The sequence below is a fragment of the Ranitomeya imitator genome, chromosome 1, assembly GCF_032444005.1.
Source record: "Ranitomeya imitator isolate aRanImi1 chromosome 1, aRanImi1.pri, whole genome shotgun sequence".
Lineage (NCBI taxonomy): Eukaryota > Metazoa > Chordata > Amphibia > Anura > Dendrobatidae > Ranitomeya > Ranitomeya imitator.
In genome coordinates, this window is record NC_091282.1 from 53,111,448 (window position 1) to 53,255,626 (window position 144,179).

The window sequence follows — 144,179 nt, forward strand, 5'->3', positions numbered from 1 at the left end:
CGTATGTATAAAAAATACACGTTCACAAACACCCGATCTATCAATATATAAAATAAATTAATCCAATCGGTAACCGGTGTAATGAGGAGAAAAATCGAAACACCAAAATTATGGTATTTTGACCAACAATACATTGAAATAAAATGCATTAACGGGCGATCAAACTGTATCTACCCCAAAATGGTTTCAATAAAAACTTCAGCTCGGCGCGCAGAAGAGGGCTCTCCCAGCCCCAGATCCCAAAAAATGGAGACGCTACAGATCTTGGAAAATGCAGAGAAAAGCAATTTTTATTTATTTTTTTTACAAATTTGAATGCGCAAATTCTGAAAATTGCTTGATCATGAAGGGGTTAAGGGCTAGATTTTTTTTTTTCTTGGGACATGATGACAATTTCATTGCTCAGACTGTTGCAGTATATAGTGTAAATTGTGGCCTCCTATGAATCTCAGCCCATGGCTAAGGCTACGTTCACATTTGCGGTGCGTCGGGTGCAACCGCGGCGACGCATGCATCATGCGCCCCTATATTTAACATGGGGGCGCATGGACATGCGTTGTCTTGCGTTTTGTGACGCATGCGTCTTTTTTGGTGCAAGCGTCAGGGCGCAGAGGACGCAGCAAGTTGCATTTTTTTGCGTCCAAAATCGGGCAAAAATGGACGCATGCGTCACAAAACAATGCGTTTTTGCATGCGTTGTGCGTTGCGTCGCCGACGCAACACACAACAACGCAAATGTGAACGTGGCCTTAGCTGTACAGGAGGATCAAGATGGCGGCCACAGGGGCCCCCAACTGCAATGGTAACTCGTCGCTGCCCCGTGAACTTCACCACAATGTTTCCCCACATAGACGCTGCTGTCAATCTCTGATGGAGGTATTGAAATGGCGTATGTGTGGCGGTGCCCATCACCCTCCCATCACATGCGCCATGATTGTACAGTGCTGAGGGTTGCCATGGCATCCAGAGGCATGTTAAAGGCCAGCACCCTCTTAATACACCTATGTACCCTGACCCAGGCAGGCCATCATAGATCATTATTTGTGCTGTAATATTGATGTATTACAATATTTCATATACAGTGCTGGTCACCGTTATTGGCATCCCTTCTTTTTTTTCATAGACTGCTCAATATCTTCAGAATAAATTGGAAATGTACCATAGTTATATCCTCAGGATTTTTTCATGATGCTTGGTTGCCCACCCTCTGGCATTGATGACAGCCTCCGAACCTTTCTTGTAGCCATCTATAAGCTTCTCACACTTCTCAGCCGGTATTTTCTCCCACTCTTCCTTTGCAGTTTGTTCAAGCTCTTGAATGTGTGCAGGGTTCTTTTCCCCAATGGCACATTTTAGTTCACCCCAAAGATTTCCTGTGGGACTGGGGCTGGCCATTTTAGAACAGTCCATTTTTTTCTTTTTTTCAACCATTCCTGTGTACTGTATATTTTTGTATGTGTGCTTTGGGTCGTTGTCTTGCTGGAGGACCCATGATCTTCGACTCAAACCAAGTTTTCTTACACTGGGTAAGACATTTGGCTCTAAAATCTCTTCATAATTCTCTGATTTCGTGATTCCTGTGATATGGATAAGGCCTCCAGTATGAGATACAGCAAAGCTACCCACAGCATTATGGATCTTCCAGCATGCTTAACTATTGGTAGGGTGTTCTTTTCCTTGTAAGCTTCATTGCGCTGTCTATAAAAAGAAAAAAATTGTTCCTTTGCATTGCCCAAAAGCTCTATTTTTGTTTAATCTGTCCACAGAACACTTTCCCAGAAGGATTGAGGTTTCTCAAGGTAGTCTTTGGCAAAGATCAGTAGTTCCTTTTTTATCTCTTCAACAATGGTTTCTCCCTTGACCTTCACCTATAAAGCTTTGCTTGATTTAGTGTGTGGTGTATGGTAATTGTTGAAACCATGACACCAGAATGTTCCAGGTTGGCTTTCAGGTCTTTAGATGTTTGATGTGATGTTTTTTTCTACCATTCGCACCAACCTTCGAAGACGTCTCTTGTCAATTTTCCTCTTTCCCCCTCGTCCAGGGAGGTTCTTGACTGTTCCATGCTTGGCAAACTTCTTAACATTGCACACTATTGAAACAACTGGGATACTGAAGTCTTTTAAGATGGCTTTATACCTTTGGAAGTCCTGTGTTTGCTAATAATAGGAGTTCTGATGTCCTTAGACAGCTCCTTTGTCTTCACCATTGTGACAAAGGAACATGGCCTACCATGTGGCTTTTTAAACCGCTGAATTCCTCATTCATTGGCTAATTCATGTCACATGGGCACCAACAATTATTCACAGGTGAGTCAAAATGTGTTTCCATACTAATTTAAATGGAACCTGTCAGCAGGATTGTGCACAGTAACAACACACAGTGTCAGGTCGGCACCATTATACTGATTCCAATGATACCTGTGATGAAATCTGTCTTGTGGTTGTTGTGTAATCTTTATTTTCAGTTAATGAGATTGTCGTGCTCCGGGGAGCCTGTGGGGGGGTCTTTATGTGGTGCTCTGATTACGTATTCATAATGAAGACTGCTGACAGATCACTGATCCCTTACTGACCTGCCCACTAGTTTACATAATAAATTTATGTAAATTCTGCAAAAAATCCTTCTGCAGGTGGGTGCCGGCCGTGGTCCCTGCGGTGCAGCATAATCACATGTTTACTGTGTTGTTAATAAATGTGGCTGAGGTTATCCTGAGGAGTATAAAAAAAAAAATGTAAAATGGCGCCTGCGCAGTAGCAGCTATCTGTGTATATAGAGGTGATCTGATAGCTGCTACTGCGCAGGCACCGGCGGCACCATGTTGCTAGAGAAAAAAAATTCCTCCTCCAAGATGGCGCTGCCCGAGCAGTAATAGCTATCGGATCGCCTCTATACACAGATAGCTGCTACTGTGCAGGTGCGGCGGGCGCCATTTTTTTTGTTATTCTCAGGAAAAGCTCAACCACATTTATTAACAACACAGTAAACATGTGATTATGCTGCAGCTCAGGGGCCACGGCCAACACATGCCTGTAGAAGGGTTTTTTTTCTTCAGTATGTACAGTGGGTACGGAAAGTATTCATACGCCTTTAAATTTTTGACTCTTTGTAAATTTAAGTTCATTTTTTTCACATTAATGTACACTCTGCACCCCATCTTGAATAAGAAAAAAACAGAAATGTAGACATTTTTGCAAATTTAAAAAAAAAGAAAAACTGAAATATCACATGGTCATAAGTATTCATGCAGCGCCCCAGAGTCCTGGTCGTTGCAGTAATGTCGCTCTGCCGCTAAGGGGAGTGATGTTATGTCTGATTGCACTAAAGGAGTTCACCAGACCAGGTATCACAAGCACACATTACACTTCACACTCCGGCCACCAGGGGGAGCAAAAGGCACTATGAATTAGGCCTCTCCTCACACTGGTAAAACTGGGGTCGGATAGGAAGTTAGTACAGAACGCAGCCTGGGAGAGCTCCAGGGAGGACCTGTAAGGGGTGGGTTCCTGACAGGGGCCTAGCAGAACGAATAGAAAGCAACGGAACCGCGTCTGCACTACCTTGCGGCGGTATCCTAAGAAAGGACACGAAGAGAAGGATATTGTCAAAAGTGAGAAACGAGATCAAGCACAAAGGAGAGCCAGTAGGAGTCATGCCTCGAGAACGGCAACTTCCTACTGAGGCGCGTAGCCGGTGACCGGAACACCGAGGAAGTAACTGACTCTATGCCTTACTTCAAATACCGCAGGACAGTTAATTATAGGTTGGCTGTCTACCATACATCACCTAAGCAGACATAGGGGGCAAGCATGGAGAGGGGCGTCTCTAGGGTTCCAGAATAGCTCCGAGCCTTCCCGTCAAACGGGTGCGTCCTATCCAGATAAACTTGGGGGACGGAGAGAGAGAGAAAAAGAGCAAGAACGAGAACAGAAGTTGTGAGGACTATCCCGAATGCTCAGCAGGGAAGAACTACAACACACAGGCGCTAGTGGTAGGCACTGATTTCCACCTGCAAAGGGAACTCTGGATGTGCCTTCGGACCGGCCGGTCTCAGACAGCCCTGTGAGCAGGGGAGTTGGAGGATTTCCATAGTACCCTGAATCAGATATACCCCGAATTACAGTTTACTCTAACTTGGTCAAAGACGCAGATACAATTCCTCGACACTCTTGTTTATAAATGTGGTGACAAACTTGGAACAGACATTTTTGTTAAAGAGACCGATAGGAATGGGTTACGGGCGTTTGATAGTAATCATCCAAGGAGAATGGTTAGTTCCCTGCCTTGGAGTCAGTTGCTACGAGTGAGAAGGATTGTGTCTGATGAAAACCGGGTAGATCTGAGATTAGATGAGATGTGTGCAAAATTTATTGCAAGGGGTTACCCTGCAAATGAGATAGCTAGATACAAAACTAAGGCTGCTAATTACTCTCTCGAGAGAGAGAGAGAGAGAGCATTCGGAATACGATTCGGGCTAGTTCGACATGTGACAGAATCCCTTTTGTCTCCACATATAATGCAGTAAGTAACCGTATTGGTAATGTATTGAGGAAACACTGGACTTTATTACAGCGGGGCCTTCCGGCTGTTCCTAGTTTTGAGACATACCCCATGATGTCGTTTAGGAGTGGTCATAATTTCAACGATAAACTTGTAAGATCTGATATTGGGACCTCTAGAAATTTGATCCAAAGCACCCTCAGTCACATTTCAGTCACATGCTGTCCATTTCCTTGTGGTCCTCCTTGAGATGATTCTACTCCTTCATTGGAGTTCAGCTGCGTACATCAGGATGGTAGCAGCACAAATTAAAGAATAAGCTCTGTCGACAAGAAAAGAAAATGGTATGGAACTAAGAAAACGAAACAATTTCTTCCTAAAAAAAATCCCTCCCCCCCCCCCCAAATGTATCCAAGGTTCAATTTTTTTTTAAATAAAATCATAGCATATTAAAAAATGTTGATGAGTTTGATATCGCCGTAATCGTACAGCTCTGAAGACTTGTTGTCTGGTCACTACCCCACACTGAACACCATTAAGATGAAACCCAAAAACAATAGTGGAAATGGGAAAGTGAGTGGTGTCATTTAAAATAACAAGTCCTTCACCAAAGAATAAGCCCTCATATGGCTGTGACCAATGGTAAAATAAAAAAGAGATGGCTATAGAGGAAAAATAGGAAATAATGAAAAGTGCTGAAAAAATGGTTTGCATCTCTAAGGGGACATCTCACCAGATTATGGATGTTAAACTGGACACATAATAGAATAATGATTGCAGAGCTGGATAAAACATAGTTTTTATTTTTCATTTCGTAAGTCCGTCGTAGTAATTTTAGCTTAACCCCTTTACCCCCAAGGGTGGTTTGCACGTTAATGACCAGGCCAATTTTTACAATTCTGACCACTGTCCCTTTATGAGGTTATAACTCCGAAACGCTTCAACGGATCCTGGTGATTCTGACATTGTTTTCTCGTGACATATTGTACTTCATGATAGTGGTAAAATTTCTTTGATAGTACCTGCGTTTATTTGTGAAAAAAACGGAAATTTGGCGAAAATTTTGAAAATTTCGCAATTTTCAAACTTTGAATTTTTATGCAATTAAATCACAGAGATGTGTCACACAAAATACTTAATAAGTAACATTTCCCACATGTCTCCTTTACATCAGCATAATTTTGGAACCAATTTTTTTTTTTGTTAGGGAGTTATAAGGGTTAAAAGTTGACCAGCAATTTCTCATTTTTACAACACCATTTTTTTTTAGGGACCACGTCTCATTTGAAGTCATTTTGAGGGGTCTATATGATAGAAAATGCCCAAGTGTGACACCATTCTAAAAACTGCACCCCTCAAGGTGCTCAAAACCACATTCAAGAAGTTTATTAACCCTTCAGATGTTTAATAGGAATTTTTGGAATGTTTAAATAAAAATGAACATTTAACTTTTTTACACAAAAAATTTACTTCAGCTCCAATTTGTTTTATTTTACCAAGGGTAACAGGAGAAATTGGACCCAGAAAGTTGTTGTCCAATTTGTCCTGAGTACGCTGATACCCCATATGTGGCAGTAAACCACTGTTTGGGCGCATGGGAGAGCTCGGAAGGGAAGGAGCGCCGTTTGACTTTTCAATGCAAAATTGACAGGAATTGAGATGGGACGCCATGTTGCGTTTGGAGAGCCACTGATGTGCCTAAACATTGAAACCCCCCACAAGTGACACCATTTTGGAAAGTAGACCCCCTAAGGAACTTATCTGGATGTGTGGTGAGCACTTTGACCCACCAAGGGCTTCACAGAAGTTTATAATGCAGAGCCATAAAAATAAAACAACATTTTTTTCCCACAAAAATTATTTTTTAGCCCCCAGTTTTGTATTTTCCCTAGGGTAACAGGAGAAATTGGACCCCAAAAGTTGTTGTCCAATTTGTCCTGAGTACGCTGATACCCCATATGTGGGGGGGAACCACCGTTTGGGCGCATGGGAGGGCTCGGAAGGGAAGGAGCGCCATTTGGAATTCAGACTTAGATGGATTGGTCTGCAGGCGTCACATTGCGTTTGCAGAGCCCCTAATGTACCTAAACAGTAGAAACCCCCCACAAGTGACACCATTTTGGAAAGTAGACCCCCTAAGGAACTCATCTTGATGTGTTGTGAGAGCTTTGAACCCCCAAGTATTTCACTACAGTTTATAACGCAGAGCCATGCAAATAAAAAATATTTTTTTTTCCACAAAAATTATATTTTAGCCCCTAGTTTTGTATTTTTCCAAGGTTAGCAGGAGAAATTGGACCCTAAATGTTGTTGTCCAATTTATCCTGAGTACGCTGATACCCGATATGTGGGGGGGAACCACCGTTTGGGCGCATGGGAGGGCTCGGAAGGGAAGGAGCATCATTTGGAATGCAGACTTAGATGGATTGGTCTGCAGGCGTCACATTGCGTTTGCAGAGCCCCTAATGTACCTAAACAGTAGAAACCCCCCACAAGTGACCCCATATTGGAAACTAGACCCCTCAATGAACTTATCTAGATGTGTTGTGAGAACTTTGAACCCCCAAGTGTTTCACTACAGTTTATAACGCAGAGCCGTGAAAATAAAAAATCTTTTTGTTTTCCCACAAAAATTATTTTTTAGCCCCCAGTTTTGTATTTTCCCAAGGGTAACAGGAGAAATTGGTCCACAAAAGTTGTTGTCCAATTTGTCCTGAGTACGCTGATACCCCATATGTTGGGGTAAACTCCTGTTTGGGCACACAGGAGAGCTCGGAAGGGAAGGAGCACTGTTTTACTTTTTCAACGCAGAATTGGCTGGAATTGAGATCGGACGCCATGTCGTGTTTGGAGAGCCCCTAATGTGCCGAAACAGTGGAAACCCCCCAATTATAACTGAAACCCTAATCTAAACACACCCCTAACCCTAATTCCAACGGTAACCCTAACCACACCTCTAACCCTGACATACCCCTAACCCTAATCCCAACCCTATTCCCAACTGTAAATGTAATCTAAACCCTAACCCTAACTTTAGCCCCAACCCTAACTGTAGCCCCAACCCTAACCCTAACCCTAGCCCTAACCCTAGCCCTAACCCTAGCCCTAACCCTAGCCCTAGCCCTAACCCTAGCCCTAACCCTAACCCTAGCCCTAGCCCTAACCCTAGCCCTAACCCTAGCCCTAACCCTAGCCCTAACCCTAGCCCTAACCCTAGCCCTAACCCTAGCCCTAGCCCTAACCCTAGCCCTAACCCTAGCCCTAATGGGAAAATGGAAATAAATACATTTTTTTTTTATTTTTCCCTAACTAAGGGGGTGATGAAGGGGGGTTTGATTTACTTTTATAGCGAGTTTTTTAGCGGATTTTTATGATTGGCAGCCGTCACACACTGAAAGACCCTTTTTATTGCAAAAAAATATTTTTTGCAATACCACATTTTGAGAGCTATAATTTTTCCATATTTTGGTCCACAGAGTCATGTGAGGTCTTGTTTTTTGCGGGACGAGTTGACGTTTTTATTGAAAACATTTTTGGGCACGTGACATTTTTTGATCGCTTTTTATTCCGATTTTTGTGAGGAAGAATGACCAAAAGCCAGCTATTCATGAATTTCTATTGGGGGAGGCGTTTATACCGTTCCGCGTTTGGTAAAATTGATAAATCAGTTTTATTCTTCGGGTCAGTGCGATTACAGCGATACCTCATTTATATCATTTTTTTATGGTTTGGCACTTTTATACGATAAAAACTATTTTACAGAAAAAATAATTATTTTTGCATCGCTTTATTCTCAGGACTATAACTTTTTTATTTTTTTGCTGATGATGCTGTATGGCGGCTCTTTTTTTGCAGGACAATATGACGCTTTCAGCGGTTCCATGGGTATTTATATCTGTCTTTTTGATCGCGTGTTATTCCACTTTTTGTTCGGCGGTATGATAATAAAGCGTTGTTTTTTGCCTCGTTTTTTTTTTTTTTTTCTTACGGTGTTTACTGAAGGGGTTAACTAGTGGGACAGTTTTATAGGTCGGGTCGTTACGGACGCGGCGATACTAAATATGTGTACTTTTATTGTTTTTTTTTTTTATTTAGATGAAGAAATGTATTTATGGGAATAATATTTTTTTTTTTTTTTCATTATTTTGGAATATTTTTTTTTTATTTTTTTTACACATTTGGAAAATTTTTTTTTAACTTTTTTACTTTGTCCCAGGGGGGGACATCACAGATCAGTGATCTGACAGTTTGCACAGCACTCTGTCAGATCACTGATCTGACATGCAGCGCTGCAGCCTTCACAGTGCCTGCTCTGAGCAGGCTCTGTGAAGCCACCTCCCTCCCTGCAGGACCCGGATCCGCGGCCATCTTGGATCCGGGGCTGGAGGGAGCAGGGAGGGAGGTGAGACCCTCGCAGCAACGCGATCACATCGCGTTGCTCCGGGGGTCTCAGGGAAGCCCGCAGGGAGCCCCCTCCCTGCGCGGTGCTTCCCTGCACCGCCGGCACATCGCGATCATCTTTGATCGCGGTGTGCCAGGGGTTAATGTGCCGGGGGCGGTCCGTGACTGCTCCTGGCACATAGTGCCGGATGTCAGCTGCGATAAGCAGCTGACACCCGGCCGCGATCGGCCGCGCTCCCCCCGTGAGCGCGGCCGATCGGCTATGACGTACTATCCCGTCCAGGGTCAGATAAGCCCAGGGCACCTCGACGGGATAGTACGTCTAAGGTCACAGAGGTGTTAAAGGGAACCTGTCACCCCGTTTTTTGAGATTGAGCTATAAATACTGTTAAATAGGGCCTGCGCTGTGTGTTCCTATAGTGTATGTAGTGTACCCCGATTCCCCACCTATGCTGAGAAATAACTTACCAAAGTCGCCGTTTTCGCCTGTCAATCAGGCTGGTCAGGTCGGGAGGGCGTGGTGACATCGCTGGTTCTTCCTCAGCTTTACGTTGGTGGCGTAGTGGCGTAGTGGTGAACAAGCAGCGCGCGATCTGCGCTGTCATCCCTTTCGTCGGTGGGGGCGGCCATCTTCCTGGGGCCGCGCATGCGCAGATCGAGTGCTCTGCTGCACGGGGCTTCAGGAAAATGGCCGCGGGATGCCGCGCGTGCGCATTAGAGATCGCGGCGGCCATTTTCCCAAAGCCGAGATGCAAACTCAAAAAACGGGGTGACAGGTTCCCTTTAAAAAGTTTAGATTATACATTTCTGATAAACACAGTGGGATTTTACTAGAGATTCAGAGGTCAGAACAGGCTTCTGTGGCTCTCTGCCACTACTGTGTAGAGTACAGCAAAGCTGAGTGTGATTACCAACACCTCCAGCTTTTATATCACAGCAGCTAGTGTGGTGAGAGGGGGAACAAAGCAAAGCTGAGTGTGATTACAAACACCTCCAGCTTTTATATCACAGCAGCTAGTGTGGTGAGAGGGGAGAACACAGCAAAGCTGAGTGTGATTACAAACACCTCCAGCTTTTATATCACAGCAGCTAGTGTGGTGAGAGGGGGAACAAAGCAAAGCTGAGTGTGATTACAAACACCTCCAGCTTTTATATCACAGCAGCTAGTGTGGTGAGAGGGGAGAACACAGCAAAGCTGAGTGTGATTACAAACACCTCCAGCTTTTATATCACAGCAGCTAGTGTGGTGAGAGGGGGAACAAAGCAAAGCTGAGTGTGATTACAAACACCTCCCACATTTATCCCACAGATATTGGTGGAAGGGGAGAAGACAGCAGAACTGAATGTGATTACAAACCCCTTTTGTAGCAAATCATGGCAGTCAGTGAGAGAGGAGTACAGTAGAGCAGACAGTGCTGTGAGAGGAAAGCTGCAGCTGCAATAGGTGTTTTGTATTGATTCTCTGCTCAGCTATACCAGTCTTCCTTCTACACTGACTGCTGTGAAAAGAAGGCTACAAGAAGTGTTTGAAATCACACTGCTTGCTGCTCTTTTTGACACCCCCACACTGACTGCCATGAAGAGAAAGCTGGAAGTGTTTGTAAAGACACTCACCACTGCTTTATACTACACAGTAGGTGCAGAGATCAGAGCTGTGAATCATTACATGTATTATAGGAGAAGGCATGTTCTTCTGACCTTTTGTGCTTTTTTCCTTTCAGCATCCCTACAGTAGTCATAAACATCTAAAAAGTTTCTCTTGTTGATTCTCACGCCAACCAGCCTGCTCTCCATATAGGAGATTACTGTCTTGATCCAATCTGCTTCTTTATGTGTATAGTTATTGTCTTGATTCACCATCAGAGGAATGCCATAACTTTGAATAAAAGTGCTCCAGAATGGTGTCCTGGTTTCTATATTCACAGGAATATGATGGCTAAGACAAATCTGCCATAATCTGTTGTAATTACTCAGATCCCCTACTTGTTATAATAAAGGGAATGTTTAATGAGAAAATGACCTACTGTTTAAATAATGCAAAAAATAAGCCCTCACCCGACCCGAGATTCTGAAAAATGGAGACGCTACAGGTCTCGGAAAATTGCGCTTTTTTTTTTTTAAGCAAAGTTTGGAATTTTTTTGCACCACTTAGATTAACCCCTTTCTGCCATTAGACGTACTATTCCGTCCATGTGGGGTGGGCCCTACTTCCCAAGGATGGAATAGTACGTCATGGACGATCGGCCGCGCTCACGGGGGGAGCGCGGCCGATCGCGGCCGGGTGTCAGCTGCTTATCGCAGCTGACATCCGGCACTATGTGCCAGGAGCGGTCACGGACCGCCCCCGGCACATTAACCCCCGGCACACCGCGATCAAACATGATCGCGATGTGCTGGCGGTGCAGGGAAGCATCGCGCAGGGAGGGGGCTCCTTGCGGGCTTCCCTGAGACCCCTACCTTCCCCCCTGCAGCAAGTCCCAGATCCAAGATGGCCGCAGATCCGGGTCCTGCAGGGAGGGAGGTGCCTTACCAAGTGCCTGCTCAGAGCAGGCACTTGGTAACGCTGCAGCACTCTGAGACAGATCGGTGATCTGTCAGAGTGCTTGCAAACTGGCAGATCACCGATCTGTATTGTCCCCCCCTGGGACAAAGTAAAAAAGTTCAAAAAATTTTTTACAAGTGTGTAAAAAAAAAAAAAAAAAAATCCTAAATAATGAAAAAAATATATATATATTATTCCCATAAATACATTTCTTTATCTAAATTAAAAAAAAAAACAATAAAAGTACACATATTTAGTATCGCCGCGTCCGTAATGACCCGACCTATAAAACTGTCCCACTAGTTAACCCCTTCAGTAAACACCGTAAGAAAAAAAAAAACGAGACAAAAAACAACGCTTTATTATCATACCGCCGAACAAAAAGTGGAATAACACGCGATCAAAAAGACGGATATAAATAACCATGGTACCGCTGAAAGCGTCATCTTGTCCCGCAAAAAACGAGCCGCATACAGCAACATCAGCAAAAAAATAAAAAAGTTATAGTCCTCAGAATAAAGCGATGCAAAATAATTATTTTTTCTATAAAATAGTTTTTATCGTATAAAAGCGCCAAAACATAAAAAAAAATGATATAAATGAGGTATCGCTGTAATCGTACTGACCCGAAGAATAAAACTGCTTTATCAATTTTACCAAACGCGGAACGGTATAAACGCCCCCCCAAAAGAAATTCATGAATAGCTGGTTTTTGCTAATTCTGCCTCACAAAAATCGGAATAAAAAGAGATAAAAAAATGTCACGTGCCCGAAAATGTTACCAATAAAAACGTCAACTTGTCCCACAAAAAACAAGACCTCACATGACTCTGTGGACTCAAATATGGAAAAATTATAGCTCTCAAAATGTGGTAACGCAAAAAATATTTTTTGCAATAAAAAGCGTCTTTCAGTGTGTGACGGCTGCCAATCATAAAAATCCGCTAAAAAACCCGCTATAAAAGTAAATCAAACCCCCCTTCATCACCCCCTTAGTTAGGGAAAAATTAAAAAAATGTATTTATTTCCATTTTCCCATTAGGGCTAGGGTTAGGGCTAGGGTTAGGGCTAGAGTTAAGGCTACAGTTAGGGTTAAGGCTACAGTTAGGTTTGGGGCTAAAGTTAGGGTTAGGGTTTGGATTACATTTACGGTTGGGATTAGGGTTAGGGGTGTGTCTGGGTTAGAGGTGTGGTTAGGGTTACCGTTGGGATTAGGGTTAGGGGTGTGTTTGGATTAGGGTTTCAGTTATAATTGGGGGGTTTCCACTGTTTAGGCACATCAGGGGCTCTCCAAACGTGACATGGCGTCCGATCTCAATTCCAGCCAATTCTGCATTGAAAAAGTAAAACAGTACTCCTTCCCTTCCGAGCTCTCCCGTGTGCCCAAACAGGAGTTTACCCCAACATATGGGGTATCAGCGTACTCAGGACAAATTGGACAAAAACTTTTGGGGACCAATTTCTCCTGTTACCCTTGGGAAAATATAAAACTGGGGGCTAAAAAATAATTTTTGTGGGAAAAAAAAAAGATTTTTTATTTTCACGGCTCTGCGTTATAAACTGTAGTGAAACACTTGGGGGCTCAAAGTTCTCACAACACATCTAGATAAGTTCGTGGGGGGGTCTAGTTTCTAATATGGGGTCACTTGTGGGGGGTTTCTACTGTTTAGGTACATTAGCGGCTCTGCAAACGCAATGTGACGCCTGCAGACCATTCCATCTAAGTCTGCATTCCAAATGGCGCTCCTTCCCTTCCGAGCCCTCCCATGCGCCCAAACGGTGGTTCCCCCCCACATATGGGGCATCAGCGCACTGAGGACAAATTGGACAACAACTTTTGGGGTCCAATTTCTCCTGTTACCCTCAAGAAAATACAAAACTGGGGGCTAAAAAATAATTTTGGGGGGAATTTTTTTTTTTATTTTCACGGCTCTGCGTTAGAAACTTCTGTGAAGCTCTTGGTGGGTCAAAGTGCTCACCACACATCTAGATAAGTTCCTTAGGGGGTCTACTTTCCAAAATGGTGTCACTTGTGGGGGGTTTCAATGTTTAGGCACATCAGTGGCTCTCCAAACGCAACATGGCGTCCCATCTCAATTCCTGTCAATTTTGCATTGAAAGGTCAAACGGCGCTCCTTCCCTTCCGAGCTCTCCCATGCGCCCAAACAGTGGTTTACCTCCACTTATGGGGTATCGGCGTACCCAGGACAAATTGTACAACAAAGTTTGTGGTCCATTTTCTCCTGTTACCCTTGGTAAAATAAAACAAATTGGAGCTGAAGTAAATTTTTTTGTGAAAAAAAGTTAAATGTTCATTTTTATTTAAACATTCCAAAAATTCCTGTGAAACACCTGAAGGGTTAATAAACTTCTTGAATGTGGTTTTGAGAACCATGAGGGGTGCAGTTTTTAGAATGGTGTCACACTTGGGTATTTTCTATCATATAGACCCCTCAAAATGACTTCAAATGAGATGTGGTCCCTAAAATAAAATGGTGTTGTAAAAATGAGAAATTGCTGGTCAAATTTAACTCCCTAACAAAAAAAAATGTTGGTTCCAAAATTGTGCTGATGTAAAGTAGACATGTGGGAAATGTTACTTATTAAGTATTTTGTGTGACATATCTCTGTGATTTAATTGCATAAAAATTCAAAGTTGGAAAATTGCGAAATTTTCAAAATTTTCGCCATATTTCCATTTTTTTCACAAATAAACGCAGGTAATATCAAAGAAATTTTACCACTACCATGAAGTACAATATGTCACGAGAAAACAGTGTCAGAATCACCGGGATCCGTTGAAGCGTTCCAGAGTTATAACCTCATAAAGGGACAGTGGTCAGAATTGTAAAAATTGGCCCGGTCCATAACGTGCAAACCACCCTTGGGGGTAAAAGGGTTAAAAATAATCTAGACATCTTTGGTGTCTATGAACTTGTAATGACCTGGAGAATCATAATGGCAGGTCAGATTTAGCATTTAGTGAACCTAGCAAAAAAGCCAAACAAAAAAAACAAGTGTGGGATTGCACTTTTTTTTGCAATTTCATCGCACTTGGAATTTTCCCATTTTTCAATACACGAAATGGTAAAACCAATGGTGTCATTCAAAAATACAACTAGTCCCACAAAAAATAAGCCCTCACATGGCCATATTGACAGAAAAACAAAAAAGTTATGGCTCTGGGAAGGAGGGGAGCGAAAAGCAAAAATGCAAAACCGAAAAAAAAACTCGGGGGGTAAGGGGTTAAAGACAAAAAATGTAAGTCCAGATCACCCCCCTTTTGCCCTGTTCAAAATAAAACAATAGTAAAAAAAATACACATTTGGTATCAACGCATTCAGAATTGCCCAATATATCAAGCTATAAAAAGAATGAATCCGATTGGTAAATGGCGTAGCGAAAAAAGTCAAAACGCCAGAATTACGTTTTTTTTTGGTCACTGCAACATTACATAAAAATGCAATATTGGGCGATCAAAAGATTGTATCTGCACCAGAATGGTATCATTAAAAACGTCAGCTCAGCAAAAAATAAACCCTCAACCAGATCACGAAAAATTGAGTTGCTATGGGTCTCGGAAAATGACGCAATCTTTTTATTTATTTATTTATTTTCACCATTTAAATTAAAAAAAAAAAAAACCTATACATATTTGGTGTATACAAACTCATAATGACCTGGAGAATCATACTAGCTGGTCAGTTTTAGCATTTGGTGAACATGGTAAAAAAAAATCTAAAAAACAGTTGTGGAATTGCACTTTTTTTGCAATTTCACTACACTTGGAATTTTTTTCCCATTTTCGAGTACACGATATGGTAAAACCAATGGTGTTGTTCAAAATTACAACTCGTCCCGCAAAAAACAAGCCCTCACATGGCCATGTTAATGGAAAAATAAAAAAGTTATGGCTCGAGGGGAAAATACACTTTGTCACGGTTTCCTGGTAGTAAGGCTATAGGGAATTTCAGGGCTGAACTGTGGGATTATTGCAGCCACATTCTGTTCTGCATGGGAAGGCTCCGCTGTAGAACCCACCTCTTTTTCAGTCCAGTTCGTGGGACGGTCCGGAGAACATTGGGACTGTGAGTGAGTAGGATATATTTGGAGAACACTAAAGGCTCTGTTCACATATTCATTATGGCATGACCGATCTGCCACCAGCAATAATCATTTTTACATTAGTGACATATAGTAGAGACCATCGGGGACTTCCAAAGTTTCTGTAGTTTAGAGGGAGGGGGAAAAATTGTACTGAATGAAATGCAATTTTTCCCATTTAAAACAATAATGTTTGCTAATCAGTCTTCAAATCAGTCACCAGATTTCACAGTACAAGCTGCGTATGTTAATAAATAGATCTTAGTCCTGAAGAGGCTGGTGTACTTTTATAACTTATGCAATAAAAAAGAAGAGAATAATGCGGCATTCACCCCGACTTGGCTGTGAAGATTGTGATCTTTATTGAAGAAAAAATAGAAATTACATCCGTCAGGACATCAGGTATGGGAGAGGGTGCGGTATAGGAGCACGGACGACGGCCGTTTCGCACACACAGGTGCTTCGATGGGTCCGGGTAGTAGATTACAATACGTCATGTCCTTATAAAGGATATATGACGTCTAAGCGTTATCCAAAAGCGTGAACTTAATCAACAAAACAAAGTGAAACAAATGTGACTGTGACCTAATACATAATAATAATCTACATGCAGACTGACAATTTATCTGGAGAATACAATAATCTTATACTCATATCATTATTTACAGCAATCATCTGAAAAAACCACTATTAACATTTGGACATACTCTCTAGCTTTTTAAAGGAATTTTTATAAGAATATTCATAAAAATACAGACATATCGAGTCGATCATTTAAGCCAATAGGTCCCTGTGCATTAGCATTAAGGATCTATTTGGCTTCTTTTTGTAAAAGGATTCTCTTTTGATCTCCTCCTTTCGGAGGGTATGAGACAATTTCTATGCCAGCAAAGCTGGCGCTACATTGATGACATCTTTTGTGTGTGGGAAGGGACCCAGGAGGACCTTTTTGATTTTCTGGCCGAAATTAATGGTATACACCCAGAGTTGAAATTTACCATGACATACTCACTTGATAAGATACAATTTTTAGATACCATGGTTTATAAGCAAGGTGATACCCTGTGGACTGATTTGTTCATAAAGGCAACAGATAGGAATAAATTATGACAGTTACCATCCGAAAAGAATGATGGATTCACTACCTTGGAGTCAGTTAGTCCGTGTACGGAGGATAGTCACGGACAATGAGGTTTGTGATAAAAGATTGGACGAAATGTGTGAGAAATTTATGCGGAGAGGGTATCCGAAGGAGAGAGTACTGGGGCACAAGGATAGGTTAATTAGACTATCTGAGGATGATTTACATACCAATAGAACAAAAATTAAACAAAAACGCATACCATTTGTTTCCACCTATTGTCCAGCAAGTAATGGTATTTTTAATATTTTGAATAGACATTGGGGGCTATTACAGAAGGGTTTGCCTCATATTCAGGATTTTTGTTCTCGCCCTATCCTCTCCTATAGACGGGGACGTAATCTAAAGGATCAATTGGTTAAGTCAGATGTGGGGACAGGCAAGATTGCCATCCAGAAGACTTTATGTCCTCCTCGGATGGGCAATTTTCCCTGTCTCAATTGTGCCTGCTGCGGCAATATGCTTAAGGGCGATAGCTTCTATCACCCTCGAACTGGTAAAAAATTTATGATTAGAGATCGGTACACATGTTCTTCGAAATTTGTCATCTACCTAATAGTATGTCCATGTGGACTCATGTACGTTGGTGAGACAACGATGGAAGTCAAAGCACGAATAAGTAAACATAAGAGCACAATAAGAACTAATTTACATGAGTTACCTATTCCCAAACACTTTAGTGAGTGTAGAAATTCTATTAACCAGCTGCGTTTTAGGGTTATTGATGGGGTTCCGGCCTTGAGGAGAGGTGGTGATAGGACATTGAAACTTAAACAAAAGGAGCTAAGGTGGATCTCAATACTAGAGACATTACAGCCAAGAGGGCTAAATGTAGATTATAATCTACAAATATGTATGGTTTAATATAGCTACTATATGTGAGGACTGGATGGTCCATATTATTAAAAGTATCAAGATGTATATCATGTACCTTAATCCTCATGTGGCATCCCCCGTGTATTTTTAATTTTGTGTTGTACATGCTTTTAAGTGTTTTTCTCTTTTCTTCCCCCCTTTTTTTTATTTTTTGTCTTTTTATATTTGGACTTTGATATCCAAGGAACATACGGAGGACATTAGGTTTTTTTTTCTTCTTTCCCCTTGTCTTTATTCTGGCTGATTTTCAGTTTCTCCTCCTTTTGATCCTTGTCTGCCAAATCACCTTACTAACAAGGCATCCTATGTGAGTATAAGGTGGTTGCCATGGATTTGGCTAAGTGTATATCATCCCTATCAGTGCTGATGTGGTGCGGCATATGGGCGTGCGGGGGGCGTTGGCGCTGATGCGCCTGGCTCCTCCCTGCCGATCATGTGGTTGCGCCCTCCGCCTGATGGTCTGGGTGATGACGTTCCTCCTGCGGCGCTGGGCGCAGGCGCTGTGTGTCACACCAGGTTGCGATCACATGACCGCTCTCCTGGTGTGCGCTCTGCGCAGGCGCCGGCGTCCGACGGTGGATGGATACCTTTACATGGGTAGGTGTCGACTATTGGTGAGCAGCACCTGTGCCCCTTTTGTTTAACAGATGGTGATTTGATGATCGACATATGGACTTATATGGGACCGTGCGATTGGGTGAACCATCGTCATGACAACGAAATAGCTACAGCCAGGATTGGACGTTCGATTTGTTATTATGTTCCCTGTGTGTTCCTTCTAGAATTATTATAGATTTCTATATGATAAGGCGGTGATTGGTTATTAACTGCTTGATTTTATAATGTTATATATAATATGCATGTCTCATATGCGATTTTATTGGGATTTAATAAAGGCCGCCCCTTGATAGTGATTGGTTCCTTCATTGGTTCCACACTATTTAAGATGGCCACTGTGGATGTTTTGTATACTTGACAAAGGCCAACCCGGCCGAAACGTTGTATCTCTTTGTATGGCTGAATAAAGACCTCTTTGGACACGACTTCACCTGGTATGAACGCTGCTCTTTTTTCTTTTTAAGCAAAGCTGAGTGAGTCTGGATTAGCGTCATGTTTCTCTCTTATGTGCTGAATTAATCTCAAACACCCCTTTCCGGACTTAATAGAGTTATAATGTTCTTTAAAACGCATAATCAACGGTCTAATTGTTTTGCCTATATAAAAATATAGGCACGGGCAATACAAAACATAAATAACAAACTTGCTTTTACAAGAAATAAAATCAGTTACCAAATGAGTAACAGAACCTATTTGAATTGGATTTTTTATAACATGTAGGTGAATATTCTTATAAAAATTTCTTTAAAAAGCTAGAGAGTATGTCCAAATGTTAATAGTGGTTTTTTCAGATGATTGCTGTAAATAATGATATGAGTATAAGATTATTGTATTCTCCAGATAAATTGTCAGTCTGCATGTAGATTATTATTATGTATTAGGTCACAGTCACATTTGTTTCACTTTGTTTTGTTGATTAAGTTCACGCTTTTGGATAACGCTTAGACGTCATATATCCTTTATAAGGAAATGACGTATTGTAATCTACTACCCGGACCCATCGAAGCACCTGTGTGTGCGAAACGGCCGTCGTCCGTGCTCCTATACCGCACCCTCTCCCATACCTGATGTCCTGACGGATGTAATTTCCATTTTTTCTTCAATAAAGATCACAATCTTCACAGCCAAGTCGGGGTGAGTGCCGCATTATTCTCTTCTTTTTTATTGCATACGGATCACTTGCTGGATTCTAATGCTGAGCACCATTACCCTTTATGATTGTGACGCCTGAATACACAGCTGCCCACTACTAGTCCTACTTGTTTGAAGACGTCTTAGCTCCAGTGCCGTTCTGTTCTATATTCTACTGCGTTTACTTTTATAACTTATACATTCACAAACAATTGCTCAATCTGATACTACTAAAGTCGCTTCCATTTGGAGGGTACTGTACCACCAAAAACTTGCTATCTCACATTTAGCGTGACCAATAAGTAAAATGATCTCTACTATGGTACTTGTGTAAAAACCATTATTTTATTAACAAAAATCACATAAAAGATGTAAAAAACAACCAATTACTACATGTGAAGAAGGGTACAAAATCCAAAAACAAGGGACTATACTGCCATAGGTTATTTCAAAAATCAGGCTGACCAATAGCAAGAATGTTAAGCCATTTACCACTTATGAAAAGCCTAAATGTACTATAAGTTAGTGTATAACTATTATCTCTAGGTATACGTGGTGGTGAGATGTAGATGTTACTCTATAGAATTATACGGGTAAGTCAGTGCTTGTTCCCGTAATAATCTAACCACCAGTACACTACTGAAAAATGGCATGCATATAGTGGATAACATATGGTTAAAAATGTACTTTGCAGTCAGCCACGTGAAAATACCTCGGCGTCCCTCTGCCCCGACGCGCGTTTCGCAATGCTTCTTCGGGAGTACTTTTATAACTGTATAATCCTTTTTGATTACATTTTTGCCTAAGGCCACGTTCACATGTTCAGTATTTGGTCAGTATTTTACACCAGTATTTGTAAGACAAAACCAGGAGTGGGTGATAAATACAGAAGTGGTGATGTGTTTCTATTATACTTTTCCTGATTGTTCCACTCCTGGTTTTGGCTACAAATACTCATGTAAAACACTGAGCAAATACTGAATGCGTGAACGTGGCCTAATTAACAGCTCCTCGATGTTCTCCCCTCTGCTGCGGCGACTTTTCGCTGCTCAGTACAAGCTGCAGTCAGGCTGGGTGGGTAGAGACAGAAGACTCTGGACTCATGAGCTCTGTCCCTCTTTAGCTGGATTCATAAAATGCTCCTACTGATATCACAGCCATCCTTATAGAGTAAGTACATCGGCCTCATCAGGTCTAATAGCTATTAATAACGTGTGCTGTTTGGATTGTAGAATCTGGTGACAGATCCACTTTAAGATATCAAATCTCAAGAAAAATGAGTTCCACAGAGGACGACAGTGAGCGGATGACAAAGCTCCTCCTTAAAGTCTCCATGTAAGAATTGATACAAGGACAACAAATTAGAACAGAATCAGTATTTATTAAAAAGGGGAAAAAAAATCATAGAAATTAGGGAAAAGCCCGCACAAGATAATCTTAAGTAACTTTTAAAGGAACATGTTACCTAATTCGTTCTGCTCGAAATGCTGCAGTATTTCCGAGAAAACTGTCTGGAGAGAAACCTGTCAATCAAAGAGATTGGGGTGTGGAGAAGCTGCTGGGGACCTGCGTTGGTCAGGTCAGCAAAGATATAGTCCCAGAACGGCTCTTCAAAGTCTGATTTTTTCAGAAATGTTGCAGAGTTTCCGAGTAAAACAAACACGGCTGTAATAGCATAGCCAAACTTTGAGTCATGATTCGGACAGCATGAATCAGTTCCCTTTAAACAATAACTTGTATTTTGGACATTTTATCACCTTTCTCGGAAACCTTTCCTCGTGTTATCACCACCTAACTAATCACAGCCTGTTAATCTCATCTCTCCACCCCCTGTACAACCTCCAAGGGATCCCAGTGGAGATTATACAGGAACTTGTTTTCATGTGATCACCTCTCTTAATGATCACAGCCTCCTATTTGCTTACCCTTGGTAACCCTGAGAGAAAGGAAACAGGATCTTTTCTTCATGTTATCAGCCATTGCACCAAGTAGAAAGGTGATCTGGCATCTGATTGTCACATCTGGAGGGTGATTTTTTTTTCTAGTAAAGAGTGAGAAGATGAATATAATCTTCCCAAGGGCCTGATCAGACCAATTTGTAATTTCTATGACTTAGATGATTACTGGCCTCTTCACCTAGGAGATTTTTGGTGACTTTGGTTCTATGGATCAGGCTCAACCTTTCCCACCATGTTTTCATGAAAAAGTTCCTACCGTTTCATCTCTATGCATGTCTGTAGAAGCAGACATCAAATTCTCTGTAGTCTGAGCCCACAGTCATGTCCTTCCTCTATTCCAGTTCTTCTTCACACAAATTTGGTAGATTAATAGGAAGTCGAGAAGAGATGGAAGTGAGTGTGACCTCGAGATCTGACTACACAGGGTTTGTTGTCTGTTGCCATAGAGACTCATAAATCTGAATGCAAGCTGTAGTGGTCGTGTCAATTTTTCCAAAAAATGCATTGTACATAAGTGCTATATATTGGAGGATGATTCACTTCTGAAACAAATGTCCCACGAATGGAGGAAAATATATGCCTGCCCATCCAGACATGATCTCACTACCTGGAGAGGACAATCGGCAGGAGAAGTTGTGACCTGAAATGGGTTAAACATTTTTTTTTCTTTTTTTTTTTATAACTGGAAATATATTTTAATAATTTTATTTCCCTATATTCCTCACATTAAATTGGTGGTTCGATATCTACTGTATTGCGCCCTTTATAAATATCTATCTTACCGTAGTCACATTTGCAATTTGCTTTATTATAAAATTCCCTACTACTCTCCCTATACAGCTATTCCCTATAGCAGTCATATTTTTCTTTTCCTCCTGTGATGTTTCGTTTGAGGGGAGTGTCAAAACAGGGTATCACAGGAGGATGGCCCTGCAGTCACTTCTCCGCACCTTCCATCACTCTTCTGGAACAAGACATCATCGGCGGGCACTGCTGCGGTTATGTATCACGGTTTCGTAACTAACCCCCTGATGTCCTGTGTCGGCCGGGTGCTATATGAGTGGCCACACTTTGCGTCCCACATCTTCAGCAGTATTGTTAGCCCCTGCTATACACCCTGCTTCTGACACCGCCATCTCTTTCGCTGAAATGAGAAGTCATCAGGGTGCGGTGATGAAAGCAGGGTGAGTGATAGCAGTGCTTTCCTAAAGTTATCATCACCTCCCTCTAACATATAGTTATCAGGCGGCACTTCTGTCACTTACCCTACTTCTATCACCGCACCCTCCTGACATCTCATTTCAGGGAAAGACAGCATGTCACAAGCAGGGACTGTGGCAGAGACAGAAGTTCGGCGACGGCCACTGAAGATGTGGGCATCAGGGATGTAACTACAATAGGCGCTGGGGTTGCAATCGCATCCAGGCCCTAGAGACTAGGGGACCTAAAATGTATTTTTTTTTCCTCCATATAAGAGACTATTACTATTAAAGGCCTCTATTAGTTGAGGATTAGTTGGGGGCACGGTTGGAGAGCTTCAAGTTATGCCAGTGGCGAGTACCAAAGTTTAGAGCATTTCTCTTGCACCTCCCCTCCAACAACCCCTTCGAAACATGACACAATCAGTGAACGGCGATGAATAAAGCTGCGGAAAGTAACTGCGGCGCCATCCCCGGATGATGTCCTGTTTCGGGATGGTAATAGAAGAGACGGGAAGTGACTGCAGGGCCATTCTCCTGTGATGACGGAAGCTACACCTCTGGCCAGGGGCGTAACTAGTGGCAGAGGCAGCAGTCGCACCCGGACCTTAGGAGGCCCAAAGGCCACCAGTATTATAAGGGGCATGTGGTAGCAGTAGGACCCACTTATAGATTTGTATTGGGGCCTGAACACTTTAGTCTCTGCCGTCCATAGAAAACCCTCTTCCACAACACCTACCTGCAGCAACATGCGCCATTATTCTAAAGCCTTTGTATAGTTGTAAACCTGGAGGGTGGATTTAATACTCTACCCAATTTTAAAATAATTTTTTTGCTCTTTCAGAGCATGAATTACAAATTCAGGTCTTTACCAAGTGTCAAAAAGTTTACTACAAGAAGAAGTTTACATGCATAAATGAACTTTATACTCGTATATACATATAGTCACACTATACATATATATCGTGTCTGTGCTTCTTTGGAATGATTCGTCGACTGTCAGTTTCCATACAATTATATAGTTCTCATGGAAAAAAAAGGAAGAAAATATTCTACAAAGGATAAAATGGCGTGCATGTTGGTTTGTTGATGTGGACCAGCCACCTGGTCAATGCTAATGGCAGCCATTGCTTGTGTCCGAAGAGTGCAGCCAATCAAGAGCTGCACTTTAACCCCACGTCATTAGTAGATCGGTACACTATACAACATGGCCGCCTCCATGAAGTGGTGCCCCTTTTAAAGCCAATATTTTTTTTATCTAGTTACTAGTATCAGAAAGAGGAGCATGATTCAGTGTCATATTCCAAGGATCACCTGCTCCTACAAAGAACGGCTGAGGGGAGATATTCTCATTGTGCGCCAAAGAAAACGCGTAAAGTCTGTCCGACTCCAAACGCGTTCTCTCCAGGAGTTTTAGGTTAGAGTCTTCATATTGATTGTCCAATCCTTGTAAATTAAGAAGGTTTTTAGGTTCTTCAAGTAGATGTTTTGGGCTTGGCCCCGGTACACCAATGGTCCCATTAGGCCTGTGATTGCCACCGCTTTCTAGACCTGGTGGTATCATAGCAAAGGCCTCATCTTCAGGACAGTTGTTGTGGGCAAACAGTAGACTGGAGGTTCTCCAGTAGGCCGGCTTCCTGCCTCTTCTGGGCCTGGACATCCTACAGCTCTGTCTCTTGATGTGACGGTGGAGGTGGTCGGACCTGGTGAAGCTCTTGTAGCAGAACTCGCACTGGTACGGCCGGATTCCTGTGTGGATGCGCATGTGATTCTTGAGGTCGTAGTTATGGACAAATTTAGCATTGCAGTGGATGCACAAATATGGCCGCTCCCCGGTGTGTTTCCGCATGTGAATCTTCAGCTTATCCTGCCTGAAAGAATAAGATATTTGTTTATTTTCTTGCCTGACACGTATCATACAATTCCAAATTTACATCAAATCTAGCTCATATCTATTTACAGCACTGGTGTCACTAGCCACTGGCCCTGGCACGAGCCCTGGACTTTTTACCTATTGCCCTGAATCTCCAGTGAGCTCCATTTTGAACTTGTATAGGTGTCAACACGATGCCGATACAGTCCGATCATGTGGCAGTATAGAGAGCCATACACTCCCTGCCCAACCAGTCCTTGCTGGCGGCGGCGCAACTACATCACAGCATTGCGCCACCTGCGCAGACCCTCTCCCGTGAGCGGAGCTGAAGAAGACTCAGTTTCTGTGGATCATCGAGGGATGTGTTTAGTAGAGTATAAGCTTTATTTTTAGTGGAGGTTGTGGAAAAATGGTGGCAATACTCGAAATGGGACTCACTCAGGGGGCATTATTATTTGAACGGGGCAATCAGGGGGCATTATTATCTCAAGGAGCACGCAAAGCATTATTACTTGAGGGGGGCACTCACTTGAATGGGGAACTCAGAGGCCATTATGACTTTCATGGGGGCACGCATAGTATTTTTTACAAGTGGCCATTATTACTTGAAGTGGCACTCATGGATTATTTTTATTTTAGCAGGGCATTGAGTCAGCACACAGGAAACATTATTACTTTAAGGGGACGCTCGAGTCCCTATTATTTTCAAGGGAAATTATTAATTGAAGGGGGCACTGAAAGGCCATTATTGAATGGAGTTGTAGGTATACAGTGGTAGTATTGGTAATATATTTTGTTCTGTAGTGACCATTGTGTAGTGGTATTATTTGGCCCTTGTATAGTGGTCATTTTTGCTATTACTGGTCTCTGAAGATTGTGATATAGTATGTAGGTAATATTTAGCTTTTTTTATAGCAGCAGTTGTGCTATATCATAATTATATATGTATATTTTAAGTTCTGGGGGGGTGGGAGAGTATAAGGAGATAAAACACTTCAAACTTCATCTCTTTGGGACCCTAGCATCACCCTGATTTACAATATACGGTGTATAATGAGTAGCTAAGTTATTTTTTTTTAATGTGCCAAATAGATCATACAGTGTTCTAAAGAGATTTAGTTATAATTATTCCATTCCGAGCCGCATATTATCCAGGTATAGTTTCTATGGGGGCCTTGTTGTTGCAGTTTACATTTGTGACAACTAACATGGCCGCCTTTCAGCTCCCATAAGGGTTGTCACCCACTTTAACCCATAATCCTGAAGAACATGCCAAGACTGAACTTAATAACACAACTTCACCTGTGGCGCCCAGCAGCTTTATGTGGAGAGGGGGAACAGGGTCAATGGCTCTGAGTGCCAAAATCTATAGGGGTGCAAGATTTCACACCATTATGAAATGAGTTGTGTGCGGTAAGCACTACGTCTTCTTAGAGCGGCCTGCCCAGCATTGCCCCCCATGCAGAGCGCAGCAGTCAAGATGTCATCAGCTGTTACGCTCTGCAAAAGCAGCGGCTGAGATGACAAAGCTCTCAGGATACATACATGAGCTTTGTCATCCTGATTGCTGCCTATGCAGAGGGCAGCAGCTGATGGCAAATATATATCGACTGCTGCACTCTGCAAAAAACTTGCTTTGCCCTGGTTGCTGGGAATCCACTGTACGCCACTGGATGGGGTGTTCGAGATGAGCAGATCTGAGCTTACGGATGCGATGACCCCACTGGTCACTACCACTATGACATGTAGTGAATTTACTCTTTAACAGAAGCGATGCGATTTCTATAACATTTGAATCAGAAAGTTCTAAAAAAAAAAAGCAAGACGACATTACCTGTCTGTCATCTACATCCAGAATATAGTCGCCGACCACAATAAAGGCTTCATATGACCCAGCCGGTGATGGTAGACGGTCATTATGTGTGTCACCGATTACAGGGCAGATCAATAGGGAATGGATAGTAAAATTCCTTTAATTTTATTTTCCAGTAGGACATGAGAAAATATTCGGGATTACAGGGCAGAGGAATTTCCTGTTTGTTTTTGTCCATCTTCTGGTCTAGTGAAATTATTACATTTTATTGCTGGATTACCAGTCTTGATGGGTCAAGAAATCGATTCCCTTTAGTAAAGTACCAGTCGATTCAAGATGCCCAAACCACAGGCCACATGAAACAGAACCCGACTGCAAAACAGCCAGAAAACGTTCCAGATCTGGGGTAAAGATCTGTCTGGAGACCATGAGGAGAAATTGGACTGGTCTGGCTCCTCCTCTGGCCGGCCTTTCCTGGCATCACTCCAGATGATTGACAGCTCTCTCCTTATGTACACACATGGGAGACACCTGTCAATCAACTACAGCAATGTGAGGATTATTGCACTGTGTTTTCCCTAAAATGCCAAAACAATTCAGAGAAAAAACACCGGGCTGCAATCATGCATGGTTCAGGCGGCAAGTATCGACCGACAGATTCCTTTTTAATTATAGATTTCAGTCTGTGTGTAATACGTCTTTCCTAACTTTCCTGATTCTGGCACCATACAGACTTGGGGACTCTGTGTATATTTAAGGCATACCTCCCAACTTTTGAAGAAGGTGAAGAGGGACAAAGGTAGCGGTGCGCGCAGCGCACCACGGCAATTTTTTGACCACGCCTTGACCACACCCATTTACAACTAGACAGACCCATATCCACGCCCCAACCACACCCATTTAGCACTGCTGATCACACTGTTTCATAAACAATAATTATAAACAGAAAAAAATATGGCCACACAGTGCTCCATAATGTATAATGGCCACACAGTGCTCCATACTGTATAATTGCCACACATGATGCTCCATACTGTATAATGGCCCCACATGATGCTCCATACTGTATAATGGCCACACATAATGCTCCATAATGTATAATGGCCACACAGTGCTCCATACTGTATAAAGGCCACACATGATGCTCCATACTGTATAATGGCCACACAGTGCTCCATACTGTATAATTGCCACACATGATGCTCCATACTGTATAATGGCCACACATGATGCTCCATAAGGTATAATGGCCCCACATGATGCTCCATACTGTATAATGGCCGCACATGATGCTCCATACTGTATAATGGCCACACATTGCTCCATACTGTATAATGGCCCCACATGATGCTCCATACTGTATAATGGCCGCACATGATGCTCCATACTGTATAATGGCCACACATGATGCTCCATACTGTATAATGGCCACACAGTGCTCCATAATGCATAATGGCCCCACATGATGCTCCATACTGTATAATGGCCACACAGTGCTCCATAATGTATAATGGCCCCACATGATGCTCCATACTGTATAATGGCCCCACAAGGTGCTGCATACAATATAATGGCCACACAGTGCTCCATACTGTATAATGGCCCCACAGTGCTCCATACTGTATAATGCAAATTTGCCAGGAGCCCCAAAATCCTCCTGAAATCTCACAGAAAATACTTGCAGCACTTTCAAAGAAAGACTGAAAAGACAAGAAGGGGGTGTGGGCAATTTATGAAGAAGACATGGCCAGAAAATGCCCAATTCTGAAAAGTTTGAAAGAATGCATTCATGGCATATCCAGAGGACATGTATCTCCAGCATGGTGGTCTGATGAGGTGCCCAGTGCATCCAGACAAAGAATGAATGGACAGGTGACGATACTCATCTCCGGCTCTCAACAAGTGCAGCCATTTGCACTAAATTTATTATGTGTGGAATATCTATGCTGTCACGGGGTTACCCCAACAGTGTGGAGCCAGAAGACCAGCGCTGAAAAGAAGCACTTCTCCTTCATTTTAAATGTGTTTATTCGGCCATGTTGGAAATCCCTGTGTTCACAGTTGCTCGGTTAGCCACTCCTTTTCCCTTTATAATCTGGGCTCTGATTCTAATCCTTGCCAGAGCTAGCGTTTGCTGCATGGCTAATGGTGGGAGAGGAGCACATATGAGAAGGAGAGTTGAGGAGTTATCAGTGACTGTTGCTTGGTTTGTATGCGTGGTAATTCCTTATACTCCTCTATTTTTGTTTATTCCCGTACCTCCGCACCCCGGTGCATTCCTCTGTTACATGTGAGTGAATATTTTGGATGTCTAGAGTTTTGTGTTAACCTTTGTTTGTGTTGCCTTGTTTGTTGTGTTGGAGTACTACGGTGCACAGTAGCGCCTCCTTTTCCCTGTGTGGGGAAAGAGAACATACAGAGGTCTAACAAGAGATAAGGCAAGGGTGGAGGCCCCGACATCTTCCCCAATCAGTAGTATCCCGGGGAGTAGGGTGCCCCCTAGTCTTAAGGACAGGGAAGGAGCCCCTGGTGCTGGGTCACCCGACTGTGACATATGCTATGAGGAAGTGTAGGTTTGTGCCAAAATGTGGTCTATAAATTTATCAAGCCACCAGAAAAGTTGCAAATTTTATGTTCTGCTCACACCAAAAGCTGCGGCTTTATAAATATATACAAGGTGTAAAATGATATAAGCTATGTGCTAATATGGTTGGCTGGCACATGAGTCCATGTTTCGGATCATGCACCTGATGGAGACCATATATATGTATCAGAGGAGTATGCGCAGTCCAGAACTGTAGAGTGTGAGGACTTCTATCAGGGCATTCGGCAGCACATCCCTCCTGTGTTTTCGGTATAGACTGTGCAGCATGAAATCATGCTTTATGGCAGCTGCAATTAATGCGAGCAATGTCCTAGATTATCATAGTCTCCAGAATGTATAGGTGTACAGCCTCTCCCAAGAGATTAGGGAGAGACAGGGGAGTTGCATACATGATCTTACCTCCATTTATATTATTACTTTTTTTAGTTTATCTAGTCCTCCCACCATAAAAAATAGCTGCCATCCTTTGTTCCACCCCCTTAATGTTAATGAGATGACTCCGCTTATTTTGTCATGGTCTACACAGCAAAGCTGACAAGTGAGCTAAAGAAGAAAAGCGATGTAGTTGTGGCATTTTAACTCTTAAAGGAGTGGTCTCATGTTCTTTGTTCAGGAGCACAACACTACTCAACCTCCCAGTCTCCTGCTTCCCGGGGGCAGTACACTACTGAAGATTGACCTCCTGAATTGTGCTTTCTCGCATGCTGCTAACAGAGGTAGAATTGGAGGAGCTCAGGGGCACGGAAGCTGCCCAGATCCAGCGACATGGCCTGCTTCGGCATAGCACTTGGAAACTCTAAAGCAAAGAGCTTGTAAATGCTGTGCTTACAATATCAACTCCGCATCATTGAAATTGCATCACTAAGAAAGAAAAGTGCAGGAATGATAGAAATCACAGGAGGGATAGACAGGTTACTGATGAGCAAATGATGGAAAAATGGAAACAACATTTTCAATGTATTCTCTCTCATTGTCTTCAGTCTGGAGTATGAGTCACATGCAGAAATCCCGGCATTTACAGCCTCGACTGCAAGCAGTGAGGTTATTAATGGTCATTGGAGGCAGGTTCTGTGGCGCTGAATGCATTTGGGCAAATCATCAAAATCCACTGCTGGCAGCTCCTGTGTAATCACCGACCAATGACGTCCCAGACGTGCTCGATGGGAGACAAGTCCGGAGACGCTGCAGCCATGGAAGTGCATTTAGGCCATGAAGGCTGCTCACAGTAGCACCAACAACATGCGGCCTGGCGTTGTTGGGTTGAAAAATGGCTCTTGGGGCACTTTCGAGAAATGGCTGCACCACTGTTTCCATGATTGAGCCATTCTGTAGTGCTAGGGAAATAACAAGATTAAGGTGTTAGACAGTCTCTACACAAACTGTCAGAAGGTGTTTGCATCATATGGGGCTACAAAGCAAATGTCAGGGTACAGATGATGTCCACTGACCTCAGGATGTAGAGCAAGAATGCAATGGGGGCAGAAATGGGAGGTCTGTCCTTTTCAGCCATGAGTCCCGCTTTTGTCTTGGACACAATGATGGCTGGAGATTGATCTGGAGACCACATGGGCAATGCCATGAAGAGGTAACATCACACCGGTCCTACTCCCAGGTAAATGGTCTGAGGTGGCATAATGTACTTAGCTGGATTCATGTTATTGCTTTTTACTGTGAGCAGCCTGCGTGGCTTAAACATGCTCCAATGGCTGCAGCGTCTCCAGACTTGTCTCCCATTAAGCATTCCTGGACATCATTGATCAGTGATTACACAGGAGCTGCCAGCAGTGGATCTTGATGATTTGCCCAAGCGCTTTCAGTGGCAGAACCTCCCGCAGATGACCATTGATAGCAGCCGAGGCTGAAAGTGTCGGGATTTCTGCATGTGGCTTATACTCCAGATTTAATACAACAAGAAGTTTTAAAAGTTTTGTTTCCTTTTTTTTATCATTTGGATATAGCTAACCTCTCCATCCGGTTATTTCCATCAATGCATGACCCTTGGTGTTGCAATTTCAATGTTGAGGAGTGTATAATGAAAAGTTCTTTTATATACTGTGCCTGTTTTCAGATCTTAATATTGGTAAGAAATGGAATCGCAGAGACCCAATACATCACACTATTTGGGATGAAGCAATCCTCCATGGGCTAAACTGTATATATGAGTCCCATGAACCAATCCAGTGCTGAGGTCAATGTTAAGAGCTGGACACAAATCTCTTACCTTCCAGCGTCCTTGGTGTGACTTTTGATCAGCCAGTAGTGAAACGACGTCATGTCACAAAGATGACTGACACATTTAGCAAAATGTCACAAAAATCGAGCAAAAACAAAACAAAACTGCTGGTATATATAGGTTCTGGATACATCATTGCTTTTGCTCCTGTTTTTTGTCTTGTTTTGAACCTTTTTTTTCCATCCATTTTGTTATTTTTTTGTGCCTTTATTAAGTCTATAAACCTGTTGTTGTTTTTCGCTTGTTTTTCCGCTTTGTGACTGTAATTTAGCAATTACAGATGTTTTCGACTGATTCTTTATGAACAATTTTTTTAAAAATTGCAAAATTTGTTGCAACTTCTCTCCAGTCTCCCCCCGGCTTCTTTTTGAGTGCGTACATTTTTTGGCGCATTTGTACAACACTTTACAAAACGTGCAACTTTTTTTGCGCTGTAAAGTTTGCAAAAACCATTCAAGGCAGAAGAAAGACCATTTTTGACTCTACACAAAATATATGAACCACCTGTGCCGTTTTAAAGAATTTGTCCCTAAAACGAGCAACTAATACCAAAAGACAATAAAAAGGAAAGGGTCTTAAAAAAAAAAATGCAAATAATGAATCTTGATCCTAAGGGCACTCCAAGGGGGAGGGAGACCGGAATACATTTTCACCCCAAATTTTGAAAGTTTTCGGAAAAAAAAAGCCCAAAGTCACGAAAAAAAATAGTCAATTTAAAAAGTGAACTAAGAAAATAGGCTGAAATTAAGGGTATGTGCACACGTCAGGATTTTTTCCTGACCAAATCCTGAGAATTCTGCCAGAAATCCGCGTTTTTTTTGGCGCAGATTTCTCGCGGAAATTGTGCGTTTTTTGCGCGGATTTTGCGCGGATTTTTTGCGGAATTCTTGCGGATTTTTTTTTTTCCCGGAATGTCATTTTGGCTTAGAAATCTGCAAAAATTCCGGAAAAAGATAGAGCATGTCCGGATTTTTAGCGGTAAGCGTTTTTTTTGCGGAAAAAAACGCTTACATCTGCACAAAAAATCCGGAATGCATTCTAAATGATAGGATGCATAATTTTAGCGTTTTTAATGCGGAATTATAGCGTTTTTATAGCGAAATTCCGCAAAAAAAACGCTAAAAATCCTGACGTGTGCACATACCCTAAAAGAAGAATTACCGTAGGCATAATTGAAAAACAGGAGTAAAAACCTGAAAACTTAAAGGAGAAAATGTAAATTAATTGGTTATGTTATATTACTTTAAAAAATAAGAGGCAAAGGATTTATCGGGGACAAAAAGCTAACCAAAATGCACAACAGTAAAAAAAAAAAAAAAAAAAAAAAAAAAAGTTTGGAAACAATACATTAGTTGACCACTAGATGGCACTAGTTCTTTGCTGACTGTATATGTGCTTCTGCTGCCCCTGTATACATGGGAATTGCTGAACTTTCTAAATTAATTCTCAAAACTGACCTTGAGATGTGTGACTGTTGTTTAAAGGTACGGATCTAATTATTTATTAGCTCCATACCCCATCAGATAAAGGAAAATACAATACAAGAATGAAGAATGTTTCCCGTTTCTATAAAATGCTACTTGCATACTTTACCCCCTCCAAGCTGTGATGCCCCCGATCAGCTAAATTTTATACATTTTCTATGATACAATCAAGTAAGTATTGGTACATAAGTAATGAAGTTGGTATTTTTTGCTAGCTTCTAACCTGGTGAATCGGACCTCGCAGATGGTGCAGATGTATGGCTTCTCTCCAGTGTGTGTCCTCATGTGTCTTGGAAGTTTTCCGGCTCCCATGATGACCTTATGACAGATCGGACATTGTTGGGAAGCCTTTGGCTTTATTTTCCTCTCTTCTTCCAAAGGCCATGGTGGAAACATACCCAGGTGAGCAGCACTGAGAAAGCTAAGGTAGGCACTGTAGTCCATTTCCGCCTTTATTTGCCCAAAATGTTTAGAGGAATGATCCAGGATCATCTCTTTGAAAAAATCAGCGGAGAAGGGAAGGGTTGGTATCTCATTGTTCTCCTCCTCCTTAATTTTTTTATCTTTGATCACGAGATTGAGCGGTCCGATATCGACCTGCGGTTCTTGGAGTTGGGAAAAGGCAGCGAGATCTCCATTCCAAAGCTGCGGAAAGAACCCTGGGACAAAATGAGAAATGGTCGGTCTTTTGTCTGACTTGGTGTTTTTAGGATGGGAGTCTTCACTTAACAAAGATTTGATGGAGAAGTCCTTGACAGCACTTTGGTGGCCAGAAGAATTATGGGTGGAAGAGTATTGGGTGGGTAAGTCCTTCTGAGATCCTCGGTAGGGTTCTTCCGTATGATCGGATGCAGAAGGGCTTTGGTTGCAGCTGCTTTCCTGAATATCCATTTGGTTCTCCTCATTCACAAAGTCTTTTGTGTCATCTTCATCCTCCTCTTCATCATCATCGTCATCATCTTCTTCCTTCTCCTCCTCTTCCTCATCCCCATCTCTTGGTGCCTCTAGGATTTCAAGGCAGACATTGATAACACATTGGATCTCTAACATCTCAGCGGCATCCAGGATGTGTTTGACATTGGACGTGGTGATCGTGAGCGTGGACGTGTAGGCGAATTCCAATATGGCAGAAAAAGCTTCGGGTTTAACAAAGTCAATCTCGTAAATGTACGGTTGTTCGACAACGGATCCTGTGGTGAAAAGCTTCTTAAAATATTTGCTGCAGGCGGCTAGAACAGATCTGTGCGTGCGGTACTCTTGGTCCTGGATGATAAGGATGACGTCACAGAGGAAGCCGTCATGTCGCTGCTGATTGAGTCCACATAGGATGTCGCTGCTGTGGTTCGGAAATGGAATGCCGATCAGATCTTCATGGCCACTTGCCATGTTCTCATGAGTGGTCCTACAATACAGAGAATTTGGGATCAGTATAGAAGCCACGGGGGGTATTAATACAACAATCAGATCTCAGCTGATCACTAATGGTCCCACAACTGGCTGACACTTCATGATCAAGTCAAGGAGCTAGAGAGGAGAGGATTGATTCATAGGACTCTGGTCCAGCGTCAAGGTCAGTGGCACCTGACAGTTAGACACCCGCAAATCTCTTACCTTCTGGTGTACCCGGCACAGCATTTAAATTGTTAGGGCTGGCACAATGTCATCTTACAATATGGTGCACAGATGACATCGATCCAACCCTGGTTAATCAAAGGTTTTGCCGGAGACGTCGAGAGGGTAAGAGATTCATGGGATTCCTACCTAGCTGGCATATACCACTGACTTGAAAGCTGAATTGTAGTCCCACAAAACGACCCGCTCATCTCTACAAGGAACCCTTCAACAATTAGGGAGTGTTCAATATGGAGAAACCCTTGTGAGGTAGTGACAGCTGTTATATGCGAGGGTCGCTATGTTGCCACCAGGATGGGCATAGAACTGTATCGAGACCGCTGGAGTGCATTGCAGTCACAGGCATAGCTGTGATTGCAGTGCAAAATAAAAGTTTGGTCTTGGGCAATCTATTTGCCCAAGGCAGATTTAAGAAAACCCGCCATGAGCTTTTATTTTTGGAGCGAACTACAGGATGGTAGTGGGGCATTTAGCTCCCCCCAGGCCGGGTCTTACAAGTGGCCCATGGCCACAGATTCCATTTTAAAAACCCTGCAGCAAAGGGTTGAATGTGTCAGTCTAGGTTTGCAAACTTGCAGAGCAAGTGGCTCTGCAGAGCTCAGCTGGTGTGAAGTAAAGCGGAGCCAAGGGAAGCCAAAAGGCCTGGCAGCGTGGAACAGTGGTGCAGTCGCCCACGGCAACTGGTCCCGGATACAGACTGTCTTGATTCACGGCTGCGATCCGGAGAATACCATTTATTTTCCGTTTGTGACTACGTTGAACATTAAAGAGACTTTGTTTTGACCGTTTCCTGTGGTCACTGCCTGTCTACCACGTTGCACCAACCCCGCTGCACTACACCCTTTAAAGGGGTTGTCTGGTTTCATATAACATAACGAACAGTATTAACTAAAAAAAGCCACTGACAATCCAGAACTTTCTCTTCGCTCCTCCCAGCTCGGCTTTCTTCAACCGGACTGAAGTGTTGGCTCTTGTCTATAGCGTGTCACCACTTCTGCCAATCACTGAGTTTAGCGGACACATAACCTAACTACCTTGTCATGACTGCGAGAACTGTGGACTTAAGTGAATAAAGGATGGGGCTTACATTTTAGAAAATCCCTGTCACCCGTCTGCAGTTTGCTTTAAAAAAAAAAAGGGTCTACCTCCCCCTTCTCCGAACATCCCAGTTGTCTGGCTACTTCTGGAGTTTGTCCCAGGACCGGTCTATGATTTCTCCAGGCTTGATGTATGGTGCTTGCAATTTTAGCGCCTGTCCTACAGACTATTTCCTTTGCGCGGCAGTATGGATTACAATATCTTCTCTCCATGACGCCCTGCCGGGGCTGGGACACCATTATGTTGTTGATGACGGCTTTTCCCAATAGGACCTACTGTACCATGACCTCATGTCTCATGTAGTCATTTATTAGGACGCAGCTCCACCCACTGATGTTTCCAATATGTGGTACTCGTCTTTCTTTTACCCAAAACATAACACTGTCCATAAGTCTGTAATTAAGAAAATGGTACAATTATATTATTTAATCCTTTAAAGATCTGTCCATCTTTTATTTTTTTGCTATCATTTTTTTTTCACCTCCCTTTTCTTCCAAGAGCCATAACTTTAATTTTTATTTTTATGACACAGCCGTACAAAGGCTTGTTATTTTTTTTTTCTCGGAATGAGTTGTCATTTTGAACCGCATCATTAATGATATCATATAATGTAACTGAAACAACAGGAAAAAAAATTCCAAGTGTGGTGAAAAAAAAAAAATCATAATTTTGTTTTAAAGGTATTCATTGTGCAGTAAAATGACCTAAATATAATTGTCCAGGTCTATAAAAAGAATAGAATATATAGTATAAAATTCTGGACTGAAATGAAAAAAAAATTTTTATGTCACCACTTTTTAAAACGCATTCATTTTTTAATTATTCAATCCATGGAGTTGTTTTTTATGTGGCGAGTTAGAATTTTTATTGATACCATTTTGGGGTGAATATCACATTTTGATAGCTTTTTATTGCATTTTTGAGGGCAGGTGCGGATACATGGATTCATTGACTTACTGTTTTCATATATATTCATATTTCACATATTTAATTTATTTATTGTGGGAAAAGGGAGGGTGTTGACGCAAATGTTTTTTTTTTTTTTTATTATTATTTTCTTATTTTGAAAACTTTTTAAATTAATATTTACTTTATTTTTTTAGGCCAATCTAAGAGACCTAAACCTGAGATTGTGTGTATGATATAGTGTCATATGACAGTATTGCAGAATATAGTAAGAATAATGATCTATGAATCCCAGCCTATCCATTGGCTTCATTGAAGCATAAATATGGCGGTGACAGGGCCCTTCAGCGGGTCAACTGCCATGGCCATCCATCGGCGCCACATGATCACAACCTTTATATGCCACTAACAGCATTCGTGTGATTAAACAGCAGTGATCGGAGCCACCTCTGATCTCTGCTGCTAGCGGCTGACACTTGTCTTGTATGTTGCAGGCTCAGCTCCTGAGCCTGCTCCACAAAGCCACACCTGATGGGTAAGATTTAACAAAATTTCTATGTTAATTTCTCGCATTTTTCAAGATTTCTGCTTTCGTGTGATTAAACAGCAGTGATCGGAGCCACCTCTGATCTCTGCTGCTAGCGGCTGACACTTGTCTTGTATGTTGCAGGCTCAGCTCCTGAGCCTGCTCCACAAAGCCACACCTGATGGGTAAGATTTAACAAAATTTCTATGTTAATTTCTCGCATTTTTCAAGATTTCTGCTTGCTGTCATTGAATGGGAACCGCCACTGATTATTCCCAGGGCCCATCACATGCCCAGGACAGATGTGTAGCCCATGAAAGTACCCAGATGTAGACCACTCGTACAATACATTATATCGGATGCCTTCGGGATGGAGGGAATGGCGGCCTGGCCTGACCCTGCTACATCCCAGTTTCCTCTCCTATCTGCTGGAGCAGAAACCTCATCATCTCGTGTGTTTTTCCTCCATGATCGGGGCACCTTTAATTTGCGCAGTGGAATTTACACGCTGCGCTGGCTTCCTCTTTCTTCATGGAAGATCAATGCATACAAGGGACCTTGTCCTGGGCCACCTCCCACCCCCACACACCCAGATAGCAACACCACCATGATCAGCGTGTGGGAGCAGGAAGCCTGGGGCCATGGGAAAAGGGACGTGTAAATACTACCCTCCAGCTGCTGGAGGGGGGCTACCTACATCCAAGAGCTAGGCAGGACGCTGACCCCTCTCTGCAGGGACTGTTAACCCTGTCAAGGATCATTTTCCCATCATTTATTACACAAAAAAACATTTTCCTGTTTCCTTTATGCGATTTGTACAGGATAAGGCCTAACCAGCCTCATTCAGCACAACTGTCTTATTGTAAAACTCAATTTGTTGCCCGCAACAACTAATCAGAGCCTACCTGTCATTTTACCATAGCAACTAATCAGAGCTTACCTGTCATTTTACCATAGCAACTAATCAGAGCCTACCTGTCATTTTACCATAGCAACTAATCAGAGCCTACCTGTCATTTTACCATAGCAACTAATCAGAGCCTACCTGTCATTTTACCATAGCAACTAATCAGAGCCTACCTGTCATTTTACCATAGCAACTAATCAGAGCCTACCTGTCATTTTACCATAGCAACTAATCAGAGCTTACCTGTCATTTTACCATAGCAACTAATCAGAGCCTACCTGTCATTTTACCATAGCAACTAATCAGAACCTACCTGTCATTTTACCATAGCAACTAATTAGAGCCTACCTGTCATTTTACCATAGCAACTAATCAGAGCCTACCTGTCATTTTACTATAGCAACTAATCAGAGCCTACCTGTCATTTTACCATAGCAACTAATCAGAGCCTACCTCTCATTTTACCATAGCAACTAATCAGAGCCTACCTGTCATTTTACCATAGCAACTAATCAGAGCCTACCTGTCATTTTACCATAGCAACTAATCAGAGCTTACCTGTCATTTTACCATAGCAACTAATCAGAGCCTACCTGTCATTTTACCATAGCAACTAATCAGAGCCTACCTGTCATTTTACCATAGCAACTAATCAGAACCTACCTGTCATTTTACCATAGCAACTAATCAGAGCTTACCTGTCATTTTACCATAGCAACTAATCAGAGCCTACCTGTCATTTTACCATAGCAACTAATCAGAGCTTACCTGTCATTTTACCATAGCAACTAATCAGAGCTTACCTGTCATTTTACCATAGAAATTAGAGCTCAGCTTTCATTTTACCATAGCAACCAAAGCTCAGCTTTCATTTTACCATAGCAACCAGAGCTCAGCTTTCATTTTATCATAGCAACCAGAGCTCAGCTTTCATTTTACCATATTAGCATCTAATCAATGCTCAGATTTAATTTTACCATATTACCAACTAACCAGAGCTCAGATTTCATTTTTCCATAGCAACTAATCAGAGCACAGCTTTCATGTTACCATAGCAACTAATCAGAGCTCAGCATTCATTTTACCATAGCAACTGACCACTGCTCAGCTTTCATTTTACCATAGCATCTGACTACTACTTGGCTTTCATTTTCATGTATACAGCATTAGGCATCGCTGTAATTATGCTGACTAGAAAAACAATGGTAGAATTTTGAAGTGTTTTTTTGCACCATTTCTGCCCACTTGGATTTTTTCCCCCATTTTTAGGCACATTATATTTTAAAGTTAATGATGTCAAACTACATTTCATCACTCAAAATATGCATAATCCAGCATATGGCTATGTTGACTGGAAAAACAAAAACAAATGGACCCTGGAAGAAGAAAAGAAAAAAATGAAATTACAAAAACAAAAACTGTCCTGCCAGAAAGAGGTTAAAGTTATCTCAAAGAAGCCATTCTAGAAAATATTTTTGGATCCTTTGCTCCTCATTCTTGGGCCGTAATTACACGTTTGCTAGCAGTGGAATAAGTTCATATTCGGCAGACATGTCAACACAGTACCCAGCAATGTAGACTTTGTCCTATGGGCATGGTGATGGACAGACTCTTAGCATCCAGATGCCTACACATTATGACTCATGTCCACTGGGATTGTGACGCCTTAATCACATTGTTTTCCATGGTATAACAGCCAAAGGCGTTACTTCCATGAATGTGTTAACAGCTATAATGAACATGAACCCAGGGGGCATGGGCCTTACAGTGCCAATGAATGAGCAATGCGTTACCCCATGGTAATCTGCCCTTCTGTGCCAAACTAAGGCAGCATTTGGTCCTTTAAGGGAAACACCAGTCTAAATAACTGTCACCCTTCTCTCCAATAGGGTTGAGGTGCTTGAACAAGGACCAAGCCCTTCTTCTGAGGGATGGTAGTAAACTTGCACTGTCTGTAGAGAAAGTGAGCTCAGTAGTTGATACCACCCATGAGGAGGGTGAAGAAATTGAGGTTGGGGCCCCCCTTCTTCATACACTACATAAACTACCAGTAAAGGGTAGGTCAAGGACTGGTTTTCCCATACATTTCCAACTTTTCTAGGATAGAAAGTTGTCATGACCCTTAGGCTATTTTCCAGGACGTCCCTCCTGACAGCACCCTGGAGGACATCCTCCTCCTCCTTGCCGGGACAGGAAACACACGAGAGTTTAAAGGTCATGTCCCACCCCGAATTCCTCGCTGTTTTTCCTGTCCCTGCACGGAGGGACGAACGAGAAGAGCTGCGCAGGCTTACCGGGCTCAGGGGGATCGTGCGGCTTGCCAATACCCTTCCCCCTGTCAAGAGGCTCAGGGTCGAAACTTCCTGAGGGGGAGTCCCTCTACCCCAAAGGCCAGGAGCAGGACGAGACTCCTGGATAGAGCCATTCCTCCCGGTGGGAGGCTCTCGGCTCTGGACACGGTGCCACAGTGCAGAGGTCTGGAGTGAAGGGCTCCTCGCAGACAGCGGAGGGTCGCTGTCTTTTGCGATGCTACATCCAGCGTGGTACTCAGATCTTCCCAAGTCAGAGCGGCTTCCGGAGTTTCGGTGGGACCGCGTCACTTCCGGTAACGTCACTTCTGGTATCGTCACTTCAGGTGACATCTTGAAAGAGGGGAAGTGCGTGCGCTCCAGTGGTGGAACGCATAGCAGTGTAGACGCTTCTGGCAGATAGCGTCCTGTGTTGTGCCGCAGTGCTGCTGGCTGCAGTTGCGGGAGACAACTATGGAAGGAGACATGCTTGAGGATGGAGGGGTAAATGCGCCCGGCGCAGTCCACCCTCACCTCAGATAGATCTTAGCACAGGTCTAGCCTATTACTCCCAATCTTATCTCGTTTAGGATAAGGGAACCCCGCTGCTCCCCCGACCACAGTTAAAAGACCCGGCAAGGTCTCGGCGAAGTCCAACAGATTTCCTGTATGCCATGTAAAGCTCCCGGACTCCCATGGCAAGACTCTTTGTGCACCTTGTACATCAAAGGTCATGAAAGATGACTTCTGTGTCCAGCTTCTCACAACATCCCTCCAGCGCCATCCCAGGCCCTAAACGAGCCAGGCGGGAGAGCGACCAGAGAGAGCCGGAGTATAGTTCTGATGACGGTTCAGATCTAAGGAACTCTGTCTCCGAAGAAGAGGGGAAGCTCCCCTCAGGGAGCCAGGACCAGCGTAGAAAGTACATTTTCCAGTCAGAGGGAATGGATGAGCTTGTCCAGGCGGTGAGAAGTACCATGCAGATCGAGGAGACTTTCAAGCCATAGTACAGACAGGACCTGATGTTCGGGGGACTTATGTCATGGAGACAGTTTTCTATTAGTGAACATATTAAGGCCATGGAACTAGAGGAGTGGAAGGATTCTGAACGCCGGCTGGTGCTATCTCGTGACTTTAAGGGTCGCTTACCATTTGACCTGGAGAAAGTCAAATTATGGAAAGAGATCCCTAAAATTGATGTCCCAGTAGCAAAGGTCGCCAAAAAGACTGCCATCCCTTTTGACGACTCGTCTAACCTGCGCGACCCTATGGACAGAAAAGCTTACATTCTCCTAAAGAGGGCCTGGGAAGCTTCTGCGGCCCTAATTAGGACAAACATAGCAGCCACTTCGGTGGCCAGATCTATGTACCTATGGATGGGTCAGTTGGAAGAGCATTTGTCCAATAAGACCCCTAGGACTGACAGTCTAAGTTCCCTTCCCATTATGAAGTTGGCCATGGCATTCCTTTCTGATATGATGGCTGAGTCGGTTAGATTTTCAACCAGAAATGGTTCCCTGTCTAATGCAGCTAGGAGGTCTGTATGGTAAGGTCTTGGTCAGGAGATAACGCCTCTAAGACCAAGCTCTGCTCCATCCCATTTTCAGGGCTAAAGGTATTTGGGCCAGCCTTAGATACTATTCTAGAATCAGCCTCTGACAAAAAGAAGGGGTTCCCAGAGGACAAACCTTAATGGCCTCAGCCCCCTTTCAGAGAGGTTTCTTCTCCAGAAAACAGTATGACTTCAGAGGGCAGGGTGGGTCCAATAGAGGGTCCTACAGAGGTTCCTGTAGCCAGGGTAATAAGAACCAAGGTTTCTTCTTTAGCCCGACCTCCAAAACCAAAACACAATGACGCCACTTGCATTGGGGGAAGGCTATGTCATTTTGCAGGAAATTGGGCCCAAATCACTCAGAATCAGTGGGTTCGCAGAACCATAGCAGAGGGATACAGCATCGAGCTTTACTCCCCTCCTCCAGAAAGGTACATCTCTCCTACCATAGTCTCGGCAGACTCTGCCATACTGATAGACTTGCAGGACATGCTCAGTTCGGCAGTCATAATTCCGGTTTCCCCGTCAGAAGTAGGCAGGGGACACTACTCCTCCCTATTCGCTATCACAAAACCGTTCGGCGAGACCCGCACTATTATAAATCTAAAACCTTTGAATGCTTGGGTCAGATACAAAAGGTTCCGAATGGAATCTATCAGGTTGGCAATTCATCTCATAGATCGGGATTCTGTAATGTGCACTGTCGACCTGAAGAGTGCCTACTATCAGGTCCCGGTTCATCCCTCATCACAGAGGCTGCTAAGGTTCGCGGTAGCTCTGCCAACCTGGACCTGCCACTACCAGTTTCAATGACTCCCCTTTGGGCTTGCTTCAGCGCCGCGTATCTTCACGAAGTTGGTATCAGAGGTGGTGGCCTTCCTGAGAAACCAGGGTATCATAATAATTCCATGTCTGGACGACTTTCTCCTCATGACAAAATCAGTGGAGACTTTGACAGATCACAGAATTCGGACGATATCAGTAATGGAACACCTGGGCTGGGTCTTAAACTGGCAAAAGTCCGACCTGATTCCAGATCACAGGAAGATCTTCCTGGGAGTATGTCTAGATTCCAGATGCAGAATATCCCTCTTACCAACTAGAGGACAAGCTGGAGGCAATTCGAGTCCGATTCAGGTACCTATTGGAACACCGAATTTGTGTTAGGCCTAATGACGGCATGTATACCATGCGTCAGATGGGAACAGTCACATTCAAGACTACTGCAGAGACAGATTCTGTCCATCTGAGATCGCCGCCAGTCCTCACTAGACGGTCCCATGAGGCTATCAGGACCAGTACGGAAGCCTCTACGTTGGTGGACACAGACAGAGAATCTAAAGGTGGGAGTATTATGGTCCACCTCCCCTTATGTAGTGGTCACCACGGATGCCAGCGCGTGGGGCTGGGGAGCTCATTTACAGGGCAGAATCCTCAAGGGCAGGTGGCCAGTAGACATCAAAGAGAGATCCTCCAACTTCAAAGAACTATATGCCGTCTGGGAGGCCTTAAGACAAAATCGGCTCACGCTCTCAGACTGTCATGTCAGGATATTGTCCGACAATGTGACAACATTTCATTCTTGAAACATCAGGAAAGCCCAAGACACCGACCACTGCAGGACCTAGCGGAAAAAATATTCAGCTGGGCAGAAGGTACGGTTCTATCCATAACGACAATTCATCTGGAAGGGTCTCAGAATGTGATAGCAGATTACCTGAGCAGACGTCGGGTGTGCCCAACCGAGTGGGAGCTGAACCAGGATATCTTCCAGGAGTTATGTTGTCGTTCGGGAACCCCCAAGATAGACCGGTTTGCAAACAGTAGAAACTCGAAGGTCTCAAAATTCTTCTCTCTGAACCCTTTGGATCTTCCAGAAGGGATAGATTCCCTGAGCCAAAGGTGGGTGGAACCTCTCTCATATGCGTTTCCACCCCTGGCGCTGATCCCAGCTGTGCTACGGAAGATCAAGGAGGACCGAGCAAAGGTCATTTTAGTTGTCCCGTACTGGCCAAGAAGGAGCTGGTTTCCTCTGCTAGGGGCCTTGGCGATCGACAACCCAATCGAGCTTCCCCTTCGGGAGGATGTCATTCACCAGGGTCCGATTTACCACCCAAACCCAGGGGAACTCCATCTTTGAGCCTGGATCATAAAAGGGATATCTTGAAGGCTAAAGGCTTATCAGATCAGGTCACAGCCACTATCCAGGCCAGTAGAAAAACAGTCACATCAGCAATTTACCTAAAAATTTGGAAACGATTCTGTTTGGAGGGTGGCAAGTCCGACATTGTGGCAGATACCCCAGACATACCTAGAATCTTAAACTTCCTTCAGACAGGGTTCAACAAGGGCCTTAGACCAAGCACCTTGAAGGTGCAGGTCTCAGCATTAATCTCTTTCTTTGACTATCCTCTAGCATCTCACCCGTGGATAGTAAGGTTCATTCGAGCTACTCAGAGGCTGCGACCCACCATTAGGCAGTTGACTCCGCCTTGGGACCGTAACCTGGTTTTCAGGTCCTTGTGTAAGGGATCATATGCTCTGGGCGAGAATATGCCTATATCAATTCGCACACGGAAAACTGCATTCTTAGTAGTGATCACCACGGCTAAGGGGGTGGGGGAGATCCAAGCCCTATGTACCAGAGACCCATATCTCCACATCAGGGAGGATAGTTTAATCCTGAACTTAGATCCCTCATTCATACCAAAGGTAGGCTCTGAAAAAAAACGAAATCAGGAGATAGTGTTACCTTCCTTTTCTAAAAACCCTTCCAACGTGAAGGAGAAAGCCCTTCACTCTCTGGATGGCAGACTGGCGGTTTTAGGCTATGTGCACACATTGCGGATTAGGCTTTCTGGTGCGGATTCTGCCTCTCCTGGCAGAAAACGCACCTGCGGATTTGTCGCGTTTTTTGTGCGGTTCCGCAGTGTTTTTTGTGCGTTTTTGCTGCGGTTTTCTTGTGGATTTGCTGCGTTTTTTACCCCTGCGGTTTTCTATAATGGAATGGGTACAAAAACACTGCAGATTCACAAAAAAGAAGTGACATACTACTTCTTTTAAACCGCAGCGTTTCCTCAGCGGATTTTCCGCAAAGTGTGCACAGCATTTTTTTTTCTCATTGATTTACATTGTACTGTAAATCAATTGCAGATTTGCAGCGTTTCTGCACCTCAAAAGACATTGCGGATCCGCAGAGAATCCACAACGTGTGCACATACCATTAGATTATCTAGAGGCCACCAGTTCCTGGCGGGTGGATCCAAACCTGTTTATTCTTTTTGGGGGAAATAATAAGGGTAAAAACGTCTCTAAGGCCTCAATCGCACGTTGGATCACGACCGTAATCTCAGATGCTTACCAAACTGAGGGGATTTCTCCTCCAGCAGGTCTATGTGCCCATTCTACACGTGGGATATCTGCTTCCTGTATCGAGAGGGCAGGAACATCATTAGAGCAAATCTATAGGGCAGCAACATGGGACAGTGCTGACACTTTCTGCGAACACTATAAACTTGATGTACTGTCTGGTCAGCAGACCGCTTTTGGTAGGAAAGTTCTCCAGGTGGTAATCCCACCCTAAGGAGGTGCTTTGGTACTCTCCAGGGTGCTGTCAGGAGGGACGTCCTGGAAAATAGGCATTAGACCTACCGGTAATTATGTTTCCAGGAGTCCATCCTGACAGCACTGGTAGTCCCTCCCCCCCGATTTGTTGATATGTAATATGATTCTGTCATTATTCATTAAAGTGTTATTTGCATTTTCCATGAGGTGGTTCTTGTTACAACACTGAGGAATTGGGGGTGGGACATGACCTTTAAACTCTCGTGTGTTTCCTGTCCCGGCAAGGAGGAGGACGTCCTCCAGGGTGCTGTCAGGATGGACTCCTGGAAACATAATTACCGGTAGGTCTAAAGCCTATTTTCCCAGCCGCCCATATACACACCCATGAAGAGGAGGGTCAGGGCCATATTGAGCTGAAGCCCTCTTTTCAACACACTGAGTTTGGAACATATGGGGGGCATATATTATGGCGGTTGCACCAAAATGTTTGTTGTAAATATCTAAGCCAAATTGATCAATGTTTCACATCATTTAATAACCCATTTTTTTTAGTTCCCGTTCACTAACTTAATAAAAATTATGAGACAAGGGGGCATGTTTAGTCTTTTGTCTAAAAGTACAACATATTTATGACTACATTTCTACATAAGTCACTTTTCTAGACAGGTCATAGTTGTCTTTAAAAAAAAAAAAGAGTCTTCCTGACCCACACCCCTAGATGGCACATTCCTTATAGATTGGGAGAAACCTACCAGTCATTGCTGGGGTTCACCTGGTGAGCTGAAGATCAGGGTGAACATATGGATCGAAAGTGATGGTACAAGGGACAGTGTGGACCACACCATGGAGTAAGTTGGGTGGCAGGCAGGCAGGCAAGCACAGCAGTACACACCAGAAATCACAGACCCAAAAGTGTAGGCCAACACAGGAACTGAAAAAGTATAGCCAGTCCAGGAATTACCGCAGCGTAATGTGAACAAATGCAGAGGAGTTCATTATACTTACAGCAGCTGAAGTTTTTTTTTAGAAAACAAATGGATAGCCGTTGGTAGCAGAGATGAAGAGGCAAACATGTGCTGTATATAGAGAAGATGCACTTTGATGCAAGAGCGTTTGAAGTGTATACAAGTTCAGATAACAGTTTGTTATGCTTACAGCAGATGAAGGGTTAATCAGCAGGTCTGAACCAGGAAGTAGAGGCAGGTTACAGGAATCTTGCAGGAGTTTGCAGAGATGATTGCAGCAGAGAACTGGATGTTTGCAAGTTCCAAATCACATGGTAACTGAACATAAAGCTTACTCAATACTCATACTTGTGGCCTAGCTGGAAATACAAGTGACCCCTGCCCATTAGTGCCAGTGCAATAATCTGAGGAGCTTGAAGACCATATTGTATAACGGCCTATCGTGGGGTGTGAGACAGAAAAACCTTAATAGATGTTCAATCAAGAGATAACTAGATAGAGCATAGAATTGTTATACTGATGTTGTGTGATTTGTTACTTTATACTCCATTGTTAAACATTCGTTCTGTGATAGTAAAATGAATAGCTTCAGTTGACTACTTCCACATCATCATTATCTTTGTTGTTGCATCCCAGTAATCTGTTCACACATATATCAGCTGTAAAACCGCAGCCTGTGTCTGATCCATTCCGTCCGTGGTTCCGGCAGGATGGATCAGCTGACAGATTCCCTTTCAGGTGGGACATTTGATAAATGTGGAGTGACAGATTTATCACAAATTTTGCCGTTTTTCGTTAATGCTTTCTTGGAAAGTTTCTTTTTTTTACCCTCAAATGTAAAAAAAAAAAAAGTGAAATTTCCTGTTTGTTAAGACCCTAAGTGCCAAACAATATAGCTGGCATGACCGGTCCAAAGGAATGGTCACCCAACCCCCACATGGCCTTGATTACCGTGATGCACACCCCATTTTCATATCCCTGGTTAACAAGACTAATGCACGGAACTTGAAACTCTTGGATTCCAAGGAAAACTTCATGACACACATCTACTAGTTGATATATACTAATGTTTTCTCAAATGAGAGCCCCCCCCAGGTATCAGGACCTGGATACAACTGCTAACGATGTGGCTTCTCTTTGACTTGACTAGAAGATATTGGTAGTAACCCTTCTATGGAGCCATAAGGTGGCCCAACTTTGCAAGAAACATGGTCAAAAAGTTCATCTGAAAGCCTCATTTACTAGTGATATAGGTGAATATAAGGGTTAAAGTTTCTTTTATCAGCCGAATTGAGGATCATTTTGAGAATTAGAAACGTTCCGGAATGGCTGCGAACACTCTGCGGTGCCTGTCATTAAGATCAGTGGCCCTTCCATTGACCCGCTCTTCGATTTTTCATGTTGTATAGGAAGAAGATGTTCACGGGTCGATATTTAATTGAGAAATAGAAGAGGATCCTGTTTATTCAGTATATACAGAACACATTAATTGGCGATGTGCGCTGCCTGCAGCCATTGTCCTGGTTAACCTTGATATATCGTAGATCAATACAGCAATAAAAATATAGCCACTTCTCCTGGAATAGTAGAAAAGTGCTCAAGGAAAGTAATTGTTTTGTTAATCTTAGGCTGTGTCAGGCTCTGGGGAGACATTCGTTCTAAGTCGCAGACACATGATACTCCGGCTCATCACACTCCCACGGCGAAACAAAAAAAAAACGGGAAAGCAGGAAAATATTTATCCAATTAGTGAATATTATGGTTCTTGTAACAGAATGTATCAGGTAGAATTCCCTTAAAGGGAACCTCAGAATTAGAGGCCGAGAATGGAGGTTATTCTGCTCCCTCTGGAGACCCGACAAACCACTAGTAAAGTAAAAATGTAGATTTATTGTCCACGCGTTTCAGAGTCCACCGACCCCTTCCTCAGGACAACCTGGGTAGATTGCGAGCTTTTTAGGTGTTGTGTCACACGCAGCCCTATTATTTGAGCAGTTCTGTTAGTTCTTTACTAATCATTTATGTTGGATAAGAGCCTATTGCGGTCTTGCATTTCTTTATAGCTTAAAGGGAACCTGTCAGCAGGTCTACAGGCCGCCACCACAAGCTGACCGCGGTTTTAACCAGTACAAGACTGGATGATTCCTTCCCCCCAATTAATGAAAAGATACATTTTCGTTGTTTTCCCGTCCACCTGCTCTAAAAGCTCTAGATTTTTTTTATGGATATTTAAATATTTTTTTTCCTCTTTCTTTCATGATAAGTAGGGTCTAATATTCTTTTAATTTTGTATATTTTAATACTATTTAATGGCCTTCAGCTCAATCTCGGGACATGGTGACTTGATGGATAAACAATCTGTAGGAAGAGCGATTTTGTACAAGCTTAGATAGGTCCGCCAGGGTCTTCTCTGCCATTATCGATCTTGTAAAAGCCTAGATAGGTCCACCAGGGTTTTCTCTGCCATTATCGATCTTGTAAAACCCTAGATAGGTCCACCAGGGTCTTCTCTGCCATTATCGATCTTGTAAAACCCTAGCTAGGTCCACCAGGGTCTTCTCTGCCATTATCGATCTTGTAAAAGCCTAGATAGGTCACCAGGGTTTTCTCTGCCATTATCGATCTTGTAAAAGCCTAGATATGTCCACCAGGGTCTTCCCTGCCATTATCGATCTTGTAAAACCCTAGCTAGGTCCACCAGGGTCTTCTCTGCCATTATCTATCTTGTAAAAGCCTAGATAGGTCACCAGGGTTTTCTCTGCCATTATCGATCTTGTAAAACCCTAGCTAGGTCCACCAGGGTCTTCTCTGCCATTATCGATCTTGTAAAAGCCTAGATAGGTCACCAGGGTTTTCTCTGCCATTATCGATCTTGTAAAAGCCTAGATAGGTCCACCAGGGTCTTCTCTGCCATTGATAGTATCAAGTCATCGGGTTGCTGGTCTTCCTCTTCGCCTTGTTCCTTCTATTCTTCCCACCATGATGTCCTTCTCCAGTGATGGCTTCCTTCGCATAATGTGTCCAAAGTAGACAAGATATTGATAACCTCCTTCTCCAGCACCAAATTGGAGGCAAAAAATGTCTGTTTTTCACATTTTTTATGACCACTAAAATACATTATAAATTGTGTTCCCAGCCCTTTGTATACAGGGATCAGGAAGGTGAGGATGGTAATTAACCATGTCTGCCTTCCCTATGGAGTGCGGCAGTCTCTGACAGCCAGCTCCCGGATCTTATAGCTTTATAATGTTGTGTAGCTGCTTACATTGCAAAGATGTTCTAGAATATTATTGCAAAGTACTTTGCGGACCAACCTGACGTTTTAAATCATTGGGCGGTCCATAAGGAGTTGACAAGCGGCCGTATACTAATTACAGAGAAGTCAAACTAGCTCCTGACTGCTGCAGCCGATCACATGTGGGACCAGCTAGAAAGAACGCACGAAGACCTTCATGGCAGCTAATTAGCATGGGTGATGCATGCACAGTGCTATTTGGTAATTATTTAGACGTCCGTATGCACCATTTCCAAATACACACCGTGACCAGATCTTGGCAGACTCCTAGGTATATATGACGCCGGTCCATGCATGACGGTGCATACTCAGACCATAGTAGACAGGACTGATTTTGGCCTTAGTTTTATAATTAATTTGCTATTTTGAGAATATTTTAATATAAAAATATCCAATTAGGGGAGTGTAAGTTAAAAGCATGGAATTAATAGAGGGGGGGGGGGGATTCATTGTTCAGGAACCTGGTTTGTTGGTCGGTTACAAAGTGTCTCTCACAATGGAGGACCTGTCCTGCTCTGCTTTACTAAAAAAAAAATGCATTGGTGTGAGTGGGCACTGTGTAATTCTACATTTCTCCTATGTTGGTGCTCCACGGAAATTGAACTTTAAAGGGAATCTGTCATTATTTTCCATGTAATCCGACAACAGCACAACGTAGGGGTAGAGACCCTGATTACAGTGATGTGTCGCTTACTAGGCTGTGTGGCGGTTTCAATACAATTATCGGGAGGAGATTATCACTACAGGACTAGGTGTCTTGTGTCTTCAAATTATTCCGCTCTGCCCTCACCTCTCGTTCACAGCTTTCTGCCTATGCATAGTGTATACAAAAAGTGACCAATCAATGGTGGGGGCGGGGTTATACAGGGCTCAGCATTCCGAGCTCTGCTAGATCCTCAGTAAAAAAAAAAAACTGTGATTGTATCACAGTGGCAGCAGCAGACTGGCAAGTGACACATCGCTGGAATCAGAGTCTCAGCCCCTACAGGATGCTGCTCTCGGATTACATAGCAAACACCCGGTGACCCATTCCTTTCCTTACAGGTTACAGCTGATAGTTGGGGCTCTAATCAGGTCAACATTTACTGCCCAAATAAAACCATCCCTTTAATAAGGCATTACAATCCCCAGCTATTACCTGGAAATAAAATGGCGTCTTGCTATGTAATGCTTACTTTGCCCTGTGGTGGCGCTGCAGGGTTATTGAAAAGTTACTGCTTGGCACCCCCATATCTTACAGGTAATTTGTTTGGGTCCCAGCATATTGATGGAGCGCCCTTTTAATAAAAAAGGACATTGTCAAAGCAGACGGCTCCGTTGTTGCAGAGTTATTATAAACGTGTTGATTTTCTTTTTAAATTGTGTTATAAACAGAAAATGAAATAAATCCAATTTTTTTTTTAATTTCTATACTCTATACTATATTTTTCGGTTTGTTCTATATTCTTGAAGCAACCCCCCCATGTAATAATTTTGGTTGGGGAGGTGTTTATTGCTGTCTGTTCTGTCTTCACTAGAGGGCAAAGCAAGTACAACGGTAAAGATATTAAATGCCGAAACACTGCCAAGAAGAAGAAGAGGAGGAGGTGGAGGTGGCAGCGGCGGGGAGACAGAGACAGGCAGAGGCAAGAGGAACTTGAGGGCATCAATTAACCCATCCAATGCCATGATAAAACAAGTTGACTACTTATATAGGACGATAGAAAGAAATCTCCATTATATATATAGAAGTCTCAGCATCAATAATGAAAAAGGATGAGAAATCGAAGGACAAAATCTGGACTAATTTAAGAGTTTCCTAATTATTGGCTAGAAGTTAATAATCACAGATTCACCTGGAGCTTTTGGCCCAACATATAGGAAAACTAATACAAGTCATAGGCTTCCTATGTATTTTTACAGTAAAATAAAAGGGATAAAATTATGTTAAATTCCCCACTTTAGGTATGGACAAGTCTAGCTTTAAACCGAAAAAAAAAGAACATCGTCAATATATCGGCAACAACAAGCTATGGTGTAAACACTGGGGTACTAGAGCCGTCAGAAGGAGCTTTAGGAATTCGGCACCCAGTTAGTCCTATTATTATGGGTCGAGATTCCAGTTTAATAAAAAAAATAGTTTTCTTTCCATTATAATCAGACTGGCAATCCAGAAATATACCAAAAAAATGTACATTATTTTACTAAAATGCAAAAAAATAAAGTTACTCCTAGACAAAAAGTATCAAGCGGTATATATTGGAACGTATGGGATGTTTTGGCAGATCTGAAGCTAACCCTTAGAAATTTGCAGAAAACGACTCAAAAATGCATTATCCTTCCTTACTGCAGATGTACAGCGCAGATGTTACAGAGCCGAGTTTGTCATTTTGCACAATATGTTGTCTAGAAGACTGTACTCGATGTTATCTCAGAGTTATCACAGCCAATACCACCCCAAAAAGCTTTTAGACCCATTGGGATCTGCTACGTCTACACCCATCTTACCCCCTTTTTCTCACTGTGCCCCCAGCATTGCTTCCATGATTTGCAATAGGATTTCTTAATATGCAGATAAACATACGATACCTTGGTGTGTCTGTGCTGCTGGAGTTATGACCCCATTTGAGCAGATTATTGCAGTTTGCAATCATTGGGTTCAAAACACTGCAGTCAGCGCTGCAAACAGTAATCCAAAGCAAGGAACTGACGAGACACCCAGTCCCCTAGGGTTAGACCGTGCTCCAGACGAGCCTGAGAGTTTGGCTTCTACTCTGGTCTCACCACCTACTAAACAACTCTACTAGTCCCCCCCACCCAACAACATCAGCACGTCACATCTGAAGGTAAAGACCAACCCTTGTGTCTTCATTCAGAACTTGGAATCCGGGCCAAGAGTGTGATTGTAAACCTGCCTAATAGCCACACCCGAGCCAATAATCAGAGGGCCCAGCCCCAGCTTTCCCTGCTAATATGTCTGCTACACAAACACTTCTGGGTCTGTGCTATGCCCACTGTTACATAACCCTGAACTGGTCATAGGATCAATATATACGTGAACTATACCTTATACTATAGTCTTGTACATAGGGGCAGTATTATAGTAGTTATATTCTTGTACATAGGGGCAGTATTATAGTAGTTATATTCTTGTACATAGGGGCAGTATTATAGTAGCTATATTCTTGTACATAGTGGGCAGTATTATAGTAGTTATATTCTTGTACATAGGGGCAGTATTATAGTAGCTATATTCTTGTACATAGGGGCAGTATTATAGTAGTTATATTCTTGTACATAGGGGCAGTATTATAGTAGTTATATTCTTGTACATAGGGGCAGTATTATAGTAGTTATATTCTTCTACATAGGAGCAGTATTATAGTAGTTATATTCTTGTACATAGGAGCAGTATTATAGTAGTTATATTCTTGCACATAGGGGCAGTATTATAGTAGTTATATTCTTGTACATAGGAGCAGTATTATAGTAGTTATATTCTTGTACATAGGGGGCAGTATTATAGTAGTTATATTCTTGTACATAGGAGCAGTATTATAGTAGTTATATTCTTGTACATAGGAGCAGTATTATAGTAGTTATATTCTTGTACATAGGGGGCAGTATTATAGTAGTTATATTCTTGCACATAGGGGCAGTATTATAGTAGTTATATTCTTGTACATAGGAGCAGTATTATAGTAGTTATATTCTTGTACATAGGGGCAGTATTATAGTAGTTATATTCTTGTACATAGGGGCAGTATTATAGTAGTTATATTCTTGTACATAGGAGCAGTATTATAGTAGTTATATTCTTGTACATAGGGGCAGTATTATAGTAGTTATATTCTTGTACATAGAGGCAGTATTATAGTAGTTATATTCTTCTACATAGGAGCAGTATTATAGTAGTTATATTCTTGTACATAGGAGCAGTATTATAGTAGTTATATTCTTGTACATAGGAGCAGTATTATAATAGTTATATTCTTGTACATAGGGGCAGTATTATAGTAGTTAAATTCTTGTACATAGGGAGCAGTATTATAATAGTTATATTCTACTCCTACTGCAGGATAAATTCTATATCAGAAGTGGTTGGAATTAATAAAATTGTAAAGTAATCCAATTGTATGAAATCTTTGGGTATTAGCTCTATATAGAAATATTGTCATTTACTGACCGCAAGCAGAGAAGTTGAAAATGGTGAGAAATGAAAATGAAAGGTTTATTTGAATGCTATGAAACTTTTTATTATACCATGATCAGAGCTTATGTATATAAAATCTAATAAAAAAAAAAGACAAGCGAAAATTATCTCCTGCAAATAATGTAATAATGCGGTGCTGGCGCCCGGGTGATCACCAGGGAGTGATAGGTTTGACTACAGGGCAGAGGATGACGCGGCGTATTCTAGTCTGATAATAACAGGACCGCAGTGTAATTTTCCTTCATTATCACCACAGCTAAGAGCACATCAGCGTCAGATGTCAGTGACAGGTTACATATTCAGCAGCTTGTCCATTAGCACATTAGACGTGGATGATAGATGAAAATCCAGGACATGCAATGGCGCACGCGTTGGTGCTAAACGGTTACATAAACCCAACATTTATCTCTACATGTGGATTTCACACTTGGATCTTGATTTTACCCTCTCTATTAATATTAGCCGTGAATTACTGACCAAGGAAATTATTGTTTTTGATAATTAATTCATCATTATCAACCATCAACTGAAAATAGAAGGTTTTTTTTACGCTTTTTTAAAAACCTTGGATGTTTCTTAAAAATGCATGCGTGACGTGTTATCTCGTGAATTATCCTTTTTTTTATTGATTAGCACGGTTGTGTCTGACTTTGCAACTTCAATCTATTGATGTCAACGTGGCTGTAATACCACACACAACCTGTGGACAAGTGTGGCGCTGTTTTTGTAAAAAAAGAAAAAAAAAAAGTAGCCATGTTTTTCTAATCTTGGTCAACCATCTCAATGTAAATCATAAAGTCGCCCCCAAATTTCACAGAAAAGGGCGAGGTTAGTGATCTGTAACCTGCGGCTGTCCAACTGGAGCGAAACCACAGCTGGCCACAAAGCCTCTGGCTGTCAGGACATAGTGGGAGTAGTTGTAGTTTTGTAGGAGAGCCATTAACTGAGCCAGAAGGTGACTGTAGGCAGTCAGGATGCAGTATTGGTAACATTGTATCTCCTGATGAAGCACAGGCGAAACGTTAAGGCAGATTTACTAAGCTGCATGCTCCAGAAGTCTAGATGAAAGGGGCTTTCCATTATAGTTATGTCTCCCCTATCAATACTTTTTTCTGTCCTCTTCAGTTTTGGGATTTTGCTCAACAATGTGTGCAATGTCTTCAGTTAATTCATCATTTGCAACTTTTTGAAATGTTGACTTTTTTTTTGTGCAAGGCTATTCTGCAGAACAAAATGTCCTTGTTTTGCCCATGCAACGTTCTAAAACTTATCGTTGAGGGTCCTAACAACACAGGAACATGTCCTTAGCTTATAGGGGACCTGCCATCAACCAAGAGAATAGTAGTTAATCTGCAGCTGCACAACATTATAAACATATTATGGGATCGTTCACACGAGCGATGATTGTCTCTTCCGAGAGAATCTGATCGATAATGGTAATGACACCGGTCTCAAACTCTGATTGGGGTCCGTTTACAGTGATCTCGCATGAGACAATCTTATCACAACTATGGAGAAGATGGAGAACTTAATTTCTCCATCTTCTCCATTGTTTGTGTCCACGGATTTCGGACTGAACTTTGACGCAGTCAGATGTTTTACATGCATCCGTAGACTTGAATGGGTGCACGTGATCTGATTTGCAGAATCACTCGCAGCGTGCTACCATTCTATTCTCATACCGCATTGGCGTGAGAAAAAAAACAAAACGCAGATCTGCACAGCCCCGAAGAATAACATTGCTCCGAGTGCGATCCTATAAAACATCGGATAGCATTTGGCCGTGTTTTAGGCTTGTGTGAGATTACCCTAACTGGAACTTATTTTGAATATATATATATGTATATATATTTTTACATATCACTATCTTTATTAGAAAACAAAGTGAGTGATTTTGCAATTTTCACACCGGCCACCGGGGCGTTATTAGACTCCTACTTCCTGTTCTTTTCAGGAAGAGTTTACAGCAGTTTCATTATCATCAGAGGCAGGATTACAATGACCAATAACATCTATATACACCTCTGATAACGCAGTATCCAATTATCACAAGAGGTGATTTTCATAGATTCCGCACCCTTCACAATGATCTTTGCACACGCTCATTAGATGCTTCGAAACAAAAGATATTGCTGCTAATATTCGTGTGGATTTCCTGAAACAAAAGCAAGTTAGTCTAAAAAAAAGCAAATGCCTAGTGCGAAATGTGCAAGATTTCATAATTTTATTTATTAACACAGATTGTGATATGGAAAAAAAAATGCAATCTAACACAAAAACCTGATTTAAACAATAGGCTATTTTCAGATAATAGCGTCCCTTTAAGAGAACAAGTAACCAAACCTTACACCTGAAAATCCTCATTTCATCACCATGTTCCGAGACTTGCGCTATCAGGTTTATTTGCCAGAAACTAATCTGCTCTATAATGATGATATATAATAGGTGGCAGCAAGAAATAAAAACTGGAGCCAAATTCACTGCCCCTGATTATGCTCTCCTCAATATTGCAATCCCAAGAAGAAAAAGTCGTGGATTTAAGGAAATCACAGGATGGAGACGTTACTCATCTGCAAATGATGGACAAATGGAATCAAGATTCTCAAAATATCTCAAAGTATTCAGTCTTTAGTATGAGCAGAAATGCCGGCACTTACAGCCTCGGCTGCTATCAGTGAAGTTGCTAATAGTCGTCTGAGGAAGGTTCTGCCGCTGAATATACTTGGGCAAATCATCAAGATCCACTGCTGGCAGCTCCTGTGCAATTTCTGAAGGGATATAAGACAAGTCCAGAGATGCCGCAGGCCATGGTACCACGTTTAGGTCACACAAGCCGCTCACAGTGGCAACCTTTGAATTTCAAATTTCAACGTTCTAAGTCCCGCCCCCGCTTTTCCCAGGACGGCCCCCAAGGAATGCTACATTTCCTAAATATGTTTTTAAATGTTTCTCCGTCTAACATTGTAACAAGAATTAAATGAAAGTGTTGTGTAACAGCGAAGGACAGATTATAGACTGAGGCAGACAAATTTTCAAGCCTTAAAGGTGATCTCAATATATCATGACACCGCTGAGACAATTAATTTGCTGCTAAGGTCACGTGTTCAGGTATAACTCGGTTGTCGGGGGGCATAGTGCTCGCATGGTAGGGATAGCACAGAATTTAAACAACAGGTATGTAAAGGTTTATTATTTTTAGTAATTTGGAGGATTAAGGATGGGGGCTTCGGTTGGGTGTGGGCGGACCCCTATAATTCGGGACCCCTGAGCTATGAAGATTCATATATGGTCCATTACTCTATTAAGTTTGTAATTTTAGATCCAAGTACATATCACCGTCACAAAACAGTTAATACAGCTGTATTATTTTATATTGAATTTTATTAATTATCCCCCCCCCCCCCCGACACCGAATATAAGGAATTAAAGGAAATCTATTGTTACAATATTACTACCGAAACCAGTGTTACGGCTGTATAGGAACCAGTAAAACACTTAAAATGATACCCGTCTTGTAGCTATCTGATGCGTCATTGCTGAGAAATATACAAGCTTTGATACCACATGCAAATTAGCCTGTGAGTGCAATGGGGGCGTGTTCATGAGTCTATTAACACGCCCCCAGTGCATTTCCTGGCAAATATGCATGTGGCTTCAAAGCTGGATTTCTCAGCGCTAACGCATCGGATTGCTGCAAGACTGGTATCATTTTAATTGTTTGACTAGGACCTATCCATCCGTACCACTAGATCGAGCAGTAAAATAATCCTGACAGGTTCTCTTTAAACATGAAGCTGTGACAGATTCCTTCGTAGGTACAGAAATCATCCAGTCCTGCTCAGGATCTTCTTTCTCGCTTTGATTCCTTTCCACAGCCCCACAGGGCGACAGACTTTGCAGGGAGGACAATGCGGCCCCGGGTCTCCTCCTTCCCGCACACCCACATTTTGTACATCTTGTCTCAGGGATAATGTGTTATTAAACCACCCACCCTAATAGCAGCGAGCGCTTCCCCCCGGGCAAGAAGGTGTTTTCAGCACCTGCTAATATCTAAGTAGCTAGACACATCCAAAACATGAAATCCCAGCTATGTTTATTCAAACCTGGGCGAGATGATTACTACATGCGCCCCTCGCCCTCAGGGAGTGTCAATTACTCAGGTACGCGATGGCTCCGGATTTCTCTGCACTCATGGTCATGTATGGAGTCACTAACCTCATCATCACCCTTATTACACCCTCTACCCCAGGGGGTTGGACCCGATGACCCCGGAGGGCCCGTCCATCTCCAATATTCTAGGCTTCTATGATGAATATAACATTCCCCATCTCATCACCCTTCTAATATGATCACCCTCATCTCTATACTGCTCTGATAATTATAGAACTATCTCCCATCTCACTGCCGTATAACACGGCCTAGTGCTAGAAGATAAAACATGGCATAGCCCTCGGCCCAGTGTTATTCTATGGGGCATATCACACCTGCGATTGTTTATTCATGCCGATTTGGCATGAGAGAAGAATCCATTGGCAGCGAGACTTGGCTTAGTCGCTCCTATACAAGTCTATGGGTGTCTCTGAATCATCGGACTGCACTCGGATATCATCCAAGTTCAGTGCGATTCCCGCCGACGCCGGCAGCAGAGGAGATGTAGAAATTATATTCTCCGTCTGCTCCGCCGCTGTGTTCCGATCCTGTCAAGCTAGAAGATCGGAGGACAGTAGCATGACACTCGGCTCACGCCCGAAGCAGAGCAGGAGCCGAGGGTCATTAGCATATCGCATCCCATCATATGCTATACGCTGGTGTGACTCCGGCCTTATTATTACACTTCCATCACCCTTACTACGGTACATCAAACCATCTACTCTCATTCTTATCATCAGTGTATTATATTATTATTATTATACCTTATTATTACATTGTACCCCAATTTCCTTATTAATGCCCTAATCATATAATATGGCCCATCTATTATAACCCTAATTATATAGTACACCCCATTCTCCTTACTATCACCCCTATTATATAATATCCCAGGAACAGCTATCGGCTTTATTATATCATACCTCTACTCTCCATATTATCACCCTAATCATATAATACCCCTCATTTTCCTTATGATCATCCTTATTGTATAGTGCACCCCATCCTGCTTACTATCACCCTTATTTTATAATATCCCAGGAGCAGCTATCTGCTTTATTATATCATACCTCTACTCTCCATATCATCACCCTAATCATATAATACCCCTCATTTTCCTTATGATCATCCTTATTGTATAGTGCACCCCATCTTGCTTACTATCACCCTTATTTTATAATATCCCAGGAGCAGCTATCTGCTTTATTATATCATACCTCTACTCTCCATATTATCACCCTGATACTATAATACTTACCCCTCTCCTTATCATCATCCTCTTATTATTTAGTATCTGCCCACTCTCTTTATTATCATCCTTATAATACCTCTCACGCTCCTTATTATCACCCTTATTATATAGTACACCCCATTCTCCTTTCTATCAGCCTTATTATATAATACCCCTACTCTACTTATTATCACCCCTACTATATAATATCCCAGGAACAGCTATCGTCTTTATTATATCATACCTCTACTCTCCGTATTATCACCCTAATCATATAATACCCCTCATTCTCCTTATGATCATCCTTATTATATTGCACACCCCAATCTCCTAACGATCACCCTTATTATATAATATCCCAGGAACAGCTATCTGCTTTATTATATCATACCTCTACTCTCCGTATTATCACCCTAATCATTTAATACCCCTCATTCTTTTTATGATCATCCATATTATATATTACATCCCCACGCTCCTTATTATCACACTTATTATATGGTACACTCCCAATCTCCTTATTATATAGTATCCCCAATGCCCCGTACTATCACACTTATTATATTACATCTCCACTCTCCTTATCACCCTTATTATATATTACATCCTCACTCTTATTATCACCCTTATTATATAGTTCACCCCACTCTCCTCATTATCACACTTATTATACTGTATAATACCCCTACTCTCCTTATTAATGTTATAATCAGATTTGTAACATTAGTACTATCTTTACATGATCATAAATCTCATCTGATCATAATCGCTGTCTTTTTCTATAGCATCACCCTTTTCTATAGTGCCCATTTCATCTGAGCATGAACCATCTTTATAAGGCCATGCCACAGCATCTCAATCAGATTAAGGTCAGGACTCTGACTAGGCCACTCCAAAGTCTGAATTTTGTTTTTCTTAAGCCATTCAGAGATGGACCTGCTGGTGTGTTTTGGACCATTGTCCTGCTGTATAACCCAAGTGCGGTTCTGCTTGAGGTCACGAACAGATGGCCGGACATTCTCCTTCAGGATTTTTTGGTAGACAACAGAATTCATGGGTCCTGAAGCAGTAAAACAGCCACAGACGATCACATTACCACCACATTTTACTGTTGATTATTACCCCCCATTATTTCATTATCCTCTCAAAAATCATAAATAGATTTTTTTTTATTGTGCCCCCTTATTACTTCATTCTCCTGTGTCCGATGCTTAGTTGTAGCTGTTTTTTTCAGCTGCAGGATGAGAATAACTTCTTACGTTATCACTCAACCACCGATTGTTAGATTTAGACATTTGTCTGCGCTGAGCTCCCCCTACTGGTGGCTGACAGAAGCTACACTGTTATCAGTTTACTCTATTCCTTTGCAGGATATTCCTATATCTGTATGAGAAAATAAAAAATTATGTACAATCTAAAAATACATTAAGAAATGAATCAGAACAGGTTAAATGAATAAACCCCGACAATAGGTCCGCTTTAACTCCCAAATGACCTTGATATACTGGACTGATCATTGCATCACATGTAAAGCGCCATGGAATAAATGGCGCTATAAAAATGTATAATAATAATAATTACATAAGGAGCCATAAAATCTGTTCTACCTTATTAAGTAAAAGTTGTGATCTCATGTAAAAGAAAATCTACCCTTCACTAGTTATTATGATGGTTTATTTCCAAGCAATGGAAGTGAAAGGTGAAGGTGCTCTCAATGGGGAAGACCAATCCCAGTGATACATATCCTGCCAGAGAGAGAGAATAGCCAGGAAGGAGATCCCCTCCCTCCGGTCATTTATGCCCACACCTCTCATCTGTCCCATTGTATTTCTATATATACTGTATACATATATGTACTTCTCTCACTGCACAATTGCACTTTTTCTGCCATTTGCTCCATTTTGGGTGTAAGCGGCAATAAAAGTGATGCAATAATCCTGTTTATTACACTGTGAATCAGTTTGGCTGTGTCGCCAGTTCCAGCTCTGGAGTATACGGACCCAGTATGGCAGACGGTCGCACAGACAAGAGGAAATGAGGACTCTGCAATTGTCTCCCCTGGCACTTCTGCCATGCAAGAAAATGCCAAGTATGACCTGAAAATGGACTCCCCGGCCATGAGGGTCGATTAAATAAATGTGCCACCCATGTCACCATTAGAGATGAGAGGATCAGTGGAAGTTTTGGCTCATCTGGTTCTACCGAACTTTAGTCCAAAGTACCAGAACTTAAACCTGATCCCTAATCCCTTAGAAATCAATGGGGGCCTGAACTTTGGAGGTTGGAAAATCTCTCTCTTTCTCTCTCTACCTCCCTCTCTTTCCCTCTCCTCCCCAAACTGTATTTCCAGAAGAAGTCCACGTTCGGAGTTCACCACTGGACACCAGGTGCATTACCGTTCGGATTTGCTCATCTCTAGTTACCATCTCTCTTACTTAGTGGCTCCCAGATACAGATCATAGACGAGGGTCCAATAGTTGGGTCCAAATGAGACGAGTGATGGTGTGATATGTTATGTGGGTATCATTTTGTGTATATTTATACTTTACTGATTTTCATAGCATTCTGTTGTTGCCCTGTATCATTCCGTGTATTCCCCATATTGTCTAGAGTCTCAATTACCTTCCAAAAGGCTGATAATTGGATTAGATCACTTACTGTCTGCAGCCTGACTGTATCTATGCCTCTCCATTACCCCCTGTCGTGCCTAGTGCCTTAAGGTACCTTCACACATAACGATATTGTTAACGATATCGTTGCTTTTTGTGACGTAGCAACGATATCGTTAATAAAATTGTTATGTGTGACAGCGACCAACGATCAGGCCCCTGCTGGGAGATCGTTGGTCGCTGAACAAAGTCCAGAACTTTATTTCGTCGCTGGATCTCCCGTGGACATCGCTGGATCGGCGTGTGTGACACCGATCCAGCGATGTCTTCACTGGTAACCAGGGTAAACATCGGGTAACTAAGCGCAGGGCCGCGCTTAGTAACCCGATGTTTACCCTGGTTACCATCCTAAAAGTAAAAAAAACAAACAGTACATACTTACCTAACGCTGTCTGTCCTCCAGCGCTGTGCTCTGCATTCCTCCTGCACTGTCTGTGAGCGTCGGTCAGCCGGAAAGCAGAGTGGTGACGTCACCGCTCTGCTTTCCGGCCGCTGTGCTCACACAGACAGTACAGGAGGAGAGCAGAGCACAGCGCTGGAGGACAGACAGCGTTAGGTAAGTATGTACTGTTTGTTTTTTTTACTTTTAGGATGGTAACCAGGGTAAACATCGGGTTACTAAGCGCGGCCCTGCGCTTAGTTACCCGATGTTTACCCTGGTTACCGACATCGTTGGTCGCTGGAGAGCGGTCTGTGTGACAGCTCTCCAGCGACCAAACAGCGACGCTGCAGCGATCCGGATCGTTGTCGGTATCGCTGCAGCGTCGCTAAGTGTGAAGGGGCCTTTAATCCACAAGGCACCTTTGTCAGGTCTGGGAGGCCTGAAAACCACCCCAACCTGTCTGACTACCCCTGGACATAAAGAGGGGGCTGGGGAGGACAGGAGCTGGGAAGTCAGATCCTGTGTAGTGAGGATAGTGTGAACACAGCACGTCAGACAGAAAGGGAAGCATATGGATTTTTTATCCTCTGTCTGCTGGATTGTTGGACTCTCATCTCCTTGGACATTTTATCCTGTTACTGACCTGCATTCGTGTTCTGGACTATCTTATCCTCAGTGTGGTGGATTGTTTATGGACCTTTTAGTTCTGCCTATAATAAAAGTCTTGGGATTGTTCACACTTCCCTCGCTCTGTTGATTGTGTGGTATCAGAGAAGGACCCCGTGACAAGAAGGTTCTGATACCGGTGCAGCAGAAGAAGGCAGGTAAATAGTCTGGAGAAAATCAGGGTTTAGAAGCCACTTACATCCAATCTATTTAGAGGAATGAAGACAATTTCCCTTATACAAAGTTTTACAAAGTTTCGTAACTTTCCACGCTTGTCGAAAGGAAGAAAAAAAAACGTTTAGTTCCTCTTTAATCATTGGGGCACTATGTGGTACTCATAGAGGGGATGTCAGTATAAGCTACTGCGCCATTTAACCTAAAAAAAAAAACCTTACCCCAGGCTTTGTCTTAAATTCCCCCTATAATCGGTATTACGTTGCACACAATCCCTGCCTAAAAGTATCAGGACTCATTCTTGTCCCCTGTCCGCGATTGGTGCAATATCCGTTCTATAGGAGCTTCCTGCAGTCTAGGCGAGGTGCAAGTGTTACTGCCAGGACATCTTTATATTGTGGAAGTTTGTGGCTGACCACCATGACAGGAGCAAACATTTCTGTAGTTTTTCTTGAACTTCTGACCACCACCGGTCACCTCCTTACAGGACACCTTAATATATGCCTACTTGACAATATCACTCTGCCTTCTGTTCAGGTGCCCAGAGGAAGCAACCCACTACCCCCTTTTTTTTTTTTTTCCCGAAATAAACCAAGATTTGGGAAGAGCCTGGGAGATACTATTTCAGCTGCAGCCCACTCTGGGTGGGTTCGCTTCCTTTCTAAAATAAAATTCAGACCATTTCCCGACCGCAACATCTCAAAGAGCTGAGAGCAGAATGGAAAAAGTCAGATAAACACATGGTGATAACTCTGCCCGTCACACAAGGATCGACGGTCGTGGCTGTGCCCACCAGGATGTGTATACATATACACACACATATATATATATACACATACAGTATACATACTGGGGAATGTGGGGGGACTGATATTTACTACATAGCAATGAAATCAGCAACAGATGCTTAGGGGAAATAATATCATGCAGGGTGGACGCCTGAGTCACTGACAGCGAGGGTGCGGACGTCAGTCGCAAGGATATTCTAAGGATCTGGGTGTGGGGCTACAGGAGGGGGAGAAGGGCGTATTAAACAATGCAAACACCAAATGTCAGAATGTTTGATCTAGCTCAGCTCCGAGGGCGCAGCAGGTGAAGGCAGGCCAGGTTTAGTGTGCCAAGCAGAAGTGCCAGGCAATTTCTTGCAAAAGATGCCAATTTGAAGGCGGATGATTTGTGGGGTACTAAAAGTGTAATTTGCGACGCTACTAACACATACCAGCATCAAAAAGCTTTGTGGGATTGTGAGGAAGCTTATATATTTCCCAGAAGGTATACAGGATTGCCATTTTTTTTTTTAGATACTTTATGGACGTATTGTTACGACATTATTATTAGAACACTGTATGGAGGTATTATTTAAGTTGTATAGGACACTGTTATTTAGTCATTATTTTGGTACAATTTGGCAAATACCTCCATATGGTGCCAAATAACAGCACCGTATAATCTACATAATACTTCCATACAGTGGCCTAGCAAGAACATGTATAGAAATATTATTTTAGATTATCTGGTGCTTTTATTGGGCACCATAAGGAGGTATTATATAGGTACTATCCAACACTTTATTTGGATTCTGTACAGAGTTATTCTTAAGCTATTTGCGATTGTTATTTGGAAACTATGGAGGTATTATGTATACTCTATTTGGCACTGTTATTTATATTCTGAATTACGGTTTTATTTGGACACTATATGGTACTGTTATTTGGACAATATATGAACCTACTATTTGGATAGTGTGTGGAGGAATTATTTAGGTTGTATATTACACAGTTCAATGGGCGCTTGTGCATTATACTTTATGGAGGACTATGGGGTGCATTGTACTTTATGGATGACTATGGGCTGTGCAATATACTTTATGGAGGACTATGGGCTGTGCATTATACTTTATGGAGGACTATGGGCTGTGCATTATACTTTATGGATGACTATGGGGTGCATTGTACTTTATGGATGACTATGGGCTGTGCAATATACTTTATGGAGGACTATGGGCTGTGCATTATACTTTATGGATGACTATGGGCTGTACATTATACTTTATGGAGGACTATGGGCTGTGCAATAAACTTTATGGATGACTATGGGCTGTGCAATATACTTTATGGATGACTATGGGCTGTGCGTTATACGTTATGGATGACTATGGGCTGTGCATTATACTTTATGGAGGACTATGGGCTGCATTGTACTTTATGGAGGACTATGGGCTGTGCATTGTACTTTATGGAAGACTATGGGCTGTGCATTATACTTTATGGAGGACTATGGGCTGTGCATTATACTTTATGGAGGACTATGGGATGTGCATTGTACTTTATGGAAGACTATGGGCTGTGCATTATACTTTATGGATGACTATGGGCTGTACATTATACTTTATGGAGGACTATGGGCTGTGCAATATACTTTATGGATGACTATGGGCTGTGCAATATACTTTATGGATGACTATGGGCTGTGCATTATACGTTATGGATGACTATGAGCTGTGCATTATACTTTATGGAGGACTATGGGGTGCATTGTACTTTATGGAGGACTATGGGGTGCATTGTACTTTATGGAAGACTATGGGCTGTGCATTATATTTATGGAGGACTATGGGCTGTGCATTATACTTTATAGATGACTATGGGCTGTGCATTATACTTTATGGAGGACTATGGGGTGCATTATACTTTATGGAGGACTATGGGCTGTGCATTATACTTTATGGATGACTATGGGCTGTGCATTATACTTTATGGAGGACTATGGGCTGTGCATTATACTTTATGGAGGACTATGAGCTGTGCATTATACTTTATGAATGACTATGGGCTGTGCATTATACTTTATGGAGGACTATGGGCTGTGCATTATACTTTATGGAGGACTATGGGCTGTGTATTATACTTTATGGAGGACTATGGGCTGTGCAATATACTTTATGGATGACTATGGGCTGTGCAATATACTTTATGGATGACTATGGGCTGTGCACTATACTTTATGGAGGACTATAGGCTGTGCATTATACTTTATGGAGGACTATGAGCTGTGCATTATACTTTATGAATGACTATGGGCTGTGCATTATACTTTATGGAGGACTATGGGCTGTGCATTATACTTTATGGAGGACTATGGGCTGTGTATTATACTTTATGGAGGACTATGGGCTGTGCAATATACTTTATGGATGACTATGGGCTGTGCAATATACTTTATGGATGACTATGGGCTGTGCACTATACTTTATGGATGACTTTGGGCTGTGCATTATACTTTATGGAGGACTATGGGCTGTGCAATATACTTTATGGATGACTATGGGCTGTGCATTATACTTTATGGATGACTATGGCTGTACATTATACTTTATGGATGACTATGGGCTGTACATTATACTTTATGGAGGACTATGGCTGTACATTATACTTTATGGATGACTATGGGCTGTGCATTATACTTTATGGATGACTATGGGCTGTACATTATACTTAATGGAAGACTATGGCTGTACATTATACTTTATGGATGACTATGGGCTGTACATTATACTTTATGGATGACTATGGGCTGTACATTATTCTTTATGGATGACTATGGGCTGTGCATTATACTTTATGGAGGACTATAGGCTGTGCATTATACTTTATGGAGGACTATAGGCTGTACATTATACTTTATGGAGGACTATGGGCTGTGCATTATATTTTATGAATGACTATGGGCTGTGCATTATACTTTATGGAGGACTATAGGCTGTGCATTATACTTTATGGATGACTATGGGCTGTGCATTATACTTTATGGATGACTATGGGGTGCATTGTACTTTATGGATGACTATGGGATGTGCATTATACTTTATGGATGACTATGGGGTGCATTGTACTTTATGGATGACTATGGGCTGTGCATTATACTTTATGGAGGACTATGGGCTGTGCATTATACTTTATGGATGACTATGGGCTGTGCATTATATTTTATGGATGACTATGGGCTGTGCATTATACTTTATGGAGGACTATGGGGTGCATTGTACTTTATGGATGACTATGGGCTGTGCAATATACTTTATGGATGACTATGGGGTGCATTGTACTTTATGGATGACTATGGGCTGTGCATTATACTTTATGGAGGACTATGGGGTGCATTGTACTTTATGGAGGACTATGGGGTGCATTGTACTTTATGGAAGACTATGGGCTGTGCATTATATTTATGGAGGACTATGGGCTGTGCATTATACTTTATGGATGACTATGGGCTGTGCATTATACTTTATGGAGGACTATGGGGTGCATTATACTTTATGGAGGACTATGGGCTGTGCATTATACTTTATGGATGACTATGGGCTGTGCAATATACTTTATGGATGACTATGGGCTGTGCAATATACTTTATGGATGACTATGGGCTGTGCACTATACTTTATGGATGACTTTGGGCTGTGCATTATACTTTATGGAGGACTATGGGCTGTGCAATATACTTTATGGATGACTATGGGCTGTGCATTATACTTTATGGATGACTATGGGCTGTACATTATACTTTATGGAGGACTATGGCTGTACATTATACTTTATGGATGACTATGGGCTGTGCATTATACTTTATGGATGACTATGGGCTGTACATTATACTTAATGGAAGACTATGGCTGTACATTATACTTTATGGATGACTATGGGCTGTACATTATACTTTATGGATGACTATGGGCTGTACATTATTCTTTATGGATGACTATGGGCTGTGCATTATACTTTATGGATGACTATGGGCTGTGCATTATACTTTATGGAGGACTATGGGCTGTGCATTATGCTTTATGGATGACTATGGGCTGTGCATTATACTTTATGGAGGACTATGGGCTGTGCATTATACTTTATGGATGACTATGGGCTGTGCATTATACTTTATGGATGACTATGGGCTGTGTATTATACTTTATGGAGGACTATGGGCTGTGCATTGTACTCTATTGATGACTATGGGCTGTGCAATATACTTTATGGAGGACTATAGGCTGTGCATTATACTTTATGGAGGACTATAGGCTGTACATTATACTTTATGGATGACTATGGGCTGTGCATTATACTTTTTGGATGACTATGGGCTGTGCATTATACTTTATGGAGGACTATAGGCTGTGCATTATACTTTATGGAGGACTATAGGCTGTACATTATACTTTATGGAGGACTATGGGCTGTGCATTATATTTTATGAATGACTATGGGCTGTGCATTATACTTTATGGAGGACTATAGGCTGTGCATTATACTTTATGGATGACTATGGGCTGTGCATTATACTTTATGGATGACTATGGGGTGCATTGTACTTTATGGATGACTATGGGATGTGCATTGTACTTTATGGATGACTATGGGCTGTGCATTATACTTTATGGAGGACTATGGGCTGTGCATTATACTTTATGGATGACTATGGGCTGTGCATTATATTTTATGGATGACTATGGGCTGTGCATTATACTTTATGGAGGACTATGGGGTGCATTGTACTTTATGGATGACTATGGGCTGTGCAATATACTTTATGGATGACTATGGGGTGCATTATACTTTATGGAGGACTATGGTCTGTGCATTATACTTTATGAATGACTATGGGCTGCGCATTATACTTTATGAATGACTATGGGCTGCGCATTATACTTTATGAATGACTATGGGCTGCGCATTATACTTTATGGATGACTATGGGCTGTGCATTATATTTTATGGAGGACTATGGGCTGTGCATTATACTTTATGAATGACTATGGGCTGTGCATTATATTTTATGGAGGACTATGGGCTGTGCATTATAATTTATGGATGACTATGGTCTGTGCATTATACTTTATGGATGAATATGGGCTGAGCATTATACTTTATGGAGGACTATGAGATGTGCATTATACTTTATGAATGACTATGGGCTGTGCATTATATTTTATGGATGACTATGGGCTGTGCATTATACTTCATGGAGGACTATGGGCTGTGCATTATACTTTGTGGATGACTATGGGCTGTGCATTACACTTTGTGGAGGATTATGAGATGTGCATTATACACTATGGAGGACTATGGGCTGTGCATTATACTTTATGGATGGCTATGGGCTGTGCATTATACTTTATGGATGACTATGGGCTGAGCATTATACTTTATGGAGGACTATGGGCTGAGCATTATACTTTATGGAGGACTATGAGATGTGCATTATACTTCATGGAGGACTATGGGCTGTGCATTATACTTTGTGGAGGACTATGAGATGTGCATTATACACTATGGAGGACTATGGGCTGTGCATTATACTTTATGAATGATTATGAGGTGCATATATGAGGACGGAGGGTATACATATATATTCAGGATGGGGGGCCCAGTCCATATCTTGCATTGGGGCCATCAGACTCTACTTATGCCACTGACTACCAGCCATGACGCAGTACATTGGATGTTGACTTATTGGTGTATATTGCTATTCAGCGTCTCGGCAGGAAGGATTATACAAGTAGAATATGCACGTTTATTTTTTCTCTGTTTTTAATCATGTGATTTAAAGGGGAAGCCTCTTTTTAAATAGGGAGGAAGTGGAGATGACCACACTTAACCCATAATTATCAAAAACACGTACAGTTATACTCTCAGAACCATATTTCCATGAAAAATTGAATTTGCTTTGTGGCCTGGAGACAATCAGATAAATTGTGAAAAACATATGTTAAACTCATCTTTTGATTTATTTTTTTCCTTTTACTTATGAAAAAAAGAAACACAAATTGCTCCGGTTTTAACCAGCAGTGATGGGCAAAACCATGAAAATGCAGAGATTTAGCCAAGTCCTCCAGGCTATTACTTTCATCACGTAGCCAAGAAGACTGAGCTGAAGATATCATTCTGCCAGAGCGAGTGGAAAAACACAACACGGTGTCATGAAGACCAGATTTCCATGTTTTATATGTGTATTTTTAGATAACCTATAGCCGTGGGCCAGTAGAAGACAATGCGTTTGGCCCGGAGATATCAGGAGCAAAACGATCGGAAGACCTGAATCACTTGACTCTGCCCTCTGTAGGGCCTCATTCAGACCTCCGTTTCTTGTGTACGAGTGTGATCGGTGCTTTTCACGGATATCACTTTTACCTATAATAGAGAATGGGGTCAATCACATGTCCATGACTTTGCAAGGACTGAGCAATCTGCGTAAAATCAAGGAAACATGTCCGGTTTTGACCTGAGCATTGGATCAAAATGGTCAATACAAGTGTGAAAAAAAAAATCCAACAGTACTCGAATGGCATCCGATTGCAGTCCGATTTTCATGGACTGTCAAATAGGAAAAGGTGGAGAAACTTTTTTTTTTTTTTCACGTACGAGAAAAACTGAGGCAATTCGGACCAAACTTGGGCCAAACTCTCGAATGCAATTCGGGTCAGGAGATCTGCGGCCAGTCCGTGCTTCACGGTCCGCATATGGATCACAACACCAGGATGTGTGACTCCAGCCTTAGCTTTAGAAGAGGACTGGTTATCCTTAAAGGGGTCGTCCAGGACTTTGCAATGGATAGATAAACAATATGAGATGGGTGGGGTCTAACACCTGGCTGCATGGGACTGCTGTGTCTCCCCCCCCCCCACACATAAATCGCTTAAGCCCAGCAGCTGGATTTCAGCTTGTTGATGGCATCAGACCCCCATCAATCTCATATTGATGACGTTTCCTATGGATAAGTTTTCAATTGAAAAGTCCTGGACTACCCTGATAAATACGCGGACAACCCATTCTTAAATATTATATTTACCCTTGTAAAATATAAGCACCGTGTACTCGCTTATCACAGCAGAGTCGTTCCAGCAGTCGGCGCCAGGTCTCTGGCCACTCACTTCACATTGATAAGCCTCGTGAACTCTGCTGACAATCAGCGATTGGCTGCAGTGCTTACACTTCCTCCAGATGTACGAGGTTCATCCGAAGTCCTTCACAGAAGAAAACTATCTTGGTAGTGCTACTTTAAGTTGGAAGAAGTTGCTTGGCTGTTTTCATCCCACTATAGAAATGCAAAGGCTGAGGTATCACACAACGGAGCTTCATTATGTTGCGTCCATGTTACATTTGTGCTGCAGAATAATGGGTGAAATTCATTAGTTTCATCTACTGTTCATTGCTGATAGCAAACTCCACATTACAGTATACCCTAATGGTCCTCTGATTAGAGTAATTCTTGATTGGACCAAAAATTATCCGTGTCCAAAAATTATCCCAGTCCCTTTAGCTGACCCACCACTTTTTTTGTTTTTTTTTCAGATTTTTTGCATCCTGTGCAAATAAAAGTGTAGCCTCCTCTTCCTTTGAGCTGGATATTACATTCATGTTGTTCCCCATGGCTGTGTGTCTACTATCCGTGTGTCAGTCATGCTCACCCCTTATCCACATGCATGTCACTTGACAAATGGTAAGGTTTTACTATGAGCGGTTAGGACTGTCTCGAATAGGGTCACCGTGACGTGGTGGGATGGCTTTTCCATTTACTAAGCAGCCTATTTTATTGTCATGCACTTTTGCTATTTGTGTGATAGGGTGTTTTGTCCACCACTATCTTTTCAAACATATGCCTAAAAAAGGCAAAATATAGCTAAGTTTTGATTAAAAGTACCCTACTGTTTTGTGTACACAGGTCCTATTGGGTCCAATGTGTCTCCATGGTTACAGACTACAAACGAGCCCTATGTACTCTGAGGCTGAAAAAAATGCATCTGTTAAAGAAGATCACTCCCATGCACAGTTATATGGCTCATGATGCTGTTTGTACAAATCCATATGCTGTGAGTTACCTCGTGAAGAGAAAGAAGGCGGCCAGAATTGTATTATTTAAAGGGATTTTCCTGAGACTTTAATATTAATGACCTATTCTTAGGATAGATCAGCAGGGAGTGAAATATCAGCACAGTCCTCAAGCAGCTGATTCCGTCAATTGAAGGAGCCACGATGTTCCACCCTCCACACGTTCTTTACCAAGGACAGCGCCACACCTATGCTAGTGGATGTGTCTGGTACTACAGCTGTCTGCAGCAGATAAAGGGGACTAAGGCTGGTTTCACATTTGCGTTTTTTTGGGTGCGTTTCTGCGGTAAAAAACGCAAAAAAATTCATGGTGAAAAAACGCATGTAAACGCGTGCAAACGCTGCGTTTTTTTGACGCATGCGTTTTTGCATGTGGTGAAAAAAACGCGGCGTTTTGACGCGTTTACATGCGTTTTTTCATGCGTTTGCGTTTTTTAAACGCATGCTGAGAAATGTGTGACCGCTGCCAATCATCAAAATAAAGTAAAAAACCCACTATAAACAGAAATAGTTAGGGTTAGGGGTAGGGTTAGGGATCATAACCCTAACCCTAAAGGGATCCTAACCCTAACCCTACCGCTAACCCTAACCCTAAGGGATCCTAACCCTAACCCTACCCCTAACCCTACCTCTAACCCTATGGGATCCTAACCCTAACCCTACCCCTAACCCTAAAGGGATTAGGGTTAGGGTTAGGGGTAGGGTTAGGGGTAGGGTTAGGATCCCTTAGGGTTAGGGTTAGGGGTAGGGCTATGGTTAGGATCCCTTAGGGTTAGGGGTAGGGTTAGGGGTAGTGTTAGGGTTAGGATCCCTTAGGGTTTAGGGTTAGGGGTAAGGTTAGGGGTAGGGTTAGGGTTAGGATCCCTTTATCACCTTTATGTTGGGGGGTGGCATATCAGTGTGTTTTCTGGTTTTTTAATAGAAAAACGCATGCGTTTTTAACGCAAAAAAACGCATGCACAAAAAAACGCATGCGTCCCCATTGACTCCAATGTATTTTTTGACCCCCAAAAAACGCATGAAAACGCATGCGTTTTTTTTTGGTCCAAAAAACGCCTCTCAAAAATACTACAAGTTGCATTTCTGAAAATGAACGCATGCAGTAAAAAAACGCATGCGTTTCAAAACGCGACCAAACGCGTACAAACAAAAACGCATGCGTTTTCAATGTTAAATATAGGGGGAAAAAACGCATGCGTTTTTTTGAAAAAAAAACGCTGCAGACAAAAACGCAAGTGTGAAACCACCCTAAGCTGCAATGTCAGCCATATCCACTAATAATGTGCAATGATTTGTCCCCATGAACCAGCTGATCAGCGGCGATGCTGAAGCCGGGAACCTACCAATCTGATATCGATAACCCATCGGATACGTAACTAATAGATCATATGTAGTAATAGCTAAAATCTTGTATAAGTTTGTGCACCCATTATCTAAAGATGAAATACTGTAACACTATGGAATATCTGATTTCTACAGGTCTGCAATTCTAACAAAAAAAAAAAAGGAATATCCACCCTGTATTTACCAGGCACCGTGGCTGTCCAGGCTGGTAACCGGCATCCGGGCTGAGATCTGGGCTCTAAATCCAGTGTCATTGTTCTGCGCCATATCTGCATCTTCCCATTATACAGGTCAGAGGCTTTTCAGGGGACGTTTTCTGTCCAGGGTCAGAGATGGCGGCGCTACGTAGGCTCCAACACTCAAAGAAAATATTGCTGCATGATATGCGGAATAAGAGAGATTGTGCTCAGGTCCTTACTGAGAACCACAAAGAGAAATCAAGTTATAAATCTGACGTATGTGTGCCATGACAAAGACAGACCCCATAGTAAAGAGATCCGCTGTGACCCCATAGCAAAGAGATCTGCAGTGACCCCATGGTAAAGAGATCTGAAGTGACCCCATGGTAAAGAGATCCGCAGTGACCCCATGGTAAAGAGATCTGCAGTGACCCCATAATAAAGAGATCCACAGTGACCCCGTAGTAAAGAGATCTGCAGTGACCCCATGGTAAAGAGATCTGCAGTGACCCCATAATAATGAGATCCACAGGGACCCCATAATAAAGAAATCGGCAGTGACCCCATAGTAAAGAGATCTGCAGTGACCCCATGGTAAAGAGATCTGCAGTGACCCCATAATAATGAGATCTGCAGTGACCCCATAATAAAGAAATCGGCAGTGACCCCATAGTAAAGAGATCTGCAGTGACCCCATAGTAAAGAGATCCGCAGTGACCCCATAGTAAAGAGATCTGCAGTGACCCCATAATAAAGAGATCTGCAGTGACCCCATAATAAAGAGATCTGCAGTGACCCCATGGTAAAGAGATCTGCAGTGACCCCATGGTAAAGAGATCTGCAGTGACCCCATAGTAAAGAGATCTGCAGTGACCCCATGGTAAAGAGATCTGCAGTGACCCCATAATAAAAGAGATCTGCAGTGACCCCATAGTAAAGAGATCTGTAGTGACCCCATAATAAAGAGATCCACAGGGACCCCATAATAAAAGAGATCTGCAGTGACCCCATAATAATACCAGCTAGTGCCCAATAATACCAGCCAGTGCCCCATAACAAAAACCAGCCAGTGCCCCATAATAATACCAGCCAGTGCCCCATAATACCAGCAAGTGCCCCAAAATAATATCAGCTAGTGCCCAATAATATCAGCTAGTGCCCAATAATAATACCAGCCAGTGCCCCATAATAATGCCAGTCAGTGCCCCATAATAATGCCAGCCAGTGCCACATAATAATACCAGCTAGTGCCCCATAAAAATATCAGCCAGTGCCCCATAATAATACCAGCCAGTGCCCCATAATAATGCCAGTCAGTGCCCCATAATAATGCCAGCCAGTGCCACATAATAATACCAGCTAGTGCCCCATAACAATATCAGCCAGTGCCCCATAATACCAGCCAGTGCCCCATAATAATACCACCCAGTGCCCCATAATAATACCATTTATAGTGCCTCAATAGTTTTCTATTCCTCTGTGCTGCTGATCATCCTCCTCATGTGGGATTTATGCCCCTACTATAGATGCCGTCTCACCCCCAATATACATTGCTTAAATAATAAAGGGAACACTTAAACAACAGAATATAACTCCAAGTAAATCAAACTTCTGTGAAATCAAACTCTCCACTTAGGAAGCAACACTGATTGACAATCAATTTCACATGCTGTTGTGAAAATGGAATAGACAACAGATGGAAATTATTGGCAATTATCAAGACACCCTCAATAAAGGAGTGGTTCTGCAGGTGGGGACCACAGACCACATCTCAGTACCAATGCTTTCTGGCTGATGTTTTGGTCACTTTTGAATGTTGGTTGTGCTTTCACACTCGTGGTAGCATGAGACGGACTCTACAACCCACACAAGTGGCTCAGGTAGTGAAGCTCATCCAGGATGGCACATCAATGCGAGCTTTGGCAAGAAGGTTTGCTGTGTCTGTCAGCGTACAGGAGGCGCTACCAGGAGACAGGCCAGTACACCAGGAGACATGGAGGGGGCCGTAGGAGGGCAACAACCCAGCAGTAGGCCCGCTACCTCAGCCTTTGTGCAAAGAGGAACAGGAGGAGCACTGCCAGAGCCCTGCAAAATTACCTCCAGCAGGCCACAAATGTGCATGTGTCTGCACAAACGGTTTGAAACTGACTCCATGAGGATGGTCTGAGGGCCCGACATCCACAGATGGGGGTTGTGCTCACAGCCCAACACCGTGCAGGATGCTTGGCATTTGCCACAGAACACCAGGATTGGCAAATTCACCACTGGCGCCCTGTGCTCTTCACAGATGAAGCAGGTTCACACTGAGCACATGTGACAGACGTGACAGACTCTGGAGACGCCATGGAGAGCGATCTGCTGCCTGCAACATTCTTCAGCATGACCGGTTTGGCAGTGGGTCAGTAATGGTGTGGGGTGGCATTTCTTTGGAGGGCCGCACAGCCCTTCATGTGCTCGCCAGAGGTAGCCTGACTGCCATTAGGTACCGAGATGAGATCCTCAGACCCCTTGTGAGACCATATGCTGGTGCGGTTCGCTCTGGGTTCCTCCTAATGCAGGACAATGCCAGACCTCATGTGGCTGGAGTGTCAGCAGTTCCTGCAAGATGAAGGCATTGAAGCTATGGACTGGCCCGCCCGTTCCCCAGACCTGAATCCGATTGAATACATCTAGGACATCATGTCTGGCACCATCCAACAAGGTCACGTTGCACCACAGACTGTCCAGGAGTTGGCGGATGCTTTAGTCCAGGTCTAGGAGGAGATCCCACAGGAGACCATCAGCCGCCTCATCAGGAGCATGCCCAGGCAGTGTAGGGAGATCATACAGGCACGTGGAGGCCACACACACTACTGAGCATCATTTCTTTGTCTTGAGGCATTTCCACTGAAGTTGGATCAGCCTGTAATTTGATTTTCCACTTTGATTTTGAGTATCGTTCCAAATCCAGGCCTCCGTTGGTTAATAAATTTGATTTTCATTGATGATTTTTGTGTGATTTTGTTTTCAGCACATTCAACTTTGTACAGGAAAAAAGTATTCAATGAGAATATTTCATTCATTCAGATCTAGGATGTGTTATTTGAGTGTTCCCTTTATTTTTTGAGCAGTGTATATTACAAGTGTGACTAGAGCCAGAGATTGCAGCGGAGTCCACACCTGAATGTCATATTACAGCGCAGACGGTCGGATTATTGTGGAGGAGCCGTGCAGGAATCCCACTCTCCTCCCTCTATTCATATTTGATTTTCTCTGCCAAAAATAAATGAAAAAATAAAAGCCAATCTGACTGTGCGAACCTGTGGTGTAATCCAGCCAAGCCCCCATGTACAGCCAGACACCTGTGTAATCAGCCTGCACAATGCTGGGATATCTCCCTGCTGGAAACGCTCCACTATTCAACCTACGGCTGAGTGGCTTATGGGCTGCAACCTGACACTGAGCTGCCCCATGTGATGTATAAGAAAAGAACATAACCCTCTAAATGTGAGATCCAAAGGGGTGAGAACAATGAGACGCAGAGATTCAAAATTATTTTGGAAATTGGGGTTACATTAAAAATGTTGAACCGTTTGGCTTTTTCGTATATGCAATTTCACTGCATATTTAACTTTGATGTGATCTGTGCTCATAAATCAGCTGAAAGTAGCTCAGAAGAAAACCCCAGAATAAAAAGAGTTATAAACTCACCCACCATTCCATTTGTGTGCGCTCACTGATGGATTCTCAGTTAACTCCTTCTGTAGCCAGCAATAGACAGTGCAGCAGAGAGGCTGTAGAAAGTAATAGGTGCACTATGGCGCTATAGAAATGGCTCAGGGCGCATCAGGACGCAGTACAGTGACTTGAAAAAGTATTCATTCCCTGTGAACTTTTTCACATTTTGTCACGTTACACCCACAAATGTAAATGCTTTTTATTGGGATTTTTTTAATGTAATGTAGCAGCATAAAGTAGCAAGTATTTGTGAAGTGTAAAGGAAATATGTGATTTTCTAATTATTTTAAAAATATAAATCTGAAAATTGTGTCAAGGATTTGTATTTGCTGCAAATGCACACAAAAAACCCCGCACCATGGCAGCAAACTGTGAAAACAGCCAAAGATACATTTTTTACAGGCTGAACGAGGAGTTGTGGTCTATTGGAATGGGATGTGGTCTGTCGGGATGGGGTGTGGTCTGTTGAAATCGGGTGTGGTCTATTGAAATCAGGTGTGGTCTGTCTGAACGGGGTGTGGTCTGTTGGAATGGGATGTGGTCTGTCAGAATGGGGTGTGGTCTGTCAGAATGGGTGTGGTCTGTCAGAATGGGGTGTGGTCTGTCAGAATGGGATGTGGTCTGTCGGGATGGGGTGTGGTCTGTTGAAATCGGGTGTGGTCTATTGAAATCAGGTGTGGTCTGTCTGAACGGGGTGTGGTCTGTTGGAATGGGATGTGGTCTGTCAGAATGGGGTGTGGTCTGTCAGAATGGGTGTGGTCTGTCAGAATGGGGTGTGGTCTGTCAGAATGGGATGTGGTCTGTCGGAATAGGGTGTGGTCTGTCAGAATGGGATGTGGTCTGTCAGAATGGGATGTGGTCTGTCAGAATGGGGTGTGGTCTGTCAGAATGGGGTGTGGTCTGTCAGAATGGGATGTGGTCTGTCAGAATGGGGTGTGGTCTGTCAGACTGGGATGTGGTCTGTCGGGATGGGATGTGGTCTGTTGAAATCAGGTGTGGTCTGTTGAAATGGGATGTGGTCTGTCAGAACGGGGTGTGGTCTGTCGGAATGGGATGTTGTCTGTCAGAATGGGGTGTGGTCTGTTGGAATGGGATGTGGTCTGTCAGACTGGGATGTGGTCTGTCGGGATGGGATGTGGTCTGTTGAAATCAGGTGTGGTCTGTTGAAATGGGATGTGGTCTGTCAGAACGGGGTGTGGTCTGTCGGAATGGGATGTGGTCTGTCAGAATGGGGTGTGGTCTGTCAGAATGGGATGTGGTCTGTCAGAATGGGGTGTGTTCTGTCGTAATGGGATGTGGTCTGTCAGACTGGGATGTGGTCTGTCGGGATGGGATGTGGTCTGTTGAAATCAGGTGTGGTCTGTTGAAATGGGATGTGGTCTGTCAGAACGGGGTGTGGTCTGTCGGAATGGGATGTGGTCTGTCAGAATGGGGTGTGGTCTGTTGGAATGGGATGTGGTCTGTCAGAATGGGGTGTGGTCTGTTGGAATGGGATGCGGTCTGTCAGAATGGGGTGTGGTCTGTCTGAATGGGGTGTGGTCTGTCAGAATGGAGTGTGGTCTGTCAGAATGCGGTGTGGTTTATGGGAATAGAGTGTGATTTATCAGAGTGGGATGTGGGCTATGGGACTGGAGTGTGGTCTATCGCAGTGGGGTGTGATCCATTGGAATAGGGGTGTGGTCTATCATAATGGAGTATGGTCTACTGAAACAGGGGTGTGGTCTATCGGAATGGGGGTGTGATCAATCGGAATAGGGTGTGGTTTGATAGGAAATGGGGAGTAGTCTAAATTGTGATCAGATTGAGATAAAATTTGGCGCAACTTATACGACCAACTAGTATGTGGGGCCAATTGAAACTAGATAGTCTAAAAATGCACCGCAACCAGTATGGACCATTATGATAAATCTAGTGAATTTTAAGGCTGGATTCATATTCGTATTTGATGCAGATTTTATCTGGGGAGTAACATAAAATCCGCAGCATTTCACATTTTGCATTTTTTGCTGCAAAATTTACTAGACATTCGCTTTTGTCACATTTTTTTAAAAACCCACAGCATTTAAGCATTTTTGTTTCAGGAGTGTACAGTTTTGGAGTAGATTTTACCCAATAATTTTACCAGTTTAAACTTCTATCCTGGAATTTGGACAACAAAAAATGCACATAATAAAGTGAGAAAATTCAGCTGAAGTATTGATGTGGATTCCAATTTAGAAATCTGCTCGTAAAATGTGCACACATACACAACGTGTGAACCCAGCCTTGTAGTATGGTCACACGTGGCTTTTTTTTATGCATTCTTTTCTGCATGAAAAAAACACAGTGGAAATTAAGTGCATTTTTTGTGCATTTTTTTTGGTACTAAAAGGCAGACAGATTTGCAAAATTGGTCCCAGTATGTGTGCCTGTATAAGTTCAGTATATTTTCATTTGTGTTTATTTGTGTATATGCAAATGTATCTGTCCATATCCTTGTGAGTTGAGGCATGTTTGTGTGTATTTTTTTTTTCACATACCGTATTTTGTATTTGTTTTTTTGCTTTTTGCTAACCCTAAGCTATAACATTGAATTCTGCTGCTGTGGTCATAGCTAAAGGGAGCCCCAAAGCAAAATGTGCTGTACAATCTCCCGAGTGCTTGTTAGTTGTTACCGTCGTGGATGAAATATCACATTTATATAGTTTTTTGGATACAAAAATTACTTAAATGTTCTTATACGTTGACACATGTTAATGCCGACCTCTCTTTCTTAGCAGTTAATAGCACCTAGTTACTGTCTACGCCAGGATAAGCGGTGCCAGGACAGAAATCACCTGGATGGCAATCTACATGGGTGGGGTCCCTTCTCCCACACATTGGCAGAGAAGGAGAGCAAACGAGTGGGGTGTGAAGAGAGGAGAGGAGGGCAGAGACAGACCTGCTGAGAGCGAGACTGTGCACATTGCTGGAGAAGGGGCAGGCAGTCATATAATGCTGCCACATGGACGTAGGGAAATGACTCTCATCAGATGTAGACGAACTGGATGAAGTACAATCCTAAACTCCAAGGCAAAAGACAGTAAAAACACTAAATATATTAAGGCCAAAAGCTTCTCTATGACAATTAGGGCCCTTGCATATTGTAAAGATAGGGTGACATGTTCAGTTCATACAGGTCTATATCATGACTGACCCATAGACTCTCCATGTGCCAATGAATGGTGCAGCCATAAGGCACCTTACTGCTCCCCATAGGCAATGCTGAAGGATTCTGTATGATTGCATGTCTCACGCAGTACTGTATACACCTATATGTCACTCACCTAGCCTGACTCCTACACTAGGTTGTTCTGGCCAGCTTTCTCTGGCAATCCGGGCACTCCTATGTTGTCGCACTGTTAAAGTCACCGAGTATTCAGGTTGAAAATGGCCACACCACTGTCAAGGACTGGATCTTCTTTAACCTTTTGACATCCCTAGCTCTAAATAACGTTGGATACTTTGCAGTGGACTCTGTGACAAACCCAGCTCTGTAATAACACTGAATATTTTGCATTGGACTCTGTGACAAACCCAGCTCTACTATGATACTGAATAATTTGCATTTAGGCTCTGTGACAAGCCAAGTTATACTATACAACTGGATACTTTCCTTTGGAGTCTCTGACAAACCCAGTTCCACTATACCGCTGCATACTTTGCAATGGACTCTGTAACAAACCCAGCTATACTATACCACTGTATGCTTTGCATTAGACTCTGCCAAACCGACTTCTACTGTACCGCTGGATACTTTCCATTGGACTCTGACAAACCCAGATCTGTTATAACACTGAATATTTTGCATTTGACTCAGTGACAAACACAGCTACACTATACCACTGTATGCTTTGCATTGGACTCTATGACAAACCCAGATCTACCATAAAGCTGAATCCTTTGCATTGGATTCTGTGACAAACCAGCTGTACTAAACTACTGGATACTGTGCACTGGACTCTGTGACAACCCCAGCTCTACTATACCACTGGACTCTGTGACAAACCCAGCTCTACTACACCACTGGATGCTTTTCATTGGACTCTGTGACAAACCCAGCTTTGATATACTGCTGGTTAGCTTCCCTACATCACTATGCTAGTTCTACATTGGACTCTGTCACAGAGTCTCTGGTGGGCCCAGGCACTGACACCTGCTGGCATATTGGCCCGCAGCTGCCTAGGGCCCTCACTGCTCCAGGGGCCCCCCAGCCAATGGAGTGTCGATAATAGCGGCACACCCAGCTGCTATGGGGCCCTTCAGTCAAGGGGGCCCTCCTGGTGCCAGAGAACAGCAGATGGACAGGAGCCTATGCCCGCTGCTAAAGAGAAATGAATATTCACGCTTCCCCACGCCCCCATGGGCGTGGAGAGGCATGAATACCATTTCACTTTAATGGCGGGCAGCATTAGCCGCAGGCTGAGGCTAACACTGCCCGCCACTGCTGCTGAATGGGGGGCCCCAGAGGTGGGCCCCTAAAGGGCGGCAATCATTGATTGCGATCCCTGCAGCTTGGGACCAGAGCGGAGCTGCAGGGATCCATGCCGTCCTCTTTCCTGCCCGGCACTTCCTGTCTGACTCAGCGCGGCTGGATCATGTCATCATTCAGCACGGCTGTTTCAGAGAGAAAGTTGCGGGGGTGTGTGTCAGTGTGTGTGCGTGTGTGTGTGTGGCTGTGTGTGTGTCTCCGCCTGCCTGTGCGTGTGTCTCTGCCTACGTGAGTGCAGCTGTGTGTGTGGGGGAGGCAGTTCTGATGATGGTGCTGGAGGCAATGATGATGGTTGGGGGGCAATGATGATGGTGCTGGAGGCAATGATGATGGTGGGGGGGGGCAATGATGATGGTGCTGGAGGCAATGATGATGCTGGAGGCAATGATGATGGTGGGGGCAATAATGATGGTGCTGGAGGCAATGATGATGGTGGTGGGGGCAATGATGATGGTGGTGGGGGCAATGATGATGATGGTGCTGGAGGCAATGATGATGGTGGTGGGGGCAATGATGATGGTGCTGGAGGCAATGACGGTGGTGGGGGCAATGATGATGGTGCTGGAGGCAATGATGATGGTGGTGGGGGCAATGATGATGGTGGTGGGGGCAATGATGATGGTGGTGGGGGCAATGATGATGATGGTGCTGGAAGCAATGATGGTGGTGGTGGGGGCAATGATGATGGTGGTGGGGCAATGATGATGATGGTGCTGGAGGCAATGATGATGGTGGTGGGGGCTATGATGATGGTGCTGGAGGCAATGATGGTGCTGGAGGCAATGATGATGGTTGTGGGGGCAATGATGATGGTGGTGGGGGCAATGATGATGATGGTGCTGGAGGCAATGATGATGGTGGTGGGAGCAATGATGATGGTGGTGGGGGAAGCAATGATAATGATGGTGGGGGCAATGATGATGATGGTGGTGGGGGAAACAATGATGATGATGGTGCTGGAGGCAATGATGATGGTGGTGGGGGAGGCAATGATGATGATGGTGGTGGGGAGGCAATGATTATGGTGGTGGTGGGGGAGGCAGTGATGATGATGGTGGTGGGGGAGGCAATGATGATGGTGGTGGGGAAGAAAGCAATGATGGTTGTGGTGTAAAGGACAAAGGTGGTAGTGGTGGAAAGGACAATGGTGGTGGGGGAGGAGGCAATAGTGGAGGTGGTAATGAGTACAATGGTGGAGGGGGAGAACAATGATGATGGTGGAGGGTGCTGCATTATACCCTTTCAGGGGGACTGCATTATACCCTATGAGGGGGCTACATTATAATTCTGTGGGGGCTGCATTATTCTCTGAGGGGGCTACATCATACTATATGAGGGGAGCTGCATTATGCCCTATGAGGGGTGACAGTATATTCTCTAGGGGGCTGTCTTATGAGGGGTTGGCATTATACTCTGAGGGGGCTACATTACATTCTGTGGAGGGGCTGCATTATATTATATGTGGGGGCTGCATTATTCTCTCAGGTGGTTACATCATACTATATGAGGGGAGCTGCATTATGCCCTATGAGGGAGCTACAGTATATTCTATGGGGGGCTGCCTTATGAGGGGGTTGCATTATACTCTGAGGGGCTACATTATATTCTGTGAAGGGGCTGCATTATGCCATATGAGGGAGCTACATTATATTCTATGGGGGGGGCTGCATTATATCTTATGAGGGGGTTGCATTATATTTTGTGGGGTGCTGTATTATACCATATGGGGGGGGCTGCATTATATTCCACGAGGGAGGCTATATTATATTCTATGAGGGAGCTGCAATATATTCTATGGGGGGCTGCATGATATTCTGTGGGAGGCTACATTATATTCTATGAGGGGCGCTACTTTATATTCTATGAGGGGCTACCCCAACCCCTGCTACATAATTAAGATGTGTACTACCTTATATTATTCCCTGATATTAGCGTGTTTTACTAAACAATTGGTGGTCTTGAATTTATTTCTATGTAGCTACATGGTGGGCCTCAAGAATGATTTTCTCTGGTGGGCCCAAGGTGCTCCAGGCCGACGCTAAGACTCTGTGACAAATCCAGCTCTGTTACACTGAAACTCACAGCAAAGATGACTCTGCATCTCCAGTTGCCATTTCCCCCCCATCATTGTCCTCGATGGTCCGCTCAAGGGCACCAATGCCACGTGTCTGTGCTGCATTAGAACTGCTCCCTGACAAAGGGCTTTAAGGATCCACCTCAGCAGGTGAGACCTAATATAATAGTAGTCTCCAGCCAATTGCATAGATGCTAACATAAAAAAGACTAATAAGTCTGGAGGAAGGGGAGACCGGGATGTGACTATGTATATGAATGCATGTGTGTGACTGGGTGCCGGGTTGACCAAACATGACAGCTTAAAAAAATTTAAAATGGAGAACACAGTCTAAAAAGTGCTAGTCCGAAGTGCAGCTCTGAAGCACAAACTGCTGCTCTAATGAGTGAAATACCGTGTATAGAAGTGAAGCAATGAGTATATATTTTATATTGGAGCGGACGGCTGTCTTCAGATAACTCGTAAGTGACATGTTGCTGTTCTGCTGCAGCAGATATAGTGTTAACAAGACATTAGCTAATGTTGTCCTCCCCCGGAGCAGAGGAAAGGCGCAGCCTGTCTATTTTATGTGGTTGACATTACTGAACTTGAGAACCGAACAGCAGCTGGCTGAATGGGATCCAGCAGAAGCCTTGCCCTGCTGGATCTGTGCTCAGCACTATGGACCATGGGGTCGGTCCTTCCTGGTCACTGCCCTATAGATAACAGCATCTGACTGATGGGGCACCCACTGGTGACTTATATTAAGTGTGCCAGTCCTTATTTACCCTACTTATCACAGGCTGGGGCCCCTCAGCCTCATTCCAAATCCTCCCACCTCTGGGGAAACCTCTGCAGAGGATGAAGTTTCTTCTCTTTCCATCTCGCCGGAAACCAACAACTGGTCAAATTGGATTCAAGTTGAGCCCAATTCCACCAAAATACCATAATCCTCCCCGCACACCCCTCCTCTGAAAGACCTAATCAAGTAACAAACATTTATGTGACTCCGTGATTTATCCCAATTACAATGAGTTAAATATAAAAAGCCATAAAATGACCTCTAACCTGCTTGCTGATGGTTTCCATCAAATACATCATAGTAAGCCCTTTTCCTTCCTATTAGTAGTTTGCGTTTAGCTCCATACTAAGGCCTCATTCACCTGTGATAGTCTATGGGGCCATTCACATGTCCTTGATTTTTTTTTTGCTGACCGAGGAAAATCGAGGCGACGTTCAATTTTGATCAGAGTCTGTGAAAAAAAAATCGGACATTGGATGACATCTAAGAGCCGTCCGATTTTCATGGTCTGTTACATGGGAAGAAAACTGATGTCATTCGGATCTGATCACAATAATCGGTTCGTTTATTTCGTACGTGAGAAAAATTAACGTGTGAATGGCGCCGTACGGCTGGAATTAAGTTTTCTTATGGTTCATCTTAATCTATTACACTTCAGCCTGGAAATGTTACTCCTCCTGTACTGCCACGTCCTACTGGAGAGATTTTTGTGTGCAACATTATAATAAAAGTTAATATAGGAACTTGCTGGGGACCCAAATCTTTTGATGAGCTCAAAATAAAAATTATAAACTTTGGCGTGAAATGCATTAAAAACAGGTGCGCGAACGATAAGTTGCATATATATATATATAAATCTACTATATAAAGCTGAATGTGTGTATGTGTGTGTATGTCCGGGATTGGCATCTGCACCGTCGCAGCTACAGCCACAAAATTTTGCACAGTCACACGTCTGGACCCTGAGAGCGTCATAGGCTATGTTGTGAGGCGAAATTTTAACCCCGCGCGTTCCAATTCATTAAACAATTTTGCCCCTATCTACATAATGGGGAAAAAAGTGAATGGAAAAGTGTTGGAAGCGTCGCAGCTACAGCAACAAAATTTTGCACAGTCACACGTCTGGACCCTGAGAGCGTCATAGGCTACGTTGTGAGGTGAAATTTTAAGCCCGCGCTTTCCAATTCACCGAACAATTTTGCCCCTATCTACATAATGGGGAAAAAAGTGAAAGGAAAAGTGTTGGAGGCGTCGCAGCTACAGAAACAAAATTTTGCACAGTCACACGTCTGGACCCCGAGAGCGTCATAGGCTACATTGTGAGGTGAAATTTTAACCCTGCGTGTTCCAATTCACCAAACTATTTTTCCCCTATCTACATAATGGGGAAAAGTGAAAGGAAAAGTGTTGGAGGCAAATTGACAGCTGCCAGATGTGAACAAGGGGGACTTAAAGAGTGAGAGCGATGGCGCCAATGAGTATATACCGTACAGTTGCTAAGGTGGGGCCCCGACATGAGATACTCACCACACATGGGGATATGAACACACACACAAAATGCGCCACACACTACCACATGCTTGAACACATATTACCCTCAGCACACATTTCACCACACATACACCAACCTTGCCACATAAAAGTCGAAACACAAAAGTCGCCGCTCAAAACTCGCCACGCGCAAAACTCGCCACATGCAAAAACTAGGCTCACGCAAAACTCGCCACAAGTGCAAAACTCACCTCATGGAAAACTCGCCACACGCAAAACTTGCACACGCGGAAAAATTGCCACATGCACAAAATTTGCAACACATGCAAAAGTTGCCTCATACAAAACTTGCACATACTCAAAAGGCACCAGACATAAAACTCACCACGCGCAAAACTCGCCATGCGCAAAACTTGCTGCACACAACTTGCTACACTAACGTGTCACATGCAACTCGACACACAAAAAGTTGCTACACGCATGTTGCCACACAAAACTCATCTCACAAAAGTCGCTACATGCATGTCGCCACACACAACTCAACACACACAACTTGACAAACGAAACTCGCCCTAAAACACACACAAGTCTGGTATTAGCCTTCAAAAATAAAAATCTGATTAATAAGCAGACAAACTACAAGAGCAACAAATGTACCATATAGGAAATACGGCAGCTGTCGGTCACATGACCTGTCTATTATGTGTATGTGTGAGCTAATATATACTGCCAGGGGGAGGGCTTCCTGTTGGCTGGGGATCAGGCTGCCAATTTATCTTACAAATACTGAGGTAAAAATACTGAGCAAATAATGTGTGAACGAGGTCTAATACAGGAGATCACACAGGTATATACTATATACAGGGGAGATGACACACAGATATATACTATATACAGGAGAGATAACACATAGGTATATACTATATAGAGGAGGAGATGACATACAGGTACATACTATATACAGGAGGAGATGACATACAGGTATATACTATATACAGGAGGAGATGACACACAGGTATATACTATATACAGGAGCAGATTACCTACAGGTATATACTATATACAGGAGGAGATGACATACAGGTATATGCTATATATAGAAGATGACATACAGGTATATACTATATACAGGAGGAGATGACACACAGATATATACTATATACAGGGGAGATGACACACAGGTATATACTATATACAGGAGGAGATGACATACAGGTATATACTATATATAGAAGGAGATGACATACAGGTATATACTATATACAGGGGAGATGACACACAGCAGGTATATACTATATACAGGGGAGATGACATACAGGTATATACTATATATAGGAGATGACATACAGGTGTATACTATATATAAGGGAGATGACAAACATGTATATACTGAGGTGAAAATGAGAGGTGTGAGGTGAAAATGAAAAGGTGTGAGTGCAAAATGAGAGGAGTGAGGGAAAATAGTGTAGTGATCGGAAAATGACAGATGTGAGGTCGAAATGACAAGTGTTAGGGGGGAATGAGAGGAGTGAGGGGGAAAATAAGAGGAGTGAGGGGGAAAATGAGAGATGTGAGGGGGAAAATGAGAGGCGTGATGGGAAAATAAGAGAAGTGAGGTGCTATAACTAACCACAGATATTTACTATGCCCAGGCAACGCCGGGCTCTTCAGCTAGTATATATATATATATCTTGAAAAAAGTTCTATGAACGTAAACGTTGCCACCTGGGCTGAATAAAGTCCACATTTTTTTTGCATCTTTACTGGAGTGCTGCCTTTTATATATACAGGGTGGTCCAATAGTAGGTGGACATTATGTGCAATAGGGTTATGAAGGGGGAGATTTATCAAACATGGTGTAAAGTGAAACTGACTCAGTTGCCCTTAGCAACCAATAAGATTCCACTTTTCACTCCTTACAGACTCTTTGGAAAATGAAAGGTGGAATCTGATTGGTTGCTAAGGGCAACTGTGTCAGTTTCACTTTACACCAGGCCTGATAAATCTCCCCCTTCATAACCCTATTACACATACTGTCCACCTACTTTTGGACCACCCTGTATATATACATATACATATATATTTATATATAGACTAGATTGTGACCCGATTCTAACGCATCGGGTATTCTAGAATATGCATGTCCACGTAGTATATGGACAATGATAATTCCAGAATTCGCAGCAGACTGTGCCCGTCGCTGATTGGTCGAGGCAACCTTTATGACATCATTGTCACCATGGCAACCATTATGACATCTACGTCGATCTACGTCGATCTGTGCCCGTCGCTGAATCAGAAACGTGGGATTTCTACGTCCTTTATGACATCATCGTCGCTGTGCCGGTCGCTGATTGGTCGAGGTCTGGCGGCCTCGACCAATCAGAGATGCGGGATTTCCAGGACAGACAGACAGAAAGACAGAAAGACAGACAGACAGACGGAAAATCCCTTAGACAAATATATATATAGATTCCTGCTTCTTATTTTTCAATAATTCCATTTTGTCAGACCTTGTAAAGTTTTTTTGGGGGTATTTATAATTCATTGATGGAATTTTAGAAACTTGTACAAATAAGTAAATGAATTAAAAAAAAAACAGCAATTTAAATTCTGATAATAAATCAATGTTAATAATTGCGGCGTATCCGTAAAAAAAAAAAATAATAACTATGGTGTCCACATGACGTTTTTTAAATGCACCCATTGAATTTAATAGGTGAGCCTGATCACCAAAAAAACAACAAAATAAATGGATCAGACTATTTCATGCTGGACCATTGGATCACAAGTAAAAATGTTAATGTGAACCAAAACAGATTGCTGCGCTGTCCTTATGTTATCCATTTTGCAGGCTCATCTGATCATATAATTTACTTACTTATTTTTATGTTATTTTTGCACCATGTAGTATAAATAATCAAAATATTTTTAGATTTACATTTTTTTCAAAATATTATTTTTAATTGTATATATATATATATATATATATATATATATATATATATATTAAAATTTTGAGGGTAAAACCTCATTATTTACGGGACCCTTCCAGCTTATAACACTCCTTTGCCTGTGTGATCTCCACTATATACTTATACCACACGATCACCATACACTGTGCTGACTGCCTCCAGCCTGCTTGTTGATGGTTTCTAATTAACAACAGGAAGTATTACAAGATATAAAGCAGCAGAAAAACCTATTAGTCTTCCAAAAGTATAATAAATAAAAAAAAAAATACAAAATCAATAGTACAAAAAAAATTAAAATAAATAAATAAAATTGCCTGTGTATTCCCCGGAGGGCACGTACATACGGTACATATAAAATATTTGCTACATATGTGGAAGTAGAATAAAAGTAAAACTTTAAAACCAAAGATATAAATGAAATGAATGAATAAAAGAGACCGGACAGGTTCTGAACCATCAGATTTTCCTTATTATTGGACAGTCATTGAAAAGTCTATCTTCCTTCTAAGGTTGCAGCTTATTGGTGACCTGGAGTCACCTCTGGTTCCAAGTAAAAAAAACTGCAGCGTTGACATAACTCAGACTGTACATTGTTTCCCGATGGGAGAGATTGGTGGAAACAACCTTGCAAAAATTGAAAAAAAAAAATAAAAAAAATAAAATAATCTGCAGATATTACTTTTTTTTAAAAGGGATATTCCCAGTTATTATACAATGGTGTAAATACGCTCAGTTATGGGGTAAATTCTCCTTCATCATTTTTGCTGTCAAAGTGGCACTGCCGTACAGGGAGCTGCTCCGTTCACATACATAGGGCTGTGTTGCTGTTCCCTACACTGCAGATAGATGGCAGTGCTGCTGTGGAGGGGAAAAAAATGCTGCTGCCCCTGTTCTTTTGCAAGGTCCTGACAGTCAGACCCCTTCTGATCAGTAAGCAAAATACCATTATGTTTAATGTTGGGGGATCTCATTTAATCAGAATTCTGGATTATCAGATTATCTTCACGCTGGATTAAAGGAATTTTATTCAATTTTTTAAAAATTTATTATGATGCATTACTATTGCGGTAATTATTCCGGGTAAAGGAACAGTGTATGGGCCATTTGCAGGCTGGCAGCTCATCATATAGCCCTTTATATGTCTCCAAAGGGGCTGCTTGCTGCGTTGGAGGTGGATGTGGCCCCTCTTATCTCTTGGGCCCCCTATTATATACTGACTTATAACTCGTAGGCATCATCCTTTTAGTGCAGCGGTCTCTAAAATAAGGCTCTCCAGGTGTTTTATTCCCAACCTGCAGCCGTTAGGACATGCTGGGAGTTGTAGTTCTCCAACACCTCAAAGCGCCACATGCTGCAGATCACTGCCATGAAGTAAAAAATGATATTAACAATATATAATGCAACTGTAAAGCCGCATCTGCACACACAACTACACCCCCCCTACCAACCCCCCCCCCCCCCCCCCCCGAAAAAAAAAAAATTATCCAAACCACATCTCACAGCTATTTCCACTGCACAGGATCCTAATCCCCTTTTTAGCCGGTCATATATATATATTTTTTCTCTTTTTATATCACATTGCAACGTATCCAGCAGGGCCCTCTCCGAAAATAATCCAGATCCCGTCTGTCTCCTTTAACACAGTATAAACGTCCGGGGTTTTATAAGAAATCATGTCACTGACCTTTTTTCGTTGTGTCCGTCGGAGCAGGCTGCTATTATAGAACTGCTGGTTTGTTCCAAAAGTGGGAAGAAAAAAAAAAAAAAAAGAAGAAGAAGAATATCAGTAGTGGTGGTGGTGGGGGGGTGTGGACTGGAAATTGTCATTGATTTGTATGAAGAGAGCACTGCTTCCCTAGGAGTGGTTACATGAATGTACTCCCACCACTCCCTCGTAACCAAAAGTATTTGGCGTGGAGCCCTTCCCGTCCACCTGTACAATTAAGCTCTCGGCTCTGTGTGGGACTGTGCACGGTGCCATCTTTCATCAGCGCCACTCCTGGGCGAGATTTGTTAGTCTGAATTACAGTATATCTACTACGGACAGAATGCAGTAAAGGAGAAGAGAATAATCGGCAAAGTTTTGTAACATGAAGCTTCTGGACCCCAATGCAAAATGTGTAATAGGGTCCCGCATCTACCATGTCCCCCACTAAGGGCTCCATTTTTTCGAATGAGTTCTATCTGTGGTTTTCACGGATAGCAGTCGTACCTGTGATATTATATGGGGCTGTCCAAAATAACATGTTACCCAGGGGGTAAATAGACCCTATATAAGGCCGGTTTCACACGTCAGTGGTTCCGGTACGTGAGGTGACAGATGTCATTGATTTTTTGCGGACCGTGTCTCCGTGTGCCAAACACGGAGATATGTCAGTGTTCGTGGGAGCGCACGTATTACACGGACCCATTAAAGTCAATGGGTCCGTGTAAAACACGTACCGCACACGGACGTTGTCCGTGTGCAGTCCGTGTGCCATGCAGGAGACAGCGCTACATTAAGCGCTGTCCCCCCCACTGGTGCTGAAGCCGCGATTCATATCTTCCCTGCAGCAGCGTTTGCTGTAGAGAAGATATGAATAATTGTGTTTAAAATAAAGATCTATGTGCCCCCCGCCCTTCCACCCCCTGTGCGCCCCCCCCGCTGTTCAGAAAATACTCACCCGGCTCCCTCGCTGGCGCTGCTTCCTGTTCTGGCCGCATCTTCTACTGTATCAGCGGTCACGTGGTACCGCCGATTACAGTCATGAATATGCGGCTCCACCTCCCATAGGGGTGGAGCCGCATATTCATTACTGTAAATGAGCGGCCCCACGTGACCGAATACAGGAGAACTATTTTCAGAACAGCGGGGGGGGGGGGGGGGGGGGGACCTCCAGCAGCTTGGATTGTGGCCTCTCCACTCTTCCTCCAGACTCTGGGACCTTGATTTACAAATGAAATACAAAATGTACTTTCATCTGAAAACAACACCTTGGACCACTGAGTAACAGTCCAGTTCTTTTTCTCTTTGGTCCAGGTAAGACGCTTCTGGTGTTGTCTATTGGTCATGAGTGGCCTGACACAAGGAATGTGACACTTGTAGCCCATGTCCTGGATACGTCTGTGTGTGGTGGCTCGTGAAGCAAAGACTCCAGCAGCAGTCCACTCCTTGTGAATCTCCCACAAATTTTGGGTCTTTTCTTAACAATCCTTTCAAGGCTGCAGTTATCCCATTTGCTTGTGCCCCTTTTTCTACCACACTTTTTCCTTCCACTCAACTTTCCATTAATATGCTTAGACACAGCACCCTGTGAACAGCCAGTGCAGTGCCCCGGGGTCCTGGTCATTGCAGTAATGTCATTCTTCCACCAGGGGGAGTGATGTTATGTCTGATGGCAATAAAGGAGATCACTTTACCAGGTATCACAAACCACACAACACACTTCACACTCCAGGCCGCCAGGGGGAGCCATGCTTCTATTTATTAGGGCACTCCTCACAATTAGGTAAAAATGGTGGTCTGGATAGGGAGGAGGAGCGAAGCTGGCTGGAGGGAGAGGGAGCCAGATATAGACTGCGGTCTGGGAAGGACGAGGGTCCACGGAGCTGCGCCTGCCCCACATGCGGCAGCATCCTAAGAAAGAGACATCAGAAGGGAATTGTCTTGTGGTGAGTGAGAAGTCATAGCAAAAGGAGAGGAAACCAGAAGGAGTTCTGCCCTGTAAAGGCTGCCTCCTTTCTGAAGCGCAGGATTCCGGTAGCCATAACACCGAGGGAGTAAGGATTTCTATGCTTTACTTCAGAGACTGGCAGGACAGTTAATTCCACGTTGGCTGCCCGACCTTATACCCAGGAGGCACGGTGGCAACTTGTGGGGGCTGGGGCGTGATAGGGTCCCTGCAAAAAGCCTCAGGCCATCAGTCATACAGGTTTGTCCTATCCTATCCATCAGGGGGACAGAGAGAAAGAGACTACGATAGTTGTGAGGACCTCACCGAGAAGCTCAGCAGGGAGGGACTACAACACTCAGGCGCTAGAGGAAGGCTACTGATTTCCACCTGGATAAGGGGACTCTGGATTTGCCTTCAGACCGGCCGGACTCTGCCTGCCCTGTGGTCTGGTGCTCTGGACTGTGGACGCTGAAGCCTTCAGTAAAAAGGTAAAGAGACTGCAACCTTGTGTCCTCGTTCTTCACTGCGCCTCACACCATGGGCGGACACACCGCATGTTCAGCCTGTGCAGCTGCACAGGGGCCCAGGAGGACAGGGGGCCCGATCAGCTGCTCAAATATCTTACTCTCTCATAGAGCCAGCGGCTGCATCTACACTAAGAGGAGAGGAAGGGGCCGCACCTGAGTCTTTTGCTGTCAGAGCGGGGCCCCCTCCTCCTGAGGTGATGCAGCCGCTGGCTCTTTGATATGATGAAGGAGCCCTGGATCACTGGACACGCCCCCCAGAATCCTTGGACACGCCCCCAGCTTCTCTTCCTGGTTCCTGCAGGGCAGGCAGGAACAGGCTGGTAAGTATGGCTGATCTCAGCCAGTCCTGTCTCCTGCCTCCTCCTCACTGCCTCTGACTGCTGATGGGACCAGCCTCTGAGCAGTCAGTACATCTGTCACCTCTGCTGCCTCCTGAGCAGTTCTGACACCTGAACTGCCTGATCAATGTTCACATGAGCTATCAATCCCCCCGTAGCTACCTCCACCACCGGTACTGAGGGGGCTTTTTTGGAAAACCGCTGCACTGGCCCATTCAGATTCAGGAGCTGCAGTGTGAATGCTGAAGAGGGGCCAGTGCAGCCATTCCTCAGTAAAGACCCCTCAGTACAGGGGTGGTAAGTGGCTACAGGGGGAGGGGAGGTTGATGTGATGGCCGATGTTCACATGGGTCAGGCACCTGACAGAACTTCTCAGGAGGAAGAAGTCTCAGATCCACTGACTACGGGGAGAACACTCTGCAGCTATCAGAGGTAGTGAAGAGGCAGGAGGACTGGCGAGAGCTGGAAATCAGGCCAGTAAGTGCTGATGGAGGACTGAAGACCCCCAGGATGGAGCTGCTGGAGATGGAAGAATGCACCTGACAGAGGGATGACACGTGTAAGTAACAAAATGTGTACAGACTTACTATCACCTATGTGTATTACCATACTTCTGTGCACCTGTTTGTAAAAGTCTATATATAAGTATCTATATACATTATATAATTGCCTAAGGGGTACTTCCATCTGTCTGTCCTTCTGTCACGGTTATTCATTCGCTGATTGGTCTCGCCAGCTGCCTGTCATGGCTGCCGCGACCAATCAGCTACGGGCACAGTCTGGAAGAAAATGGCTCCTTACTCCCCGCAGTGTCCCCGGCGATCCGCTCCATTATCTCCGCTCCCCGCAGTCAGTGTCCCCGGCGCTCCGCTCCATACTCCCCGCAGTGTCCCCGGTGCTCCGCTCCATACTCCCCGCAGTGTCCCCGGCGCTCCGGTCCATACTCCCCTCCGGTCACCGCTAACACAGGGTTAATGCCGGCGGTAACGGACCGCGTTATGCCGCGGGTAACGCACTCTGTTACCGCTGCTATTAACCCTGTGTGTCCCCAACCTTTTACTATTGATGCTGCCTATGCGGCATCAATAGTAAAAAAAGTAATGTTAAGAATAGTAAAAAAAAAAAACCTGCTATACTTACCCTCCGTTGTCCGCTCGCGCCTGCCACCATCTTCCTGTCCCAGCGATGCTTTGCGAAATTACCCAGAAGACCTAGCGGTCTCGCTAGGAACGGAAGATTTTGCGCCCATCAGCACAGCACCGTTGGATCCCAGGAGGCGGAGAGACGGGACGCTGAGGAGCAGCGACGAGAATGTTGAGTATATTAAAACTACAAGGGGCCCTCGGATCGTTAGGTGAGTATGTTTATTTTTTAACCTGTGACATACGTGGCTGGGCAATATACTACATAGCTGGGCAATATACTACGTGGCTGGCCAATATACTACGTAGCTGGGCAATATACTACGTGGCTGGGCAATATACTACGCCGCTGGGCAATATACTACGTGACTGGGCAATATACTACGTGGCTGGGCAATATACTACGTGGCTGGGCAATATACTTTGTGGCTGGGCAATATAGTACGTGACTGGGCAATATACTACGTGGCTGGGCAACATACTACGTGGCTGGGCAACATACTACGTGGCTGGGCAATATACTACGTGACTGGGCAATATACTACGTGGCTGGGCAATATACTACGTGACTGGGCAATATACTACGTGGCTGGGCAATATACTACGTGGCTGGGCAATATACTACGTGGCTGGGCAATATACTACGTGGCTGGGCAATATACTACGTGACTGGGCAATATACTACGTGACTGGGCAAAATACTACGTGGCTGGGCAATATACTATGTGACTGGGCAATATACTACGTGGCTGGGCAATATACTACGTGGACATGCATATTCTAGAATACCCGATGCGTTAGAATCGGGCCACCATCTAGTATATATATTATTGCCTAAGGGGTACTTCCGTCTGTTTGTCTGTAACTTCCGTAACGGAAATCCCGGGTCGCTGATTGGTCGTGGCCGGCCGTGACCAATCAGCGTTATTGGGGCGGGAGTTAAACACCGCTTCACTTTTTACTATTGATGCTGCCAATGCAGCATCAATAGTAAAAATGTATAATGTTAAAAATAATAATAAAAAAAACCCATTATATTCTCACCGTCCGCCGCCATCCGCGCCAGCCTTTCCTGCTCCTCGCGCTCTGGCCCCAAGAATACATTGCGGCGAGAACGCTACATGATCACGGGTTACTGCAGCAAAGAATTACTGGGAACGGAGCATCGCAAGGAGCATCGCTAAAGGCCTGTGCTGGATCCGGGAGCCGCCGGAGGGTGAGTATAGAACTATATTTTATTTTAATTGCTTTTTTAACAGGGATATGGTGCACACATTGCTATATACTATGTGGCCTGTGTTGTATAGTACGTGGGCTGTGTTATATACTGCGTGGGCTGTGTTATATACTACATGGGCTGTGCTATATACTGCGTGGGCTGTGCTATATACTGTGTGTGCTGTGTTATATACTGCGTGGGCTCTGCTATGTACTACGTGGACTGTGTTATATACTACGTGGGCTGTGCTATATACTATGTGGGCTGTGTTATATACTACGTGGGCTGTGTTATATACTGCGTGGGCTGTGTTATATACTGCGTGGCCTGTGTTATATACTACGTCTCTGTTCTATATACTACGTGGACTGTGTTATATACTACATGGCTGTGCTATATACTACGTGGCTATGCAATATACTGCGTGGCTGTGCAATATACTACGTGGGCTGTTATATACTACGTGGGCTATGTTATATACTATGTGGGCTGTGCTATATGCTACTTGGGCTGTGCTAATATACTGCGTGGGCTGTGTTATATACTGCGTGGGCTGTGTTATATACTGCGTGGCTGTGCAATATACTGCGTGGGCTGTGTTATATACAGCGTGGGCTGTGTTATATACTGAGTGGGCTGTGTTTTATACTGCGTGCCTGTGTTAAATACTACGTCGCTGTGTTAATATACTGCGTAGGCTGTGCTATATACTACGTGGCTGTGCAATATACTCCGTGGCCTGTGTTATATACTATGTCGCACTACATACATATTCTAGAATACCCGATGCGTTAGAATCGGGCCATCATCTAGTGTATGTATATGTACCTATGCACAGTGCTCATATGTATCTGTGGGACACAAAGATAATCACAGTACAATATATACAGTGGGGCAAAAAAGTATTTAGTCAGTCAGCAATAGTGCAAGTTCCACCACTTAAAAAGATGAGAGGCGTCTGTAATTTACATCATAGGTAGACCTCAACTATGGGAGACAAACTGAGAAAAAAAAATCCAGAAAATCACATTGTCTGTTTTTTTATCATTGTTTTTGCATATTATGGTGGAAAATAAGTATTTGGCCAGAAACAAACAATCAAGATTTCTGGCTCTCACAGACCTGTAACTTCTTCTTTAAGAGTCTCCTCTTTCCTCCACTCATTACCTGTAGTAATGGCACCTGTTTAAACTTGTTATCAGTATAAAAAGACACCTGTGCACACCCTCAAACAGTCTGACTCCAAACTCCACTATGGTGAAGACCAAAGAGCTGTGAAAGGACACCAGAAACAAAATTGTAGCCCTGCACCAGGCTGGGAAGACTGAATCTGCAATAGCCAACCAGCTTGAAGTGAAGAAATCAACAGTGGGAGCAATAATTAGAAAATGGAAGACATACAAGACCACTGATAATCTCCCTCGATCTGGGGCTCCACGCAAAATCCCACCCCGTGGGGTCAGAATGATCACAAGAACGGTGAGCAAAAATCCCAGAACCACGCGGGGGGACCTAGTGAATGAACTGCAGAGAGCTGGAACCAATGTAACAAGGCCTACCATAAGTAACACACTACGCCACCATGGACTCAGATCCTGCAGTGCCAGACGTGTCCCACTGCTTAAGCCAGTACATGTCCGGGCCCGTCTGAAGTTTGCTAGAGAGCATTTGGATGATCCAGAGGAGTTTTGGGAGAATGTCCTATGGTCTGATGGAACCAAACTGGAACTGTTTGGTAGAAACACAACTTGTCGTGTTTGGAGGAAAAAGAATACTGAGTTGCATCCATCAAACACCATACCTACTGTAAAGCATGGTGGTGGAAACATCATGCTTTGGGGTTGTTTCTCTGCAAAGGGGCCAGGACGACTGATCCGGGTACATGAAAGAATGAATGGGGCCATGTATCGTGAGATTTTGAGTGCAAACCTCCTTCCATCAGCAAGAGCATTGAAGATGAAACGTGGCTGGGTCTTTCAACATGACAATGATCCAAAGCACACCGCCAGGGCAACGAAGGAGTGGCTTCGTAAGAAGCATTTCAAGGTCCTGGAGTGGCCTATCCAGTCTCCAGATCTCAACCCTATAGAAAACCTTTGGAGGGAGTTGAAAGTCCGTGTTGCCAAGCGAAAAGCCAAAAACATCACTGCTCTAGAGGAGATCTGCATGGAGGAATGGGCCAACATACCAACAACAGTGTGTGGCAACCTTGTGAAGACTTACAGAAAATGTTTGACCTCTGTCATTGCCAACAAAGGATATATTACAAAGTATTGAGATGAAATTTTGTTTCTGACCAAATACTTATTTTCCACCATAATATGCAAATAAAATGTTAAAAAAACAGACAATGTGATTTTCTGGATTTTTTTTCCTCAGTTTGTCTCCCATAGTTGAGGTCTACCTATGATGTAAATTACAGACGCCTCTCATCTTTTTAAGTGGTGGAACTTGCACTATTGCTGACTGACTAAATACTTTTTTGCCCCACTGTACATATATATATATATATACTAGCTGAAGAGCCCGGCGTTGCCTGGGCATAGTAAATATCTGTGGTTAGTTATAGCACCTCACTTCTCTTATTTTCCCATCACGCCTCTCATTTTCCCAATCACATCTCTCATTTTCTCCCTTATTCCCCCCTAACACTTGTCATTTCGACCTCACATCTGTCATTTTCCGATCACTCCACTATTTTCCCTCACTCCTCTCATTTTGCACTCACACCTTTTCATTTTCACCTCACACCTCTCATTTTCACCTCAGTATATACATGTTTGTCATCTCCCTTATATATAGTATACACCTGTATGTCATCTCCTGTATATAGTATATACCTGTATGTCATCTCCCCTGTATATAGTATATACCTGCTGTGTGTCATCTCCCCTGTATATAGTATATACCTGTATGTCATCTCCTCCTATATATAGTATATACCTGTATGTCATCTCCTTCTATATATAGTATATACCTGTATGTCATCTCCTCCTGTATATAGTATATACCTGTGTGTCTTCTCCCCTGTATATAGTATATACCTGTGTGTCATCTCCTCCTGTATATAGTATATACCTGTATGTCATCTCCTCCTCTATATAGTATATACCTGTGGTCATCTCCCCTGTATATAGTATATACCTGTGTGTCATCTCCTCCTGTATTAGACCTCGTTCACACGTTGTTTACTCAGTATTTTTACCTCAGTATTTGTAAGCTAAATTGGCAGCCTGGCAGTATATATTAGCTCACACATACACATAATAGACAGGTCATGTGACTGACAGCTGCCGTATTTCCTATATGGTACATTTGTTGCTCTTGTAGTTTGCTTATTAATCAGATTTTTATTTTTGAAGGATAATACCAGACTTGTGTGTGTTTTAGGGCGAGTTTCGTTTGTCAAGTTGTGTGCGTTGAGTTGCGTGTGGCGACATGCATGTAGCGACTTTTGTGAGATGAGTTTTGTGTGGCAACATGCGTGTAGCAACTTTTTGTGTGTCGAGTTGCATGTGACAGGTTAGTGCAGCAAGTTGTGTGCAGCAAGTTTTGCGCATGGCGAGTTTTTGCGCGTGGCGAGTTTTATGTGTGGTGCCTTTTGAGTATGTGCAAGTTTTGTGTGAGGCAACTTTTGCATGTGTTGCAACTTTTGTGCATGTGGCAATTTTTGCGCGTGTGCAAGTTTTGCGTGTGGTGAGTTTTCCATGAGGTGAGATTTGCACTTGTGGCGAGTTTTGCGTGAGCCTAGTTTTTGCATGTGGTGAGTTTTGCGCATGGCGAGTTTTGAGCGGCGACTTTTGTGTTTCGACTTTTATGTGGCGAGGTTGGTGTATGTGTGGTGAAATGTGTGCTGAGGGTAATATGTGTTCAAGCACGTGGTAGTGTGTGGCGCATTTTGTGTGTGTTCATATCCCCGTGTGTGGTGAGTATCCCATGTCGGGGCCCCACCTTAGCAACTGTCCGGTATATACTCTTTGGCGCCATCGCTCTCACTCTTTAAGTCCCCCTTGTTCACATCTGGCAGCTGTCAATTTGCCTCCAACACTTTTCCTTTCACTTTTCCCCATTATGTAGATAGGGGCAAAATTGTTTGGTGAATTGGAAAGCGCGGGGTTAAAATTTCACCTCACAACATAGCCTATGACGCTCTCGGGGTCCAGTCGTGTGACTGTGCAAAATTTTGTTTCTGTAGCTGCGACGCCTCCAGCACTTTTCCTTTCACTTTTTTCCCCATTATGTAGATAGGGGCAAAATTGTTTGGTGAATTGGAAAGCGCGGGGTTAAAATTTCACCTCACAACATAGCCTATGACATTCTCGGGGTCCAGACGTGTGACTGTGCAAAATTTTGTGGCTGTAGCTGCGACCCCTCCAACACTTTTCCTTTCACTTTTTTCCCCATTATGTAGATAGGGGCAAAATTATTTGGTGAATTGGAAAGCGCGGGGTTAAAATTTCACCTCACAACATAGCCTATGACACTCTCGGGGTCCAGACGTGTGACTGTGCAAAATTTTGTGGCTGTAGCTGCCACGCCTCAAACACTTGTCCTTTCACTTTTTTCCCCATTATGTAGATAGGGGCAAAATTGTTTGGTGAATTGGAAAGCGCGGGGTTAAAATTTCGCCTCACAACATAGCTTATGACGCTCTCGGTGTCCAGACGTGTGACCGTGCAAAATTTTGTGGCTGTAGCTGCGACGGTGCAGATGCCAATCCCGGACATACACACACACATACATACACACACACACACACACACACACACACACACACACACACACACACACACACACACACACACACACACACACACACACATTCAGCTTTATATATTAGATATATATATAATATGTACAGTATGTGTGTGTATTAGAACCTGAGTGTACAGTAGTTATCTGTGTGTCTATAATTATATATATATATATACTGTATACCAGCGTCGGACTGGAGCACCTTGGGCCCACCAGAGAAAATCATTCTTGGGGCCCACTATGTAGCTACATAGAAATAGATACAAGACCACCAATTGTGCGGTAAAAAGCGCTAATATCAGGGTATAATATAAGGTAGTTCACGTCTTAATAATGTAGCAAGGGTTGGGGTAGCCCCCTCACAGAATATAATGTAGCCCCCTCATAAAATATAATGCAGTCCCCTCTCATAGAATATAATGCAGCACCCCACAAAGTATAATGCAACCCTCTCAGGTATGACACAGTCCCCACCATAGAATATAATGTAGCACCCCCATAGGGTATAATGCAGCCCCCCCTCATATAGTATAATGCCACCCAGCACAGAATATAATGTAGTCCCCTGAGAGAATGCAGTTCCACCACAGAATATAATGCAGCCCCCCCATAGAGTATACTGTAGCCCCCTCATATAGTATGATGTAGCCCCCATAATATTATGTAGTCCCCTGAGAGAATAATGCAGCCCCACCACAGAATATAATGCAGCCCCCCATAGAGTATACTGTAACCCCTCATAAAGTATGATGTAGCCCCCATAATATAATGTAGTACCTTGAGTATAATGCAGTCCCCCCACAGAATATAATGTAGCCCCCCAGGGCCGTATTTAGAGTTTCTGCTGCCCTAGGCACTTTTAGCGCTGCCTCCCCTTTTGGTGAGTATGACACTATCAGCAGTGACTTTGGCAAAAATCGCTGATGTGAAAGTCGCCTTTTGCAGTAGATCGGGCAGTTTTTCTGCATCTGCCGCGTGACGGATCACTTATGGCAACACTGCGTTCGGCCTCAGTCATTCTCTATGGGATTTGCGGCACTTGCCGTGATCTGGCAAATGTGGTACCATACCTCCCAACTTTTGAAGAAGGGAAGAAGGTATAAAGTTTGCGGCGCGCGTAGTGCGCCGCGGCAAATTTTAGGCCACGCCTCTGACTAGACCCATTTCACAACTAGTCACACCCATATCCACGTCCCAACCGCAGCCATTTAGCACTGCTGATCACACTGTTTTATATACAATAATTATAAACAAAAAAATATGGCCACACAGTGCTCCATACTGTATAATGACCGCACATGATGCTCAATACTGTATAACGGCCACCACACATGATGCTCCATAGTGTATAACGGCCACACAGTTCTCCATACTGTATAATGACCACACATGATGCTCAATACTGTATAATGACCACAAATGATGCTCCATACTGTATAACGGCCGCACATGATGCTCCATACTGTATAATGATCCCACATAATGCTCCATACTGTATAATGACCACACATGATGCTCCATACTGTATAACGGCCGCACATGATGCTCCATACTGTATAATGATCCCACATAATGCTCAATACTGTATAATGGCCACACATAATGCTCAATACTGTATAATGACCACAAATGATGCTCCATACTGTATAACGGCCACACATGATGCTCCATACTGTATAATGACCACAAATGATGCTCCATACTGTATAATGGCTACACATGATGCTCCATACTGTATAATGATCCCACATAATGCTCAATACTGTATAATGACCACAAATGATGCTCCATACTGTATAACGGCCACACATGATGCTCCATACTGTATAATGGTCACAAATGGTGCTCCATACTGTATAATGGCTACACATGATGCTCCATACTGTATAATGATCCCACATAATGCTCAATCTATATATATAATTGTCTAAGGGTTTTTCCGTCTGTCTGTCTGTCTGTCTTTCTGTCTGTCTGTCTGTCTGTCCTGGAAATCCCGGCTCTCTGATTGGTCGAGGCCGCCAGGCCTTGACCAATCAGCAACGGGCACAGCGACGATGATGTCATAAAGGACGTAGACATCCCGCGTCTCTGATTGGTCGAGGCCGCCAGGCACAGCGACGATGATGTCATAAAGGACGTAGACATCTCACGTTTCTGATTCAGCAACGGGCACAGTATCGACAATGATGTCATAATGGTTGCCATGGCGACGATGATGTCATAAAGGTTGCCTCGACCAAGCAGCGACGGGCACAGTCTGCCGCGAATTCTGGAATCATCATTGTCCATATACTACGGGGACATGCATATTCTAGATTACCCGATGCGTTAGAATCGACGTAGATGTCATAATGGTTGCCATGGAGATGATGATGTCATAAAGGTTGCCTCGACCAATCAGCGATGGGCACAGTCTGCCGCGAATTCTGGAATCATCATTGTCCATATACTACGGGGACATGCATATTCTAGAATACCCGATGCGTTAGAATCGGGCCACAATCTAGTACTGTATAATGACCACAAATGATGCTCCATACTGTATAACGGCCACACATGATGCTCCATACTGTATAATGACCCCCCTCCTGTATGCATGGCTCATCTCCCTCCTATCCCATATACATAGCTCATATTACCCCCTCCTGTATGCATGGCTCATATTCCCCCCTGCATGGCTCATATTCCCCCCTGCATGGCTCATATCCCCCCCTGCATGGCTCATATTCCCCCCTGCATGGCTCATATCCCCCCCTGCATGGCTCATATTCCCCCCTGCATGGCTTATATCCCCCCCTGCATTGCTCATATCCCCTCCTGCATGGCTCATATTCCCCCCTGTATGGCTCATATTCCCCCCTGTATGGCTCATATCCCCCCCTGCATGGCTCATATTCCCCCCTGCATGGCTTATATCCCCCCCTGCATGGCTCATATCCCCCCCTGCATGGCTCATATCCCCCCCTGCATGGCTCATATTGCCCCCTGTATGCAGGCTTATCTCTCCGCTCCTGCTCGGCGCGCCGGCTTATGTCCTCCTTCAAACCCCCCCCCCCCCGTTCCCCCGTCCCTCATACTCACCTGTCTTCCCACTGCACGGCCGTGCCGACATCCCTCGCGCTCTGTCCCGACTCCAGGCGGCGGCGCCGGCGCAGCACCTTCTTCCTGCTTGAGCGGTCATGTGACACCGTTCATTAAGATCATGAATATGCGCATATTCATGATCTTAATGAGCGGTGTCACGTGACCGCTCGTGCAGTGCAGACGCCGAGACCATCGCTGGAGCAGGCAGGGTGAGTATTCAAGGCGAGCAGGCGAGCGAGCGAGCGAGCGGGCGGGTGGCGGCGGGGGGGGCCCTGGAGCGGGGGGAGGGCCCTGGAGCGGGGGGAGGCCCTGCCAGCAGATGCCAGTGTCAGGGCCCACCGGAGGATCCTCCGGTTCCCCGGTGGGCCAGTCCGAGCCTGCTGTATACTGTATATGCTACATATAATGCACACACATACACACAGTCATGGCCAAACGTGTTTTCATGTATCGATGTGTACTTTGGTTATCTATGCATGTATGTACAATATATATATATATTAGTACCTGAGACACAGAAGGTAGTAAGTGTAAAGGTAAACATGTCAGCAGTTTTGGCCGCTATAAGATATAAGATACGGCCACCACCTTTCAGGGCTTATCTACAGAATTCTGTAATGCTGTAGATAAGCCCCCAATCCGACCTGAAAGATAAGAAAAATAAGTTTTATTATACTCACCTGGAGGGCGGTCCGGTCCGATGGGTGTCGCAGGTCAGGGTTCGGCGCCTCTCATCTTCTTGCGATGCCGTCCTCCTGTTGCTTCATGGCTCCCCGGCATCGCGCTCCTGCACAGGTGTACTTATCTGTCCTGTTGAGGGCAGAGCAAAGTCATGCAGTGCACAGGCACTGTGCCTCTCTGACCTTTCCTGGCATCTGCGCACTGCAGTACTATGCACAGATAAGTATGACTGCGCAGGAGCGCAATGCCGGGGAGCCATGATGCAAGCAGCACGGCGGCGATCATAAGAAGATGGGAGGCCCCAGACCCGGAGCTGTGACACTCATCAGACCGGACTGCCCCCGGGTGAGTATAATAAAACTTATTTTTCTTCTCTTACAGGTCGGATCGGAGGCTTATATGCAGCATTATAGAATGCTGTAGATGAGCCCTGAAAGGTGCTCTTATATCTGCCAAACCTGGTGACAGGTTCCCTTTAGCGGGGCATTCCCGGGCCAGACAAGTCGCAACTGCATTGGGCCCAGAAGTGGAGTGCGGCCACTGACACCAGCGAATATTTCAGCTCGATCTGCATCCTTGGACGCACATTCAGCTGAAATATATTGCAGCACCGGTGATCCGCCAGTTCTGCTGCAGTACACGCCGCTGACCAATTTGCATCCATCATCTGACCTCGGTGTGTCCATGACTGAGGGCATATGGCAGTGACGACAAGTCAGCTGGCGGCTCTTGCGCCAGTTGCAGAAGAGGACGCCGTGTTGCATGGGAGCGGAGAAAGGTGAGTAGAATCAAGTTTTCCATGTGTTGCAGAAGAACAAGACAAATTCAGAAAGGGGCATGTAGCGCTATGCCTGACATGGTGTCCCCTCCTCCCTCTATGCAGGGGCACCAGCTTACTCACCGGCCCATGGCACTGTCTCCAGCATGCTCCTGCCTTCTACCTCCACTATGCATGCTGCACTGTGTCCCGATGGTGTGCCTAGGGTGCATGTGTGCGCACTCCCCTGTTCTAAAAGGGGCAGGACGTACACATGGTAAATGCTCAGCTGGGAGGCATTTAGTTAAATGTGTGTTCACTTGCAACGTGTCTCCCAGCCAAAAGCGTGGAAACATCTTCTATAAAAAGCACCCTCCTCAATAGGGAGGTGCCTGAGCAATCCCTATAGTTACAGTATGTTAGGTAGTTGGTGTGTATGCAACTGTATGTTGCCAGGTCCCCCATCCCTAGTCTGATATAGTATCCCATATCCCATACCCTGTGTACTGTTATTAGTGCTCGCTTCTGTGACTGCTTCGGCGGTGACCATATCCTGAAATTGCATCTGCGGTACTGGTACCCTCCCGTCCCTTATTACGTAACATCCTATTTATGTATGGTGCCGTCCTTCATTATATAGCGTCTAGTGATGAGCGAATATACTCGTTACTCGAGATTTCTCGAGCACGCTCGGGGGTCCTCCGAGTATTTTTTAGTGCTCGGAGATTTAGTTTTCTTCGCCGCAGCTGAATGATTTACATCTGTTAGCCAGAATAAGTACATGTGGGGGTTGCCTGGTTGCTAGGGAATCCCCACATGTACTTATGCTGGCTAACAGATGTAAATCATTCAGCTGCGGCAAGAAAAAGTAAATCTCTGAGCACTAAAAAATACTTGGAGGACCCCCAAGCATGCTCGAGAAATCTCGAGTAACGAGTATATTCGCTCATCACTAAGCGTCCTGTTATGTGGAGCGTCCATTATTACCCAGTATCATCTCTTGTCATCTACAGCACCATCCCTTACATTGAGTATTCTCATTATTTTTGTTATTCACAGCGTCTTCTCTTTATTGCATGGTATCCTCTCCTGTAAAATGACTGCTGAGGGAGCAGCATCTGACCAGAAGACCAGTCCATCAGCCGCATCCATCACAAAAGAAGCTTTCCCATGCTCCATCAGCCATCATTTCAGTTTATATCTAACAGGAGTGGATGATGTGTAATAAAGAACAGGGAGGTATAAATAACAAAAATAATGAGAATCTGATATGTAAGGGACGGTGCTGTACATAACAAGAGGGAACTATATGATAAGGGACAGTGCTATACATAAAGAGAGCACTGTGTAATAAGGGCGGCAATATATATGAGAAAAGACTGTAAAAAATATGTATATCTGTAGCTTGGTCGCGATGAAAGGAGGGGGGCCCAGATACATTTCTTGCACAGGGGCCCTAAGCTATCTGTGTCCGCCCCTGCCTCACACTATCCACCATCTACACACTGGGAAGCCCTGGGGACATACTTCACCTGTGGGAAGGTATACCATCTAGCTGCCATCACATCACCCCAGTGGACCCCTAAGCAGCATCGGTCACGCTGACCGAATACCACAGGGGGCGTCACGAACACTATCCCTTTAAAGACCTTTTCCCCTTTTATCAACGGACGCCCCTAGGGCCACGGACCGGGTCAGCCACTGTGACATCCCCCTTGAGAACCGAAGGGCCCGGTACCGAGTACCCCACTGCCCTATTGGGGGGAGCTCCAACTTTGGCGTCACGAACAGGATCTACTTAAGCCTGAAAATCGGGTCATGTGCGCCTAAGAACAGTGCCAGAATTGTGCTTGAACTGTGATTTGCTTAAAGACTGTGTATAGCCATTTGCCGCCAAAATTCCCGCCAAAACCGCCGTAATTGCAGCACCATGTGGCGCGCAGGAGGAGTGGGGCGTGTCATCGTGGGCGTAGCCTGGAAGAACGGTGCGAAAGTGGAGCCGGCCCCTCACAGATGCTACTATGTCTGGGAGATATGCCCATCAACAAGAAAGGTCCGCCTCCTGGTCTGGGACGGCCGAGGAAGAAGAAGAAACCGCCCTCCAGAAGAGGAGGGGCGGGAACCGCTGGACGCCATTAGGCAGAACCTGGTTGGCAACATGGTGAGCGGAGGTCGCCCGGAAGAGGGGGAGAAAACCCGCAGCCCTCCCAGCCAATGGGAACCCAGCAAAACCCTGCCAGGCTGCATGAACCAGGAGGTTCTTGGAGCGAAAGTGGACAAACTATGTCGGCAGCTCCGGAGCTTATGGCATCGTGTGATGACTGGTAGTGAGGAGCAGTGTTGTGAATTCTGTTGTCGGGCTCCCTCCTGTGGTCATGAATGGTACTTCGGCTGGTTCTGTCCATGGACTTCCTCTGGTGGGTGTTTCTGAGTTTCACAGGTGACGAGGTTAATTCGTTAGCTGCTGCTCTATTTAACTCCACTTAGATCTTTGCTCCATGCCACCTGTCAATGTTCCAGTATTGGTTTGTTCACTCCTGGATCGTTCTTGTGACCTGTCTTCCCATCAGAAGCTAAGTTCCAGCTTGTATTTGTTTGGTTTGCTATTTTTCTGTCCAGCTTGCTATTTAATTTTTTGTCTTGCTTGCTGGAAGCTCTGGGACGCAGAGGGAGCACCTCCGCACCGTGAGTCGGTGCGGAGGGTCTTTTTGCGCCCTCTGCGTGGTCTTTTTGTAGGTTTTTGTGCTAACCGCAAAGTAACCTTTCCTATCCTCGGTCTGTTCAGTAAGTCGGGCCTCACTTTGCTAAATCTATTTCATCTCTGTGTTTGTATTTTCATCTTTACTCACAGTCATTATATGTGGGGGCTGCCTTTTCCTTTGGGGAATTTCTCTGAGGCAAGGTAGGCTTTATTTTTCTATCTTCAGGGCTAGCTAGTTTCTTAGGCTGTGCCGAGTTGCATAGGGAGCGTTAGGCGCAATCCACGGCTATTTCTAGTGTGTTTGATAGGTTTAGGGATTGCGATCAGCAGAGTTCCCACGTCCCAGAGCTCGTCCTTATTATCAGTAACTATCAGGTCATTCCGTGTGCTCTTAACCACCAGGTCCATTATTGGCCTGACCACTAGGTCATAACAGAGCAGCGACCTAGTCAGCCGCCAGAGCCCCAGCCTGCAGAGGAGGAGACTAGCACCGGAGACGCCGCAGAGGCAGGTAATGGCGTCAGTCCTGCCCCGGTACCCGAGGAACCCCTGCTAGTGGCCGTAGACTCGCCCCCACCACCACCACCCGGCTGGGTGTGTAGCTGCATAGAATGCGAAAGGCCCTGGGAGACCCTGTGGACCTCCGACGTCCCACTGCAGCTCACCAAACAGACTGTGAACGTCCAGGGAGAGTGGGTGACATTTAAATGGACCCACGCACTACCAACCTGATCGGGTTCCCTGGAGAGGCCCAGCCAGAGGGGGAGAAGGTTGACGTGGTTGGGTTAGCAGAATACCAAGGCCAGGAAACCCTCCGGCGAGAATAGCAGGAGAGGGAGGCAGAGCGCCGACGCCAGGCTGGCCGCGAAAAGGATCTGCAGGCCAAAGTTTGGGCCCGACAGATGAGTCAGGAGGACTGGGGCCCGCAGCATTGTGGAACCGTTGTGACATTCCGCCTGCAAGGAGGTTGGGGCTTTATTAAGGAACCTGGCCTCTATCCTGAGGTATTTGTGAACCGGCGTGATGTAGAGGCACACCTCTTGGAGGGACACCCAGGCCGGGATCTGTACCCTGGTGACCGTGTCACATATACACGACATTGGGGAGATAAGGGTTGCTATGCCCTCCATTTTCACAAGTATAAACTCGAAACCACCGCATCGTCATCTCACAGCCCTGATCTAACACCAAAAGGAACGCCACAACCTCCACCCGAACAGGTGACCCCTGCACCGGTCACCACGTGTTCCAAGTGTACCCAAACATTTGTGGCGCGGAGGACTGTCAGTACACAGACTCCCATCAGGAGTGCTGATGCACTCTATGTAGTACCAGGTAGTCGCCCGTATCCAGCAGGACTACCCCCGCCGGTACTACCTCCAGAGTTATTTACATAAACCTTGAAACCCTGAAAAAAAATGAATGTAAATAGTTCTTAAAACATTTTTCTTGCTGCTTTTCAAGTTTAAACCCATCTAGGGTTAACTCTTAAAGGGATCCCCTGCTTAAAGAGATCCTGTGTTTGTTTGTACCAGTTTGCATCAGTTTTGCACAAGTTCATCGTTGCCTTAAAGACTGCAGGATCATGGACGGTGAATGATTTCTGAACTGCTTGTAAATAGTTTGCACCTTCTTAAAGGTGCTTTCTACTGGTTTGACAAGACTCTGCCTGCCCTGTGGTCTGGTGCTCTGGACTGTGAACGCTGAAGCCTTCAGTAAAAAGGTAAAGAGACTGCAACCCTGTGTCCTCGTTCTTCACTGCGCTTCACACCATCCACCATCTACACACTGGGAAGCCCTGGGGACATACTTCACCTGTGGGAAGGTATACAATCTAGCTGCCATCACCTCAGCGGACCCCTAAGCAGCATTGGTCACCCTGACCAAATACCACAGGTGGCGTCACGAACACTATCCCTTTAAAGACCTTTTCCCCTTTTATCAACGGACGCCCCTAGGGCCACGGACCGGGTCAGCAACCGTGACATCCCCCTTGAGAACCGAAGGGCCCGGTACCGAGTACCCCACTGCCCTATTGGGGGGCGCTCCACCAGCTTCTTTAGCAATGACCTTTTGTGGCTTACCCTCCTTGTGGAGTGTGACGATGACTGCCTTCTGGTCATCTGTCAAGTCAGCAGTGTTCCCCATGATTGTGGAGCTACTGAAACAGACTAAGGAGCCTTTTTAAATGCTTAGGAAGACTTTGCAGGTGTTTTTTGTAAATTATTCTAATTTACTGATATAATGACTTATGGGTTTTCATTGGCTGTAAGCCATAATCATCAACATTAACAGAAATAAACACGTGAAATAGATCACTCTGTTTTTAATGACTCTACATAATATATGCGTTTCACATTTTGTATTGAAGAACTGAAATAAAATCACTTTTTGATTATATTCTAATTTTGTGGCAAGCACTTGTATGTAGCAAAGGATCAAAAAGCAGAGGACACTTTTGGTGACAGTTACACAAACTGTTCTGTCGGGAGGTCGCCACCTGAGGTAAAGGACAAATAAAGCAACGTCTGGGAATTAGAATGATGTTAAAAAAAAACTAGAAAACTTTGTGGGAAAAATTGAAATTGTTACTTATGCGGCAAAGCAAATTGTGTAAAAAATGTCTGAACAAAATGACTCGTATTGGAACACAATGCAGCCTACAACGCAGGTTAATGAGCGACATACAAGACGTGGGAATGAAGAAGTCTCTCTGGAGATCATAAAATCTACAGGACAACATTTATTATTCAGATAATGGCAAAAAGTTTCAAAAGGTCACAAATTGTGCAAAATTTCCTCTGGGCATGTTTAACGAGCACTGTAATCTGGATTTAATATGCCTAAAGCCAGAAAATGGAACAAAATGTGTCATAAATCTATGTCTGCTCATAGCACGCAAGGGGGTGGGGGAGCTGCTAATGCTTTTGCACCAGTTTTCTGGAGTCAAAATGTCTAAAACCTTATCCGAGGACGTTCACTCTTCACTACATGCTGTTTTTGTGCAAAAGATGTCAACTTTTTGCTATATTACATAGCTTTGAAAAGTGGTAGCAATCTGGGTGGAAATAAGGATCAGTCAGATTTATGTGTTGCTACTATCAAAAAGTCACACAAAATGCACTCACTCCCAAAAAGGGGAGAGTGGAGGAAAAAGTGGAAAGATGCGCCAAGTGTCAAACATCGACACGAACACGGATGAATTTCGGCAACTAAAGATAATGCAAACAAAGGGCAACACAGGCACAGGCAAAACTGACTTCAAAAATTCTTCCTGTAGATTTTATTTTCTGACTTTAGTTAGTGAAAAATGAGCCAAATTAATTGAGTTGTTGTGTGCCTTGGAAGACATTTGGCCCAATTTACTCCAATAATCTCAGACTAAATCTGGAAGTCAATGGCAAACATCCATTATGGAGAGCCAGATAGAAATCTTTACTCCTACTATTTAAGGCTAAGTTCACATGTCCAGTAATTATCCGTTAGAACGGATCCAGAAGCAATCCGTTGACAAAAAAGTTGCGTACGCCCAACTTTTTTGTCCTTCTGCAAAAAACTTATTTCAACTTGATCTGTTTTTTTTTTTTAACACAAGTCTATTTAAAATGGATCCGTTAATTAGCCATCTGTTTTCTTCCATTTGAAATTGATCCAGTAAGCAAAAAATGGATCCTTCTCAAATGGGAAAAACATTTCGTTGATCTACTATATATCTATCTAGGATCCTCAATGTATTTTTCTTCTACAGTAGACATTATGGAAGAAGCTGTGGCTACTGGAGTTCCGAACTGACCTCATCCAACAGCAGAGATGAGTTAAAGATATGATTTGTCTTCCACGTGTACTGTGTCGATAGGAAATGATTTATGGAGGAAGGTTAACTATATGATTTGGCCTTATCCACTAGGTGTGGTGTGTTTATTTTGTTTTTGGGTGTGTTTGTATAGCTGTAAGGCATGCGGGAAGGGGCTAGAATTATTAGATCATGTGACCCACAGACGGGAAGAAGCATGATGACCTCAGAACGCAGCGCGCCCTCATCACCCACATGCATGTATATTCATCTTCGAGCTTGCAGTGTTATGAGCTATGACTTCTTTTATTAATCCCCTTTGAATGCTCTAATAGACCATACTTGTGTAAGGTCCAACACAATTTTTGGCCACAGGCTTCCATTTTGACCTAAAAGAACCCAGTAATTTCAGCAGTCAGCCTGGGCGTCACTTCACTGCAATGCTTTGCTCGGCACTGCCATCTAACACATGAATGTGGAGGGCTACCCAAGGGGATGTCAAAGCTCCGCGGACCCTTGAAATCTTATTTGACAACTATCGAATAATGAACATGGATAGTCCTTAAAAGGCCACTAAATCTAACGTCACAAGCTTTTAGAAGTGGTATAAAGCATTAAGGGGAGAGGATCATATTAGTCACCACACGTACGCAAATGTTTCTGGGTGTTTAGGACCTACACTAGATGGACAAAAGTACAGAACATACCTTCTAATAATTGAATTCAGGTTTCCAATTCTGTACCAATTCCCCACGATGTATAACATCTGGCCTCAGTGACCCCGTGTATAATACCAGGCCCCATTAATCTCAATATATAACATCCAGACCCCCCCACTGACCCTGGTGAACAGCATCCGGCTCAACGTCCCCGATGTAAGATCTTCGTCCCCTGCCATGCTGTCTGATTTTCCTAAAGTGACAAATTGGCTGGTGGTGCAGAGCTCACTGGTACCAGTGCGACCCTGTAATTAGAGCCCCTGGGGTAACAAGTCCGTTCAGCTGCATGCAACCTTACATAACCAAGCATAATACCGAGCATCGGATGGAGTGGTGTAAAGTCGTCACCACTGGATTCTGGAGGAGACGTGTTCTGTGCAGTGATGGATCACACAAGACATTGTGGACAATTGTAGCTTCAGCTTTCTGGGAATAGTTTGGGGAAGGCCCTTTTCTGTTCCCCATGACTGTGCCCAGTGCTCAAGGTCCGTACAGACAAAGAGGGGGAAGAACATAAGTGGCCGCACAGAGCCCGAACCTCAGCCCCATCCAACAACTATAATGGAGATTATGACCCCGGCTTCCCCCCAAAATCAAGGTCTGACCTCACAAATGCTCTTCTGGATGAAGGAGCAGAAATTCCCCAAATCTTGTAGAAATCCTCCTTAAAAGAGTGTGAGCCATTATATCTTCAGACGGGAAGACTCCATATTATTATCTATGGATGTAGGATGGGCGGTCAGAAAAGCTCCTGGAGGAGAGTGTAGAGGAATCCCAATATTTATGTCCTTATAGTGTATATGTCAGAGAGTAATACAAATTGGGCAAGAGCTTTCTGTCATCCATCCTACTAAAGAATAATAAGATCAGTTTCTGTGCAGACCAATTCGTGACTATTTTTTGCCAGAAAACTGCAATACAAGCCTTGATAAATTCCACAAACTGGTAAAAAGTAGCACCCCCTTTTCAAAGTATCACAGCTTGCAAACGCTTTTTGTAGCCAGACGAGAGTTTTTCAATTCTTGATTGGAGGATTTTCATCCATTCTTCCTTGGAGAATTCTTCCAGTTCTGTGAGATTCCTGGGGCATCTTGCATCCTCTGCTATTTTGAGGTCTAGCCAAATATTTTAAATGATGTTCAGATCAGGGGACTGTGAGGGCCATTGTAAAACCTTCAGCTTGCGCCTTTTGAGGTCGTCTATTGTGGATTTTGACGTGTGTTTAGGATCATTATCCATTTGTAGAAGCCATCCTCTTTTCAACTTCAGCTTTCTTACAGATGGTGTTATGTTTACATCAAGAATTTGTTGAAATTTCATTGAATACAATCTTCCCTCTACCTGTGTGGAAATGTTCCCAGTGCCACTGGTCGCAATACAACCCCAAATCATAATTGATTCACCTCCATCATTAACCCCTGGAGCTTTTTTCATTTTCGTTTCATGCTCCCCTTCTTTCCAGAGCCATTTTTTATTTTTCCGTCAATATGGCCATGTGAGGGCTTATTTTTTGCGAGTTGTAATTTTGAAAGATACCTTTGGTTTTACCATGTTGTGTAACAGAAAACGGGAAACAAAATTCCACGTGCGGTCAAATTGCAAAAAGATCACAGATCACCTCTATGTAGCTGAATTACAGCATTGCTATGAGTGCCGACCGCAGGAGACCTCTGGTTGTGATGGCAATGCACTGATGAGCCCACCTCAAAGCGGGGGATACTGCCAGCTGACGTACTATTCCGTCAGCTGGCAGAAAGGGGTTAATGGTGGGTGAGATGTTCTTTTCCTAAAATTATGTGCCCTTTTTTCTCTACACATACCTTTGATCATTGTTGCCACAAAGTTCTATTTTAACCTCATCAGTCCATGGGACTTGTTTCCAAAATGCATCTGGCTTGCTTAGATGTTCTTTTGCATACTTCTGATGCTGAATTTTATAGTGAGGACGCAGGAGAGGGTTTCTTCTGATGACTCTTCCATGAAGGCCATATTTGTGCAGGTGTCTCTGAACAGTAGAACAATGTACCACAACTTCAGAGTCAGCTAAATCTTTCTGAATGTCTTTTGCAGTCAAGTGGGGGTTCTGATTTGCCTCTCTAGCAATCCTAAAAGCAGCTCTCACTGAAATTTTGCTTGGCCTTCCAGACCTTATCTTGACCTTCACTGTTCCTGTTATCTGCCATTTCTTAATTACATTTCAAACTAACGAAAGAACAACTTGCAAATGCTTTATCATCTTATCGCCTTCTCCTGCTTTGTGGCCCTCCACCATTTTCATTTTCAGAATTCTAGGTAACTACTTGCAACAACCTATGGCTGCTCCTGGGAAATTTGCATCACCTGGCCTTTCCTAGTGATAATAGAGAACAAACCATAACTACAACCGGCTAATTAAGGACTGAAGCCTTGGTCAAAGTTATCTAAACACACAATTATCCAAGGGTGCACCAACTTTTGCATTGGCCCATTTTTCTTTTTGTAGTTTTTAAAATGTAAAAAATGACTATCTTTTTTTTTGTCTAAAATACAAAGGAAATGTGTCATTTCGAACTTTATGCCTTTTAGAGATCATTTCATCTTCAACTTGTGTAACTGTTCACAGTATCAGTAATTTTGACCAGGGGTGCCCAAACTTTTACATTTCACTGTATACTTGCAAGCATTTGTTGTTCCTTAGCATATTTAAAGTAAAGAAGAAAAAAAAACATCTTGAATGCAAGCTGCAAGGAGAAGTGAGAAGCATGGAAGAATGAAGGTCAATAAAGAATAGGACTGGGAAGAGGGAGATCTTGTGTGACCGAGTGACAAAGAAATGGGAAACCATGATATCAAGCAGCTATTTCCTGTCTCAAGTTCTAAAAGCGGAAGTCTGAGACACAAGTCAGTTTCCATGATTTACTGAAGACACTTGAAAATATTCAGTGTCACTTCAACAAGCTTTGCATATATCAATAGTAAAAATAGTAGAAACTTTGTAATAAATCTTATTATATATTATAAATCTTTTATATCATCTATTCCCTGCCTCAACCTCCTATACTTATCATCCACTCTAAAAAAAAAAAACAGAAGAAATTCATCTTGGTCAAACTGCTTACTGCTGTTTTCTAGTATTTTATCTCATTCGAGTGCTGGATTCACAGCTACACAGCTCAGAGCCGCTGTATAATGATCTGCATGCTGCAGCTGCTTCTGAACATATGTAAGCAAGTTACTTGGATGCAACAGCGCAGACAATTAGGAGACAGCGGTATTTAACCAACATTATTTTTTTTAACACAAAATGGAAAATGTATTTATAAGTTACCGTAACAGGGTTAATACAATATATCACGACAAAGCAAAACGACTAAATACAATATACAGTGGGGCAAAAAAGTATTTAGTCAGTCAGCAATAGTGCAAGTTCCACCACTTAAAAAGATGAGAGGCGTCTGTAATTTACATCATAGGTAGACCTCAACTATGGGAGACAAACTGAGAAAAAAAAATCCAGAAAATCACATTGTCTGTTTTTTTAACATTTTATTTGCATATTATGGTGGAAAATAAGTATTTGGTCAGAAACAAAATTTCATCTCAATACTTTGTAATATATCCTTTGTTGGCAATGACAGAGGTCAAACGTTTTCTGTAAGTCTTCACAAGGTTGCCACACACTGTTGTTGGTATGTTGGCCCATTCCTCCATGCAGATCTCCTCTAGAGCAGTGATGTTTTTGGCTTTTCGCTTGGCAACACGGACTTTCAACTCCCTCCAAAGGTTTTCTATAGGGTTGAGATCTGGAGACTGGCTAGTCCACTCCAGGACCTTGAAATGCTTCTTGCGAAGCCACTCCTTCGTTGCCCTGGCGGTGTGCTTTGGATCATTGTCATGTTGAAAGACCCAGCCACGTTTCATCTTCAATGCCCTTGCTGATGGAAGGAGGTTTGCACTCAAAATCTCACGATACATGGCCCCATTCATTCTTTCGTGTACTTGGATCAGTCGTCCTGGCCCCTTTGCAGAGAAACAGCCCCAAAGCATGATGTTTCCACCACCATGCTTTACAGTAGGTATGGTGTTTGATGGATGCAACTCAGTATTCTTTTTCCTCCAAACACGACAAGTTGTGTTTCTACCAAACAGTTCCAGTTTGGTTTCATTAGACCATAGGACATTCTCCCAAAACTCCTCTGGATCATCCAAATGCTCTCTAGCAAACTTCAGACGGGCCCGGACATGTACTGGCTTAAGCAGTGGGACACGTCTGGCACTGCAGGATCTGAGTCCATGGTGGCGTAGTGTGTTACTTATGGTAGGCCTTGTTATATTGGTCCCAGCTCTCTGCAGTTCATTCACTAGGTCCCCCCGCGTGGTTCTGGGATTTTTGCTCACCGTTCTTGTGATCATTCTGACCCCACGGGGTGGGATTTTGCGTGGAGCCCCAGATCGAGGGAGATTATCAGTGGTCTTGTATGTCTTCCATTTTCTAATTATTGCTCCCACTGTTGATTTCTTCACTCCAAGCTGGTTGGCTATTGCAGATTCAGTCTTCCCAGCCTGGTGCAGGGCTACAATTTTGTTTCTGGTGTCCTTTGACAGCTCTTTGGTCTTCACCATAGTGGAGTTTGGAGTCAGACTGTTTGAGGGTGTGCACAGGTGTCTTTTTATACTGATAACAAGTTTAAACAGGTGCCATTACTACAGGTAATGAGTGGAGGAAAGAGGAGACTCTTAAAGAAGAAGTTACAGGTCTGTGAGAGCCAGAAATCTTGATTGTTTGTTTCTGACCAAATACTTATTTTCCACCATAATATGTAAAAAAAATGATGAAAAAACAGACAATGTGATTTTCTGGATTTTTTTTCTCAGTTTGTCTCCCATAGTTGAGGTCTACCTATGATGTAAATTACAGACGCCTCTCATCTTTTTAAGTGGTGGAACTTGCACTATTGCTGATTGACTAAATACTTTTTTGCCCCACTGTATATGCAACGTTCTATTATATACACTGTTCATGTTATGTAGCAGTTAATGCCTGTATGTCTCAACCTCACAGGCGTCACTCTCCCGTTCCCGTCGTAGTTTTTGTAAACACCTTTGATTATTCAGCTGGCCCTAGCGGAGGTCACCGGTGTTTCCCACGTGGCCGCAAGCCCTAGATATGCGAGTTACTGAGTGTACAGTATGCTCATTGCCCTGACCATCTCCATTCCCTAAAGCATGGCCCCAGCCCACACCCTGTACCATACATCTATGCTGGAAGTAACGGCAGCAAGTAACTGTCCTCTGCTACAGCCTGATCGTCTCCCAAGCCTGGTTCGGATCTGGTTACGGACTTCTACTGGTGCTGCTTACAGATCTACTACTGGTGCTGCTTACAGATCTACTACTTGTGCTGCTTACATATCTTCTACCTTAGCTGCATACGGACTTCTGTCGGCTCTGCTTACAGATTTACTCACAGCTCAGACCTTCTCTGGCATTTTATTGCTCTCAGATCATTCTGTGGCAATGGTGGCTGTAAGCCCACCTAACAACCACATGACCTGTCCTGTACAGGTTCTGGTGCCAACTGCTGCTTCTGGCCTTTTATAATTAGTAACTACGACACAGGTGTTACCTGACCTGGTGCTGTCTTTTAAACTGTACCTATGAGAACATAGGTTCCCACTAATAGGTTCCTAAAACTGTAATTCTTTCTTTACTTTCACTTTTGCATTGACCAGCTGATGGCAGTGTTTGCTTGCAATTGCTCAGCTAGGCATCAACTTCAACTGTATTCTCCACTTCCTTACACATACATAGAAAAAGGAGAGCCGACATCCCTCATGTCTGCGTGCGCTGTGGATGGGAGACATAATGGCTGCTTTCGTTCACCCACTAGCTCAGAGTCAGTTGCAAACTTGACATTGAGGCTGAGAGGGAAAAACTGGGGAAAGATACAGAATATAGTCAAAGTGGCCAGAAATAGTGTTATTCCCCATATACACACATGACAGCTTGTACTAAAGAGTCACCTGAAATGACAGGAATGTTTTCAATGACTCAGACACTGCCTTGCCGCCGGGTATATTTTACTCTGAAACACTGCAGTGCTTCAGAGAAAACATACTTTTAAAATCTAGTGAGAAATCATTAAAGTAATTACACCAGAATTGTAGTATTAATTGATGTCGCAAATTTTTAGCGCAACTTGGAATTGCCCCCCCCCCCAAAAAAAAAATAAAAATAAATTTCTACTTCTGGAGCTTTCACACCACTTTCTCAAAGCTCTGCCAAAACGGATTAACGTGGGTTGTGACAGGGTTGCACCGATGGTGTGATGTCACAGCTTTGTGGTTCGTCCCTGACTGGAGTAAGATTTATGGCAAGGAACACAGAGTTTCGCCTGATTCAATAAGAGGCGCCTCTTAACCCCTTTCCCGACATGCGCCATACATGTACTGCTCTGCATGAGCCACGTTCCCACAAAGAGCAGTACATGTACGGCAGCACTTTCGCACAGCCTCATGCTGAGCATCGCGGCGATAGTGCACAAGGGTCAGCTCTGTGTGAGAGCGGAAACCCCACAGCAACACCCACGATTGGTGCTAGCACCGATCACGGGCATTTAACCCCTCTGATGCTACTGTCAGTAGTGATAGCGGCATAGAGGAGCATCATGCAGGGAATGAGTTCCCTGCACACTTCCATCAGGACAACACGATGCGATCGCGTAATCCTGATGGTCTCCATGGAGACCCCCAAGATGGCCGCGGGGTCCTTCCGGGTCCTGTAGGAAAGGTGGCTTCCCAGTTCCTGCAGAGAGCAGGACCTGAGACACCTCCTTCCCTGCTTGTCAGTCGCTGCTTCGATGTTCTGCAGTGCAGATGCATTGCAGAACATCAGATCAGCAATCTGATGTAAAACAGTGATGCCACAGGATGGGACAATGTAAAAAAAATATTAAAAAGTGTTCAAATATTTTTTAACAAAATCCCCAAATAAAGAAAAAAAAGGAATCAAATATTTTTCCAATAAATACATATAAATGAAAAGAAAAGTACACATATTTGGTATTGTAACAACACGCTCTATAAAACTATCCCAATAGTTAACCCCTTCAGTAAACACCGTAAAAAAGGGACAAAAAAAATGCTTATTATCAAACTGCCAAACAAAAAAAGTGCAATGAAACGCAATCAAAAAGACGAATGTAAATAAAAAATGGTACCGCTGAAAACATCATCTTGTCCAGCAGAAAACAAGCCATCATACAGCTCCATCAGCAGAAAAATAAAAAGAGTTCTAGCTCTCAAAATAAAGCAATGCAAAATAATTATTCTTTCTATAAATTAGTGTTTATTGTGTAAAAGCACCATAACAAAAAAAATATTAATTGGGTATCGCTGTAATTGTAGTGACCCGAAGAAGAAAGATGTCTTATGAATTTTAACACATGCGGAACTGTATAAAAAAATAAAAATAAAAAGCAATTCCTGAATTGCTGTTTTTTGTTCATTCTGTCTCCCAAAAATCGGAATAGAAAACCATCAAAATATGTCATGTGCCTGAAAATGGTACCAATAAAAACGTCAACTCGGCCCGTAAAAAACAAGCCATCACATGAATCTGTGGACCAAAACATGGAAAAATTATAGCTCTCAAAATGTGGTGATGCAAAAGCTATTTTTTGCAATAAAAAGCGCCTTTTAGTGTGTGACAGCAGCCAAACATAAAAACCTGATATAAATCTGGTATCACTGTAATTGCATCGACCCGAAGAATAAAGTCGCCAAATCACTTATACTGCACGAGGAACGGCGTAAAATAAATAAAACCAATTCCTTACATGCTGTTGATGTTTTCATTCTGCCTCCCAAAGATCGCCGTAAAGCTCGATACACATTTATCCTGCGCTCTGCAATGAGCGCTTACACCAGGGTTTCCGTGTAGATCTCTGAAATACGTGATTCAGATGGAACCACTGGTGGAAGATTCCCTATAATAAGGCAGATGGAGGCACTGTGGATGCCATGTTGTGTTTGGAGAGCCCCTGATGTGCTTAAACAGTGGAAACCCCCAACAAGTGACACCATTTTGGCTCTAGGACCTGTGATCTGGCGGTGTCTGTCTTTTTAGGATTGCATAAAAGTGCCGTCGGCAACAGTTTTGTGCACTTCTGAAAAGAAGGATACCGCTGAACAGAGGCCAGATGGAGTCCAGATTAACTCTTCTGCCTCATTATAATAAATGGATTCATCGGGAGTTTCATCTGTCACATCGCTCGGAGATTTAGATGGAAACCCCGCTGTAAGCGCTCAGTGTAGAGCGCTGGATAAATGTGAAAAATGTTATGTAAAATGTTCCCAATAAAAGCTTCAACTCAATCCACAAAAAAGCAAGTCCTCACCCAGGTCTGTCATCTGTTAATGGAAATATAGGAGCTTCTACGTTACTGGTAGCACAAACGCTCTGGAAAAGCAAAATGTCTCGTCCCTCAAAAGAAATTCGTCAAATTCTCCACTCCCAAATTCAAGTGGATCCCCTTCTGAGCCCCAATGTGTCTAAACCACATGTTTGGCATTTCTGTAGTGATAAGGGCTCGACTACCTAATGGGTGCTGCATGCCTCCAGAAGCACGGGCAGAGCATAATGTACTGGTCACTGCAACGTACTGGTCACTACAGCATACTGATCACTACAACGGCAGTTTGCAATTTCCACTCAGTTTCTGGAAAACACCCATGGAGTCAAAATCATCATTACATCTGTAGATAAATTCCCAAAGGGTTGTAAATTCCAAAATGGGGTCTCTTAAGGCGGGATTCTGCTTTTCTAGCACTTAGGGGCTCTGTATATGGAGTCCACAAACTATTCTAGGAAAATCTGTGCTCCAGGAGGCAAATAGCGCTCCGTCCCTCCTGAGTCTTTCCATATGGCTAAGTAGTGCTGTACAGCCACATATGGGATATTTCAACATTCAGCAGAAATTGCGGGACAAATTTTGGTGCCATTTTTACCGTTTTCCCAGTATGAAAATGTAAAATTTGTGGCTAACACAATTTTGGTGGTAAAAATGTCAATACAATCACTACACCCCTAAATTAATTCATTGAGAGGTTTCGTTTGTAAAATGGGGTCACTTATGGGGGTTCTACTTTTTTGGCACCTCAGGGGCTCTTCCAATGTGACATGGCACTGTGCCTCAGAAGTAGTTTTTGACCACATATGGGGTATCGGAGAACTCAGGAGAAATTGCCCTTGTGAAAATACAAAATTTGGAGCTAAAAAAAGATTTTTACGGGAAAAATGTGATTTTTTTTATTTTCACTGCTTAACGTTATAAATGTCTGTGAAGCACCTGGGGCTTTAAGGTGTTCAAAACACATCTAGATAAGTTCCCAAAGGGGTATAGTTTCCAAAATGGGTCACTTGTTGGGGGTTTCCACTGTTTAGGCACATCAGGGGCTCTCCAAATGGGACATGGTATCCGCTAATTATTTCAATGAATTTTACATTCAAAAAGTGAAATGGCGCTCCTTCCTTTCCGAGCCCTGCCGTGCGCGCAAATGGTAGATATCCCCCACATATGGGGTATCGGCATACTCAGGAGAAATTGCACAACAAATTGTATGGACCATTTTCTCCTGTTACCCTTGCGAAAGTAAAAAAGATAACATCTAAAGGAACATTTTTGTGAAAAAAAGTAAATGTTTATTTTTTCCTACCACATTCCAAAAATTCATGTGAAAAACCTAAAGGGTTAATAAACTTCTTGAATGTGGTTTTGAGTACCTTGAGGGGTGCAGATTTTAGAATGTTGTCACTTTTGGGTATTTTCTGTCATATAGGCCCCTCAAAGTCACTTCAAATTTGATGTGGTCCCTAAAAAAAATGGTTTTGCAAATTTCGTTGTAAAAATAAGAAATCTCTGGTCAACTTTTAACCCTTATAACATCCTAACAAAAAATAATGTTTCAAAAATTGTGCTGATGTAAAGTATACATGTGGGAAATGCTATTTATTAACTATTTTGTGTGACATACACTACGGTTCCAAAGTTTAGGGTCACCCAGACAATTTTGTGTTTTCCATGAAAACTCATACTTTTATTAATCAAATGAGTTACCAAATGAATTGAAAATCTAGTCCAGACATTGACAAGGTTCAAAAAAAAGATTTTTATTTGAAATAATAATTTTCTCCTTCAAACTTTGCTTTGGTCACAGAATGTTCCCTTTGCAGCAATTCCAGCATTGCAGACCTTTTGCATTCTAGCAGTTAGTTTGCTGAGGTAATCTGGAGAAATTTCCCCCCATGCTTCCAGTAACCCCTCCCACAAGTTGGTTTGGCTTGATGGGCACTTTTTTCGTACCATACAGTCAAGCTGCTCCCACAACAGCTCAATGGGGTTGAGATCTGGTGACTGCGCTGGCTGCTCCATTACAGATAGAATACCAGCTGCCTGCTTCTTCCCTAAATAGTTGTTGTATAATTTGGAGGTGAGCTTTGGGTCATTGTCCTGTTGTAGGATGAAATTGGCTCCAATCAAGCGATGTCCACAGGGTATGGCATGGCGCTGCAAAATGGAGTGATAGCCTTCGTTATTCAAAATCCCTTTTATCTTGTACAAATCTCCCACTTTACCAGCACCAAAGCAACCCCAGACCATCACATTACCTCCACCATGCTTGACAGATGGCGTCAGACACTCTTATATAATAATAATAATAATTTTTATTTATATAGCGCCAACATATTCCGCAGCGCTTTACAAATTATAGAGGGGACTTGCACAGACAATAGACATTACAGCATAACAGAAATATAGTTCAAAACAGATACCAGGAGGAATGAGGGCCCTGCTCGCAAGCTTACAAACTATGAGGAAAAGGGGAGACACGAGAGGTGGATGGTAACAATTGCTATAGTTATTAGATCTTTTCAGTTGTTCTGCGTCTCACAAATGTTCTTCTGTGTGATCCAAACACCTCAACCTTGGATTCGTCTGTCCATAACACTTTTTTCCAATCTTCCTCTGTCCAATGTCTGTGTTCTTTTGCCCATATTAATCTTTTCCTTTTATTAGCCAGTCTCAGATATGACTTTTTCTTTGCCATTCTGCCCTGAAGGCCAGCATCCCGGAGTCGCCTTTTCACTGTAGACATTGACACTGGCATTTTGCTTGTACTATTTAATGAAGCTGCCAGTTGAGGACCTGTGAGGCGTCGATTTCACAAACTACAGACTCTAATGTACTTGTCTTGTTGCTCAGTTGTGCAGCGGGGCCTCCCACTTCTCTTTCTACTCTGGTTAGAGCCTGTTTGTGCTCTCCTCTGAAGGGAGTAGTACACACCGTTGTAGGAAATCTTCAGTTGGCAATTTCTCACATGGAATAGCCTTCATTTCTAAGAACAAGAATAGACTGTCGAGTTTCACATGAAAGTTCTTTTTTTCTGCCCATTTTGAGAGTTTAATGGAACCAACAAATGTAATGTTCCAAATTCTTAACTAGCTCAAAGAAAGGTCAGGTTTATAGGTTCTCTAATCAGCCAAAGTGTTTTCAGCTGTGCTAACATACTTGCACAAGGGGTTTCAAGGGTATTCTATCCATCCATTAGCCTTCTTACAAGTTAGCAAACACAAAGTACCATAAGAACACTGGAGTGATGGTTGTTGGAAATGGGCCTCTATACACCTATGCAGATATTGCATTACAAACGTTTGCAGCTAGAATAGTCATTTACCACATTAACAATGTATAGAGTGTGTTTCTAAATCATTTAATGTTAGCTTCAATGAAAAAAAAACTGTGCTTAAATACTTGCAGTCACTAGACTGCTCGCCTGGTCCCAGCACCAGCACTGGAGAATCCTGACAGCACACACTGTGAGGATTAGCAAGTTTGCAGTAACATAGAGTGAATTAGAGAATCAGAAGCGGTTGAGGATTCTATGATTCTATCCGTCAGCAAAGACGCATAGTCCTCAGCTGGCTTTTCAAAGTGTTTTGCAGAGTAAAGCATACCATGCTGCATTCGCACAGCCAATGTCCGATTCTTGCTGCTGTGATTCGAGCAGTATGGACCTAGTGACAGGATCTCTTTAAAGCTTATTTTCCTGCCCCAGGAGACACTGCTCGGTGCTGCATTCATGCAGATTGCTGATCCATTATCGTTCATGATCAGAATTAGGATGCCATTACTCGATGTTGCGAGGTGCTCTCCTCCGCCTCCTCATCCTCAGGTTGTGTGGTAGTAAACGCACTAATCCCTCTGCCAGACGATTGTTTGCTATTGCATACAGTAGCTGTCATCATTCAGTGTCCTGCAAAGCTGCAGCTAAACCGCCATGAATCTATCTCGTCTGATTTTCACAAGGTGTACAGTACAAACTAGGGTAAGGTCTGAATGCTACAAAGCTACAAAAAGGCACCCTGCCCAACTGAAATGCTCAATAACCCCAGCGTAATCAGGGCTGGATTGTGCTGGAGGGTTCGCCATCCCCCATCTGAGACCCAGACACCCCCTGAAACTCTATGCATGCACCAGTCCTTCACCATTGAAGTCTATGGACGTTACACAGACCCCCTACTAGCATGCACAGAATCATTGGGGTAGTGAAGGATTTGGAACATGTACCCTTCCTATCATATAATGTTAAAATCGATCATTTTAATTCCAGGTTTTGTAACATTATGGGGTAGTATAATTTGGAAAAAAACAATTTATAATAATCTTTATTTTTTTATTTTTAACGTTCTATTGAGAAGTCTTGAGTTCTATTCCAGAATCCTCACTTTTTGGTGTCAAAATGAAGACCAAGTGCATAGGGCGTCTCTCGCCCTCCAGACCAAGTGCATAGGGCGTCTCTCGCCCTCCAGGACCTGTCCTGTCCTACATTGCACAGGCAATCTACTTATCTGTTTAGACACAGTGTAATTCTTCATTTCTCCTGCGGAGGTGCTGCAGAGAAATTGAACACTTACAGAGAGATTTTCCTACTCACAGGTAATTGCTGGATGCCAATCAGGAGAACACTTTGTGATCAGGGATAGGATTGTCCAAAGCAGAGAACCCCTTTAACACTGTATAAATTTGACATAGAAATTGCGTCTTCAAAGAGTTTAAGGGGTTTTATCATATTCTATAGATGGGTCAACAATATCAGATTCCCGCACCCCTCCCTGCTTAGCTGACCCTAATCAGAAATTGCAGGCCTATCCTAAAAAATGTAATTTAATGACCACATTTGTGCCCACCAGATGAGCTCTAATGTCACATTGCAAAAAATGTAAAAATTTTCATTAAAAAAAATAAATAAAAATAAATCACCCGTCTAGGTGTCAGTAATTTGCCATTGCAGTACCAATTTTCTCCACAGTACATCCAAATTCTTTCCATAGATATTCGTGCATTAGCGCCCCCCCCCCTGGGATCTGATTGGAGTCAAAAGCAGCACATTAAAAAGATAAAATCAGTGGATTACTCATTTCTTAAAAATACTCCTGGTTTTAGTCATCAAGAACAAGTTTACGCCATATTTTTTTTTTCAAATTGGTGATGCAATCCCTCTAATTATTAATGTCAGTGGGAAGATAAACACAAATTAAAAATATGTTTAACTCATTGATTTAAGGCAAAAAATCAAATAGGAAATAACAAAAAAAAAATTCCATAAAATAAAAAACAAAACACGTAGGTGTCTATATTTACCCTTCCTATATCTCTGGCAATGCCTCGGTCTCTGTTGATTGGCTGCAGCGGTGACATCACAGGAACAGCGCTGCAGCCAATCACTGAGCCAAGCAGCTTGTGCCATCTGCATGCAGTCACTTGCTCTTATTACTTTGCCTTGGACATTGTTATATTCTCTGTATTGCTATCTTAGTAGGGGATCCGTATTATTGAATGCGTGTAGAGGGGTGAAGGGGACATATTAGGGTGCAGCCCCATAGGTATCTTTGGAGCTTGTGAGATCTTTTAGGCTTGTGGGGTAAAAAATAGTTGAATAGGGACAATCCTATATCCCCATTAAACAGAATGAGAGGGTGGTAAAAGGGTTAATAGCTAAATATATTATTCAAGGAGGTTTAATGTTATTATGGGATAAAATTATATACTAGATGGTGGCCCGATTCTAACGCATTGGGCATTCTAGAATATGAATGTAGTTTATTTATGAAGTTTTCAGAATAATGCAATTTATACAAAGGATTCGGCCGCCCGGATGCGACCAATTAGCGAAGCGTGGTTAAAATTCCGCGCCAATTCGCGGCCAGACTGCTGATTGTTCGCGGCCGGCCAGGCGTGACCAATCAGTGAAGCCAGGGCCGGCTCCAGGTTTTTGAGGGCCCCAGGCGAAAGAGTCTCAGTGGGCCCCCCTCTTTAAAACATACCACAATTCATGATGCACAGATACAGCAGAGGAATATACCACAGCCAAGTAGCATATAACACAGCCCACGTAGCATATAACACAGCCCACGTAGCATATAACACAGCCCACGTAGCATATAACACAGCCCACGTAGTATATAACACAGCCCACGTAGTATATAGCACAGCCACGTAGTATATAGCACAGCCATGTAGTATATAACACATCCCACGTAGTATATAACACAGCCACGTAGTATATAACACATCCCACGTAGTATATAACACAGCCACGTAGCATATAGCATAGACCACGTGGCATATAGCACAGGCCACGTAGTATATAGCACAGGCCACGTAGTATATATCACAGCCATGTAGCATATAACACAGCCCACGTAGCATATAACACAGCCCACGTAGCATATAACACAGCCCACATAGCATATAGCACAAAACCCACGTAGCATATAGCACAGGCCACGTAGTATATAGCACAGGTCTCATAGTATATAACACAGCCCACGTAGCATATAACACAGCCACGTAGCATATAGCACAGCCACGTAGTATATAGCACAGCCACATAGTATATAGCACAGCCCACGTACTATATAGCACAGCCCACGTAGTATATAGCACAGCCCTCGTAGTATATAACACAGCCCACAAAGTGTGTAACAGCCCATGTAGTATATAACACAGCCCACTTAGTATATAGCACAGCCCACATAGTATATAACACAGCCCACAAAGTGTGTAACAGCCCATGTAGTATATAACACAGCCCACTTAGTATATAACACAGGCCACGTAGTATATAACACAGCCCACATAGTATATAACACAGCCACGTAGTATATAGCACAGCCACGTAATATATTGCCCAGCCATGTATATTGCACAGCTATGTAGTATATAGCACAGCCCATGTAGTATTTAACACAGCCACGTAGTATATATATGTAGCACAGCTCACGTAGTATATAGCACAGCTCACGTAGTGTATAGCACAGCTCACGCAGTATATAACACAGCCACGTAGTATATTGCCCAGCCACGTAATATATTGCACAGCCCACATAGTATATAGCACAGAGATGCAGTATATAACACAGCTCACGCAGTATATAACACAGCCCACGTAGTATATAGCACAGCGATGTAGTATATAGCACAGCCCATGCATTATGTAGCACAGAGACATAGTATATAACACAGCCCACACAGTATATAACACAGCCCACGTAGTATATAACACAGCCCACGTAGTATATAACATAGCCCACGCAGTATATAGCACAGCCCACGTAGTATATAGCAATGTGGGCACCATATCCCTGTTAAAAAAAGAAATAAAATAAAAAATAGTTACATACTCACCTTCCGGCAGCCCCCGGATCTTGGCGAGACATTTAGCGATGCTCCTCGCGACGCTCCGGTCCCAAGAATACACTGCGGTCTCACAAGATGATGACGTAGCGGTCTCGCGATACCGCTATGTCATCATCTTGCGAGACCGTAATGCATGGCCCGGAGCATCGCGAGGAGCGGGAAAGGCGTCGGAAGGTGAGTATATAATGATTTTTATATGCATAGGCAGCATCAATAGTAAGAAGTTGGTCACACAGGGTTAATAGCAGCGTTAATGGACTGTGTTACACCGTGGCATAACGCAGTGTAATGTAGCCAGTAACCCTGTGTGAGCGCTGACTGTAGGGGAGTATGGAGGGGGCACTGACAGAGAGTAGGAAGGGGCGAATTCGCGGCTGGACTGTGCCCGTCGCCTGCAGGCCGCGACCAATCAGCGACGCGGGATTTCCGTGACAGACAGAGAAACAGATGGAAGTGACCCTTAGACGATTATATATAGATGGATTGATATATAAAGTAATTTGTGCTTAAAGAGAAGCTGTCATCAAAAATTTACCTTTTGTTTAAATCGTATTTTTTGTGATTCATGCATTTTTTAAAAAAATGGAAGCATTTTTTTTTTCAAATCTCGATTAAAAAAAATAAAAATATGGTAAAAGTAATATTGACATTTTTGTATTGGCCACTAGGACTGTTTAGACTGATACTTCCAGGAAGTTTTCAGCTGTTTCATGATCATCAGGGTTACAATGACAGGTATCCCTTTTATACACAGAGGATAACACTCTACTCCCCCTCCCTTAACACTGACCTTTGCACACGCTCATTAGATGCTTCAATACAAAAGATAGGGTTCATTATGACTAATGTACATGGGCACTTCCTGAAACAACAGGAAGTTAGAGTCTAAACAAGCCCCGGTGGTCAGCGTGAGAATTACAAGATTTCTATTTTTTTTTTAATTCTGAGAGATCATGATAAGGTAAAAAGAAAAAAAAAATTAGAAAACATTGCCAAAAAAAAATAAATGTAAACAAAGGGTCATTTTCTTATGACAGTCTTCCTCTAAAAGGGATGTCCACCACTTTGATATTGATGACCCGTCTAGTAGCTGATAACAGCTGATTGGAATAGCTGCCAGATGTGGGACCCCCACCATGGTATTGCTGACCTATTCTAGGGATATATCATCACTATCAAGGTAGTGGACAACCCTTCACCCCTATTGGTTTTTAAAGGCCCAGCATACTGTACACCACCATTGCTCCTCTTCTAGTGTTGCCTTAATCCCCGTTGGTCACCATGCTTCCTCTGAAGGTAGGAATGGCATGTGACTGTCACCACTGCAGTCAGTGATTGGCTGCAGTGGTAGCATATTCATATGACTGTAACAGGATATACAGAGCCGATCAGAACAATTGGTCATGTACTGGAGATAGCAGGAGCAAACATATCATTAGTGCAACCTGGGGCCCAAGATGTAAGGGGGCTCATTTCCACTTCCAATGCAGATGGAATTTTGCATTATGATGAATTTTTGGCCCATATATTATTCTTGCACAGGGTCCATCTTCTGTCTGTGTCAGCCAGCGGGCAGGGGTATGGTAGGTTAGTGTCCATTCTTTTTTTTAATTACAATTTATTTGTATTTTATACATTGAGTATACAGATCATGATGGAGAAAAATACGAAAAAAGCTTAATTCGTCACCTAACAATACAAATTCAATGGCTTTATTGTGTTATTGTGTTGTCTATATTTATTTCTTTATTTTACTCTTTTATACTGCGCCATTAATTCCACAGTTCTTTACAGACATCAGCACCGCTGTCCCCATTGGGTCTCACAATCTAGATTTCCTATCAGTACGTCTATTGGAGTATATCGCAATTTGTATGTTATATTACGCCGCGATAATTAAATAGCTCGTATTCATTTTCATGTACATTTTTTTTAATTATTTTTAGATTTTTTTTTTTTTTAAACTCTCCCAGTGACAGGTGCACCACGGAGGGTTAACCCATCGTCGACAAATCTGCCACATCTGTATTAACGGTATACAGTAAAAAATGGCCGTCCGGTGCCTGCGAGATCCTCCGCCGTGAGCCGGTGCCAGCATCAATGCAGCTTGAAGAGAAGACAGAATTAGGAACATGTTGTATCCACAAACACCCTCCTTAAAAAATACATGACTTCAGCCTGGGCCGCCCTCCCCCTCCCCAATCTCTGCTCAGGATGGAATGTTTTTCTTAGCCTCTCCCACACATGTTCACACAGCAGAATCTCTGACACTGCAACCCACCCAGAGATACAGGGTGGGCACCGGCGGCCCCTCCAAACGGCCATATGAATTAGACCGGTCCCTCCGTCCATTTCCTGGACTTCAATATTCACTACAATAGGGTCACATGGGTTTAACCCAACGGCGGAGTTTGGCGCCCGCGGGCAGTGCCATGGTGGTGCCTAAAAAATTCCCAATATAAAAAAAAAAGATTTTTACAAAATGATTAACTTTTGGAACCTCAAGGAGGTTTTTACGACTGTCGTTTTCCACCCCCTTCTTTAACCCCTTCATGCCATGGCCATTTTGAGTTTTTCGGGGGGTTTTCCTCCCTTTATTCCAAGAGTCATAACTTTTTTTAAAATTATTTTTCACATATGGCTATTTTTCTTTTTTTTCTTTTTTCAGGACGAGTTGTAACTTTTGAATGACACCGTTCATTTTATTATGTAATGCCCTAGAAAGCGGGGGGGGGGGGGAGGGGAAAAAATCCAATTTCGATGACATTGTAAAAAAAAAAGTGCAATTTCACAATTGTTTTATTTTTTTTTTTAGTTACCATGTTCACTATACGGTAAAACTAACCTGGCAATGTGATTCTACAGGCCAGTACAAGTGCACAGATACCTAACATGTTGTTTTTATTTTAGTGGTGAAAAAAAAATAAAAAATTTGTAAAAAATTAAAAAAAAGAAACCTTCTCTGTGTCGCCATTTTCAGAGACCCATAACATTTTCACTTTTTGGGATCTCGGATTGGGTGAGGGCTGATGTTTTTACTGACACTGTTTTGGGATAGATACAATATTTGATCGCCTCTTGTTGCATTTTACTGCAATGTTCGCAGGCCAAAAAACTATAATTCTGCATTTTTATTTTATTTTTTTCTCGTTACGCTGTTTACTGATCGGACTCATTTATTTTATATTTTGATAGATCGGACTTTTACAAATTCAGTGATATCAATTTTTTTTATTATTGTTTTATTTATAACTGTGCAAAAGGGGGTGATTTGACTTTTTTGTGCTTTTTGTATTTTTTTCATATTTATAAACACTTATTTTTACTTTTACTGTATTTAATAGTCTCCTTAGGGACAGGTTAACAGCGGAGGGTGGACCTTCGATTTTTAAAATTATTTATTTAGAGCGCAGGGTGTTATTAGCGGCAGCAGGCATAGGCTGATGGGAGCAGTAGTCCCATCAGCCCACGCCAGTGACCGGAGGTAAACTTTTTACCTCCGATCACAGCTGCGGGCTCACGCTGTCATTTGATAGCGTGGGAACCGCATCTGTCTGACTGCCAGCAATGATTTTACCGCTGATCAGAAGCAGTGTTTGCTATTTGCGACAAACACCTGGTGTTCGGGGGTCCGTGCCCAAAAAGTAGGTGTTTTGTACAGGCGCTGAACTTTACTGTTCGGGTTCATCCATCTCTACTTATCAAGTGTGTCTTCTGGATTTTACAGAGCTTTGAACTGGTAGCTGTGGTGGCCGTTATCCTAGACAAGGAGCTTGCAAGTGCGGCCCTGGGCAGATTGGTGGATCTAGGCATCTCCAGTGTCCCTGCACTCTTCCGATGCTGCAGAGGTAACGTGGCCTCTGCAAGCAGCATGGCAGAGTACACAGTTCGGTTCAGCAGCCCAACGATGCTACAGGTCTGATCTGTCAATCATCAGGTGTACACAGTTCCCCGGCAGGCAAGAGGCAATGAGCTCCTGACTGCTAACATGAGACAACCCCTTTATCCAGTGATAACAGTGCCAGCCATTGTGCCCTAAAACAATGGCTGTGTCAGCCACAGTACCCACATACCGATGCATCCAAAATTGGTACGATATACACAGGCCGATGGAGAGAAAACAATGTCAACTGCAGCAGTGATTGTGGTCAGTCCAAGGGGTCACATCCCCCATATTCCCTTATACAGTATGTTTTCTTAAATCAATAGTGCAGATTTGCTATTGAGAGTATGACTAGACTTTGTGGGGAAACTGCCAAGTTTTATCAGCTTTTGGTGCAAACTGCATGATCCTAGTTTTAGGCTTCTTTATTATGTGTTTAACCCCTTAAAGGGAATCTCTCAGTGAGTTTTTGCTATGTAATCTGAGAGCATCAGAATGTAGGGGCAAAGACCCTGATTCCATCATCATATTACTTAATGGTCTTCCGCTGTCTTTTTGATATAATCACCATTTTCTGTGCTGCAGATCTTGCCAGGTTTAGATTAGCCTGGCGGGGTAACTGTGAAATGCCTGAGAGAGAAGAAGGGGAAACATTTTTTTTTAGGGGCACGGGCCCTTTAAAAGAGCAGGAGGCAGGGGCACGCGTACACGCTGACCTGACCCGCCGCGACGACCAGGGCCGGCGTCATCACCCGAGGCACCTAGGCAAGTGCTGAGGCCCTGGGTGAATGGGGGGCCCACTCGCTGTCAGGGACATTGGCACGCTATGAGTTTGGGGATCCCAATGCCACCGCTGGCACCAAGCCCCCCCTCAAATACTCACCTCTCCCGTTCCCCTCAGCTCCATGTCTTCAGCTTCTTCTGACTCTGTGCCGTCTCAGGGCAGAGGGCGTGACGACGTCACTACAGAGCGCCCTGTGCTGAGCAGTGCAGAGAGTCAGGAGGCATACATTGCAAAATTGTGTTTTTTTTCTCCATTTTTATTCCCTTTTTTAAAAAAAAAAAAAAAAAACTAAAAACATAGTATTTGAAAAAGGAGAACAAAAAATAATTTTGAAAGGTGAGGCAGAAAAAATGATAGTGTTACCAGGAATGTCTGTGCTGGGAAAGAGTTAAAGGATCACCATTCCAAGACTAATGGGACCGGCAAAATAAAAGAAAACAAATAAACCAAAGTGTGAAAAATATGGAAAAATACATCTTCTGCTGCAAATAACAAGCCGTCATTCAGCAATGACATGGGCATAATGAAGGTGTGCAGAAAAAAATGCTGAACATTAATCCTTAAAGAGAATCCGTCAGCAGGTTTTGCTATGAAATCTGAGAGCAGTAAGGGTATGTGCAAACGTAGAATGGTCCACTGCGGATTTTTCCGCAGCGGATTTGATAAATCCACAGGGCAAAAACACTGCATTTTTCCTGCGGATTTATCGCGGATTTACTGCGGATTTATCGTTTTTTGTGCAGATTCCACTGCGGTTTTACACCTGCGGTTTTCTATTATGGAGCAGGTGTAAAACCGCTGTGGATTCCGCACAAAGAATTGACATGCTGCAGAATGTAATCCGCTGCGTTTCCACGCATTTTTTTCCGCAGCATGGGCACAGCGTTTTTGGTTTCCCATAGGTTTACATTATACTGTAAACTCATGGGAAACTACTGCGGACCCACAGCTTCGGATCGGCTGTGGATCCGCAGCAATATCCACATCGTGTGCACAAAGCCTAAGGTGTAGGGGCAGAGACCCTGATTCATGCAGTATCACTTACTAGGCTGCTTTGTGCAGTTTTGATACAATCACAGGTTTCTCTACTGTAGATGTAGCAGAGCTCGAATAGTAAGCTGTGCATAACCGCGCCCACATCACTGATTGGCAGCTTCCCTGTGCACTGTCAGCAAGCTGCCAATCAGTGGTGGGGGCGGAGTTATATAGATTAGCTGGACTGGCTTGCACGTGACACCTAGTCCTGTAGTGATAATCTCCTGCTGATAAAACACTGATTTTATTGAAAGAGCGAAACATATCCCAGAAAGTGACACATCCCTGGAATCAGGGTCTCTCACCCTATATTATGCTGCTCTCAAATTAAATAGCAAAAACCTGCTGACAAATTCCCTTTAAGGGATTAATCAAAATCACTGAAGTATAATTTTAGGCCTTTCATAAATGTTTGCATTCATCACTTTGATTATACACAACCTCTGACACAAACATCTATCGTTTTCCATTTCTATCTCTCTGCTTCATAGTGAGATTTTACTTCTTATCATGTAAGGACAGGTGCTCCCGGCATCCTGGCCAGCACAGTAGGGAGCGGTATCTAAGCAGAAGACTGTAATGACCGGATTATTCTTGTGCAGCGGGAGCGGATGAATGGATTTATACAGCAACCTGGATAACATGAAACGTGTGGACGTCTTGTCAGGTCATAAACCGGAGTTAAATCTCCTGAAAAATCTAGATCTACTGAATTCTAATAACCCTTTACGGAAACAATTTTTTCCTTCCGGACGCAGAATATGCATCATTTTTCCCCATAAAATTATTTATTTTTTCTCTTAATATTGCTGTACGAGGTCTTGATTTTTCTTCTTCTCTTTTTTGGGGGGGTATATGATTAGCATTTCATTTGCATTAATTTTTTTTTGCAGCTGAATACAAAATTCTAAAAAGTTTATGATATTTTCTTTATTTTACTTTACTTTATGTATTATTATACTATGACTGAGTATGAAAGTCCCCTTAAAATCGCCAAATCTGGGTTGTCAAAATTTGAGATTGAAATCCTCCCTTAGGCCGGTTTCACACGTCAGTGGCTCTGGTACGTGAGGTGACAGTTTCCTCACGTATTGGAGCCACTGACACATGTAGACACATTAAAATCAATGCATCTGTACAGATGTCATTGATTTTTTGCGGACCGTGTCTCCATGTGCCAAACACGGAGACATGTCAGTGTTCGTGGGAGCGCACGGATTACACGGACCCTTTAAAGTCAATGGGTCCGTGTAAAACATGTACCGCACATGGACGTTGTCAGTGTGCAGTCCGTGTGCCGTGCTCGAGACAGCGCTACAGTAAGCGCTGTCCCCCCCACTGGTGCTGAAGCCGCGATTCATATCTTCCCTGCAGCAGCGTTTGCTGTAGAGAAGATATTAATAATCCTTTTTTTTTTAGTTTCTCGTGTTTAAAATAAAGCTCCGTGTTTAAAATAAAGCTTCCCATAGGGGTGGAGCCGCATATTCATTACTGTAAATGAGCGGCCCCACGTGACCGCTCATACAGTAGAAGGTGCGGCCAGGACAGGAAGCAGCGCCAGCGAGGGAGCCGGGTGAGTATTTTAAGAACAGCGGGCGGGCACACAGGGGGTGGGGACATGGAGCTTTATTTTAAACACGAGAAACTAAAAAAAAAAAAGGGAGTATACGCTGCTGCAGGGAAGATATGAATCGCGGCTTCAGCACCAGATGCTGGTGCGTGTGGTACCCAGCACGGTGCGTGTGGTACCCAGTGGGCACACGGGCGGCACACGTGTGCCGCACGTGTGCCACACTGATGTGCCACAGAAAAGCACAGGCATACGGACACGGATAATTCCGGTACCGATTTTTCCGGTACCGGAATTATCTGGACGTGTGAGACTGGCCTTAGGCTACTTTCACACTTGCGTCGGTACGGGTCCGTCGTTACGCGTTGGGCCGACGTACCGACGCACGTTGTGCCCATTTGTGCCCATTCTGAAGTCCGGGGAGGAGGGGGAGGAGTTTCGGCCGCGCATGCGCGGTAGAAAATGGCAGACGTGACGGACGAAAAAAGTTCACTTGAATGTTTTTTTCGTGCCGACGGTCCGCCAAAACACGACGGATTCGTTGCACGACGGACACGACATGAGGCCATCCGTCGCAATCCGTTGCTAATACAAGTCTATGGGAAAAAAACGCGTCCTGCGAGCACATTTGCAGGATCCGGTTTTTTCCCAAAACAACGGATTGCGACGGATGCCAAACGACGCAAGTGTGAAAGTAGCCTTATGATCATAGAAGGAGAAGGCTCAAGAATCAGTCAGAGCTGTGGGTGATGGCAGTGCTGTCCCATCATTCTGATGATCTGAGGTCAATGGCCGAGCCAAAAGAATAACCAATAAGGGGTTTTTTTCCTGAAAAAAATAGAATGTTCGAATCTTGCTAAATTCTTTTGGGAAGGTTGACGCATTTTGGCCCCCAGATTTGATTTTTTTCTTAAGTTCCCCAATTGCCGTGAAAATATGTTTATTACCCTCTGAGGACTCTCCAGAGCCCATTGCTTAATAAACTGGGAGGAGAAAAAGGGTTAAAAAATAATATACTTTATACATACCGGTCCTTATGCCACCTGCGGCGCAAGTCCCCTGTCTTCAGTGCCAGTGTTTGGTTCTTCCTGCACTGAAACCAGTAATTGGCCTCACATGGTCACATGGAGGGTGGTGGTACAAGTCTTTGCCCTTAATAATATGCGATGCCCACCCTCGCCTTTCATGTGAAGCCAATCATTGACTTTATCTCCAAAAGGGAATGTCGGAAGAGCCGAAAACTGTCACAGAGAAAGTGAAGGTGGCGTAAGGGCAGATGAGCATAATTTATTTCATTACTTCACACATTTATGGCCCTCAAAGGGCAGACAGCAAAAATGAATTTAGCTGGAACCCATTTTGCGGGATATTGGATTCGGTACCAATCAATTTGCACATATCAAGAGAAATAACCCTTAATGAGTTGGTTTGGAACAGTTGGCCATTCCTAAGTTAAACTACAAGTCCAGGGTGGGTTGAGTGGGGCAAGAGACCAGAAGTGGTTACACACAGTAATAGACGGTGCTCGACCATCTGACATAAAACATTAGCCTCCTGGGAGTTAATATGGCTGACAAGAAGTAGGTTTAGAACTGTGAACATTGGGAGACGTGTGGAGCATAAACAGCTCATAACAAACAGCTCATAACATGACACGGGCCGGTAACCGTGGGCGAGGTACTCATGCCCCGGCATACTACATGAAAATGGAAGTCCTGGCTGGTTGTGTGCACTTCAGCTGTGATGGCGATAGGCCCTTGGAGATTGCATAGTGCCGTTGTTTTCAGCCATGACCAGCAGTTACAGAGTTCAATGAGGGAGGCCATAGTTCATAAATAAATGTGTTTTTACTGAACAATAACGTTTGAGGAACTATGTACAGCATGTAGTAGGAATTCATCTTCATGGACATTTCTGTTATGACTAGAAACATTATCACACTCTTCTTCCTGTCTTCCCGGGAGTCACTCTCGCCCACTACTTTATCTAACTCTTCTCCCTTCACACACACCAGCATTCTCTATCCTAGTCTCCAGTAATGGCACTACAGTCCAGCAAGCAAGAGTCCTGTACTTCCACCCACTGTTCCACGTCATTTTCCCCTTAGGGAAGTTTTCTATGCCAATATGGCTTCCACTTAACTTTCTGCTTTATTGACGCCTCTGGACTATCACGCGGGGCCTTTTCTCTTCATCTTGCTTGTCCTTCCTTCTCCGTTCCATTACCGGACTGACAGACAATTCTATACCGTCCCTCTAGGCTTCCTGTCCCAGGCCTCAATGCTTCTTACTTTCCGCTCTTTCACTCTGGACCGACTCTGGACACTAACCACTTCCATTTTGGTGTCGCTTCCTTCGTAGAATTTAATATCTGCCTCAATCATCTCCTTTCTTCCACAAACGCACCCACCACATGCAGTTCGGCTACTCAGCCAGACCTTGGGTCTGCTACTGCCTCAGGCACATCCCTATCTGATATTCTACCTGGGAACTCTCTGTCATGCCCTCGCTAACCTCCTCCGCTCTGGGCTAGTCCCAACTATTATCTTCAATTATTGTTGTCAACTACCTAGTGCTGGGCCGAACATAACTATAGCTCTAACAATGTAGATCACTAGACATTTCAAACACCATTACATCATTTTATATCTCTTCACGGTAAAACGTCGACTTCCTTACAAGCTGAAGGTCTGGACACAATTAATGCACTTTCAGCACCCCTGGGGTTGTTTTTCCCCTTTTTTGCTTGACGTAAACCCTACAGTTAATCGTGAGAAATGCAATCGTGGTAAAGAGGGACCTCGAATCAGGGTCAAATGTACAAATTAATTTTGAAGATACCATCTATGACACTTAATGCCTCGCAGTCCCCTCTTTAGAGCCTTGTGGCAACGATTGACAGGTTTGTGCCTTATAGTTGCTTCTGTGTAGAAACCTAGATTGGTCTAAATCTTTTAAATCTCATTTCCCAAGGCCAAGTCGCCTCAAAGAATGTAATACAAGACCAATTACGGCGCTCGGCTTTAGAGATTTGCTGCATTTTGAGGATCTATAAATATTTCAGCTCACTCAGAAGCAGGTAGCTACTTAGCAATCAGCCATGACCCATGTCCTGGAAAACAGGGGAATAGTAATTGACCAAAAAGCAACATAGTAATTCAGTCTACAATGACCTATTATCTGCAAGTCCCAGATGAATAAAGCATTTGCTTGTGCTAAGACTGTGAGGAGCCATATTATACAATACAGTACATAGAAATGGGATTTATAGTCTTCTTCGTCCAATATACCCTCATTTATGGCTGCAACTGGAGTCTAAAAGAAGGTTACGTGGTCACGATTGGATGCAATGCAGATATGTCGTTGCATCACATCATCATTATAAGCTCCGACTAAAGTCTAGATTCTTATGGAATACAATGATGTCCTATAGAGATGACCACCAAAAAAAAGTTCCAAGTTGTTCACATTCTGCTTCCATTACAACCTGCTTATGATTCTTTTGAATGTCACTTGATGGTGGGCATGGACAAGAACAGGCTGAGTCAACAAGGGAAGAGGTTGGTTGAGGGCATGGCTAAAAACAGGCCAATATTTACCATGGGATGATATTGATGGTGGGCTTGGTCAAGAACAGGCTGATCATCACCAAGGGATGGCCAAAAACAGGCCAATAGTCACCAAGGGATGAAGTTGATTGTGGGCATGGCCAAGGACAGGCTGATGGTCACCAAGGGATGAGGTTGATGTTGGGCAAGGACAAGAACAGGCTGACAGTCAACAAGGGATGGGGTTGATTGTAAGCATGGCTAAGATCAGGCCAATAGAAAATAAGGTGTTGGGTTGATGGTAGGCATGGTCATGAACAGGTTAATCTTCACCAAGAGAAGGCCATAAATATGCCAATAATAACCAAGAGATGAGGTTGATGGTAGGCATGTCCAAAAACAGGCTGATTTTCACCAATTGATAGAGAAGAAGAGGCCAACGGTCATTAAAGGATGAACTTGTCTTGTTTCATTTCTGTCTTGTATCGGAATCAAGAAAGACCACTTGTAGCAGTAACCGATGACTAGGATAAACTCAATGGAGTTTTGTCAATTGGTAAACCACCTGTCGTTATGGCCTCTCTAAGCTTATGGACATCAACATCATGCAGTTAAAAAGGGTCTTCATCTGGCATCGTAATCTATTTTAGCATATTGAGCTCTAAACATGCATGTTGAGCATTTCCCAATCTAGTAGAGGATCTGGAACCGCCATATTGAACATGTCCACCATTTCATAAGTTTGGATCCAGAAACCAAAACTCCCATTGTATCATGTCTTACCAGGTGAGGTGGATCCTCAAATCCATTGGTCCGGATGGACAGTTGTGATGCAGCATGGACAGAAGATGTGGGTTCAGCTGGGAGATCTAGATGGAAAATCTGAAGATCTGGTGGCAAAATGGCAACAGGAGACGCAAAGGGGAATCCCAGATGAGGCAAAATTGAGAAAACAGTCATGACAGAATTGTAGACCACAAGGAAGCAAATTAGCCTTAGTGATGAGAAACCATTGTAGCTGAACTGAGTGACCCGGCAGTTAAAGGGAACCTGTCATGTCTTTTGTAGCATGTGAAGTGTAGATGGACCGATGGTGTAAGTAGAGTTAAGTCAGTGATGTAGCAGAGCAAAGTTTGTCATAGAGTCCAATGCAGAGCTGACTGCAGTATGGCAGATTTGACTCTGCGATATATAAGAGCTGAGTTTGCTCTTTTTCAATAGAGCTTGTAAATGCCAATTTAAAGCTCGCGGCATCACGATCCGTCCGGTTTTAGAGACCCTGCATTTCTCTGACGCTACAGCAGTATCGGAGAGTGTACGGTTCACGACAGGGCAGCAATCGTGCCTTGGTCTGAACATTACATCTTCATGAGCGCCAACAGGAAACCAGGAGGCAAGGAAATGGTGACTCCAGAAGGTAAGACTTAGGAACAACTCTTTAATTTATCATTTTCTTTTTCACAAACTTGTAATATAGTTGTGTGTTTAATCAAAGCTATTTCAATCGAAACGATTGCTCAAAATGTTCACCCAATTGTCGTTAGTCCTTGATTAAATAAAAACTCTTTTAAAAAACATTAGGGCAGGTGCAGACAGCCGTATGTTCTCCATCCAAGAAAATTGGTCCGATTTTCCTAATCACACTCTGATCGGAGTTTGATCACAGTGGGATGCGATTTTCCCAGAGGTGGAGAGAAAAATAAAATGTTTCTCCATTCAGTCTGTCTGTGAAAAATTTCATGTACCTACTGCTGTGATTTTTACTCATGCGGCCCCGTGTCCATTACAGTCATAAATATGCGGCTCCACCCCTATGGGAGGTGGAGCCGCATATTCATGACTGTAATCGGCGGCACCACGTGACCGCTCATACAGGAGAAGCTGGCGCTGAGAGGAAGCTGCGAGGGAGCCGGGTGAGTATTTTATTAACAGCGAGTGGGCGCACAGGGGGTGGGAGGGGGGAGGGTACAGAGATCTTTATTTTAAACACGAAAAAAAAAAAGGATTTTTCATATCTTCTCTCCAGCGAATGCTGCTGGAGAGAAGATATAAAAAGGCGGCTTCAGCACCACGCTGGGGGGACAGCGCTTACTGTAGTGCTGTCTCCTGCACAGCACACGGACTGCAGACGGACAGCGTCCGTGTGCGGTACGTGTTTTACACGGACCCATTGACTTTAATGGGTCTGTGTAATCCGTGCGCTCCCACGAACACTGACATGTCTCCGTGTTTTGCACACGGACACACGGTCCGTGAAAACACGCTGACATGTGCAGAGACACATTGATTTCAATGTGTCTACGTGAGTCAGTGTCTCCGGTACGTGAGGAAACTGTCACCTCACGTACCGGAGCCACTGACGTGTGAAACCGGCCTAACAGAACAAGAATGAGGAACCATTGGAAGAATCAAGATGCAGACTGTCCTGTGTATTCCTGACACCCTGAGGGACGGTGCACCATGTCAATATATTATTCTGTGGAGCGGCAAAATTGGATTAAAACACAATTAATGAGCAAAAAAAAAAATTATTTTTCCTCTAGGTTTATAATCCTTTTTAATAAGGTTCCCGCACTGAGGATGACTTGTGAAATATTAAGATCAGTATCATGAAATAATCCAGTGCAATGTCTGTAATTAAAGAGTTTGTCTGCTTTATAAAACCCACTAGGACATCCTGAGTTCATGAAGACCTCTAGTAATAAGATGGGGAGTAGCAACAAAGAGCGTCTATGCCTATTCCAGCATGTTAGTTCATTACAAGAGCAGTCTATAGATTTTTAATAAGGACGGTGAAATACTTAATTTTACCTCTGGAGGCGCTGTAGGGAAACTGAACATTTCCTGCCAGGTTTCCTTGCTGATCACTGGTGATCAGCTCAGATGAACCTCAATCCTGTGTTGCACAAGTAATTTGGCTGTTGAACGACAATATAAAATATCGGAGTCTTCTCTGTGATTGTGATTGACTTTCACTTTTATAACAAAACTCCATAAAAAGTTGGAGTTAGACTTGGCCTTTGGAAGACAAGTGAGAAATTGGGCATTCATTCCTGCATTTGGCTGGTGTGGGACTGAGCAGCTGGTTAGTATTAGCGGCGGGAAGCTTGTGGTCCCGTTACTTTACTGGTATATATGCAAAATATGGCCCTACCCCCTTCGCCTTTATCTGATTATTTTAATAAAAGACATTTAAGTTGTAGGCAATCTCACCCCACGCCCCGTGGAATTAAATCAAAACTATGGAAATTATCAAATTATCTCTCACCCGGAAGGAAAGAAAACTATGTTACTAGTTCCACCCAGATTTTCATGTTTCCCCATGAAGTATAGTAAGACTATGTTCACATTTTGCGTTTCTGGAGCGTTTTTTTAATGTAAATTTTAAGCTGCGCTTTACAGTACCAGAAAAAGCTATGAGATTTCAGAAATATCATGCACACACTGTTTTTTTTGCTCAATTGGAAAACTGCTTCCTTTTTGTAAAATAGCATGTCACTTCTTTCAGTGTTTTTTCAGCATTTTTTCAACCCTAGAAAGAAATGAGTAAGTGCAAAAACACATTAAAAAATGTAGCAGATTCTACTGCGTTTTTAGTGAAAACAAGCAGGTACTACGCAGTTTTTCCCAAGTTTAAACCATAATGTTTTTGTTTCCTCACCTGAAACTATGGAAGTTAGGATTAGTACCGTTTCATTAAATTAGTGATATGTGTAAAGTAAACTTTGGCCGACCAAGGTGAGAAATTGAACAATGCTTGATCAACTGAAAGGCCGACCAAAGTGTGAAAGTAAACAGTGTCCTACAAACTCTGCCAATGTCTTAAACTATTCCCAACCATTTCACCCTCTCCCCGGGTGTTAAATTTGTAATTTTGTATTTTTTCATGATTTTTTTTGGTTCAGAATAGTCCTTATTTTTCAGACATAAAAATCTTTTTGCTCTACATAATTTGATCAAATTGTCTCTTTTTTTCCAAAATGGTTTTATGGTTTCACACATGTTTTGCATTGGTGACATAACACCTTGTATTGTTCAAGCTTCTGTGGTGGAGGAAAAGCTGAATTTTGGGATGTGAAAAACACAGTAAAAATTGCAGCAAAAACACAGCAGAAAATGCAGCAAAACCTGCCTTTTGAAAGCAGCATCTTTCCTACCAAGAAAGCAGGTTTTGCCTGCAGAAAAAAAACGCAAAGTGTGAACAGAGCCTAAGACTCCATACCCAACCAGTTTTCCTTAAAGGAGCAAGTTTTCCCCAAAACGTTATACAAAATTATGTTATAAAACAAAAGGTGCCTCTAAGCTCCGACCCCCACTAGTCAGCTGTAATTTCTGGGGAAATCTGCGTCAAGTATGCGGCGCCCCAGGGTCCTGGTCGTCGCAGTGGTATTGCTTTCCTCTCGGGGAGAGTGATGCTACGTGAGGGAAGATATTGGGAGATTAGTTAAGAGATATAGGTGTGGCGCTCCTGGGTCCTGGTCGTCACAGTGGTATTGCTGTGATGCTACGTTCAGAGGCAAGGAAGGACAACTGCATCCAGGTATCACAAACATGCAACACATTTCACACTCCAGGCCATCAGGGGGAGCTCCTGCTCCTATTTATTAGGACACTCCCTATATATATATATATATATATATATATATATATATATATATATATATATACTAGATGTTGGCCCGATTCTAACGCATCGGGTATTCTAGAATATGCATGTCCCCGTAGTATATGGACAATGATGATTCCAGAATTCGCGGCAGACTGTGCCCGTCGCTGATTGGTCGAGGCAACCTTTATGACATCATCGTCGCCATGGCAGCCATTATGACATCTACGTCGATACTGTGCCTGTCGCTGATTGGTCGAGGCGAATTCGCGGCAGACTGTGCCCGTCGCTGATTGGTCGAGGCAACCTTTATGACATCATCGTCGCCATGGCAGCCATTATGACATCTACGTCGATACTGTGCCCGTCGCTGATTGGTCGAGGCGAATTCGCGGCAGACTGTGCCCGTCGCTGATTGGTCGAGGCAACCTTTATGACATCATCGTCGCCATGCTGTGCCCGTCATTGATTGGTCGAGGCCTGGCGGCCTCGACCAATCAGAGACGCGGGATTTCCAGGACAGACAGACAGACAGACAGAAAAACCCTTAGACAATTATATATATACTAGATTGTGGCCCGATTCTAACGCATCGGGTACTCTAGAATATGCATGTCCCCGTAGTATATGGACAATGATGATTCCAGAATTCGCGGCAGACTGTGCCCGTCGCTGATTGGTCGAGGCAACCTTTATGACATTGTCGCCATGGTAACCATTATGATATCATCGTTGCTGTGCCCGTCGCTAATTGGTCGAGGCCTGGCGGCCTCGACCAATCAGAGACGCTGGATGTCTACGTCCTTTTTGACATCATCGTCGCTGTGCCCGTCGCTGATTGGTCGAGGCCTGGCGCCCTCGACCAATCAGAGACGCGGGATTTCTACGTCGATACTGTGCCCGTCGCTGATTGGTCGAGGCCTGGCGGCCTCGACCAATCAGAGACGCGGGATTTCCAGGACAGAAAGACAGACAGAGACAGACAGACGGAAAAACCCTTAGACAATTATATATATAGA

At 43.4% G+C, this 144,179-nt stretch overlaps 1 protein-coding gene across 4 annotated transcripts; it reads right to left on the reverse strand.

The window, feature by feature from the left end:
• Window positions 1–20,674: 20,674 nt before the first annotated feature.
• Window positions 20,675–90,464, reverse strand: ZBTB7C (zinc finger and BTB domain containing 7C). 4 transcript variants are annotated; one of them, XM_069746611.1, is made up of 4 exons: window positions 90,312–90,435; window positions 70,517–70,832; window positions 32,702–33,880; window positions 20,675–24,341 (listed from the first exon to the last, which is right to left on the reverse strand). In XM_069746611.1, the coding sequence occupies exons 3-4, from the start codon at window positions 33,862–33,864 to the stop codon at window positions 23,729–23,731; spliced, it is 1,776 nt and encodes a 591-aa protein (XP_069602712.1). In that variant the 5' UTR covers window positions 33,865–33,880; window positions 70,517–70,832; window positions 90,312–90,435; the 3' UTR covers window positions 20,675–23,728. The 4 variants fall into 4 exon arrangements, with proteins under 4 accessions (XP_069602712.1, XP_069602720.1, XP_069602695.1 ...); XM_069746619.1 differs by lacking the exon at window positions 90,312–90,435 and adding an exon at window positions 73,085–73,218; XM_069746594.1 differs by lacking the exon at window positions 70,517–70,832 and having other exon boundaries at window positions 90,312–90,464.
• Window positions 90,465–144,179: the final 53,715 nt, after the last annotated feature.

What these genes read in the sequence shown, in the direction of transcription:
- ZBTB7C (XM_069746594.1), bottom strand. Translation starts at nt 90,454, where the DNA reads ATGACAATTTCCAGTCCACACCCCCCCACCACCACCACTACTGATATT. An exon ending in GACGGACACAACGAAAAAAG is followed by an intron (nt 33,881 to 90,311) that starts GTCAGTGACATG and finishes TCTGTATTGTAG; the next exon opens with GACCACTCATGAGAACATGG. An exon ending in TGCGAGGTCCGATTCACCAG is followed by an intron (nt 24,342 to 32,701) that starts GTTAGAAGCTAG and finishes TTATTCTTTCAG; the next exon opens with GCAGGATAAGCTGAAGATTC.